Source organism: Scyliorhinus canicula, chromosome 9 (genome assembly GCF_902713615.1).
Source record: "Scyliorhinus canicula chromosome 9, sScyCan1.1, whole genome shotgun sequence".
NCBI lineage: Eukaryota > Metazoa > Chordata > Chondrichthyes > Carcharhiniformes > Scyliorhinidae > Scyliorhinus > Scyliorhinus canicula.
The window spans coordinates 159587472-159696692 of NC_052154.1; the positions used below are offsets into that span (position 1 = coordinate 159587472).

Here is a 109221-nt window from a genome sequence, read left to right on the forward strand (position 1 = left end):
ATGAGTAAGGTACTCTTTCAATCGTGAACTCGCTGTGCTAAGTTTTAATGTCGTTCAGTAGGTGGTAGTAATGACAGTGAAACTGTCAGCATTTCCCATAAATACTACTGTGAATTCTGGTGAAGGTGCACGTTTGAGGTCCTGTAGGACTGCAAATCACCGGAAAAATCATTGAACTAGCTTGTCGTATGAAGAACGGTTGAGGACTCTGAGTCTGTACTCGTTGGGAATTGAAAAGGATGAGGGGGGATCTTATTGAAACTTACAGGATACTGCGTGGCCTGGATAGAGTGGATGTGGAGAGAATGTTTCCACTTGTAGGAAAAACTAGAAGCAGAGGACACAATCTCAGATTAAAGGGGTGATCCTTTAAAACAGAGATGAAGAATTTCTTCAGCCAGAGGGTGGTGAATCTGTGGAACTCTTTGCCGCAGAAGGCTGTGGAGGCTAAATCACTGAGTGTCTTTAAAACAGAGATAGATAGATTTTTGATCAATAAGTGGATCAGGGGTTATCGGAGAAGGCAGGAGAATGGGGATGAGAAAAATATCAGCCATGATTGAATAGTGGAGCAGACTTGATGGGCCAAGTGGCCTAATTCTGCTCCTATGCCTTATGGCCTTAACAGCAAGTCGTATACTCTCAGCTTTGCTGTTAAAACCTTCTCCAATCAGCTGTAACTGGGCTTTTAATGGTGTCCCAAGTTCATAATTACTGTTAAAAAGCCTTGTTGGTCTTGAAACATTTGTTGAATACCAAATCTCCCCATTGAAATAATAAATTCCACATACTTTTAATAATATTTAAAAGTTGTATATGATATTTAATCTTTTACTTTAATCTTATGTGTATGGCCTAATCATTTATTTTGCCAACTGTAAATGTAAAAAGTAATAGCTAAAGGATTCAGTGGCTTTTACTGCCTGGGTTGCAATTATTGAGAGTACTTCAAAGTGATTGGCTGCTTACCCTTCTTGATGACATCACTGTTTTTGGATGCCTGACGATCCCCTTGACATGATACCAGATTTAAACTGTCGCCAGAAAAGGGACATCTGCACTCCAAAGACTACTGGATCTTTGCATTCAGCTTCTTGTAGTCAAAGGCACCCTTGTTTTATCACTAACCATAAATTATAATGGACAAATTTGACACTTCACTAATGCCATTTGTTTAGCGACATTGAGGCTATTCAACAACGCTTGTAAATTTAGCATGCCGTTAAAAACCAGCTATGCCTTATTTAACATCAGTGTTTTAGTCATGAGACAGAGAGCAAAATGGCAGGCCTTCAGCAGTTCAGTCATTTCAGTCTGTTGGGGCTTCATCAGCAATAAGTGGGAAGGTGTAGGATCATTGACAACAACTTTGGAATTTTTGCGGTTGATTTCGCATGTGTCGACTCCAGAAGTTGCTGTCAATTTGGTGAATGTTGACAGTTTTGGCATCATCACTGCTGCAAAACCCAGACCAAACTTACTAATATTTATAAAATTAAATGCAATAGAGTCTCTGCTTTGGCCACAATCAAAAAATGACACCGAAAATACAGCTGGAGTTGCACTGGTCAAGTTAGGTTTCACGTTTCTGCTAAAATTAATTTTCATAATCACAAACCTAATCCTTCATGAACCAGCATAAATGGGCAAATGAATAGATAATAATCGTTTTTTTTTTCCATTTTCCATTCAAATGCATTCGCTGATGAATTTATGAGTAGTAACCTGTCCCAGCTTTATTCACGCAACTTATAATGGTTTCATCACCAAAGGTAAGCAGCCCCGAAACAAGACAGGGTCAATCAGTACTCTCATAGTGACAAAATTCCATTGAAAAAAATTGAGATTGCCATACTTGAGCCCCAAACAAGAATCTTAAACAAAGCCATTACATAGGAATGAGGGGAAAGCTGGCTAAGTTTGATTGGGCAAGTAGGCCAAAATATATGACGGTAAATAAACAATTGAAAACATTTAAATAAATGTCCAAAAATATATATTCACTTGAAAAGAAAACACAGCAAGAAAAATCCATTCATGGTTGTCTAAGAAGGTTAAGGATAATATTAGATTAGAAGATTTATAATCTGGCAAAGAACAAGGTTTGGGAGGGTTTCAGAAAACGGCAGGAATAACTAATAAGGGAGTAATCAAGACAGGAATGAAAAGAGAAAATTGCAAGTATATAAAAAGGAAGAGAGTAGCTAAAGCAAAATTTAGTCCCTTAAAAAAATACAGGAAAAATTGTCACAATGAATGCAGAAATGATAAAGCATTGACAAATAGTTTATCTTCACATTCCATAAACAAAAGGTAACCTAGGGGCCGAAGGAGTGAGGAAATTAAGGTAATTAATGTCAGCAGAGAACAAATTACAAAAAAGGCATGAAGTCCTCAAGTCTGACAAATCCCCATGATTATCCAAAATTCTGCAGATTCTTCACTGCTACCAGCAGATTGTAAAGTAGAAAATGTAGCACCGCTATCCAACAAAGAAGGGAAAGAAAAAAAACAAGGATCGATGGGTTAATTAGTCTGACATAAGTAATTAGGACATCTGGAATCTATTATTAATGAACTATTGGTGGCACAGTGGTTAGCATTGCTGCCTCACGGCGCTGAGATCCCAGGTTCGATCCCAGCTCTGGGTCACTGTCCATGTGGAGTTTGCACATTCTCCCCGTGTTTCCGTGGGTTTCGCCCCCACAACCCAAAGATGTGCAGGTTAGGTGGATTGACCTCGCTAAATTGCCCCTTAGTTGGAAAAAATGAATTGGGTACACTAAATTTTTTTAAAAATTAATGAACAAAGTCACCATGGCCTTATGGAAGAGAAACTATATTAGACAAATTTAATGGAGTTTTTTGAAAATGTAACAAATAGGTTAGGTAAAGTAGATGTAGCGTACTTAGATTCCAAAAAGCATTCGATAAAGATGGCACACAAAATGTTAATAAGCAAGACAAGAACTCATGGAGTTTAGGGTAATATGTCAGCATGGATATCGAATTAGTTAACAGGCAGTAAGCAAAGAGTAAGATAAGTGGGGTATTTTCAAATTGGCAGGCAGTGGCAAGTGGAGTGCCACAAGGACCAGCACTGGAACCTCAGATATTTACAATCTGTATTTTATTTTATGAATTTAGAGTACCCAATTCATTTTTTCCAATTCAGGGGCAATTTAGAGTGTCCAATCCACCTACACTACACATCTTTGGGTTGTGGGGGCGAAACCCACGCATACACGGGGAGAATGTGCAAACTCCACACGGACAGTGACCCAGAGCCAGGATCGAACCTGGGACCTCGGCGCCATGAGGCTGCAGGGCTAACCCACTGCGCCACCGTGCTGCCCTCTTTTACAATCTGTATTAATCACTTAGACAGAGTCAGAGAGTAATATATTTAGGTTTGCAGAAGATCAAAGATATGTGGGAATACAAGCTGTGAGGTGCACAAAAAGAGGCTCAAAAGAGATGTAGAGACATTTAGTGAGTGGACAATAAGATCGCAAATGGAATATAATATGGGGAAATGCGAGGTTAGTCACTTTGGTTATGAAATGGAAAAGCAGAATGTTTTTTAAAAGGTGTGAAACTTGTAAATGTTGATGTTCGGAGGGACCTGGGTGTACTCGTACAAGAATACTGAAAGCTAGCATGCAGGTACAGCAAGCAATTAGGAAGGCAAATGGTATGTTGACCTTTATTGAAAGGGGATGCAATAGATCACTTCTCAATCTTCAAAACTCCTAATTACATAACCCCAATTTACTGAGCCTCATCACAGGAAAACCCTCGCATCCCAGGGAAAGATCCAATGAATCTTTGCCCACTGCCTCCAATGTAAATATATATTTCCATATTACTTTGTGACAGAGATTGATGACCTATATGGTGGGTGGATTGCCTAGTCAATTCATAAGGTCTGTCTTAGTTTTATCTGTCATTTAGTGTTATTTATAGTTTGGAATTGACCAAAATTGTCCTGTTAGCAACATAAAAAATAGAAAATAAGAGCAGGATTAGATCATTCAGTCCATCAAACCTGCTCTGGCATTGAATTCTCTATCTCAAAGCCATACTCGCACTTTCTCCCAATATCCCTTGATGCCTTTAGAGTCTAGAAATCTATCTACTTCCTTCTTAAATATGTTCAGTGACTTGGCCTCCACAATCTTCTGTGATAGAGAATTCTACAAATTCACCACCCAAAGAATGAAGAAGTTTCTCCTGATCTCAATTCTGTGTTAATTCATGTCTAACTGATCTGGATTCTGGGCTCGAGAGTGTGGAAGGTCACCTAAGTTAGTATTTAGTGTTTGCTTTGCTTCACTCTGCACAGCAATGTTCTTCCTGTTTTAATTGTGGAATCCTGTGGCTTCAATCTTTTGACAAATAGCTCGGAATTTGGATTTTTTTCTTGAAAACAAGGTACTGGTCTCTACCAAGATCGTAATAATAACTTAATAATATGAGGGTACTATTATGTCAAATCCTGTTTTAAAATATTAAATTATTTTAAAGGATCTTTAGAATTGGAGATATTCCCCTCACCACTGGAAATTTCAGCAAATGAAGATGCACTTCTAATGTGCAAATATGATCAACCAGAGTCTGATCTCACAGACATAGCTGTTCGATGGGCATTTAGTTCGCAAACAAACCAGAGAGATATGTATATATTTGACGGAGGAAATCATGACCCAAAAAGAACTGGAGCAAAGATGTTTGATGATGATATACGGAAAGGAAATGCTTCACTTTACCTTCCAAATGTACAGTTTAATGAAGCAGGAACATACACCTGCATTGTTTTTGTTACTCCCCATAAAGAAGAGATTAGTTCAATTATGCAAGTATCAGGTAAGAAAGATTATCATTTTCTCTTGTACTATAAAATAATTGTCACACTCTTAGTATCAGGCATTTATTGCTAGGTGCAATAATATATGTTGGCAATCTATAAGAAATAATAATGTATTCCAAAATGAAACTTCTAGTTCCCCTGGTGACTCTGAACTCACCAGTTAGTAACACAATCACAAAGACTGCTGTCCATGCATGGGGGGAAAGCAGTAGTCAGATTACAAAGAGCAAGTGAAACTTGCAAAGGAAATCAAACAGAATAAAAAACACAATTAAAGAAGTGCTCAGGAGGACTTTGACTCTTGAAAACATGTAATGGTGATATTGTAAATAAAAGTAAGGAAATGGGGGAAATTTTGAATAATTTATTTGCAAACAGAGGCGCTACGGTGACACAGTGGTTAGCACTCCTGACTCACAGCTCCAGGATCCCAGGTTCAATTCCAGCCTCGGGTGACTGTCTGTGTGGAGTTTGCACTTTCCCCTGGTCTGCATGGGTCTCCTCCAGGTGCTCCGGTTTCCTCCCACTGTCCAAAGATGTGCAGGTTAGGTGGATTGGCCATGCTAAATTGCCCCTCAGTGTCCAAAAGATTAGGTGGTGTTACTGGGTTACGGGGGCAAGGTGGAGGCGTGGTATTAAGTCGGGTTCTCTTTCCAAGGGCCGGTATGGACTCGATGGGCTGAATGGCCTCCTTCTGCACTTTAAATTCTATGATTCTATGATTGACTCTTTGTAGTAGAGAAAGACAATAACGTGTCAGACTAGGAGACACAAAGAACTAATGAGCTGAATCAGTGTGGTAGCTTTTCCGATACAACAGCCAGGGTGGAATGTTCAAGTTTCTCAGCAAAAATCAACAAAATCTAGTTTAATATGTGATAATGTATTAACAACTAACATGTCCTGTTCTCTTTTATACAGTCCAACCAAAAGTCAGCGTATCCGCACTCAAAGTTACAACTGCAAATGGTACAGGGCACTTCTTGGCATGCCATGTGAAGGAATTTTATCCTGAAAAGGTCAATATTAGTTGGTTGATATTAACAGATGGAAAACTGGAATATGCTTCAAAAAATCAATTCACCGAGGATCTAGTTAGGAACAGTGATGGAACATTCAGCGTTTCCAGTAAAATAAGAATTGAACCAACACTGGATGATCGCACTAAGTATAGATGTGTGGTGAAACATAAAACCTTTCTTGGCAATTTTACACTGGACGCTGACCGAGTGGAAGGTAAGACCCGATTGAGAAGATGACAAGTTTTGCTTATAATATATTTATTTACAATAGTAAAGCTCCCATTACATTCGTAACATTCAAAGTGACAAATCATCTGCTTTTGCTGCAGGAATCTCAGGCCCCAGTTACACTGTTCCTGCGGGTGTTGTGAAATCAGCTGATTTGAAATTGGCTGAACCTGCCTCATCATATGTTCTTTCTTCTGTCTTGCACAATGTTCTTCTCCAACCTTGCAAGCAATGTGAATGGAATGGACATCCTTGATCTTCCCAACACAATAGAAGAGTACAATGAGATGTACTGCTCTTTTAATCCTTTCTAAGACTGAGGCTGATATTTTGTGTTTTATATTCAGAATACTTGAAATTAATTTATGGGGAGAGCACTTAACTGTAGTGTTGAGATAGAGGATCAGCCATGATCATATTGAATGGTGGAGCAGTTTCGAAGGGCTGAATGACCTACTCCTGTTCTTAATTTCTATGTTTCGATGGAAGTTATAGAAATGACTGAAATCAGGATATAAACATTGGGTGCAATTTTCCTGGTGGATCAAGTGAGAAAAGCTGTGTGAAACTTGCCAGCTTCACAGCTGTCTTTTCTCCTGATTAAATGGCGCACTGTACAATATCAGAACCCTTCCTAGCTGGAGGGGCGGTGTCTAAACACACCCGTAACACCGCCAATGTGAAAAAGGGCGTCCCAATCTCAAAGCTAAATTGAAATTGAAGCCTCCTCCCACTGAACATTGGGACCCTCCCCCATGGACGACCATACATTTCGGTGAACAAGGGGAATGTGCCCCAACCACACAAGGCAGGGGCTGTTTAGCACACTGGGCTAAATCGCTGGCTTTGAAAGCAGACCAAGGCAGGCCAGCAGCATGGTTCGATTCCTGTAACAGCCTCCCCGAACAGGCGCCGGAATGTGGTGACTTGGGGCTTTTCACAGTAACTTCATTGAAGCCTATTTGTGACAATAAGTGATTTTTCATTTCACATGCAGAAGGGGACCCCCCACAACCCCATGGATAAGGGGAGCACTCCACACTCAGAAAGGGGCACCCCCTCACAATTAAGGTGGGTAACACTCCCCCCACCCTGCATGTACCCTACAGGCCCTTTGCATCTCCCCCCACACCCGCAGTAGTTAGTTGCGCCTGCATGATGTCCTGCCGCTGGCGGGGGAGGGGGGAGTGGAGAGACGTCACAGATGGATATTATGGCATCAAGCCCATTAAATAAATTAAAATGTGTTTAAATTTATGGGGATTACATCACTGGCGGTCTAGCGGGGTGGAGGGGGTGGTGGTGTTTCCAGGGACGATCTCAAACAGATCTCACTAGCGCATATCCGATTCCTGGCCACACACAAGATTTAGCGGCCATTGCGGGATTTGCACCCACGACTAACACAGCCTCTAGATCAGAGCTGCTGTCTCACTTACCTTGTCGTATTTGTCAATTTCTGCCATTCTACATATTTTCCCCTTTATTTCAATCTTGATATTCTGATTTCTCTCACCCAGCTCTTTAGAGGATTAGTATCACCCTAACACAGATCCCTATTTTGTAAATAACAAGTTTCGGCACAGTTTACGTGCCACAGCACATCTGAACAAAAGGCAGATAAATAGAAAGTGCCAAAGACAGGCATGCAGCGACAACGCCTGAATTCTGAACTTCGTACTGGAGTTAATCATTGAACATTGTGTATGTTTGGAGTTTGAACAGCATTCTTGCTCCTCCTAACCCGATAGGAAAAGGTTAACAGTAAAAAGCACCATTTGTTTTTTTAAAAATATTTTATTCCAAAAATAAACAAACCAAAGCTAAAGCAAAATTATACAACATTATAAAGAATCAACACCCACTCCCCCACCCTGCTCTCCCTCTTCCGTCCTACCTTCCCCATTTTAAAACCCTTATCCCCACCCCCACCGCTTGCTGACTCCTCAATCCTCCTTAAAGAAGTCAATGAGTCAATGAATGGCTTCCACCTCCGGTTGAACCCATCAACCAAACCCCTCAAGGCGAACTTGACCTTCTCCAGCCTCAGGAATTCTGCCAGGTCACTCACCCACACCCTGCTTTTAGCGGCTATGAGTCCCACCATCCAAGTAAGATCCGTCTCCAGGCTATCAGGGAGGCAAAGGCCAAGGTATCAGCTTCTCTCACCTCCTGGACTCCCGGGTCATCCGATATCCCGAATATCACTCCATCCGGACTCGGGGACACATTCACCCTCAGCACCTCGGACATTACATCTGCAAACCCCTGCCAGAACCCCCTTAACTTCGGACATGCACAGAACATGTGGACGTGATTCTTGGGCCTCCCTACGCACCGCCCACGCTTGTCTTCTACCCCCTCAAAAAACCTGCTCATCTGCGCTACCATCAAATGTGCCCTATGGACCACTTTAAACTGAATGAGGCTTAGCCTTGCACACAACGAGGACGCATTCACCATCCGCAGGGCCTCCACCACCCTTACCAGCTCCTCCTCCCATTTACGCTTTATATTCCTCAACGGGGCCCCCTCCCACTCCATCAGCTCCTTGTAGGCCTCAGACACCTTCCACCCCCCCAACTCGTCTTTCGCCAACACTTTGTCCTGCAACCCCAGGAAAAGACGACACGTCTCTCCTCACGAAATCCCAAACCTGGAGGTACCTGAAACTATTCCTCCTGGGCAGCTTATACCCTTTCTCCAGGCCCTCCAATTCTGCAAAACTTCCCCCTACAACCAGCTCATCAAATTGCACCATCCCTGCTCACCGCCACCCCGAATCCTCGCATATAGCACCCCTCCCTGGTGCAAATCTATGATTATCACCGATCGGTGCCCACACCCAGCATCTCCCAGTCCCAAATGTTGCCTCCACTGCCCCCAAACCCTCAAGCATCACCACTGGACTCACGGAGTATCTGGCCGGCGAGAACGGGAAAGGAGCTGTTAACAATGCCCTTAGGCTCGTTTCCCCGCAGGAAGCCGCCTCCATCCGCCCCGCCCATGCCGACCCCTCGCCCACTACGCATTTCATAATCATGGCAATGTTCGCTGCCCAGTAATAGTTTATTATATTCGGCAACGGCATCCCCCCCGTTCCCCCGTACCCTCTCCTCGCCTCCGCTCCAAAACCAGCCTCTTGACCCACAGGATCTTCTCACCCCCCCCCCCCCCCCCCCCCCCCACCCCGAACCCCCCCAACACACACAAACCCAGAAATCAGCGCACTAACCATTTTAAAAAGTGACTTCGGCACAAAGATCGGGAGGTTCTGAAATACTAACAGGAAACTTAACAGCACAATCATCTTCACTGTCTGCAACCGTCCCACAAATCACAGTGTCAGCACATCCCACCTCCTGAAGTCCCCCTTCATCTGCTCCACCAGCCGAGTCAAATTTAACTTGTGCAGCTGCGTAAAGCCCCGTGTCACCTGAATGCCGAGGTATCTAAAGCTCACCTCCACTACCTTGAACTGAAACTCAACTAACCTACTCGCCTGCCCTCTGGTCACAATCGGGAACCACTCTCTCTTTCCCATGTTCAACTTGTACCCGGAGAACCGGCCAATGTCTTCCACAATTCCCATAATGCCTGTTATGCTCCCCAATGGGTCCGAAATATATAACAGGTCGTCCCTGTGCTCGACGCCCCTCACACACAATCCCCCCCCAATCCCTCAACGCTCTAAGTGCCATTGTCAGTGGCTCATTAGCCAAGGGAAAGAGCAATGGGGAGAGTGGGCGCCCCTGCTTCATCCCGTGATGCAGCTCTAAATATCCTGAACTCACCCGGTTCGTCTGCGAACTCGCGGCCGGTGCCTTGTTCAGCAACTGGACCCGGTCCACCAACCCCGAACCGACCCAGCACCCCCCACAAACCTTCCCACACCACCCGGTCGAAAGCCTTCTCCGCGTCTATCGTAGCTGCCACCTCCACCACCTGCCCGCCCGGAGGCACGACACACATGGCTCCGGATCCTTGTCCTTTTTCAGCATCAAAGAGATGGATGCCTGCGACAGTGTAGGGGGAGTAGGGCAGCGCGGTGGTTAGCACTGGAACTACGGCGCTGATGATTTGGGTTTGAATCCCGGCTCTGGGTCACTGTCCGTGTGGAGTTTGCACATTTTCCTCATCTCTGCGTGGGTTTCACCCCCACAACCCAAAGATGTGCTGGTTAGCTGGATTGGCCACACTAAAATTGCCCCTAATTGGAAAATAATAATTGGGTACTCTAAATTTATTTTTAAAAAGTGTAGGGGGGAGTTCCCCCCTCCCCCTAGCCTCGTTATATGCCCTCACCAGCACTGGCCCCAGGCCCCCAAAACCTCTTATACCACCGGAAACCAATCTGGAACCGTGGCCTTCCCTGCCTGCATCACCCCCATGATTTCCAACCCTTCCACCAGCCCGATTGGGGCCCTCAATCCCTGCACCAAATCCTCGTCCTGTGTGGGAAACTCCAGCCCATCCAGGAACAGCCGATTCCTTCCCCCCCTGACAGGGGTTCCCACTCATACAATGTCCTGTTAAAAGCCTCAAACTTTCACCCCCACGAGGTCTAACACCTTCCCATCTCGTCCTTTATCAATCTCCCTCGCCGGCTCCTGCTTCCTCAGCTGGTGGGCCAGCATCCTACTCGGCTTCTCACCATACTCATATATTGCCTCCCTTGCCCTCTGTAGCTGCCCCACTGCCTTCCCCGTGGACACTAATCCGAACTCCATCGGGAGCCTTTGCCGCCCCCCAGTCCCCCCGATCCACTCGCAAATCCACCCAGTGCAGCACGGGAAAAATATGAAAGTTCCTTCACTCTCAGCCTCCCAAACCCCGTAAGTCCAACCCCTCCCCCCTCCATGTACTGCATAAACCTCTTCAGCTCCTTCGCCACTGCCAACACCTTCCCCGACCTCAGGCTCGACCCGTCCAAACTTGGCTCTATGACCGTCTGGAAATTCCCACCCTATTGTCAACTGGTGCAAATCCAGGTTAGGAATCGTTCCCAGCACCTGCCTCATGAAATCTACATCATCCCAATTTGGCAACCCCTCCAGCTTCCCACTCACCATCACAAACCTCCCCGTGGATCTGCCACAATGCTCTCCTCCTCGAATGCCACCAGCTTATTCACCAGCATCGTCCCCTCCTCATCGTCGTGTCCAGTCCTGACTGGAACACCTGCCCCATCCATCCTTTCCTCAACATTGTCTGGTCCCCTATCTTTAAATGCGTCTCCTGCAAAAAAGTCACGTCCGCCTTCAGACTCCACAGGTTCTCGAACACTCATAACCGTTTGACCGGCCCATTCAGCCCCCTCCCGTTCCAGGTGACCAATCTGGTTGGGGGGGATCTCCCTGCTCCCCTATATGCGGATCAGCCATATCTCGTTTTGGGCCAGCCCCCAGCGCGTGTCACGCGACCCTCCCGGCCCACCCCCAGATGTCCACCATCATCGATCATTTTCCAACTGCGCCATATCAACCACACCCTTGTCAGCAATCCACCCACCCCGAAACAAAACATCAACCCCACCCATAACCTTTTGTTTTTTAGCTAGAGGGGGTACTGAAGAATTGTGAAGCAGGGCAGAGCTGGCAGCTCTTCCACTCACTCTACGGACACTTTTCCACATTCGGGCCTTCAACGAGGGTTCAACTCCTAAGCAACAAATCCAAAGAGCCTGATGCCTGTTTTAGGCAACCTCCTTGGATAACTTTTAAGAAGTTAGTTTCAGACTAAATTTGTCATGGCAACATGCAATTCAAATGGATATACAGGGCTGGATTCTCCGATCGCTGATGTCAAAATTGCGTTCGCCGATCGGCCGGAGAATCCACTTTTATGCCGGAATCGGCGGGGCGCTCTTTTTGCGATGCTCCACCCTGTCAAAAACAGCGGACTCGAATAGTACACTGCACACTGTCGGGATGGTCTCAGGACATCACCTGAGGCTTTCCCCAGATGCCCCGCCCCCGATGGGCTGATTCCCCGACAGCGTGCCTGGTGTGTTCTCACACCGTTCGGGGATCTCGCATGGCGGCTGTGGACTGAGTCCCACTGGCAGGGGGAGCTTCGGCGGGGACTGGTGGGGGGTGGTCCGGTGGTGGCGAGCCTGGTTACAGGCGGCAGTTTTTATAGGCCGGGTTTGCACGCGGCCGGCGCCATGTTGCATGGCGAGGCCACCTCAGGCCGCTGCCATGTGCATGCATGGCCATGGACCCGGCCATTCGGCGGCCGTATCCACAGGTAACGCTGAGGGCTTTACGCTGCGCGGCTGCTAGCCCCCCCATCGGGCGGAGGATCGGTGCGCGGGCGGGGCGTACTTTCTGGTTATAAGACCAGTCGGATCCTGCGGATATAGCTGCAGGATCGGAGAATCCAGCCCGTCATCTATACCAATTTCCCGCCCACATTTGACAATAAATAGATCTGATTAATAGAACGGGACAAATGCAGCTTCTAATGAATATATTCAAAAGATGCAATTATTTATTGGCAAGTTTTCAAAGATTTGTGTATGTTTTTTACTTTAACAGAATAAGTACCACAAGGAGCAATTATTGGAGCCATTTGTGGCTTTGTCTTGGTTTGTGCAGCATGTTTCGGACTCTATTTCTGGATCAAAAAACGTAAAGGTACGGTTATTTTCATCTCCAAAAAGAATAACTGCAAATGCTAAAGTGAGAACAACCCTGGTTTTTGGAACTTTGCATGGCACTTTGTCTAAAGAAGTTGATTATATGTTGCTAATATTTTCAGCTGTATCAAGGTAATGATTTCTTGGCTGGCAGGTTATCACATTGTTTTGTTTTTCTAACACTGGTTTTGGCTAATATTGGCTGGCCTCGTTTTATTGTTGGGCTCTTAATCCTTTCATCACAAGTTAGAGTCATTATGGCACAGAAGGAGGCCGTTCAGCCTATCAAGTCCATGCTGGCCCTCTGTGGAGCAGTCCAGTCCGTCTCCTTTGCTTGCTCTATCCCTCCAGTAAAGCAGGTTTATTTCCCTCATGCCCATCCTACTTTTGAAATCACTGATTACCTCCCACCACCTGCGAGGCAGGGACTTCCAGGTCATTACCAGCCGTTACGTAAAAACGTTCTTCCTCATTTTCCCTCTTCATCTCTCACCAAAAATGTTACATTTGTCATCAGCACTTGTAGCATCAGTTTTTTTGTATCTACGGTGGGGGGCGAATTTCAGTCCACATTCACTGTCAGAGAGAATCTCTCCGGAGAGATCGTGTTTCCCGATTTTCCATGCCCCTCAGCAGTGACATCACAAGGTTCACACCCACAAAGGGCAAGAACCTTATTTGAATGGATTTAAATAAATTTTTATACAATTACTCAGCCTCCTGCCCCCCCCCCCCCCCCCACCCCCGCCACCAACACCTGAACCCCCTTCACTGAATAATCACAACAGTTTTTGAAAACCAAGATTCACTCAAAGGGGATCCCTTCGTGGGCACAAAGGTAAGTATAGCCCTTGGCGGGGGGGAGAGGGACATGTCCTGACAGTGCCCTGGCACTTCATTGGCACTGCCCCACCACAGATTTGCATTGCCAGAATGGAACCATCAGGTTAGCACCACCATATGAGCACTGCCATGTTGACATTGTGCCAGGTCACTTCCCAACTACCAACCTAGTAGTGCCAGCCGGTGCCAGGGGGCCGTCCCAGGGCAGGCCCTCATAGGATCTCCATGGAGGTGGGTTCCAATTTTGTGTGGTGGCAGGGCCGCCCCCTTGATGATTGTGTGTGTGTGTGTGTGTGTGTGTGTGTGGGGGGGGGGGGGGGGGGGGGGGGGGGGGTCCCTTCAGTGCTGCAGTGGAGTTTGTTGAAGTAAGTGAGCTGAGTATATGGAGCTGGCTTTGCTGGCTTATCAGGCCCTGTCCTGCCACAGCAACAATGTGAACCCACCTACTCAGTATTTTACTCAAAGGCTCATGATCTGGAGAGAAAACTGGTCTGTACAGCTGGAGGGCCACACGCTGGTTTTCAGTCTGAGCCTGACACTTTTGGAAAAAAAGGTAAGTTTCTTCCCTGCATTAATTAAACTTGACTTAATCTTGAACACCTCTCTCAACTCACTCTAAATGTGGCCTAACCAGGGGCAGAATTCTCCGTTGGCTGAGGGCGAAATCGCAAAACGTGATTGGGTGAAGAATTGGTTGCGATGCACAAATCACGGCGGAGCCGATTTGGCGCCAAATGACAATTCTCCGTCACCTCGACAGTGACATTAGTGCGGCCCAGCACGCACGTACAGTAAACACCGTTTGCTTGTCATTAGCGAGCCTGACGTGGTATTCTCTGAGGCCTCTGTGATGCTCCGCCTCCGATGAGCTGGGTATCCGATGGTGCTGTTCACTTGTGCTTTTAAAAATCATTAAACCGGTGTTCTGTCTGCTGAGGGGGAGAGAGGGGGAACAGAAAGCATCCAATATCACCATAGATTGCTGGTCTGGGAAATTCTGCCAGGCCCGGAGGGAGTAGCGGGGGGTAGTCAGGAGGTGGGCTCTGGGGTCGGGGTGGACTGGCACGGAACACCATTGCCGGAGCTGGCAAGGCAACTATGCAGCTGCACACGCCACTAACAGCCCACTGTGAAGATAGGCCCCCTGGACCCGCCCCTACCAGGTGCCCTCTGGCCCCAGCCGACTATATGGGCATGCTCCAGCACAACGAGTGCCATCTTGTTGGCTGGGATGTGTGTGTGGGGAGTGCAGTGTGTATATGCGGCTGCAGCTTTTCAGCCTCCTGAGTGTCAATCACGGACCTGGCGAATCCTGCACCACTTTCCATTGGAATCGATTGTGCTTCACATGGCGCCAGTGCTAGCCCCTCAACAGTAACGGAATCAGTCCAGGTTCGGCGCCAGTTTTGCTGTCATGAAAATCCATTAATTCCTTCCCGCCGTCAACACTTAGGGCGCGATTCTCCTCCCCCCCCCCCCCCCCCCCCCCCCACGCCGGGTGGGAGAATAGCGGGAGGGCCTCCCGACATTTTTCACACCCTCCCGCTATTCTCCCCCCCCTCCACGCCTGACCCATGCCACGAATGGCCGCTCGCTGTTTTTTATGGTGAGCGGCGATTCTCCGAGGCTGATGGGCCGAGTGGCCGGGCCTTCGCGCCTGTTTCAACATGGCAGCAAACACACCTGCTTGCTGCCGTCATGAAATGGGCGCCAGATGCCCGTTTGGGGCATCTGGGGGCCCAAATGGCACGGCCGTACCACGGCCATGCCAAGGGGGGCATAGGCCCGCGATCGGTGCCCACTGATCGCGGGCCGTGCGTCCATAACGGACGCACTCTTTTCCCTCCGCCGCCCGCAAGATCAAGACGTGGCGGCTGAGGGAAAGACGGCAACTGCGCATGCGCGGGTTGGCGTTATCCAACCTGCGCATGCGCGGCCGATGTTATCGGCCGCGTCAGCCGGCGTGATGCTTGACGTGCGGCCTTGACGACCGTCGCCAAGGCCGCGCTGCCGTGATGCACGGGGCCGCGCTCCTAGCCCCGCCCAGGTGAGAGAATCGGTCCCAGAAGTGGGCGTGAAGGCTGCCGTGGGTCACGGCCTGTCCTACAGCAGCCTTCACGATTCTCCGCATTTGCGGAGAATCTCGCCCTTAGTCTCAGGAATAGAGAATCCAGCCCCAGAGTTTTATAAAGGTTCAGCATAACCTGCTTGCTTTTGTACTCCATACCTCTTCTTATCTTGTCTGGAATCCTATTTGCTTTGCTAACTGCTCTCTCAATATGTCCTGCCTCCTTCAAAGATCTACGCATCAGAACTTTTGTCGCAGCACACTCTTTGGAACTGTGCCATTAAAATAGATTGCCTCTCCTTGTCCTATCTGTTTAAAATACATCACTTCACACAAGACCTGACATGGCAGATGGGGGTCAGCCAGCCAAAAGTCCATTGACTTCAGCAGCACCGTTAAATCCCTCTGGTGGGCAGCACCGGTAAAACACGCTATATCCTTGTGCAGTTGATTGGTAACATTTGCAGTGTTTGCCACATTCCAAGTTTGGCATCATTGGCAAACTTAGAAATTTTTGTATTCCAATATCTAAGCAATTTATACGTAATGGTCCTACCACTGACCCTTGGAAACACCACTGTTTGTCATCCTTCAGTCTGAAAAACAGCCATTTACCATAACTTGCATGTTTTGAACCTAAAGCTACATTTTTCTCCAAGCTGACACTGACTCTCTTATTAGATGGGTAGCCGTTGATAGTGATGGTGTTTCCCGTCCCTCCACCAAAAATGTTGGTGCGGAGTTCTTCCCTGCTTTGTAAGGTAGCTTCTCGGCTATTTAATGCTCTGAGGGGCAAGGTCTGTCTCCGAGAGCTGCTGGCCCTCTGATTGGCTGGCAGTTCTCTGAACCCAACAGCACCACTGCATCTAGTCCCAGTGCAGAAAAGCCAGGAACCAGATATAAGGTACGCCAAGTGGGCTGGTCACTTACAGGTCTCAATTGGGGTGATAGTGAATGGGCCACGTTGGCCCGCAGCCCCCCCCCCCCCCCCCCTCCCCAACCCTCCATTCCAAAAGTCCTACTTGACATTGTTCCTTGTTCTTCTCCGTAACATGTGATACAATAATCACTCTTTTTAAAAATAAATTTAGAGTACCCAATTCATTTCTTCCAATTAAGGGGCAATTTAGCGCGGCCAGTCCACCTAACCTGAACATCTTTGGGTTGTGGGGGCGAAACCCACGCAAACACGAGGAGAATATGCAAACTCCACACGGACAGTGACTCAGAGCCGGGATCGAACCTGGGACCTCGTGGCCGTGAGATTGCAGTGCTACCACTGTGCCACCGTGCTGCCCTAACAATGATCACTCTTACCCAAGTGGTCCCCATAGATATATGGGGCGGGATTCTCCGTTTCTGAGACCCAGTCCTGGCACCAACAGTGACTACGTGAACTTGTACGACAAAAGAAATCGGTGCTGCCGGTGAGGGGCTAGCACAGGTGCCACATGGAACACCATCGATTCCCATGAAAAATGGTGCAGGAGTCGCCGGGTCCGTGATCGACACTCGCAGGACAGACAAGGTACTGCCGCACATAAACATATACTCCCCTCACACACTTATCAAAGCCAACAAGATGGGACAGGTTGTGCTGGAGCGCCCACACAGCTGCTGGGTTGGCTGGAGCCAGAGGGCACCCAGGAGGGTGCCCCAGGCAGGACAGCTATACGACTCAGGGTACTAGGTTTAAAGCGGGCTGTTAGCGCCATGCACAGCTGCACGCCCCGAGTTGTCACAATCAGGAGTTTGTGTGCCTGTTAATATATTTTGATTGTATTGTTGTTTCAGTGCCAAGCAAACAAGAGGAAAGTAAAGATGATAGTGGCAAAGCTCTTCTTGCAGACCTACATTCTCGCCTTGCAAGAGGTAAATACTAATGCTAAGTGCATAGTTTCTGTTCTTATCAGTTTAATTTGAACTCAGTCATATTTTTTTAATTTATTGGGTTTTTTGCACATGGTATATTTACAGGTGTACACAAAGAGAAACAAAAAGCGGGTAATGAAAACAAAAACACGATATAGATAGCAAAACCACATCAATAATAATAAAAAACAAAAAACCAAGGGGTGGGAAAGTAAAAGCTGGGGAAGTGTTTATACATAGAAGCACTGGAGAGACAATTACATTGTAGATGTCTTCGGGGCTTCCCCCCACCTTCTTTTCTTCTGTTATTTTACCGAAGAGAGTACATACAACACTGGCAATACAAATTAAAACTGGGTGGGGGATGTTGCTTGCTTCTCTTCGTTGGTTTTCACTGTAGTTGTTGTGTGTTTTCTTCCACTTCAGCTGTCCATCATTTCTTCCTCCTGTACTTTTTTATTCTCTATTGTCCTGCTGTGTTCGTTATGTTTGTTGTCCCTTCCCCTGCTCTCCATCCAGCTTATGTTCCCTCGTTTTTCCATACCTCTGGCTCCTCTCTGTTGTTCTTTGCCTCCCGTCCTTCCTACTTCCGTCCCGTCCCTCCCTACCCCCCTTTCCCCTCCCCCCTCATCCCTCTCCCTCCCTGCAGCTCCCCTTTTTTCTTATGTGTTTGGTAGCCTCTTCTTTCACTGGTCTCTCCCCCCCCCCCCCCAAGAGGTGGGCTCTGGGGTCGGGGTGGACTGGCACGGAACACCATTGCCGGAGCTGGCAAGGCAACTATGCAGCTGCACACGCCACTAACAGCCCACTGTGAAGATAGGCCCCCTGGACCCGCCCCTACCAGGTGCCCTCTGGCCCCAGCCGACTATATGGGCATGCTCCAGCACAACGAGTGCCATCTTGTTGGCTGGGATGTGTGTGTGGGGAGTGCAGTGTGTATATGCGGCTGCAGCTTTTCAGCCTCCTGAGTGTCAATCACGGACCTGGCGAATCCTGCACCACTTTCCATTGGAATCGATTGTGCTTCACATGGCGCCAGTGCTAGCCCCTCAACAGTAACGGAATCAGTCCAGGTTCGGCGCCAGTTGTTGCTGTCATGAAAATCCATTAATTCCTTCCCGCCGTCAACACTTAGGGCGCGATTCTCCTCCCCCCCCCCCCCCCCCCCCCCCCCCACGCCGGGTGGGAGAATAGCGGGAGGGCCTCCCGACATTTTTCACACCCTCCCGCTATTCTCCCCCCCCTCCACGCCTGACCCATGCCACGAATGGCCGCTCGCTGTTTTTATGGTGAGCGGCGATTCTCCGAGGCTGATGGGCCGAGTGGCCGGGCCTTCGCGCCTGTTTCAACATGGCAGCAAACACACCTGCTTGCTGCCGTCATGAAATGGGCGCCAGATGCCCGTTTGGGGCATCTGGGGGCCCAAATGGCACGGCCGTACCACGGCCATGCCAAGGGGGGCATAGGCCCGCGATCGGTGCCCACTGATCGCGGGCCGTGCGTCCATAACGGACGCACTCTTTTCCCTCCGCCGCCCGCAAGATCAAGACGTGGCGGCTGAGGGAAAGACGGCAACTGCGCATGCGCGGGTTGACGTTATCCAACCTGCGCATGCGCGGCCGATGTTATCGGCCGCGTCAGCCGGCGTGATGCTTGACGTGCGGCCTTGACGACCGTCGCCAAGGCCGCGCTGCCGTGATGCACGGGGCCGCGCTCCTAGCCCCGCCCAGGTGAGAGAATCGGTCCCAGAAGTGGGCGTGAAGGCTGCCGTGGGTCACGGCCTGTCCTACAGCAGCCTTCACGATTCTCCGCATTTGCGGAGAATCTCGCCCTTAGTCTCAGGAATAGAGAATCCAGCCCCAGAGTTTTATAAAGGTTCAGCATAACCTGCTTGCTTTTGTACTCCATACCTCTTCTTATCTTGTCTGGAATCCTATTTGCTTTGCTAACTGCTCTCTCAATATGTCCTGCCTCCTTCAAAGATCTACGCATCAGAACTTTTGTCGCAGCACACTCTTTGGAACTGTGCCATTAAAATAGATTGCCTCTCCTTGTCCTATCTGTTTAAAATACATCACTTCACACAAGACCTGACATGGCAGATGGGGGTCAGCCAGCCAAAAGTCCATTGACTTCAGCAGCACCGTTAAATCCCTCTGGTGGGCAGCACCGGTAAAACACGCTATATCCTTGTGCAGTTGATTGGTAACATTTGCAGTGTTTGCCACATTCCAAGTTTGGCATCATTGGCAAACTTAGAAATTTTTGTATTCCAATATCTAAGCAATTTATACGTAATGGTCCTACCACTGACCCTTGGAAACACCACTGTTTGTCATCCTTCAGTCTGAAAAACAGCCATTTACCATAACTTGCATGTTTTGAACCTAAAGCTACATTTTTCTCCAAGCTGACACTGACTCTCTTATTAGATGGGTAGCCGTTGATAGTGATGGTGTTTCCCGTCCCTCCACCAAAAATGTTGGTGCGGAGTTCTTCCCTGCTTTGTAAGGTAGCTTCTCGGCTATTTAATGCTCTGAGGGGCAAGGTCTGTCTCCGAGAGCTGCTGGTCCTCTGATTGGCTGGCAGTTCTCTGAACCCAACAGCACCACTGCATCTAGTCCCAGTGCAGAAAAGCCAGGAACCAGATATAAGGTACGCCAAGTGGGCTGGTCACTTACAGGTCTCAATTGGGGTGATAGTGAATGGGCCACGTTGGCCCGCAGCCCACCCACCCCCCCCTCCCCAACCCTCCATTCCAAAAGTCCTACTTGACATTGTTCCTTGTTCTTCTCCGTAACATGTGATACAATAATCACTCTTTTTAAAAATAAATTTAGAGTACCCAATTCATTTCTTCCAATTAAGGGGCAATTTAGCGCGGCCAGTCCACCTAACCTGAACATCTTTGGGTTGTGGGGGCGAAACCCACGCAAACACGAGGAGAATATGCAAACTCCACACGGACAGTGACTCAGAGCCGGGATCGAACCTGGGACCTCGTGGCCGTGAGATTGCAGTGCTACCACTGTGCCACCGTGCTGCCCTAACAATGATCACTCTTACCCAAGTGGTCCCCATAGATATATGGGGCGGGATTCTCCGTTTCTGAGACCCAGTCCTGGCACCAACAGTGACTACGTGAACTTGTACGACAAAAGAAATCGGTGCTGCCGGTGAGGGGCTAGCACAGGTGCCACATGGAACACCATCGATTCCCATGAAAAATGGTGCAGGAGTCGCCGGGTCCGTGATCGACACTCGCAGGACAGACAAGGTACTGCCGCACATAAACATATACTCCCCTCACACACTTATCAAAGCCAACAAGATGGGACAGGTTGTGCTGGAGCGCCCACACAGCTGCTGGGTTGGCTGGAGCCAGAGGGCACCCAGGAGGGTGCCCCAGGCAGGACAGCTATACGACTCAGGGTATTAGGTTTAAAGCGGGCTGTTAGCGGCATGCACAGCTGCACGCCCCGAGTTGTCACAATCAGGAGTTTGTGTGCCTGTTAATATATTTTGATTGTATTGTTGTTTCAGTGCCAAGCAAACAAGAGGAAAGTAAAGATGATAGCGGCAAAGCTCTTCTTGCAGACCTACATTCTCGCCTTGCAAGAGGTAAATACTAATGCTAAGTGCATAGTTTCTGTTCCTATCAGTTTAATTTGAACTCAGTCATATTTTTTTAATTTATTGGGTTTTTTGCACATGGTATATTTACAGGTGTACACAAAGAGAAACAAAAAGCGGGTAATGAAAACAAAAACACGATATAGATAGCAAAACCACATCAATAATAATAAAAAACAAAAAACCAAGGGGTGGGAAAGTAAAAGCTGGGGAAGTGTTTATACATAGAAGCACTGGAGAGACAATTACATTGTAGATGTCTTCGGGGCTTCCCCCCACCTTCTTTTCTTCTGTTTTTTTACCGAAGAGAGTACATACAACACCGGCAATACAAATTAAAACTGGGTGGGGGATGTTGCTTGCTTCTCTTCGTTGGTTTTCACTGTAGTTGTTGTGTGTTTGCTTCCACTTCAGCTGTCCGTCATTTCTTCCTCCTGTACTTTTTTATTCTCTATTGTCCTGCTGTGTTCGTTATGTTTGTTGTCCCTTCCCCTGCTCTCCATCCAGCTTATGTTCCCTCGTTTTTCCATACCTCTGGCTCCTCTCTGTTGTTCTTTGCCTCCCGTCCTTCCTACTTCTGTCCCGTCCCTCCCTACCCCCCTTTCCCCTCCCCCCTCATCCATCTCCCTCCCTGCAGCTCCCCTTTTTTCTTATGTGTTTGGTACCCTCTTCTTGCACTGGTCTCTCCCCCCCCCCCCCCCCCCCCCCCCCCCCCTCCACCCGCCTGGGTCTTTCCTCCCTTCCGTCTCTTATGTTTTGGATACTTTCCCCTAGGTCTTGGCTAGTTGATTATTTATTTGTTCGTTGGCCACAAACAGGTCCCAGAACAGTTGGGTGAATGGCTCCCATGTTCTGAAGAAGCCATTTTCTGACCCCCGGGTGGGAATTTGATTTTCTCCATTTGGAGAAATTCTGAGAGGTCGGACAGCCAGTCTGCTGCTTTAGGTGGTGCTGCTGACAGCCAGCTGAGCAGTAGGTGATCAGGGAGGCAAAGGCAAGGGCGTCTGCCCTTCTCCCCATGAAGAGGTCTGGCTGCCTGATACCCCGAAGATCACCACTTTCGGGCATGGCTGCACCCTCGTCCCCGCCACTTTGAACATTGCCTCGAAGAAGGCTGTCCAATACCCAGCAAGACCAGAACAGGTGGGCGTGGCTTGCCAGCCTCCTTGGCACCGTTCACATCTGTCCTCCATCTCTGGGAAGAAGCTACTAATTCAGGTTTTTGTAAAGTGGGCTCTATGTATCACCTTTAGATGCGTTAGGTTGAGTCTTGCGCATGTGGAGGTGGAGTTGACCCTATGTAGTGCTTCACTGGAGAGTCCCCACCCTATTTTGAGCCCCCGGTCTTCCTCCCATTTCTTCCTTGTTGCGTCCAGTACAGTGCCTGCCCTCTCTACCAGTCGTTTGTACATGTTGCTATAGTTTCCTCTGCCTAGAATGTTTGCATCCAGTAACTCCTCTGGTAGTGTCTGTCGTGGTGGGCATGGGTACACCCTTGTCTCCTTCCATGGGAAGTTGTTATGCTACAGATACCTGAGTCTGTTGTCCTTAGCTAGCTGAAATTTCTCCGTCAGTTTATCCAGTGTTGCTCAGTTATATATTTAACAACAATTAGGAGACAGATCATTTCAGGATGAATTTCAATGGGAGAGGGTCATTCCAAACTTCTCATTATCCATATTCAAAGTTTCAAAAGTTGGTTCAAAATCACATAAGAAATTCTCGGGCAGTGACTGAAATGCAGATGTTCTGGAGATTATTATAAAAATATACACATCAAGGTCCCCAAAACAACAGATAACAGGTGAATAGGGCACTCAATATAACTCATACCTCTGCCACACTGTGTTAACTCAGCATTATTACAATCACGCAGCTCTACCTTGAGATGTTTTCCTGTATGGTTATACTCTGCAACCGCAAAACAGAAATGTAAATATTTTTATTCAGAACTCGCATCTTACTGAGGAGGATTCAGGCCAATTCCACATCCAACAACATGTTCTGAAAGCACTGTTCATATTATTGTCAATTCAGTTCCTAATTTATGTCTAAATAAGAATGCAAAGGAGAGAGCTCAAAGATAAAAGAGTTTATATCACAGTAATTACTTTTGTTTTGTAGTTCTGCCCACAATTCGAGATATTAAGAAACTGGATGGAATCAGACACAGAGAACCAGCCAATCTGAGTTGGGATGTTACTGTGTTCAGTCCAGAGTGGGTGAACATTGTTACATCGGTGAAGAGGAAAGGGGAGCAGGAAGCAAAACAGTTACGTCACTGGGAAATTACAGCATCAGCCATCCACGTTTTTCAGGCGTCACCTCATTTTAAATTGATTCTACAGCAAAATAGTGCAATGCACACAGGAAAATATGAGTTGGATTGTGAGATAACGATGATATACTTCAAACTCTGAAGCCATAGACTGCCTTGATAGTCGTAAATTTGACTCTTGGGCAGAGTCCACTGATCAGGGAAGCTGCAGTACTGCTGTTTCTGTTACAGTCTAAACAGGATTCAGTGAAAATTTAAAAATATACCTCTCTCCCAAGTCGAAACATTTCTTTTCATAAAGTTTTCATAGAATTTACAATGCTGAACGAGGCCATTTGGCCCATCGAGTCTGTACCAGCCCTTGGAAAGAGCATCCTACCTAAGCCCATACCTCCACCCTATACCCACACTGTATGTTCTCCCTGTGTTTGCGTGGGTTTCCTCCGGATGCTCCGGCTTCCTCCCACAATTCCCAAAGGAGTGCTTTTCAGATGAATTGGACATTCTGAATTCTCCCTCAGTGTACCCGATCAGGCACCAGAGTGTGGCGACTAGGGGATTTTCACAGTAACTTCATTGCAATGTTAATGTAAGCCTACTTGTGGCACTAATAAAGATTATTACTGTTATTACCTCCACCCTATCCCCGTAACCCCACCTAACCTTTTTTGGACACTAAGGGCAATTTAGAATACCCAATCCATGTAACCTGTACATCTTTGGGCTGTGGGAGGAAACCGAAGCACCCGGAGGAAACCCACGCAAACGGGGAGAACGAGCAGACTCCGCACAGACAGTGACCCAAGCTGGGAATCGAACCTGGGACCCTGCAGCTGTGAGCAACTGTGCTAACCACTAATCTACTATGCTGCCCTACAAGTTCAAGTAACTTGATGTAATGTTAGACCAAAGCTGATGCCATAGCCATTCTGAATACTAGATTTCATAATGAAACATTGTATTTGTGCATTGGCTCGGTATTAAATTTAACTTTATGAATGAACTCGCTTTTCTTTGAACAGGATCAGTTCAGGGCGGCAATCGCCACCCAGAGAGAAAATGGCACAAAAGATCAAGTGATCTTAGGGATCATTTTTGGTGACCCATTTTTCAACACCCAGGACCCACTGGTGGGTCGGGACCCTCACTTTGGAAAACACTGATATCGATAATCTAAGGGTGAATTTCAATGAGGGAACAACTTTCCCAATGTTTTATAATCCAGGCCTAAAGTTTCTAAAGTTGGTTAATAAAAGGATGCATAAAAGGGGCAACATTCCCGATGTACTAGAGATAGTTATTGTCTTCAGCATTTCATTGTCCCACCAATAATGAGTAAAAAAAATTTCTGGTGGGGTTGTTTGTGGCTGAAGGATTTTTACTTTAACCACAGAGCTCGTTCATCCTTATGAATGTGTCCTATTTCGCTTCTACCTGAGAAGTCACGGGATGTCCTTAGTTTACTTCAAGGTTTAGAAGTTGGCACCTGGAACTATGCAGCACTTTCCCTCCATTGAGCAATGAAGTATCATTTGGATTCCATGAAAAAGAAGAATGTTACTAAATTAAGCAAGTGGATAACGGAAGGTCCTTTAGAAAGATAGGTCTTGGTGCCGGGTTTCAACAAAATTGTCACCATAGTGAATACATTCCACTCACCAGTACATTATATGCTACTGAATACACAGTTAATTCAGAATTTCTTATGATTTTGCAACAACTATCTGAACATCCTGGTGTCCTCAATTCAATAAATAATGAAACAGAACACTTTGTGTGTATTGGCACAGTTAAGTCAATCGTTGGTCTGCAGTTTGTGAATCCTACAGGTTCAAATTAGCATTATATATGAAACTGCTAATACATGAGTAACATCAGGTGACCCATTCAAAGAGGTTCTAACAATGGCTCATCAGCCTATGAATAAACTATTTTGGAACGAAGGAACAACATCAATTTGAGAACATGCCACAGGCACTTCTGCGAAATTGAAATAGCAACAAATAAGAAAAAAGCAATCATAACCTAATTCTTCAATGAATGTTGCTGCTAATTCAGTTTGTAATTGGTTTAAACAAGAATGCTTAGGGGAGAATTGGAACAAATGGGTTTCTGTCATATTAATACATTTTGTTTTGTAGTTCCACCCTCAATCGGTGATATTGAGAAACCGGATGAAATCAGACACTGTGAGACAGTCAATCTGAGTTGGGATGTTGCTGTGTTCAGTCCAGAGGTGATGACCATTGTTACATCGGTGAAGAGGAAAGGGGAGCAGGAAGCAAAACAGTTATTTTCCTGGGAAATTACAGCAGAGCAAGTGTCAGGACCAAAGCGTGTAACTACTCCGCTAAAACATAAACCGAATTTGTGCAAGAAAGATGATTCCTTCACAGCTGAGGTTCCAGATTTACAACGCATGTCTGATGGATGTTTCCTTATCCCCTGCTCCATTTCACTGAGGCCTGATATATCCAAGGACGATGGTGCTGAGTTAATCATTGAAGTTACACAGGATTCGGAGGAAACTCAGAGTAAAAGCACAGTACTAGAAATCACAGCAGGTAATTTCTACATTTTACACATCAGACAAACTCCTGTGCAATGGTGGTGAAAACCTTTAGCTGCAAGTTGGGACACCAATATAAAGATAGCTTGAAATGTTATTTCCCTTTAATATTCCAATACGATTTGGCAAATCTGATATAGTTTGCAATTTTGGAGCCACAGTACAATAATTTGGTCAGAAGTAGTTTCCTGCTTTATATGAGAATTGTAGGAATTCCTGAGCTAAATGCCCATTACCAGATTTATATCAGTATACTGTGGGTAGTGTGCTGGATGTCAATGTCGATTGAAATATGTGCAGTAAATATTGGTGCTCTCTGAAACAGTTTAAGAAATCATTGGCTGCACATAGGAACTATCATCCTCCAGCAATATAACTGGTAGACATTAATTTCTACAATTGTCCTCAGCTTCTTCTGCTGCTTTACTGTTAGCTTCTAGCTTGTATTTTACATTTCATCCTGCTGACCTTTAAGTGACCCATGATAACTGCATTTTTATCAATGTCATGCTTGGCAACTATCCTGGTACCACACATGTGGCTGAGAAAAAAGTCAGATTCTGGATCCTGGATTCACTGCTAGTACTCTTCCCAAACATAGGAAATGGATAACGTGGGGGAAACTGCTTGGCTGCGCACATGTATGTAATGACTAAGAATGAATCAGGAATGGATCTGTAGTGGATTTTTCATATCATTCCTGGATGAAGTTTGATGACAACTGTAATGTCCCACAATGGGCGTGGAGGTCAGATCTTGTGAAATGTTGACATTTCCCCCCATTTTCTTGAGTTCTGGCTTCTCCGTCCATGGTAATTGACCCTACATTGGATAGACATTCTTGAATTGTGACAGAAAACACTCAGGATGGGGCAGCATGGTGGCTGTGGTTAGCACTGCTGCCCCACGGCGCTGAGGTTCCAGGTTCGATCCCGGCTCTGGGTCACTGTCCGTGTGGAGTTGCACATTCTCCCTGTGTTTGCGTGGGTTTCGTGGGATGCACAGGGTTGCGGATTGGCCATACCAAATTGCCCCTTAATTGGAAAAAATGAATTAGGTACTCAAAAATTATTTAAAAAAAGAAAACACTCAGGATAATATGTATTCAAGCTGTCATTGTAGTCAGTGAGTGAAACCTTGTTCCTTATCTTCTGCTGTTCTTCAGCTGAGATTATTGTTAAAAACTGTGGAAATGTAATGTTTTCTTGATGAGAAATCAGAATTCATGTTTGGACAGATTTTATTCTGCCAGTTGTTTTGAGTGATGTTTACGGGCATCATTATAGTGAATATTGCTGCAGCCCTTAAAACCTTTCATTATACATCTGTCTAAAAAACTACCCAGATTGTAATCACCTATCCTGTTTCTGCTGTTAGTATTTCTTCACCCAGGGCAGCACGGTGACTCAGTGGTAGCACTGCAGTCTAACGGCACCGAGGTCCCAGGTTCGATCCCGGCTCTGGGTCACTCTCCGTGTGAAGTTTGTACTTTGTCCCCGTGTGCTTTGCACCCACAACCCAAAGATGTGCAAGGTAGGTGAATTGAACATGCTAAATTGCCCCTTAATTGGTAAAAATGAATTGGGTACATTAAATTTATTTTTAAAAAAGTATTTCTTTACCCAAATCTGTGGAATTCCCGCTCTAGTGAAGCAGTTATGACTACGTCATTGAATGTTTTTAGGGAAAATATAGATAGATCTTTGAACAGTAAAGCAATTAAGAGTTATGGTGAGCCAGCAGGTAAGTGGAGCTGAGTCCACAAAAAGATCAGGGGCGGGATTCTCCCCTACCTGGCGGGGCGGGGGGTCCCGGAGTAGCGGGGTGGCGCCAAGTACTCCGGCGTCGGGCCTCCCCAAAGGTGCGGAATACTTTGTTGGCACCACGCCGACCTGCGCCATAACCGGCACCAACGGCCTTTGACGCCCGGCGCCGGGGCTTCGCTGGTTCGCGCATTCGCCGTTGGTGACGTCACCACCGGCGCATGCCCGTTGGAGGATTCTCTTCTGCCTCCGCCATGGTGTAGGCCGTGGCGGCGGCGGAAGAAAAAGAGTGCCCCCACGGCACTGGCCACCGTGGGGGCACCCCCCGGGTCTATTCGCCCCCCCAGGACACCGGGGACCGCTCGCGCCACCGATCCCGCCACCACCAGAGGTGGTTCAAACATCGGCGGCGGGAGAGGCCTCCCAGCGGCGTGACTTCGGCCCATCGCGGGCCGGAGAATTGCCGCAGGGGGCTCGCCGCTCGACGTGGCGCGATTCCCACCCCCGCCAATTCCCGGGTGGCACAGAATTTCTGCCACGGCGGGGGCGGGATTTTCAGCGACCCCGGGCGATTCTCCGACCCCACGCATCTCCTGATGTGGAGATGCCGGCGTTGGACTGGGGTGAGCACGGTAAGAAGTCTTACAACACCAGGTTAAAGTCCAACAGGTTTGTTTCAAACACGAGTCTTAAAAACGAGTGCGCCGAGAGCCCGTGTTTGAAACAAACCTGTTGTACTTTAACCTGGTGTTGTAAGACTTCTCACAAAAAGATCAGCAACGATCTTATTGAATGATAGAGCGAGATCGAGGGGGCAGATCACCTAACCCTGCTCCCAGTTCCTATGTTCTTTTGTTCCTATATTTCCCAAAGATTAACGGGCGTGATTCTCCCAAAGGGAGACAAAGGGCGCGATTCTCCGCTCTCACGCCGGTTCGGAGAATAGCACGCCACGCGATTTTCACGGCGACGCCGGTCCGACGCCCTCCCGCTATTCTCCGAACCCCGCACAAACTACACGTTGGCATTCCCGGCAAAGGTCTCGACAGACCCCCCCAACACGACCAGAAGCCCGACTTTTTGGCCCCACGCTATTCTCTGGCCCAGATGGGCCGAAGTCCCGACGTCATCACCCAATGTTTTCACGCCAGCCAACACACCGGCTTTTCAAGTTTGTCAACCAGTCATGCTGGCTGACGAGAGCATCGAGGAGGTGAGCGCACCGCTCAGCGCAAAGCTCAGCGCACTGCTGTAGTCTGGCCACAACGGGGAAGGCATCCCCGAGAACGGGAAGGAGGTCCAGAGCGGGGGGGGAGGGGGACGGGGGGGACCGGGGGGAGGGGGGGGACGGAGGGGGGGATGGAGGGGGGGAGTGTGGGAGACGGAGGGGGGAGTGGGGGAGACTGAGTGGGGGAGACTGAGGGGGGAGTGGGAGACGGAGGGGTGGAGTGTGGGAGACGGAGGGGGGAGTGTGTGAGACTGAGGGGGGGAGTATGGGAGACTGAGGGGGGAGTGGGGGAGACTGAGGGGGGGAGTGGGAGACGGAGGAGGGGAGTGTGAGAGACGGAGGAGGGGAGTGTGGGAGACTGAGGGGGGAGTGGGAGACTGAGGGGGGAGTGTGAGAGACGGAGGAGGGGAGTGTGGGAGACTGAGGGGGGTGTGGGAGACTGAGGGGGGGAGTGTGGGAGACGGAGGGGGGGAGTGGGGGAGACTGAGGGGGGTGTGGGGGAGACAGAGGAGGGGAGTGGGAGACGGAGGGGGGGAGTGGGGGAGACTGAGGGGGGAGTGGGAGACTGAGGGGGGTGTGGGGGAGACAGAGGAGGGGAGTGGGAGACGGAGGGGGGGAGTGGGGGAGACTGAGGGGGGAGTGGGGGAGACTGAGGGGGGAGTGTGGGAGACGGAGGGGAGGTGTGGGAGACGGAGGGGGGGAGTGTGGGAGACTGAGGGGGGAGTGGGGGAGACTGAGGGGGGAGTGTGGGACTGAGGGGGGGAGGGGAGTGACTGAGGGGGGAGTGTGGGAGACTGAGGGGGGAGACTGAGGGGGGAGTGGGAGACTGAGGGGGGAGTGGGAGTGGGGGAGTAGGGAGAGAGTGAGCGAGTGACTCGTCCAACCCCGGTTACAAAATGTCTGCCACCATGCCATGGCGTGCCGGTCACGAGGACACGGCCGCTGGTTTCCCTGTGCCTTACGGCCACAGGCCACTGATGCACCGGTGAGGAGGACGTAGTTAACTGCCCGTTGGATGCAGAAAGTGATCAGGGGTTAGGCTGCCCGCCTGGCAGCAGCGCGACCAGGCCACCGGGACACACAGGTATCCCATGGCTGGCGGCTGCCGAGGTGTCGACTAACCTCCGTCTAACACAGGGGTGGGCAAACTTTTCCGTGCAAGGGCCACATTCAAAAATTCACAATTCACAAAGGGCCGCATAGTATATTAAGTAAAATAATTACTTCACCCGGTTATGATTCTGAGCGCCTCATATAGAACATACACAGCACAGAACAGGCCCTTCGGCCCTCGACGTTGTGCCGAGCAATGATCACCCTACTCAAGTCAATGTATCCACCCTATACCAGTAAGTAACCCAACAGCCCGCCTCCATTAACCTTAAAAAAAATTTAAAAAAAAAAAAAAAAATTAAAAAAAAAAATTTAAAAAATTTTTTTTTTTTTTTTTTTTTTTTAATGACTTGGCGGGCCGCAGAAATACCTTTGGCGGGCCGCATGCGGCCCGCGGGCCGTAGTTTGCCCACCCCTGGTCTAACATGTCCCGTTTCTCTGCCCCCACCACCCTTCTGTAGGTTAGCACGATGTCTGTGAACAGAACGGCTATGTTCTGCGCAGTGGTTGGGGCCGCTGCACTGCATTTGGAGATGGAGCAGCATCCACACCCACAACCCGCAGTGGATGCAGGGCCAGCTGCAGCAGCAGAGGGAAGGGCCGAGGAGCTGCCAGTCGTCGAGCAGCATGGTGGGGAGGAGGAGGGGGAGGAGGAGAGAGTGAGGGTGCAGCCACGGAGCCAGAGGCGACGACCAAGGCCGAGGGTGTAACGTGCCCGGATATCTTTCCTAACAGTGACGGACATCACCTGCAGGATGAGGCTCCGGCTGAGTAGGGGGACGGTGACACATATCTGTCACCTCGTGGCGAACCTCGCCCCACGTGGAACGGGGGGAGGACACGCGATCCCGGTTGCCACCAAGGTGACGGTCGCTCTTAACTTCTATGCGACCGGCTCCTTCCAGTCTCCGAGCGGGGACCTCTCCGGGATCTCCCAGTCATCAGTGCACAGGTGCATCCGGGATGTGACCGACACCCTCTATGCCATCGCCGATCGCTACGTCACCTTCCCTGAGGACCGAGCAAGTCAAGATTCACGAGCTCGTGGATTTGCCAGCGTGGCCGGGATACTGATGGTGCAGGGTGCAATCGATTGTGTTCACATCCCCATACGCCCGCCTGCAGGGGACAGGGAGGTTTTCACAAACAGGCGGGGGTCATACTCCATGAATATCGCGGGGGGGTGCCAGAGCGGTCCTCCCGCGATTCTCCCACCCGGCGTGGGAGCAGAGAATCGAGCCCCTCATTTCTGGAATCAATCTAGTGAACCTCTTCTGAACTGCCTCCAATGCCATTACATCTTTCCTCAAATAAGGGGTCTGAAACTGCACAATACTCCAGGTGCAGTCTTACCAATGCCTTGTATAGTTGCAACAACACTTCCTTACCTTTATACTCAATTCCTTTTGTTATAAATGCCAACATTCCATTTACTTTCCTTATTATCTGCTGCACCTGCATGCTCCTTTTCTGTGACTCATGCACAAGGACACCCAGATCCCCCTGTATCGGAGCACCCCAAAGTCTCTCCCCATTTAAATAATAATTTGCCTTTCCAGTTTTTTCACCAAATGCATGACCTCACACTTATCCACGTTAAACTCCATCTACCACATTTTGGCCCACTCTTCTAACCTATCTATATCCATTTGTAAGGTTCTTATTTCCTCACTGCAACTTACTGTCCCACCTATTTTTGTGTCATCTGCAAATTTGGCCATAGATCCTTCTATCCCGGTATCCAAGTTGTTAATGTAGATTGTAAATAGCTGGGGCCTAAGGACCAACCCCTGTGGCACCCACTAGTTCCATCTTTCCATCCAGAAAAAGACCCATTTATCCTGACAGTCTGTCTCCTGTCCATCAGCCAGTCTTCTATCCAAGCTAATAAATTTACCCCTAATCCCATGTGATCTCACCTTGTGAATTAAATTTCTGTGCAGCACATTATTAAACGCCTTCCAGAAGTCCAGATATATTACATGTACAGGGTCCCCATTATCCACTTTGCTTGTTACATCGAAGAACTTAAGCAACTTAGTCAAACATGATTTGCCCTTCATAAAACCATGCTGACTCTGATGGATAGCGCTTTGGCATTCCAAATGTCCTGATATTACGTCCTTGATAATTGATTCTAACAATTTTCGAACAACAGATGTTAAACTAACAGGTCTGTAATTTCCCACATTCTGCCGCCCTCCCTTTTTGAATAAGGGCATTACGTTAGCATTTGTTCAATACACCAGAACCTTTACCGTGTCCATGGAATTTTGGAATATCATAACCAGTGGATCCACTATCTCTGCTGCCACTTCCTTTAACATCCTAGATGTAGGCCATCAGATCCTGGGGACTTGTCGGCCCCCAATCCAAGAGTTTGTTGAGTACCGTTTCCCTATTGATGCTGATTGTTCCAAGTTCCACCTTTTCTATTACCTCTGAATTGCCCATTCCTATAGGAATGGCACTAGTGTCCCCCACCGAGGCAAAGTATTGATTTAGCATCTCTGCCGTGTCTGTGCTCCCCACTATTAACTCACCAGGTTCATCCTCCAATGGGCCAACATTCACCTCAGCGACTCTCTTCCCTTTTATGTACCTGTAGAAGCTTTTGCTATCCTTTTTGATATTCTGTGATGTTTTTTGTCCGTAATTTACCTTGGCTCTTTTAATTACTTTTTTAGTATCCTTTGGTTATGTTTGAAAGCACCACAATCTTCTAGCCTGCCACTGGCCTTTGCAATATGATATAACTTAGTTTTTGTCTTTATAATGTCCTTGACTTCCTTCATCGAAAAATCATAGAATTTACTGTGTAGAAGGAGGCCGGTCGGCCCATCCAATCTGCACCAGCCCTTGGAAAGAGCACCCCACTTTTGTTTTGATAAATTTAAAGTATCCAATTCATTTTTTTTCCAGTTAAAGGCAATTTGATGTGGCAATCTACCTACTCTGCACATCTTTTGGGTTGTGGTAGGAAACAGGAGCACCCGGAGGAAACCCACAGGGAGAACATGCAGACTCTACACAGACAGTGACCCAAGTTGAACCTTGGACCCTGGAGCAGTGATGCGACAGTGCTAACCACTGTGCTACCGTGCTGCCCCTTGTTTAGACTGGACGCTTTTTACCCTTGTTCCCATCTTTCTTCCTCACTGGGATATATTTCAGTTGTGAGAAATTGAGATCTCCTTAAACAACTGTCACTGTTCAGCAGCTGCCCTACCTTTCAGCCTTCCTGCCCAGTATATACGGGCTAAATCTGTCAAGCCTCTGTAATTTTCTTTGTTTAATTCCAGAACACTAGTGTGGCCCCCAAACTGAATATTGAATTCTACCGTATTATGGTCACTACTCCCTACTGGATGCTTAACTATGAGGTCATTAATTAATCCCTCCTCATTACCAAATACCTCCCTGGTTGGTTCCCAACATACTGTTCCAGGAAACAGTCTCTAATGCATTCAATGAACTCTGCCTCCAGGCTACTCTTGCCAATTTGATTCCTGCAGTCGATGTGCATATTGAAATCAGCCATTATTATTGCCGTACCTTTCTTGCAAGCCCCCAGTATTTCCTGGTTTCTACTGTGCCCCACTGTAGAACTACTGTTTGGGGACCTATAGATTACTCCTACCAAGGACTTCTTCCCTTTGTTATTTCTTGGGCGCGATTCTGCGCCCCCCCACGACGGGTCGGAGAATAGCGGGAGGGCCTTCCCGACATTTTTCCCGACCTCCCGCTATTCTCCCCCCCCCCCCCCCCCACCCCCCCCCCCCCCCCCCCCCCCCCCCCCCCCCCCCCCCCCCCCCCACGGCCGCCCCATGACACGAATCGCTGCTCGCCATTTTCTTTACGGCTAACAGCGATTCTCCCCTATCCGATGGGCCGAGTTCCCAGGCCTTTACGGCCGTTTTCACGAACTCAAACATACCTGCTCTCACCGTTCGTGAAAACGGCTGCAAAGTGCCGTTCTGGAGAACCATGGCATGGGCCCGCGATCGGTGCCCACTTGCCCATCCGAAACCCGCTTGCTGCTTGCACTTCGATACAAAGCTTTTAAATTTGTTTTGTTAAATTTCCCTACTCTTCCTTCGTGCATAAAGACATTCATCTGTTCTGTCCCTCACTTTTATTTTCTTGTAACCATTCACCACATTCCTAACTTGCACTCTTCCCTCTTCATTTAAATTGGGCTTTCTAGTTTCCCCTACAATTGAACCCCAACCCCACCCCCCAACCCCCGCACTTAGTTTCAAGTTTTAGTTTTCAAGCCCGGCGGAAGTCCGCGCATGCGCCGGTGCGTCAGCGGCTGCTGACGTCATACCGGCGCATGCACGGGGGAGGGAGTCTCTTACGCCCCCGTCATGGTGAAGGCCATGGCGGAGCGGAAGAAAAAGCTTGAAAACTAAAACTTGAAACTAAATGCTGGGGGTGGGCGTCAATTGTTGGGAAGACTAGAAAACTAAAACTTAAAACTAAAACTTGAGACTTTTCAACTAGTTTTAGTTACGCAATTCGCTAGGGCCCTGGTCCCAGTATGATTCAGATGAAGACGATCCCTTCGCAACAGGTCCCCTCTTCCCCAGTACTGGTATCAATGTCCCATGAATTCAAACCCAATTCCCCCACATCATTCTTTGAGCCATGCATTTACCTCCGTAATATTATTGATCCTGTGCCAATTAGCTTATGGTTTAGGTAGTAATCAGAGATTATTACCTTTTTGCTAATAATCTTGTTCTACCTATGTTCTTGGTACCAGGGTGGACCACGACAACTGGATCTTTACCCTCTCACTCCAAGTTCCTCTGCAGCCCAGATGAGATATCCTGAACCCGAGCACCAGGGAGGCAAGACAACCTTCGGGATCCTCGATCCTGGTCACAGAGAACAGTGACAATGCCTCTAACTATACTACCCCCGATTACAACTACATTTATTTTCTTTCCCCCCACTTGAATGGCTCCCTGTGCCATGGTGCTGTGGTTAGTTTGCTAATCCTCCCTACAGACTCCATACCTGTCCAGACAGGGAGCAAGAATCTCAAACCTGTTGGACAGGGATAAAGGCTGAGGCTCCTGCATCCCGACCTCTTCGATCCCTTTACCTTCCTCACTCGCAGTCACACCCTATGGTCTCGGACCACTGGCTGAATTTAAGGTAGTTCTGCGAAGGGCAGCATGGTAGCACAGTGGTTAGCACAATTGCTTCACAGCTCCAGGGTCCAAGGTTCGAATCCCGGCTTGGGTCACTGTCTATGCGGAGACTGCACGTTAAACTATAATAAAGTGGGTTTTCAAATTTAACAGTTTCCCTATTAGCCAATCAAACCACAGCCTTCCTGGGATGACCTTTGTTTTTTTTTCCACAGTTGGAACTCTGTCAGTTTCAGTGAGAGAGGCAGTACGTCCTTACCTTCCCGAGTTGCAATCTGTTTAATTATTGGTCCTCTCCATTGCGGTGTCTGGAACTCCTCTCTCTGGAGTGTCTGCTCCCTCGAGACTTACCAGTCACTTCTCCCCCTTGTAGCCTCAGCTGAGGCTACAAAGTCTGGGAAATGCACTCAGCCAAAGCAGCAATCCCAGTGGATTTGCCATAGCATTCATTCCTGGATGAAGTTTGATCACAATCGTAATGTTCCACAATGGGCTTGCAGGTCAGGTCTTGTGAAATGTTGACATTTCCCTCCATTTTCTTGAGTTCTGGGTCCCTTGCTTTTCTTCCCATGGCAATTGTTTCTTCAAGGGACAGATATTCTTGAATTATGATTGAAAACACTCAGGATAATATGTATTCAAGCTATGGTGTCCCGGAGTTCTGTCCTATCACCTAGGTGTTCGGATGTTGGCTACAGCGTGTGTGGTGTTGCCTCCCACAGTGATCAAGCACAGTGTCCGGGCATCAAGGTGCAATTAGGATGCTGGGAAATGACTCCCACATGCTACATGGCCCGCCCACCCATGGAAATCCACTTGGGTTGTCTGAAGTGCTCGCTTAACCAAGATTGCCAATTCCCTATTAACAATAGCCTTCAGTCGCACAGCCAGAGACCTTGGCAGTCGGCAAGGGTTATGGGTGGTTGGTGCGGCAGACGGGCAGGGATAAGGGTTGTCCCCGGAACGGGTGATACGATCCAGGGTTTGGCATGGTGGTGCCGCACATGGTTGCTTCCCCCGGTTGCTGCTCCAGTGCCTCCCCCCACCATCGCATAGCAGCCTGAGCACTAGGGCAGCAAGCCCAGCAACACCCGGGCTCTTTGCCTGTGAGCAAAGATGGCTACTTCCCGCCTCACTCCCCACAGAAGCCCTTCCGCCAGGTTTACATTTTTCGAAAGGAGTATGAATCGGCGGCGGCGCGAGCACTTGCTGGGGAGGCCGCTGATTCATGGGAGGCTGTTGGATATAATAATAATAATCTTTATTATTATCACAAGTAGGCTTACATTAACACTGCAATTAAGTTACTGTGAAAATCCCCTAGTCGCCACACTACTGTGCCAGTTCAGGTACACAGAGGGAGAATTCAGAATGTCCAAATTACTTAACAGCATGTTTTTTGGGACTTGTCGGAGAAAAACGGAGCACCCGGAGGAAAGCCACACAAATACAGGGAGAACGTGCAGACTCCACGCAGACTCCACGCAGACTCCACGCTATGGCGAGATCCCGATTTCACCTACGGGAGGGGGCCGGTTGCATGTCAAACTGTTTGGCACCTGGCAAGGTTCTCATTTCCGGCTCCTGCCCCAATTACCCTGGCCTTGTTTTGCGAGAGCGAGAGCGCGACAAGGCCGGAGAATTGTGGCCTAACTGCATCAAAGTGATCTGCTGGTACCTAACTAGTTACTCTAATACTGATGGATTTCATATGATTGTTCAGAAAAACTGGACATTTATTTCTGCTACATCGGACTACATTAGACATGTGCAGGTGTTCAGACAAATGTCTTGTTGAAGTGCTTTCAGAAATTCCTAAGAAAGTAACTTGAAGAAGAATTAGAACAATAGAGTTGTAATAATGTCATATTCAGGATTCAAATATTATTGATTCAGATCAGTTTCTTTGCTGGCTAATATGTATTGATTATTACTATTTAAGAGCAAGAAAAACCAAAAGAAAGTGAAGGTGACACTGGAAGTGCAGTTTTTGAGAAGGCGAATGCTCCCATTGCAAGAGGTGAATATTATGCCAAGTATATATAATTTCTATTCTTATTGATGCACTCAGTCAGGTATTCTATTACAATGAGCGTACAGATCAGTGATTTTCAAATTATTTTCTGGCAACACGCTTTTACCAAATGCTAGCCTTCGTGACCCACACCACGTTCATTTCCTACTTAGGTGAGTCTGTCTTCACTTTTAGAACATAGAACATTACAGCACAGTACAGGCCCTTCGGCCCTCGATGTTGCGCCGACCTGTGAAACCATCTGAAGCCTATCTGACCTACACTATTCCATTTTCATCCATATGTCTATCCAGTGACCACTTAAATGCCCTTAAAGTTGGTGAGTCTACTACTGTTGCAGGCAGGGTGTTCCACACCTCTACTACTTTCTGAGTAAAGAAACTGCCTCTGACATCTGTCCTATATCTACCACCCCTCAATTTAAAGCTATGTCCCCTCGTGTTGGTCATCACCATCCGAGAAAAGAGACTCTCACTGTCCACCCTATCTAACCCTCTGACTATCTTATATGTCTCTATTAAGTCACCCCTCAGCCTTCTCCTCTCTAACGAAAACAACCTCAAGTCCCTGAGCCTTTCCTCGTAAGACCTTCCCTCCATAACAGGCAACATCCTAGTAAATCTCCTCTGAACCCTTTCCAAAGCTTCCACATCCTTCCTATAATGTGGTGACCAGAACTACACGCAGTACTCCAGGAGCGGCCGCACCAGGGTTATGTACAGCTCCAGCATGACCTTGTGGCTCCGAAACTCAATCCCCCTACTGATAAAGGCTACCACACCATATGCCTTCTTAACAGCCCGATTAACCTGGGTGGCAACTTTCAGGGATTTATGTACCTGGATGCCGAGATCTCTCTGTTCATCTACACTACCAAGAATCTTGCCATTAGCCCAGTACTCTGCATTCCTGTTACTCCTTCCAAAGTGAACCACCTCACACTTTTCCGCATTAAACTCCATCTGCCACCTCTCAGCCTAGCTCTGCAGCTTATCTATGTCCCTCTGTATCCTATAACATCCTTCAGCACTATCCACAACTCCACCGACCTTCGTGTCATCTGCAAATTTACTAACCCATCCTGCTACACCCTCTTCCAGGTCATTTATAAAAATGACAAACAGCAGTGGCCCCAAAAAAGATCCTTGCGGTACACCACTAGTAACTGAACTCCAGGATGAACATTTGCCATCAACCACCACCCTCTGTCTTCTTTCAGTTAGCCAATTACTGATCCAAACCGCTAATTTACCTTCAATCCCATACTTCTTATTTTCTGCAATACCCTACTGTGGGGAACCTTATCAAATGCCTTACTGAAATCCATATACACCACATCAACCGCTTTACCCTCATCCACCTGTTTGGTCACCTTCTCAAAAAACTCAATAAGGCTTGTGAGGCATGACCTACCCTTCACAAAACCGTGTTGAGTATCGCTAATCAACTTGTTCTTTTCAAGATGATTATCAACCCTATCTCTTATAACTTTTTCCAACATTTTACCCACAACCGAAGTAAGGCTCACAGGTCTATAATTACCAGGGTTGTCTCTACTCCCCTTCTTGAACAAGGGGACAACATTTGCTATCCTCCAGTCTTCCGGCACTATTCCTGTTGACAAAGGCGACATAAAGATCAATGCATTTATGATGCATTTAAAATTTATATAATTGATCTTCAAATATTTTTATTCTCCTTTTTCACATTTTCTCCCAAATTTGGAAGTGCAGATATGGAGGAGGCGAATGCTCCCATTGCAAGAGGTGAATACTATACCAAGTATATATAATTTCTATTCTTATTGATGCACTCAGTCAGGTATTCTATTACAATGAGCATACAGATCAGTGATTTTCAAACCATTTTCTGGCAACCCACTTTTACCAAATGCTAGCCTTCGTGACCCACACCAGGTTTATTTCCTGCTTAGGTGAGCCTGTCTTCACTTTTATGCATTTAAAATTTATATAATTGATCTTCCTCACTTTTAAAAAATATTTTTATTCTCCTTTTTCACATTTTCTCCCAAATTTGCACCCACCATCAATAAACAATAATCAGGAACGAATATAATGTCAATCCCCATATCAATAACAGTGATCCCATCCTCCCACCAAACCCCAAATATTAGCCCGTGTGTTAACATAAACAAATGACAAAAAGGAATCAGGAATCACTCAGAGTCACGATTAACACACACAATCCCTCTCCACCAACCCTCCCAACCACCCCCTCCAAATAATGTTCGATGTTATCCAGTTCTTGAAAGTGCATAATGAATAATGCCCATGAATTGTAGAACCCCTACATCCTTCCCCTCAGTTCAAACTTAACTTTCTGAAGAGTCAAGAAATCCAACAAATCCCCCCGCCACGCCAGGGCACAGGGTGGAGAGGTTGCTCTCCATCTCAGCATGATCCACCTTTGGGCGATCAGTGATGTGAAAACTACAACATCTGCCTCCGCGCCCGTTTACAATCCCGGCTGATCTGACACCCCGAATATGCCCTCCCGAGGGCCTGGGTCCAGTTTCATGTGCACCACTTTAAAGATTACCCTAAAAACATCCTTTTTGTAATCCTCCAGCTTTGGATAGGACCAAAACACCCCCCACACACACAACGTTCACGCACATTTTCTACCCACTGAAAGAACCGGCACATCCTTGTCCTTGTGAGGAGCGCTCTATATACCACCTTCAGCTGTATCAGCCCCAACCTCACGCATGAGGTGGAGGCGTTCACTCTCCGGAGCACCTCACGCCAGAACGCCTCCTCCATACCCTCTCCCAACTCTTCCTCCCACTTTGCTTTGATCCTTTTCAGTGGTGCTTTCTCCTCTTCCAAAGTATTTCCATAATCCACCGACACTACCCCCTTCTCCAATCCCCCTGGCGTCAGCACCTCCTCCAGCAATGTGGAGGCCGGCTCCACCGGGAAGCTCTGTATCTTCTTTCTGGCAAAATCTCGAACCTGCATGTATCAAAACATGTTCCCCTGCTCCAGCCCATACTTCGCTTCCAGCTCCTTCAATCCTGCAAACCGACCCCCAACAAACAAATCTTTCAGTGTCTTAATCCCCTTCTCCTCCCATTTCCGAAAATTTCCATCCCACTTCCCTGGCTGTGGTTCCCCCGAATCGGCATTTCCATTGACCCTGCCCCCAACCCGAAGTGTTGGTGAAACTGCCTCCAAATTCTCAATGAAGCTATTATTACCGGATTACCTGAGTATTTCCCCGGGGCCATCGGGAGCGGCGCTGCACAAACTCTCCTCCATTCTGACCCACTGGGATCAATCCCACTGACCCAGCTCCGCACCTTCTCCACATTCACCGCCCAGTAATGATACATCAGGGGCAAAATTCTCCGACCCCCAGCAGGGTCAAAGAATCGCCTGGGGGTGCCAAAAATCCCGCCCCCGCCGTGGCAGAGATTCTCTGCCACCCGGGAAGTGGCGGGGGCATGAATCTCGCCTCACCGATCGGAGAGGCCCCTGCGGTGATTCTCCGGCCCGGATGGGCCAAAGTCCCGCCGCTGGGAGGCCTCTCCCGCCGCCGAGGTTTAAACCACCTCTGGAACGGCGGGATCAACGGCGCGAGTAGGTGCCCGGGGTCCTGGGGGGGTGGGGGGCGATCGAACCCCGGGGGGTGCCGCCACGCTGGCCTGGCCCGTGTGTTGACATAAACAAATGACAATAAGGAATCAGGAATCACTCAGAGTCACGATTAACACACACAATCCCTCTCCACCAACCCTCCCAACCACCCCCTCCAAATAATGTTCGATGTTATCCAATTTTTGAAAGTGCATAATGAATAATGCCCATGAATTGTAGAACCCCACCATCCTTCCCCTCAGTTCAAACTTAACTTTCTCAAGAGTCAAGAATTCCAACAGGTCCCCCCCGCCATGCCAGTGCACAGGGTGGAGAGGTTGCTCTCCATCTCAGCATGATCCACATTCGGGCGATCAGTGGGGCGAAAACTACAACATCTACCTCCGCGCCCGTTTACAACCCCGGCTGATCCGAAACCCCGAAAATGCCCTCCCAAGGGCCTGGGTCCAGTTTCACGTGCACCACTTTAAAGATTACCCTAAAAACTTCCTTTTTGTAATCCTCCAGCTTTGGACTGGACCAAAACATATGAACGTGATTTGCGCTCCCCCCCCCCCCCCCCCCCACACACACACACACACACACACACAACGCTCACACACATTTTCTACACCCTCAAAGAACCGGCACATCCTTGTCCTTGTGAGGAGAGCTCTATATACCACCTTCAGCTGTACCAGCCCCAACCTCACGCATGAGGTGGAGGCATTCACTCTCCGGAGCACCTCACGCCAGAACGCTTCCTCCATACCCTCTCCCAACTCTTCCTCCCACTTTGCTTTGATCCTTTTCATTGGTGCTTTCACCTCTTCCAAAGTATTTCCGTAAACCACCGACACTACCCCCTTCTCCAGTCCCCCTGTCGTCTACACCTCCTCCAGCAATGTGGAGGCCGGCTCCACCGGGAAGCTCCGTATCTTCTTTCTGGCAAAATCTCGAACCTGCATGTGTCGAAACATTTTCCCTGCTCCAGTCCATACTTCACTTCCAGCTCCTTCAATCCTGCAAACTGACCCCTAACAAACAAATCTTTAGTGTCTTAATCCCCTTCTCCTCACATTTCCGAAAATTTCCATCCCACTTCCCTGGCTGTGGTTCCCCCGAATTGGCATTTCCCTTGACCCTGCCCCCAACCCGAAGTGTTGGCGAAACTGCCTCCAATTTCTCAATGAAGCTATTATTACCGGATTACCTGAGTATTTCACCGGGGCCATCGGGAGCGGCGCTGTACAAACTCTCCTCCATTCTGACCCACTGGGATCAACCCTTCTGACCCAGCTCCGCACCTCTCCACATTCGCCGCCCAGTAATGATACATCAGGTTTGGAAGACCCAAACCCCCTGCCTGCCTACCCCTCTGTAGCAGCACCTTTCTAACTCTGGCCACCTTCCGTCCCCATTTGAACGAGGCAATCGTTCCTTCAATCTCGCTGAAAAATGCCTTTGGCAGGAAAATCGGCAGGCATTGGAAAATAAACAGAAATCGTGACAACACGTTCATTTTAACCGCCTGTACCCAACCTCCCTGTGACAGAGGGAGACCATCCCACCTTGCCAGATCAGCTTTGATCTTACTTATGATGGTAAAGCGGCCCCTCCTGCTATTCACCGGCCTTGTTTCGCTCGAGAAAGAGCGCGACAAGGTCAGAGAATTGCACCCGAATTGCATCAAAGCGAACTGCTAGCAACTAACTAGTTACTCTAATACTGATGTTATGCACATGGTTTTCACAAGAACTGGACATTTATTTCTGCTATATGAGACTACATTAGACAGTGCAGGAGTTCGGAAAAATGTCTTATGAAGTGTTTTCAGAAATTCCTAGTTGAAGTAACTTGAAGAAGGATTAGAACGATGGAGTTATAATAATGTCACATTCAGGATTCAGATATTATTGATTCAGATCAGTTTCTTTGCTGGCTAATATGTATTGATTATTACTATTTAAGAACAAGAACAACCAAAGGGAAGTGAAGATGATACTGGAAGTGCAGATATGGAGGAGGCGAATGCTCCCATTTCAAGAGGTGAATACTATGCCAAGTATATATAATTTCTATTCTTATTGATGCACTCAGTCAGGTATTCTATTACAATGAGCGTACAGTTCAGTGATTTTCAAACCATTTTCTGGCAACCCACTTTTACCAAATGCTAGCCTTCGTGACCCACACCAGGCTTATTTCCTGCTTAGGTGAGCCTGTCTTCACTTTTATGCATTTATAATTTATACAATAGATCTTCCTCACTTTAAAAAAAATATTTTTATTCTCCTTTTTCACATTTTCTCCCAAATTTGCACCCACCATCAATAAACAATAATCAGGAACGAATATAATGTCAATCCCCATATCAATAACAGTGATCCCATCCTCCCACCAAACCCCAAATATTAGCCCGTGTGTTAACATAAACAAATGACAAAAAGGAATCAGGAATCACTCAGAGTCACGATTAACACACACAATCCCTCTCCACCAACCCTCCCAACCACCCCCTCCAAATAATGTTCGATGTTATCCAGTTCTTGAAAGTGCATAATGAATAATGCCCATGAATTGTAGAACCCCTACATCCTTCCCCTCAGTTCAAACTTAACTTTCTGAAGAGTCAAGAATCCAACAAATCCCCCCGCCACGCCAGGGCACAGGGTGGAGAGGTTGCTCTCCATCTCAGCATGATCCACCTTTGGGCGATCAGTGATGTGAAAACTACAACATCTGCCTCCGCGCCCGTTTACAATCCCGGCTGATCTGACACCCCGAATATGCCCTCCCGAGGGCCTGGGTCCAGTTTCATGTGCACCACTTTAAAGATTACCCTAAAAACATCCTTTTTGTAATCCTCCAGCTTTGGATAGGACCAAAACACCCCCCACACACACAACGTTCACGCACATTTTCTACCCACTGAAAGAACCGGCACATCCTTGTCCTTGTGAGGAGCGCTCTATATACCACCTTCAGCTGTATCAGCCCCAACCTCACGCATGAGGTGGAGGCGTTCACTCTCCGGAGCACCTCACGCCAGAACGCCTCCTCCATACCCTCTCCCAACTCTTCCTCCCACTTTGCTTTGATCCTTTTCAGTGGTGCTTTCTCCTCTTCCAAAGTATTTCCGTAAACCACTGACACTACCCCCTTCTCCAGTCCCCCTGTCGTCAGCACCTCCTCCAGCAATGTGGAGGCCGGCTCCACCGGGAAGCTCTGTATCTTCTTTCTGGCAAAATCTCGAACCTGCATGTATCAAAACATGTTCCCCTGCTCCAGCCCATACTTCGCTTCCAGCTCCTTCAATCCTGCAAACCGACCCCCAACAAACAAATCTTTCAGTGTCTTAATCCCCTTCTCCTCCCATTTCCGAAAATTTCCATCCCACTTCCCTGGCTGTGGTTCCCCCGAATCGGCATTTCCATTGACCCTGCCCCCAACCCGAAGTGTTGGTGAAACTGCCTCCAAATTCTCAATGAAGCTATTATTACCGGATTACCTGAGTATTTCCCCGGGGCCATCGGGAGCGGCGCTGCACAAACTCTCCTCCATTCTGACCCACTGGGATCAATCCCACTGACCCAGCTCCGCACCTTCTCCACATTCACCGCCCAGTAATGATACATCAGGGGCAAAATTCTCCGACCCCCAGCAGGGTCAAAGAATCGCCTGGGGGTGCCAAAAATCCCGCCCCCGCCGTGGCAGAGATTCTCTGCCACCCGGGAAGTGGCGGGGGCATGAATCTCGCCTCACCGATCGGAGAGGCCCCTGCGGTGATTCTCCGGCCCGGATGGGCCAAAGTCCCGCCGCTGGGAGGCCTCTCCCGCCGCCGAGGTTTAAACCACCTCTGGAACGGCGGGATCAGCGGCGCGAGTAGGTGCCCGGGGTCCTGGGGGGGTGGGGGGCGATCGAACCCCGGGGGGTGCCGCCACGCTGGCCTGGCCCGTGTGTTGACATAAACAAATGACAAAAAGGAATCAGGAATCACTCAGAGTCACGATTAACACACACAATCCCTCTCCACCAACCCTCCCAACCACCCCCTCCAAATAATGTTCGATGTTATCCAATTTTTGAAAGTGCATAATGAATAATGCCCATGAATTGTAGAACCCCACCATCCTTCCCCTCAGTTCAAACTTAACTTTCTCAAGAGTCAAGAATTCCAACAGGTCCCCCCCGCCATGCCAGTGCACAGGGTGGAGAGGTTGCTCTCCATCTCAGCATGATCCACATTCGGGCGATCAGTGAGGCGAAAACTACAACATCTACCTCCGCGCCCGTTTACAACCCCGGCTGATCCGAAACCCCGAAAATGCCCTCCCAAGGGCCTGGGTCCAGTTTCACGTGCACCACTTTAAAGATTACCCTAAAAACTTCCTTTTTGTAATCCTCCAGCTTTGGACTGGACCAAAACATATGAACGTGATTTGCGCTCCCCCCCCCCCCCCCCCCCCACACACACACACACACACACACACAACGCTCACACACATTTTCTACACCCTCAAAGAATCGGCACATCCTTGTCCTTGTGAGGAGAGCTCTATATACCACCTTCAGCTGTACCAGCCCCAACCTCACGCATGAGGTGGAGGCATTCACTCTCCGGAGCACCTCACGCCAGAACGCTTCCTCCATACCCTCTCCCAACTCTTCCTCCCACTTTGCTTTGATCCTTTTCATTGGTGCTTTCACCTCTTCCAAAGTATTTCCGTAAACCACCGACACTACCCCCTTCTCCAGTCCCCCTGTCGTCTACACCTCCTCCAGCAATGTGGAGGCCGGCTCCACCGGGAAGCTCCGTATCTTCTTTCTGGCAAAATCTCGAACCTGCATGTGTCGAAACATTTTCCCTGCTCCAGTCCATACTTCACTTCCAGCTCCTTCAATCCTGCAAACTGACCCCTAACAAACAAATCTTTTAGTGTCTTAATCCCCTTCTCCTCACATTTCCGAAAATTTCCATCCCACTTCCCTGGCTGTGGTTCCCCCGAATTGGCATTTCCCTTGACCCTGCCCCCAACCCGAAGTGTTGGCGAAACTGCCTCCAATTTCTCAATGAAGCTATTATTACCGGATTACCTGAGTATTTCACCGGGGCCATCGGGAGCGGCGCTGTACAAACTCTCCTCCATTCTGACCCACTGGGATCAACCCTTCTGACCCAGCTCCGCACCTCTCCACATTCGCCGCCCAGTAATGATACATCAGGTTTGGAAGACCCAAACCCCCTGCCTGCCTACCCCTCTGTAGCAGCACCTTTCTAACTCTGGCCACCTTCCGTCCCCATTTGAACGAGGCAATCGTTCCTTCAATCTCGCTGAAAAATGCCTTTGGCAGGAAAATCGGCAGGCATTGGAAAATAAACAGAAATCGTGACAACACGTTCATTTTAACCGCCTGTACCCAACCTCCCTGTGACAGAGGGAGACCATCCCACCTTGCCAGATCAGCTTTGATCTTACTTATGATGGTAAAGCGGCCCCTCCTGCTATTCACCGGCCTTGTTTCGCTCGAGAAAGAGCGCGACAAGGTCAGAGAATTGCACCCGAATTGCATCAAAGCGAACTGCTAGCAACTAACTAGTTACTCTAATACTGATGTTATGCACATGGTTTTCACAAGAACTGGACATTTATTTCTGCTATATGAGACTACATTAGACAGTGCAGGAGTTCGGAAAAATGTCTTATGAAGTGTTTTCAGAAATTCCTAGTTGAAGTAACTTGAAGAAGGATTAGAACGATGGAGTTGTAATAATGTCACATTCAGGATTCAGATATTATTGATTCAGATCAGTTTCTTTGCTGGCTAATATGTATTGATTATTACTATTTAAGAACAAGAACAACCAAAGGGAAGTGAAGATGATACTGGAAGTGCAGATATGGAGGAGGCGAATGCTCCCATTTCAAGAGGTGAATACTATGCCAAGTATATATAATTTCTATTCTTATTGATGCACTCAGTCAGGTATTCTATTACAATGAGCGTACAGTTCAGTGATTTTCAAACCATTTTCTGGCAACCCACTTTTACCAAATGCTAGCCTTCGTGACCCACACCAGGCTTATTTCCTGCTTAGGTGAGCCTGTCTTCACTTTTATGCATTTATAATTTATACAATAGATCTTCCTCACTTAAAAAAAATATTTTTATTCTCCTTTTTCACATTTTCTCCCAAATTTGCACCCACCATCAATAAACAATAATCAGGAACGAATATAATGTCAATCCCCATATCAATAACAGTGATCCCATCCTCCCACCAAACCCCAAATATTAGCCCGTGTGTTAACATAAACAAATGACAAAAAGGAATCAGGAATCACTCAGAGTCACGATTAACACACACAATCCCTCTCCACCAACCCTCCCAACCACCCCCTCCAAATAATGTTCGATGTTATCCAGTTCTTGAAAGTGCATAATGAATAATGCCCATGAATTGTAGAACCCCTACATCCTTCCCCTCAGTTCAAACTTAACTTTCTGAAGAGTCAAGAAATCCAACAAATCCCCCCGCCACGCCAGGGCACAGGGTGGAGAGGTTGCTCTCCATCTCAGCATGATCCACCTTTGGGCGATCAGTGATGTGAAAACTACAACATCTGCCTCCGCGCCCGTTTACAATCCCGGCTGATCTGACACCCCGAATATGCCCTCCCGAGGGCCTGGGTCCAGTTTCATGTGCACCACTTTAAAGATTACCCTAAAAACATCCTTTTTGTAATCCTCCAGCTTTGGATAGGACCAAAACACCCCCCACACACACAACGTTCACGCACATTTTCTACCCACTGAAAGAACCGGCACATCCTTGTCCTTGTGAGGAGAGCTCTATATACCACCTTCAGCTGTATCAGCCCCAACCTCACGCATGAGGTGGAGGCGTTCACTCTCCGGAGCACCTCACGCCAGAACGCCTCCTCCATACCCTCTCCCAACTCTTCCTCCCACTTTGCTTTGATCCTTTTCAGTGGTGCTTTCTCCTCTTCCAAAGTATTTCCGTAAACCACTGACACTACCCCCTTCTCCAGTCCCCCTGTCGTCAGCACCTCCTCCAGCAATGTGGAGGCCGGCTCCACCGGGAAGCTCTGTATCTTCTTTCTGGCAAAATCTCGAACCTGCATGTATCAAAACATGTTCCCCTGCTCCAGCCCATACTTCGCTTCCAGCTCCTTCAATCCTGCAAACCGACCCCCAACAAACAAATCTTTCAGTGTCTTAATCCCCTTCTCCTCCCATTTCCGAAAATTTCCATCCCACTTCCCTGGCTGTGGTTCCCCCGAATCGGCATTTCCATTGACCCTGCCCCCAACCCGAAGTGTTGGTGAAACTGCCTCCAAATTCTCAATGAAGCTATTATTACCGGATTACCTGAGTATTTCCCCGGGGCCATCGGGAGCGGCGCTGCACAAACTCTCCTCCATTCTGACCCACTGGGATCAATCCCACTGACCCAGCTCCGCACCTTCTCCACATTCACCGCCCAGTAATGATACATCAGGGGCAAAATTCTCCGACCCCCAGCAGGGTCAAAGAATCGCCTGGGGGTGCCAAAAATCCCGCCCCCGCCGTGGCAGAGATTCTCTGCCACCCGGGAAGTGGCGGGGGCATGAATCTCGCCTCACCGATCGGAGAGGCCCCTGCGGTGATTCTCCGGCCCGGATGGGCCAAAGTCCCGCCGCTGGGAGGCCTCTCCCGCCGCCGAGGTTTAAACCACCTCTGGAACGGCGGGATCAGCGGCGCGAGCAGGTGCCCGGGGTCCTGGGGGGGTGGGGGGCGATCGAACCCCGGGGGGTGCCGCCACGCTGGCCTGGCCCGTGTGTTGACATAAACAAATGACAAAAAGGAATCAGGAATCACTCAGAGTCACGATTAACACACACAATCCCTCTCCACCAACCCTCCCAACCACCCCCTCCAAATAATGTTCGATGTTATCCAATTTTTGAAAGTGCATAATGAATAATGCCCATGAATTGTAGAACCCCACCATCCTTCCCCTCAGTTCAAACTTAACTTTCTCAAGAGTCAAGAATTCCAACAGGTCCCCCCCGCCATGCCAGGGCACAGGGTGGAGAGGTTGCTCTCCATCTCAGCATGATCCACATTCGGGCGATCAGTGAGGCGAAAACTACAACATCTACCTCCGCGCCCGTTTACAACCCCGGCTGATCCGAAACCCCGAAAATGCCCTCCCAAGGGCCTGGGTCCAGTTTCACGTGCACCACTTTAAAGATTACCCTAAAAACTTCCTTTTTGTAATCCTCCAGCTTTGGACTGGACCAAAACATATGAACGTGATTTGCGCTCCCCCCCCCCCCCCCCCCCCCACCACACACACACACACACAACGCTCACACACATTTTCTACACCCTCAAAGAATCGGCACATCCTTGTCCTTGTGAGGAGAGCTCTATATACCACCTTCAGCTGTACCAGCCCCAACCTCACGCATGAGGTGGAGGCATTCACTCTCCGGAGCACCTCACGCCAGAACGCTTCCTCCATACCCTCTCCCAACTCTTCCTCCCACTTTGCTTTGATCCTTTTCATTGGTGCTTTCACCTCTTCCAAAGTATTTCCGTAAACCACCGACACTACCCCCTTCTCCAGTCCCCCTGTCGTCTACACCTCCTCCAGCAATGTGGAGGCCGGCTCCACCGGGAAGCTCCGTATCTTCTTTCTGGCAAAATCTCGAACCTGCATGTGTCGAAACATTTTCCCTGCTCCAGTCCATACTTCACTTCCAGCTCCTTCAATCCTGCAAACTGACCCCTAACAAACAAATCTTTTAGTGTCTTAATCCCCTTCTCCTCACATTTCCGAAAATTTCCATCCCACTTCCCTGGCTGTGGTTCCCCCGAATTGGCATTTCCCTTGACCCTGCCCCCAACCCGAAGTGTTGGCGAAACTGCCTCCAATTTCTCAATGAAGCTATTATTACCGGATTACCTGAGTATTTCACCGGGGCCATCGGGAGCGGCGCTGTACAAACTCTCCTCCATTCTGACCCACTGGGATCAACCCTTCTGACCCAGCTCCGCACCTCTCCACATTCGCCGCCCAGTAATGATACATCAGGTTTGGAAGACCCAAACCCCCTGCCTGCCTACCCCTCTGTAGCAGCACCTTTCTAACTCTGGCCACCTTCCGTCCCCATTTGAACGAGGCAATCGTTCCTTCAATCTCGCTGAAAAATGCCTTTGGCAGGAAAATCGGCAGGCATTGGAAAATAAACAGAAATCGTGACAACACGTTCATTTTAACCGCCTGTACCCAACCTCCCTGTGACAGAGGGAGACCATCCCACCTTGCCAGATCAGCTTTGATCTTACTTATGATGGTAAAGCGGCCCCTCCTGCTATTCACCGGCCTTGTTTCGCTCGAGAAAGAGCGCGACAAGGTCAGAGAATTGCACCCGAATTGCATCAAAGCGAACTGCTAGCAACTAACTAGTTACTCTAATACTGATGTTATGCACATGGTTTTCACAAGAACTGGACATTTATTTCTGCTATATGAGACTACATTAGACAGTGCAGGAGTTCGGAAAAATGTCTTATGAAGTGTTTTCAGAAATTCCTAGTTGAAGTAACTTGAAGAAGGATTAGAACGATGGAGTTATAATAATGTCACATTCAGGATTCAGATATTATTGATTCAGATCAGTTTCTTTGCTGGCTAATATGTATTGATTATTACTATTTAAGAACAAGAACAACCAAAGGGAAGTGAAGATGATACTGGAAGTGCAGATATGGAGGAGGCGAATGCTCCCATTTCAAGAGGTGAATACTATGCCAAGTATATATAATTTCTATTCTTATTGATGCACTCAGTCAGGTATTCTATTACAATGAGCGTACAGTTCAGTGATTTTCAAACCATTTTCTGGCAACCCACTTTTACCAAATGCTAGCCTTCGTGACCCACACCAGGCTTATTTCCTGCTTAGGTGAGCCTGTCTTCACTTTTATGCATTTATAATTTATACAATAGATCTTCCTCACTTTAAAAAAAATATTTTTATTCTCCTTTTTCACATTTTCTCCCAAATTTGCACCCACCATCAATAAACAATAATCAGGAACGAATATAATGTCAATCCCCATATCAATAACAGTGATCCCATCCTCCCACCAAACCCCAAATATTAGCCCGTGTGTTAACATAAACAAATGACAAAAAGGAATCAGGAATCACTCAGAGTCACGATTAACACACACAATCCCTCTCCACCAACCCTCCCAACCACCCCCTCCAAATAATGTTCGATGTTATCCAGTTCTTGAAAGTGCATAATTAATAATGCCCATGAATTGTAGAACCCCTACATCCTTCCCCTCAGTTCAAACTTAACTTTCTGAAGAGTCAAGAATTCCAACAAATCCCCCCGCCACGCCAGGGCACAGGGTGGAGAGGTTGCTCTCCATCTCAGCATGATCCACCTTTGGGCGATCAGTGATGTGAAAACTACAACATCTGCCTCCGCGCCCGTTTACAATCCCGGCTGATCTGACACCCCGAATATGCCCTCCCGAGGGCCTGGGTCCAGTTTCATGTGCACCACTTTAAAGATTACCCTAAAAACATCCTTTTTGTAATCCTCCAGCTTTGGATAGGACCAAAACACCCCCCACACACACAACGTTCACGCACATTTTCTACCCACTGAAAGAACCGGCACATCCTTGTCCTTGTGAGGAGAGCTCTATATACCACCTTCAGCTGTATCAGCCCCAACCTCACGCATGAGGTGGAGGCGTTCACTCTCCGGAGCACCTCACGCCAGAACGCCTCCTCCATACCCTCTCCCAACTCTTCCTCCCACTTTGCTTTGATCCTTTTCAGTGGTGCTTTCTCCTCTTCCAAAGTATTTCCGTAAACCACTGACACTACCCCCTTCTCCAGTCCCCCTGTCGTCAGCACCTCCTCCAGCAATGTGGAGGCCGGCTCCACCGGGAAGCTCCGTATCTTCTTTCTGGCAAAATCTCGAACCTGCATGTATCAAAACATGTTCCCCTGCTCCAGCCCATACTTCGCTTCCAGCTCCTTCAATCCTGCAAACCGACCCCCAACAAACAAATCTTTCAGTGTCTTAATCCCCTTCTCCTCCCATTTCCGAAAATTTCCATCCCACTTCCCTGGCTGTGGTTCCCCCGAATCGGCATTTCCATTGACCCTGCCCCCAACCCGAAGTGTTGGTGAAACTGCCTCCAAATTCTCAATGAAGCTATTATTACCGGATTACCTGAGTATTTCCCCGGGGCCATCGGGAGCGGCGCTGCACAAACTCTCCTCCATTCTGACCCACTGGGATCAATCCCACTGACCCAGCTCCGCACCTTCTCCACATTCACCGCCCAGTAATGATACATCAGGGGCAAAATTCTCCGACCCCCAGCAGGGTCAAAGAATCGCCTGGGGGTGCCAAAAATCCCGCCCCCGCCGTGGCAGAGATTCTCTGCCACCCGGGAAGTGGCGGGGGCATGAATCTCGCCTCACCGATCGGAGAGGCCCCTGCGGTGATTCTCCGGCCCGGATGGGCCAAAGTCCCGCCGCTGGGAGGCCTCTCCCGCCGCCGAGGTTTAAACCACCTCTGGAACGGCGGGATCAGCGGCGCGAGCAGGTGCCCGGGGTCCTGGGGGGGTGGGGGGCGATCGAACCCCGGGGGGTGCCGCCACGGTGGCCTGGCCCGTGTGTTAACATAAACAAATGACAAAAAGGAATCAGGAATCACTCAGAGTCACGATTAACACACACAATCCCTCTCCACCAACCCTCCCAACCACCCCCTCCAAATAATGTTCGATGTTATCCAATTTTTGAAAGTGCATAATGAATAATGCCCATGAATTGTAGAACCCCACCATCCTTCCCCTCAGTTCAAACTTAACTTTCTCAAGAGTCAAGAATTCCAACAGGTCCCCCCCGCCACGCCAGGGCACAGGGTGGAGAGGTTGCTTCCCCCACCCCCCCCCCCCCCCCCCCCCCCCCAAACGGGAGGCAGGAGTTCCGTCACCACACCAATATTTATTTACAATAACGATATTACAGGAGCAGCTACAAACAGTGCTGCTAGCAGTCCAGTCAACGTAAGACTGCTCACAAAGCCTACACAGGTGCTTATGTAGGCCCCCTCAATGGGCTATCATTGAGGGAGCTCATACTCCAATTGGCCAACCAATAAAGCCAATTGGAGTTCATTACACCCCCCCCCCCCCCCAATGTCTGAGGAATTCCTGCCAGCTGGCATTCCTCTGAGCTTCTTCCTGCTCCTCATGTCTGGGTCTGTCACCTCTGTGTCGTCCGCCGGCTCGTTCTCCGAAGTGGGTGGGGTGTACCTTATAGGTGCCCATCTTTTCCTTGACGACCTCCTTGGAAGTTGTTCTTCCTCCTCCTTGGGGAGAGGTGTCGTGGCGGTCTCGTCGAACGTGTCCATCTCCGACTCTGAAGACTGGATGGCGGGGTCTGGAGAAATTGCTCGGGGCTGGCGTGTGGGTATCCTTTCCATCTGGGCTATCCCAGCTTGAGGCGGTCCTGCTTCGCCTGCCTCCAGGTGTGGTTCCGCTGCCCTTATTTGGTCTCGGTGTTTCTTCACCACCTTACCTTCTATCGAAACCTCATAGGATATGGGCCCTGTTTGGGACTCTACCATGCCTTTGACCCACGTTGATCCATTCCCATAATTCTTGACACAAACGGTGCCCCCATCTAGAAATGTCTCTGCTGCCGACTATTATCATGCCTCCTGCGTTGGGCCTCCTGTTGTTTCTCCATTTTCCCCGTTAAATTTGGGAAAAGGAGACTCAGCCTCATTCGCAGCCGCCTTTCCATTAAGAGTTCAGCTGGTGGTATGCCCGTTGTGGAATGCGGTGTGGTCCTGTAATCAAACAGCCAGCGGGAGAGTTTTGTTTCCATTGACGCTGCCGGCTGCTTCTTGAGTCCCGCTTTAAGTTTCTGGACCGCTCTCTCTGCCAGGCCATTGGTCACTGGATGGTAAGGGGCCGTTTTGATGTGACGAACTCCGTTTTCCTTCAGGAATTTTCCAAATTCCCCACTTGTGAATGCCGTTCCGTTGTCCGACACCAATACCTCCAGAAGTCCATGTGTTGCAAACGAGGCCCTGAACTTTTCAATTGTCGATGCTGTGCTTGCTGCGTTTACCCGGTGGACATCCAACCATTTGGAGTGGGCGTCCACTATCACCAAAAACATTGAGCCCATGAAAGGGCTGGCGTGGTCAATATGCAGGCGGGTCCACGGTGTGCCTGGCCATTCCCATGGGTGCAATAGGCGCTGCTGGTGGCACTCTTTGCCCCTGTTGGCACTCCTGGCACCGACGTACCAAGGCTGCTATGTCTGTGTCCAAACCTGGCCACCAAACGTAGCTTCGAGCTAGCATCTTCATTTTAGATACCCCTGGGTGTCCGTGATGTAACTCGGTTAAGATTGCCTTACGGCCCTGAGCTGGGACTATTACCCGGGCTCCCCATAATAGGATACCGTCTTCTACGGTTATTTGGTCCCTTCTGCTCCAGTATGGGTGCATCTGGGGCTCCACTGGTCTTTCCAGTTCCCCTGTTAGCAGTAAATGCTTCATCTTGGCTAAAACTGGGTCTTTTTGCGTCCACAACCGAATATGTTGTGCGTCTACTGGTCGGGTGTCCAAAAAATCTAGAGTCGTTACTGTCTCCTCTACTTTTGGTATTTGCGGCAGAATGTCCGGGAGGGGAAGTCTGCTCAAAGCATCTGCACTTGCTACTCGCGTTCCCGTTCTGAGCGCCAGAACGTATCTATACGCCACCAGTAGCAACGCCCAGCGTTGGATTCTAGCTGATGCAATCGGGGGTATTGACTTGTCTTCTTTTAATAACCCTAATATCGGCTTATGGTCCGTCACTATGATGAATTTCCGCCCGTACAGATACTGGTGAAATTTTTTTACTGCGAATATCACCGCCAGTCCTTCCTTCTCGATTTGGGCGTACTTCCTCTCAGCCATTGCCAAGATCCTCGAAGCATAGGCTATTGGCCGTTCTTCCCCATTCCTTCCTCTATGTGCTAAGACGGCTCCTACCCCGTAGGGGGATGCATCACAAGTGACCACCAACTCCTTCCTTGGGTCATAATGCTCTAGGACATTTTCGGATGACAGCTGTTCCTTAATGTCCCTAAATGCTCGGTTTTGGCGGGCGGACCATTTCCATTCTTGCCCCTTTTTTAGTAGCTGGTGGAGGGGTTCTAGGATGGACACCCTATTTTCAATAAATTTTCCATAATAGGTTACCAACCCTAGAAATGATCGTAACTCCTGGACCGTGGTGGGAGCTGGGGCTTCTTTTATTGCCCTTACTCTGTCTTCTAATGGATGTAAGCCCGACTCGTCTACTTTACATCCCAGGTACGTCACTTGTGGGGCCAGAAAAACACATTTTTCCCTTTTTAGCCGTACGCCTGCCTTTGCGAAATGCCTGAGTACTTCCTCCAGGTTCCTTAAGTGTTCCCTGTTTGTCCTACCCGTGATTAAGACATCGTCCAAATAAATCGCCACCTGCGGTAGTCCCTGCAGAATATTTTCCATCGTACGCTGGAATATAGCACAGGCTGATGACACTCCGAAAGGTAGCCTAGTATAACGAAAAAGGCCCTTCAGGGTGTTGATCGTAGCGAACTTCTGGGAGTCCTTGTCTAGTTTTAACTGCAGGTAGGCGTGGCTCATGTCTAGTTTCGTGAACAAAAGCCCACCTGCCAATTTGGCATATAGGTCGTCTATTTTCAGGATTGGGTATTTGTCCAGCAGTGCGTATTTGTTTACCGTCTGTTTGAAATCTCCACAGAGATGTATCGAGCCATCTGGCTTCAAAATTGGTACCACCGGCGTTGCCCATTCCGAGAACTGTACTGGTCTGATAATGCCGTCGCGCCGTAACCTTTCTATTTCGTCATCTACTTTCTTCCTTAATGCAAAAGGTACCGGCCTGGCCTTACAAAATTTCGGAAGAGCTTCTGGGTCCACGTGCAAAGTTGCTTTGGTGCCTATGATTTCCCCCAAACCTTCCTGGAAGACCTCCGGGTATTTTTGGAGTACTCCACTCAACTGCCCGCTTCCACTCTGGAAAATTTTCATCCAATCTAATTTTAGGTCTTTCAGCCAGTTTCGTCCAATTAAGCTCAGTCCGGAGCCCTCTACTATCATTAACGGTAATCTGAGCAATTGTTTCTCATATTCCACGGGTACATGAGTCATGCCTAGAACTTCCAGGGATTCCCCCGTGTAGGTTTTAAGTTTCCTTGATGTTTTTGTTAGGGTTAGTGGCTGGAGTCCATCTTTGATTTTTCTAAATGCTGCCACTCCCATTACTGATACGGCCGCACCCGTGTCTATTTCCATTATTGTCGGCCGCCCGTTCACCCGTGGGGTAATCTTAATGGGTTCTGCTTTCTTCGTTGCAATATTATATAATTGTTCCCCTTCGGAGGAGGATGGGGCATCTAGGTTGTGTACTTCTGTGATGAACGGTATTAATAACTGCTGTAAACGGTACCTGACCTTTAATACCTTGCCACTTTAAGAGGCTTGGAACCCTGGGGGACTCCGCCTCTGGATACACCCCCAGGAAACGGTACATAGGATAAGGCTCCATGTGGCGAGCACACTTCTCTCGAATGCTGTCCTGTTCTCTGTATATTAAAGCCTTTTGATTACCGACTTCGCTCGCGCGTCGTAATTGAGGGTGCCTCAATTTAATATACAGACACATCAAGATGGACAGCGCTCTAAAACCGGAGAAACTCAACCTGGACGCCAGGTCGCCGGAAGCCCCGGAAATGTTTAAATATTAGCTCCGGTGATTCGAGGACTATCTGGACTCCTCAACGACTGATGTCGACAGCACTTGCAAGCTGCGCTTACTACATGGCCGGGTGGGCCACCGACTCTCCGCCGTGATTGAAAACGCTACGACCTATGATGTGGCGGTCGAAATACTGAAGAAACGCTTCATAAAACCAACTAACGAGGTACACGGCAGACATTTGCTCTCAACCTGCAGCCAGCGTTCCGGGGAAACGCTGGACGAGTTCGTGGAAAGACTCAATGCGCTCGCGAGGAACTGCAACCACAAAGCAGTAACGGCAGAAGACCACAGGAACTTACATATTCGCGACGCCCTTGTATCCGGTATCAGGTCCTCGTACATCCGGCAGTGGCTCCTAGAAGACGGGGCAAAGGATCTCCAGGGCACGGTAATGCTCGCCTCTTCTCTCGAAACGGCCCACCGTAACCTCCGTACGTACTCCGCGGACCTTGTGAACCCCTCTCGATCCCCTCCAGACTCGGCCACGCTACAGGCCTATCTACTCACGCCGGGGTTCCCCATGCTATTTCTGTGGGCAAGGCCAGCACCCACGTCAGCGTTGCCCGGCCCGATCCGCGATCTGCAACGACTGCGGGAAGAAAGGGCACTTCGCGAACGTCTGCCTGGCTGGGCCCAAAGGCCACAAACAAAACGCTGCCCAGGCCCAGAAATCAAGCTCCCGGTCTCACAGACCCCGCAACGCGACCGCGCTGCGGCCGGCCACGCCCACTTCCGACGCGTCATCGACCTCGTGCGAGTCATGGGAGCGATCATCTTGGCGGCGGCCATCTTCAAAACCCGCCACCTTCGATCGGCAGCGGCGGTGGCCATCTTGTGACTCCGGGCGGCCATTTTGTGAGTTCGACTCTGACGGCTCGCAACTAGGAGCGATCACACTCGATCAATCGTGGCCAAAACACCTGCGAAACTCAATGATGCGGGTGCGAATCAACGGCCTCAACACTCCCTGCCTATTCGACTCCGGGAGCACGGAGAGCTTTATCCATCCAGACACGGTAAGGCGCTGCTCCATGCGCACCCACCCCGCCTCCCAAACTATAGCCCTTGCCTCAGGGTCCCATTTGGTTCAAATCACGGGGTATTGTGTCACTGACCTCGCAATTCAAGGCGCTGAATACACCCGTTTTAAACTTTACATCTTTCCTCAACTCTGCGCCCCCCTGCTGCTCGGTCTGGACTTTCAGTGCAGCCACCGGAGCCTGACACTGAAGTTCTGCGGGCCCCTGCCCCCACTCACGGTATGCAGCCTGGCGACACTCAAAGTTGCGCCACCCCGCCTCTTCGCGAACCTCACTCCCGATTGTAAGCCCGTCGCCTGAGGAAGGAGCAGTGCTCCGAAAGCTCGTGTTTGAAACAAACCTGTTGGACTTTAACCTGGTGTTGTAAGACTTCTTACTGAAAGTTAAGATGATACTGGAAGTGCAGTTTTTGAGACAACGAATGCTTCCATTGCAAGAGGTGAATACTATGCCAAGTACTTATAATTTCTATTCTTATTGGTGCACTCAGTCAGATGTTCAGGCAACCCACTTTTACCAAATGGTGTAGTCCTCGCAACTCACACAACGTTCATTTCCTACTTGTGTGAGCCTGTCCTCAATTTTATGCATTTAAAATGTATGTGAGATGTTCCTCACTTATGACAGTAAATTGTATTCAGCTCTGCATACTTAAAACCAAGATGTTGCATGGCAACAGAATAGTTCCACCCTGTATATTGTAGATTTCACTCACCAACAGTTTCACATCCCTGACACTGAAATCGATGGCTTTATCCAATCAAACGCTTCCAAATCGAACCCGAGATTGAACTCAGGGTTCCAAAGTACCAAAAGGCTGCTGAATCAATCTGAGGATTTGAACCATCCCACCTACCTAAACATATTTACTGATCTGGGAGCACTGTATCAACCTAGACACGTGAATTCAGTTTTAAAAAAATATGAGAATTTTATTTCTCTTAAGAGCATATACATTCAAAATAAATGTCCGAAATCAGACAATACACTAATTTACTGTGCAACAGCCACCCACGTTTTTCAGGTGTCATCTCACGTTGAATTGATTCCTCCCCCCCACAACCCCTGCCCCCAAGTTTTACCTTTTCTTTTCATAAAGTGCATGTAACTTGAATTGTATGAAGCAGTACTAAGCTTTTACTTCACATCAGAAGCCCTCATGCTGACTATGTCATCGTTTGAGAGATCCTCACTGTCACACAGCCTTATATAAAATGTGCGCGACAAACTGAACCGAACCAGACCTGTAGCTAACATTAGAGCAATGTTGATCGCATAGCCATTCCAAATCCACTAGGGGCGCAATTCCCCCCCCCCCCCCCCCCCACCACCACGCCGGGTGGGAGAATCGTGGGGGTTGCCGGGCGAGTACCTCCACGCCGCCCCGGCACCCGCACACGATTCTCCGAACCCCCCCAAAACAGCACGCCGAGATTTACGGCAGGCCGCTCGGAAAATCGCTGCTCGCCGTTTGTAACGGGCGAGTGCCGATTCTCCGGCCCGGATGGGCCGAGCAGCCTGCCCAATATGACGCGTTCACGCCAGCGCCAACCACACCTGGTAGCTGCTGGCGTCAACAGTGCGCAAACGCTGTGGAGTGGCCTGTCCGGGGGGGGGGGGGGGGGGGGGGGGGGGGGGAGGGACGATCACGCACAGGGGGGGCGCAATCGGTGCCCACCGATTGGCAGGCCGGCGTCTCTGAAGGACGCACTCTTTTTCTCCGCCGCCCCGCAAGATCACTCCACCATTTCTTGCGGGGCGCCCGTGGGGAGGACGGGAACCATGCATGCGCGGGTTGGCAGCGGCCAACCTGCGCATGCGCGGGTGACATCATTTACGTGGCACTGCTTTTACGTGTCGCCAAGGCCTGCCGCGCGTAAATTATGTGGCACCGCTCCCACCCCTCCCCCCCGGGGGTGAGAGAATAGTGGGGGCGAGGAGCGGCCTCCGACACCGGAGTGAAACACTCCGGTTTTCACTCCGGCGTCGGCATTTCGTCTCCCGTTGGGAGAATCCTGCCCTAGATTTCACAATGAAACATTGGGCAGGATTCTTCGATTGCCAAAATCGCGTTTGGCGATCGCCCGGAGAATGCGTTTTTACGTTGGAATCAGTTCTGATGCTCCGTCTCCTCAAAAATGGGATACTCCTCACCAGGACGGCCTCAGGATGTCACCTGAAGCCCTCACCCAATGCTCTGTCCCCGATGTGCTGAGTCCCCGACGGCATGGGGCGCATGTCCTCACAACTTTCGGAGACCTCGCATGGCACCTGCGGACTGCGTCTAGTGCAGCCACAGCTGTGGGGGGGGGGGGGAGCCATTCCACTGGCAGGGAAGGCTTCGGAGAGGACTGGGTGGACTGATGGGGGATGGTCCGGTGGTGGCAAGGGGGTTTAGAGGGTGGCAGTTTCTGGCAGGCCAGGTCCACGCGCGGCCTGCGCCATGTTGTGCGTCACGGCCACCGCAGGCCACCAGCATGCGCATATGCTGCCACAGATCCGGCCATTCTGCGGCCGTATCCACAGGTAAAGCCGGTGGCTTTATGTTGCACGGTTGTTAGTCCTCTATCAGGCGGTGGATCGGTCCGGGGAGCCGCCACGTTTTTGGTCATGTGACCAGACGGAGCCTGTGGATATAGCTGCAGAATTGGAGAATCCAGCCCATTGAATTTGTGTATTGGTTAGGTATTAAATTTAACTTTATGAATGTACTCGTTTTTCTTTGAACAGGATCCATTTAGGGCAGCAAAAATTTACCCAGACAGAAAGTGGGAAATAAGATCAGGCGATCTTTGGGATCAGTTTTGGGGACCTATTTTTCAACACCTGGGACCCACCCGCGGGTCGCAACCCTCACTTTGGAAAACACTGATATCGATAATCTCAGATTGCATTTCAATGAGCGAGCAACTTTTCAATTATAATCCAGGCTTAAAGTTTCTAAAGTTGGTTTAAGAGGATTCAAAAAATTGGAAACATTTCCGATATACTAGAGATAGTCATTGTCTTCAGCATTTCATTGTCCCACCAATAATGAGTAAAAATAATGATAGTATATTGTGGGCTTTTCTGGTGGGGTTCGTTGTGGCAGAAGCATTTTTACTTTAACCACAGAGCTCGTTCAGCCTTGTGAATGAGTCCTATTTCACTTCCACCCGAGAAGTCACGGGATCGCCATAGAAGTTGGCAACTGGAACTATGTAGCACTTTCCATTGAGCATTGAAGTATCATTTGCATTCTATGAAAACAAGAATGTTACCAAATGAAGCAAGTGGGTAACTGAAGGCCCTGTGAAAAAATTAATTGGGTACTCTGAATTTAAAAAAAAGATAGCTCTCAGGCCTGTTGGGCCCAATGTTATTGCGGACCCTGAATGAGGCAAGGGAGGGGAGAGGGGCCTTGCCCCCGACGATGTCCAGAGCATTAATTTCATTGATTTTGAAGCAGGATAAGGACCCCCTCCAGTGTGGATCTTACAGGCCGATCTCGCTCCTCAACGTGGACGCAAAGCTGCTGGCCAAGATACTGGCCAGGAGGGTGGAGGATGTGGTCCCGCAGGTCATTCACGAGGACCAAACGGGGTTTGTGAAGGGGAGGCAGCTGAATGTCAATGTGAGGCGGCTTCTTAACGTCATAATAATGTCGGCGGTGGACGGGGAGGCGGAGATAGTGGCATCGATGGATGCGGAGAAAGCTTTTGACAGGGTGGAGTGGAGCTACCTTTGGGACGTGTTGAGGAGATTTGGGTTTGGTGAGGGATTTATTAGGTGGGTGAGGCTGTTGCATAATGCTCTGGTGGCGAGCGTAGTGACGAATGGGAGGAGGTCGGAGGACTTTCGGTTGTCCCGGGGGACGAGGCAGGGGTGCCCCCTGTCTCCCCTGCTCTTCGCGTTGGCGATCGAACCCCTGGCCATGGCACTGAGGGAATCGAGGAACTGGAGGGGGATTGTGCGGTGGGGGGTGAGGAGCATCGGCTGTTGCTGTACGCGGACGATTTACTGCTGTACATTGCGGATCCGGCGGGAGGGATGCCAGAGGTGATGAGGATCCTGGGGGAGTTTGGAGACTTCTCTGGCTAGAAGCTCAATGTGGGGAAGAGTGAACTGTTTGTGGTGCATATGGGGGACCAGGAGAAAGAGATAGGGGAGCTCCCGCTGAAAAGGGCAGAGAGGAGCTTCAGATACCTGGGAGTCCAGATAGCCAGGAGCTGGGGGGCCTTGCATAGGTTAAACTTCACGACGCTGGTGGAGCAGATGGAGGAGGAGTTCAGGAGGTGGGATGTGTTGCCACTCTCCCTAGCGGGCAGGCTCCAGTCGGTTAAGATGATGGTGCTCCCGAGGTTTTTGTTTCTCTTCCAGTGTTTACCCATTATGATTCCGAAGGCTTTCCTTAGGAGGGTTAACAGGAACATTACGGGGTTTGTGTGGGCACAGAAGATCCTGAGGGTGAGGAGGGTATTCTTGGAGAGAGGCAGGGAGGTGGGGGGATTGGCGCTGCCCAACCTGTGTGGGTATTACTGGGCTGCAAACGTGGCAATGATTCGTAGGTGGGTGATGGAGGGGGAGGGAGCCGCATGGAAGAGGATGGAGGCGGCGTCCTGTGTGGGAACGAGTTTAGAGGCGCTGCTAACGGCCCCGTTGCCGCTCCCCCTGGCAAGGTACTCTTCGAGTCCGGTAGTGGTGGCTGATGTACCATCGATTGCACGCGAGGCGAGTGATTTACCAAAGTCTGGCTTTAATTGACTAGAACACAGCTCTGCGATCGTCTACAGTGGAAAGGGACGATCGTCAGGCGTCTGAGCATTTATACCTCGTTAATAGAGGCGTGGTTAACTCAGCCTCTCGGCCAATCGGTCGAGAGGCACATGACCGACGAGGGCCAATGGTAAGCCAACGTTCTGGCCCAATGGCAGACGAGTATGCAGATCATATGATCACAGTGGCTACCCTCAAAGTCTGGGGGCAGTGGAGGAGGCATGGGTGGGAGTGAAGGCCTCAGTTTGGTCCCCGATATGGGGGAACCACTGGTTTGTACCAGGGAGGATATATGGAGGGTTTTTGAGTCAGCACAGGGCAGGTATCAGACAGATGGGGGACCTCTTCCTAGACGGGAAGTTTGCGACCTTAGAGGAGGTGGAGGGGAAGTGGGGTCTACCCCCAGGGAATTCCTTTAGGTACATGCAGATTAGGGCATTTGTTAGGCGGCAGGTAGCGGAGTTTCCGCTATTGCCGCCAAGGGGGGGGTTCAGGACAGGGTGCTCTTGGGGACGTGGGTTGGCGAGGGTAGGATCTCTGCAATTTATCAGGTGTTGCAGGAGGAGGAGGAGGCCTCGGTGGAGGAGCTGAAAGCCAAGTGGGAGGAGGAGTTGGGGGAGGAGATTGACGAGGGGACGTGGACGGACGCCCTGGGGAGGGTGATTCCCTCCTCTTCTTCGCACGGCTTAGTCTAATCCAGCTAAAGGTGCTGCATAGGGCGCATATGACTGGGACCAGGCTGAGCCGGTTCTTTGGGGGTGAAGGCAGATGTGGCAGGTGTTCAAGGAGCCCAGCGAATCACACCCACATGTTCTGGGCATGTCCGGCGTTGGAGGGTTTCTGGAAGGGGGTGACGGGGACCTTGTCCAAGGTGGTTGGTTCCAGGGTGGAACCTGGATGGGGGCTCGCTATTTTTGGGGTAGCATCGGAGCCGGGAGTGCAGAAGGCGAGAGAGGCCGGTATTCTGGCCTATGCGTCCCTAGTAGCCCAGCAAAGGATCCTTTTGCAGTGGTGGAACGCGAAGGCCCCGAGCCCGGAATCCTGGATCAACGACATGGCCGGGTTCATTAAACTGGAGAGGGTCATGTTTGCCTTGTGGAGGTCGGTGCAAGGGTTCTTCCGGCGGTGGCAGCCTTTTCTTGATTTCCTGGCGGAACATTAGAGGGTGGTCAACTTCAGCAGCAACCCGGGGCGGGGGGAAGAGATTGGGGGGGGGGGGGGGGGGGGGGGGGACTATGGGTTCGGTATGAGGGTTTGTTCTCATGGTTCTATGTTTATTAATCTTTCTTGTTGTTAATATATTGTTTTTGTATTGGAGGGGAGGGGTTATTGTTTTTCTCTTTTCGTTGTTGGGATAAAATTTGTTGTTGGAAAATTTGAATAAAAATTATTTTAAAAAAAAGATAGCTCTTTGTGCCAGGTTTCAACAAAGTTGTCACCATAGTGAATACATTCCACTCACCATTACATTATACGCTACTGAATACCCAATTAATTCAGAATTTCTTATGATTTAGCAACAACAACTATCTGAATATTCTGGTGTCCTCAACTCATAAAACAATGAAACAGAACACTTTGTATTGACACAGTAAAGTCCATCATTGATTTGCAGTTTGTGAATCCTACAGGTTCAAATCAGCATTATTTATGAAGCTGCTACTACATGAAGAATGATGCACAATCAATAGACACGAAACGTAGATAAAGTCCGAACGATTAGGCTTTAATACACAGGAAGTGTACCCGGCAGTAGACGTTCAGAAGAATGGCAGACTGCCGGGAACACGGGTTCTTATACCCCGCCTTGTAGGCGGAGCTATCTACCTCTTAGCCAATCGGCTGAGAGGCACATGACATACCTGGGCCAATGGGCAGTGAGTCCTCTGCACCAATGGCATCTCACACTTCCAGGTACCGTAATACCCCTACCACAAGTAACATCAGTTTACCCACTCAAAGAGGTTCTAACAATGGTTCATCAGCCCCTGAATAAATTATTTTGGAACTAAGGAATAACATCAATTTGAGAACAGTCCACATGCACTTCCGAAAAATTGAGATAGCAGCAAATGAGAACAAAGCAAACATAATCGTAAATCTTCAATGAATGTTGCTGTTAATTCAATTTGTAATTTGTCTAAACAAGAATGCTTAGGGGAGAATTGGAACAAATGGGTTTCTGTCATATTAATACATTTTGTTTTGTAGTTCCACCCTCCATCAGTGATATTAAGAAACCGGAAGAAATCAGACACAGTGAACCAGCCAATCTGAGTTGGGATGTCACTGCGTTCAGTTCAGAGGTGGTGAGCATTGTTACATCGGTGAAGAGGAAAGGGGAGCAGGAAGCAAAACAGCTATTTCACTGGGAAATACCAGCAGAGCAAGTGTCAGGACCAAAACGTGTATGTATTCCCATGAAAAATGTCCCAGATTTGTGCATGAAAGATGATTCCTTCACTGCTGAAGTTCCAGATTTACAACGTACATCTGATGGATGTTTCCTTATCCCCTGCTCCATTTCACTGAGGCCTGATATATCCAAGGACGATGGTGCTGAGTTAATCATTGAAGTTAAACAGGATTCGGAGGAAACTCAGAGTAAAAGCACAGTACTGCACGTCACAGCAGGTAATTTCTACATTTTACACATCACACAAACTTCTGTGCAACGGTGGTGAAAACCTTTAGCTGCAAATCGTAACACCAATCTCAAGATAGCTTGAAATGTTATTTCCTTTAATATTCCAGTACAATTTGCAAATCATACATCGTTCACAATTGTGGAGCCACAGTGCAATAATTTGGTCGGAGGTAATTTCCTGCTTTGTAGAAGCACTGTAGGAATCCCTGAGCTGAATGCTTGTTTACAGATTATACTGTGGGTACTATGCTGGAATTCAATGTTCATTTGAATCTTTGCAGAAAAACAGAGTAGCTTTAAAACAGCGTCAACCATTGATGATGGATGACGCCGTTTAGTGACCTGGGCGAGTGGGGGGGGGGGGGGGGGGGGGGGGGGGGGGGAGGAGGAGGAGAGAGTCCCGGCGTTTGTGTGGGGGGCGTTTGGGGGGGTGGGGGGGAGAGAGAGAGTGTCCCGGCGTTTGGGGGGGGGGGGGCGGTTGCGGCGTTTGGGGGGGTTGCGGCGTTTGGGGGGGGTTGCGGCGTTGAGAGAGGGGGGGGGGGTACCGGTGTTGAGAGAGAAGGGGGGGCAGGGAAGGATTGGACCACTTAAGGACAGTGTGGGAAATCTAATGGATTGATCCAGAGGAAATTCACGAGGTACTAAATGAGTACTTTCCATCAGTGTTCCCAAAGAAAAGTATTTTGTGGAAGTTGATTCTTGGGTAGGGTGTGGGAATAGTCTGAATCATGTTGACATCACAAAGGAGGAGGTAATGGATGTTTTAAAAGACATTAAGGTAGATAAGTCTCCTGGGCCTGATACAACCTACCCCAGATTACTGAGGGAAGCAAGGGAGGAAATTTCTGGGGCCTTGACTGACATCTTTGTATCCTCATTGGCTACAGGTGACGCTCTAGAGGACTGGACATTAGCTAATCTGGTACTGCTATTTAAGAGCGGTACCACGGAAAATCCAGGAAACTATAGGCGGGTGAGCCTCACGTCGGTAGTCGATAAATTATTGGAGAGAATTCTCAGGGGCAGGATTTATACCCATTTGGAAACAAATGGACTCATTAGTGAAAGACAGCATGGTTTTGTGAAGGGGAGGTTGTGCCTCACCAACTTGAAATGGTTTTCTGAGGCGGTGACAAAAATGATTGATATGGGGAGAGCGCTGGATGTTGTTGAGTAAAGCGTTTGACAAGGTGCCTCCTGGCAGACTGGTACAAAAGGTGAAGTTACACGGGATCAGAGGTGAGGTGACAAGATGGGTACAAAACTGGCTCGGCCACAGAAGGCAGAGGGTAGCAGTAGAGGGTGTTTTTCTGAATGGAAGATTGTGATTAGTGGTGTTCCACAGGGATCGGCGCTGGGGCCTCTGTTGTTTGTCGTATACATAAATGAGTTGGAGGAAAATGTAATTGGTCTGATTAGTAAGTTTGCGGATGACACCAAGGTTGGTGGAGTGGCAGATAGTGTTGAGGACTGTCAGAGGAAAGAGCAGGTGATAGATCGGTTGGAGACTTGGGCAGAGAAATGGCAAATGGAGTTTAATCCAGACAAATGTGAGGTAATGCATTTTGGTAGATCTAACATAAAGGGGGAATATGCAGTAAAATGCAAAATAATTCAGAATATAGATAGTCAAAGTGATCTGGGTGTACAGGTCCATAGATCTTTGAAAGTGGCAATGCAAGTAGACAAAGTAGTCAATAAAACACATAAAATGCTTGCCTTCATTGGACGGGGCATCGAGGATAAAAACTGGCAAGTCATGCTACAGTTCTAGAACCTTGATAAGGCCGCACTTGGAATATTGCGCACATTCTGATCACCACACTACCAGAAGAATGTGGAGGCTTTGGAGAGGGTGCAGAGGATGTTTACCAGGATATTGCCTGGTCTGGAGCATGTTAGCTATGAGGAGAGGCTGAATAGACTCGGACTGATTTGATTAGAGCAACGGCGATGGAGGGGTGACCTGATAGAGGCCTACAAGATTATAAGAGGCATGGATAGAGTGGATGGGCAGGCACTCTTTTCAAGGGTGGAGAGGTCAGTCACTACTGGGCATAGGTTTAAGCTCCATGGGGCAACATTTAGAGGAGATGTGTGAGGCAGGTTTTTTTACGCAGAGGACGGTGAGTGCCTGCCAGGGGAGGTTGTCGAAGCAGATACATTAACGGTATTCAAAAGGCATATCGACAAATACATGGATAGGATGGGGATAGAGGGATACGGCACTAAGAAGTGCTGAGGGTTTTTGCCAAAGGAGGTATTATGACTGGTACAGGCTTGGAGGGCTGAAGGGCTTGTTCATGTTCTGTATAGTTTTTTGAGGTGAATGAAGGAGCAGACTGGAAGAGTGATTGGCTGTGTGGTATCATTTAAATATTGGCGCTATGAGGTGATGGTGTGGCAGGATAACTCAATGTGATTTGATGCGTTCCTCACACATAAAAAAAAAAATTCAGAGTGCCCAATTCATTTTTTCCAATTAAGGGGCAATTTGGTGTGGCCAATCCACCTACCCTGCACATGTTTGGGTTGTGGGGGTGAAACCCAGGCAAACACGGGGAAAATGTGCAAACTCCACACGGACAGTGACCCAGAGCTGGGATCAAACCTGGGACCTCGGCGCCGTGAGGCAGGAGTGCTAACAACAGCACCACCATGCTGCCCCTCACACATGTATAATTAATGAGCTGAACAACACAGGGGTTGCAGGTTCAGCTGCGTCACTCCCCAGCGAAAGTCACCCCAACTTCCCCTCCCTCCAGTTGCAGGAGACTGAGGTATATTCAGGGCAACAATAGAAAATTATCAGCAATTATTATCAAAAGTAAGATGTAATTTTCCATGGGTGCGAAGATATTGACCCAAAAACTCTCTGCAAAATAATAATACTTCCCCTTCGAGAAAGATGTAACAAGGTGAGCTAAATACATATGTATTCTTTCACTCTTAACCAAATGCATCATTAATGTCTTTCCTGCTCGTTTGTACAATGTGTTTAAGCTTTGCATTTTTGTGTTCATGTAGATTCACGGAAAACCCATTTAAGTGATCAAAACAGTGATAAGAATCCATGGGAAAATTCATCGGATGAGCAAACAGACAAAGGTAAGCCAGGAACTGAAGGTGTGTCAAGGAGCAGAGTTTTTTTGTTCAATAAATATTTTATTAAGATATTTTTTGCTATTATAACAACACAATGTACATGAATCTATAAACATAGTGCAAAAGCCCTCTCCCACCCTTACAGGTCCCACCTTTATTAACCCCCTACTCTAAGCTAAACTAACCCCCCCCCCCCACCATTCTGCTGACGATTAATTTTCCGCGAAGTAGTCGTCGAACGTTTGCCACCTCCGGGCGAACTCTAACAGTGACCCTCTCAAGGTGAACTTGATTTTCTCCAAACAGACAAAGCTAGCAATGTCAGTGAGCCAGGTCTCCGACTTCGGGGGCTTTGAGTCCCTCCAAGCTAATAGTATCCGTCTCTGGGCTACCAGGGAAGCAAAGGCCAGAACGTCTGCCTCTTTCTCCTCCTGGATTACCAGGTCTTCCGACTCCCTGAAAATCGCCACCTCTGGACTCAGTGCCACCCTTGTTTTTTACACCGTCGACATAACATCTGCAAACCCCTTCCAAAATCCCCTAAGCTTCGGACATGCCCAGAACATGTGGACATGTTTCGCTGGTCCTCCCGCACATTTTGCACACCTGTCTTCCACCCCAAAGAATCTGCTCATCCGGGCCACTGTCATGTGAGCCCGGTGCACAGCCTTAAATTGTATCAGGCTGAGCCTGGCACATGTTGCGGACGCGTTGACTCTACTCAACGCCTCCGCCCATAAACCATCCTCTATCGCTCCTCCCAGCTCCTCCTCCCACTTGCGCTTCAGCTCCTTGGTCTGCGTCTGCTCTGACCCCATAAGTTCCTTATAAATGTCCGAAACGCTCCCTTCTCCTTCCCATCCTCTGGAAACTACCCTGTCCTGAAGCCCCCTTAGCGGTAGGAGCAGGAGAGTTGACACCTGTTTACGTAGGAAGTCCCGCACCTGCAGATACCTGAATCATTTTCCCTCGCCAACCCAAACGTCTCCTCCAGTGCCATACTCGGAAAGTTCACCTCTATAAACATATCCCCCATCCTCTCAATCCCTGCTATCCGCCATATTCGGTACCCCCCATCCATACTTCCCGGAGCAAACTGGTGATTATTACAGATTAGGGACCAGACCGATGCTCCCTCTGCTCCCACATGTCTCCTCCATTGCCCCCGGACTCTCAGGGCCTCCACAACCACAGGGCTGGTGGAGTACCGTGCCGGCGGAAATGGCAGAGGCGCAGTTACCAACCCCCCCAAAGTGGTGCCCTTGCATGAAGCCGCCTCCATACACTCCCATGCCGATCCCTCCCCCACCACCCACTTCCTGATCATGGCTATATTCGCCGCCCAGTAATAGTTACTAAAATTTGGCAGCGCCAGCTTGCCGTCTCCCTGACTCTGCTCAAGCATTACCTTACTTACCCGCGGGGTCTTGCCCGCACAAACAAAGCCGGCGATCACTTTGTTGACCCGTTTAAAAAAGGACTGAGGAATAAAGATGGGGAGACATTGAAACACGAACAGGAATCTCGGGAGGACCGCCATCTTTACCCTCTGCACCCTCCCAGTTAATGACAATGGGAGTGCGTCCCATCTTCGAAAATCAACCTTCATTTGGTCTACTAGCCAGGCCAGATTTAATTTATGCAGCCATTCCCATTCCTGCACCACTTGAATGCCTCGGCACCTAAAACTTCCCCCTCCTAATCTAAATGGCAGCTCCCTCTATCACCTCTCCTGTCCCCTCGCCTGGACTGCAAACATCTCACTTTTCCCATTTTTAGCTTATACCCTGAAAACCGACCTAGAATCCTCATGATTTCTTCCATCCCTTCTAATGGGTCCGATACATATAGAAGCAGGTCGTCTGCATAGAGCGAGACTCTGTGCTCCACCACACCCCACACCCCTCCCCCCCCCCCAGCTCCCTCCCCGGACTAGCCCCTTCCAGCCCCTTGAGGCTCTCAGAGCAATTGCTAACAGCTCTATAGCTAGCGCGAACAACAGTGGAGAGAGGGGGCATCCCTATCTAGTCCCCTGGTGCAGTATGAAATAGTCCGATGTAGTCCTATTCATCCATACACTTAGCTCAGGAGCCTGATACAGCAACCTGACCCAGTCAATAATGCCCCGCCCAAATCCAAACGATCGCAGTACCTCCCACAGATAATCCCATTCTACCCGATCAAAAGCCTTTTCTGCATCCATTGTGATCACTATCTCAACCTCCCACCATCCGGGGGCATCATGATCACATTTAACAGCCTTCTTCCATTGGCCACCAACTGCCTACCCTTAACAAACCCCACCTGGTCCTCCCCAATAACGTCCGGAACACAATCCTCAATCTTAGAGGACAGAATTTTGGCCAGCAGTTGGCGTCCACATTCAGCAGGGATATCGACCTGTAGGACCCACACAGCTCCGGGTTCTTGTCCCGCTTCAGAATCAGCGAAATTGTTGCCTGTGACATCGGCAGGGGCAGCACGCCTCTTTCCCTTGCCTCATTGAACATACTCATCAACACCAGCCCCAATATCCCAGAGAACCTTTTAGTCAAGGAGCAGAGTTGAAGAGTGATTGGCTGTGTGGTAGCATTTAAATATGGCACCGGGATATTGGTGCAATGAGGTGATGGCGTTACAGGAAGAATCCATGGGATCTGATGTGTTCCTCACACATGCATAATAAATGAGCTGAACACCACAAGATTGTGTCTGTAAGGTTCCGACACTCTCCATCAAAAATCACCCCGACTTCCTTTCCCGCCACTAGACATGGCCTCCAAAAGGGGGAATTCAGTTGCAGGAGACTGAAGTATATTCAGGGCAGCAATAGAAGCCTACCAGCAGTTATTATCAAAAGTAAGATGTAATTTTGCATCATTATTAAAGTTATTGATGCAACACCTATCTGAGAAATAGAAAATCTCTCCTCGGATAAAGATGTAATGAGCTGAGCTAAATGCATATGTATTCATTCACTATAAACCAAACACACCATTACTGTACTTCCTGATCCTTTATGCAATGTGTTTACACTGGTTTGTATTTTTGTGTTTATCTAGAATCACAGAAAACCCCTTCAAACAATCAAAATAATGCTGATAATCAAGGTAATCAAGGGGAAAGTTCATTGCATAAGACAGGAACTGAAGGTGGGCTCAATGAAGAAATAAATACTTTCAGCAAATTTTTCATCTATTCGTTCATGAGATGTGTCAAAGTTGACACCTTCCGCAATGTAAATTCTATGATTCTATGATTCATTTATACAAATTCGTAATTCTCCTTGTGGTGGTGACCTTCTTGAATCACTGTTGTTAGTGTTGTGTAGTGACATCCTCAGAGCTCTCTTGGGAGGGGTTCTCCAGGTTTTCACCCCTGTTCCGATGAAGCATTCCACATTTTTCCAAGTTGGCATTGTGGGAGTCTTGCAGTGAAGTTCCATGTTCTGATGTTCTGCCCTTATGCTTTTAATGGCACTCATTGCCTGTTTGGCAGCTGGCTTTCAGAGCAATCCTTGACCAAAAATATATATATAGTCTAACAATGGCACAGAATGTAGAAGAGTGTTCCAGTTTACAAAATCTCATTGATTCCGAAGAAGTGTTCCAATATCGACAAATACATGGATAGGATGGGTATAGAGGGATACAACACTAAGAAGTGCTGAGGGTTTGGCCAAGGGTGGTATTATGGCTGGTACAGGCATGGAGGGCCGAAGGACCTGCTCCTGTGCTGTATTGTTTTTTGAGGTGAATGAACGAGCAGACTGGAAGAGTGAATGGCTGTGTGGTACCATTTAAATATTGGCGCAATGAGGTGATGGTGTGTCAGGATAACTCAATGTGATTTCATGTGTTCTTCACACATGTATAATTTTAAAAAATAAATTTAGAGTGCCCAATTAATTTTTTCCAATTAAGAGGCAATTCAGCGTGGCCATTCCACCTACCCTGCACATCTTTGGGTTGTGGTACCAAGGTGAGAATGTGCAAACTCGACACGCACAGTGACCCAGAGCCGGGATCAAACCTGGGACCTCGGTGCCGTGAGGCAGGAGTGCTAACCACAGCACCACCATGCTGCCCCTCACACATGTATAATTAATGAGCTGAACACCACAGGGTTTGCAGGTTCAGCTGCGTCACTCTCCAGCGAAAGTCACCCCGACTTCCCCTCCCTCCAGTTGCAGGAGGCTGAGGTATATTCAGGGCAATGATAGAAAATTACCAGCAATTATTATCAAAAGTAAGATGTAATTTTCCATGGGTACGAAGATATTGACGCGAAAACTCTCTGTAAAATAACAATATTTCTCCTTAGATAAACATGTAACGAGGTGAGCTAAATACATATGTATTCTTTCACTATCAGCCAAATTCATCATTACCGTATTTCCTGCTGCTTTGTACAATGTGTTTATGTTTTGCATTTTTGTGTTCATGTAGATTCTGAGCAAACCCCTTCAAGTTATCAAAACCGTGATTATAATTCAGGGGAAAATTCATCGGATGAGAAAAAAGACAAAAGTAAGCCAGGAACTGAAGGTGAGTCAAGGAGCAGAGTTGAAGAGTGATTGGCTGTGTGGTAGCATTTAAATATGGCACAGGGATATTGGTGCAATGAGGTGATGGCGTTACAGGAAAGATCCATGGGATCTGATGTGTTCCTCACACATGCATAATAAATGAGCTGAACACCACAAGATTGTGTCTGTAAGGTTCCGACACTCTCCAACAAAAATCACCCCGACTTCCTTTCCCGCCACTAGACATGGCCTCCAAAAGGGGGAATTCAGTTGCAGGAGACTGAAGTATATTCAGGGCAGCAATAGAAGCCTACCAGCAGTTATTATCAAAAGTAAGATGTAATTTTGCATCATTATTAAAGTTATTGATGCAACACCTATCTGAGAAATAGAAAATCTCTCCTCGGATAAAGATGTAATGAGCTGAGCTAAATGCATATGTATTCATTCACTATAAACCAAACACACCATTACTGTACTTCCTGATCCTTTATGCAATGTGTTTACACTGGTTTGTATTTTTGTGTTTATCTAGAATCACAGAAAACCCTGTGTTGTTCCTCGTGACTTAATAAAGCTCGTAGTCTCAAATGTGGAGAAGATGCTTTATTGTGAATTCGTTCTCTCTTCAGGGCGTTACCCTACGGCTACCTCAAGTGCTACTGTGTCCTGCTACCAGATCTGCCCTCTGTGAAGTGTGTCCTCACTTCCTGTCCCAGTCTATTTATATGGCTCTCCCGTGCTCCCTCTAGTGTTTGCTCAGTTGTATTGCATCTAGTTAACTTGTGATCACCACATCCCACTTTTTCTCTTTACATATTTTCTGTACATCGTTAAAGAAAATTGTGCATCCTGTCCCGGTGTATTTACAGCTCTCCCTCTAGTGTTTGCTGAATTGTATTGTATCTAGTCAATCTACGATCACCACATCCCCCTTTTTCTCTTTACATATTTTCTGTACATCGTTAAAGAAAATGATACAAAACAGTTACTTATGATATGCGTATCTATACAAGTGATGGTGCTATTGCATATTTTTTACAAAGCCAATGTATTTATGAGTCCAATCTTAATAAAACATTTATGAGTCCAAACTTGATGAATTTGTTCAGTTTTTTTTTCTTTTTGTTGTTGATGACGTGGTGATATTGATATTGCAACTCTGTTGTGAATGTTGTTTGTGTTCCTTGTTATTTTTAAGTACCCAATGCGTCATCCCGAGGTGTTTGCATTGTCACATCACTGACATTGACTGACATGGACTTTTTTCTGTGCTTGTGGTATCGATGTATTATCTCATCTGCCTTGAATGCTGGCATGCTTGCTTGTTCTGGAGCAGATGTGAGTTTGTGCGATTCGTTGTCATCCCATGACATGTTTGTAGTCTTGTCATCGTTTTGCAGTGTGCTGTGGCATTGTCCTTCATGTGCCGAGTAGTACCATTGTGTACAAGTCGTTGTTTCATTGCTGTTGTTTCTGTCGTTCCTGTCTTTGTTGTGTTCGTTGCCGTACTTGTTGCTGTTTTTGTCGTTTCTGTCTTTGGTGTTGTCGCCGTCGTTGTTCTTGACTTTGTTGTTTTCGTTGCCGTTCTTGTTGCTGTTCTTGTCGTTTCTGTCTTTGGTGTTGTCGCTATCTTTGTTCCTGACTTTGTTGTTTTCTTTGCCGTTCTTGTTGTTTCTGTCTCTGTCATTGTCGCTATCTTTGTGCCTGACTTTGTTGTTTGTCTTGTCGCGCTTCATGTTGCTTTTGTTCTTGCTGTTGTTGTTCTCGTTTCTGCTGTGCTTCTTGCTATTGTTGTTGGTCTTGTCACGCTTCATGTTGCTTTTGTTCTCGCTGTTGTTGTTCTCGTTTCTGCTGTGCTTCTTTTGACTTTTGTTTTTCTTGTTATACTCTATGAGTGTCCCGTGTGGATAATTTGAGTCATTGAGCATTTCGTCTCGAGAGTGGTGCGAATGATCTGATGTTGCATCGGTGCTGGTGACATCAATCATTTATGGAGGATTTGATTCCTCATCTTTGCTTTCTTGGTGCTCCTCTTCTGGAGTCAAATTCTTCTCGATTTCATTTGACGCGGTGTCTCTGGATTCTTGGCGCTCCTCTTCTGGAGTCAAAAACTTCATGATGACAATTGACGTGGTGTCTGTGGACTCTTGGCGCTCCTCTTCAGGAGTCAAAATCTGCATGATTTCAGTTGACGTGGTGTCTCTGGACTCTTGGTGCTCCGCTTCTGGAGTTAAAATCTTCATGATTTCTGTTGATGTTGTCTCACTGGACTCCAGGTGCTCCTCTTCTGGAGTCAAAATCTGCATGGTTTCTTTTGGCGTGGTCTCTCTGGACTCCAGGTGCTCCTCTTCTGGAGTCAAAATCTGCATGGTTTCTTTTGGCGTGGTCTCTCTGGACTCCAGGTGCTCCTCTTCTGGAGTCAAAATCTGCATGTTTTCTTTCGGCATTGTCTCTCTGGACTGTTGGGTGGCCCGACTCTGTGCTTCTGTACAGACAAGCTGAGAACTGTCAGTGTCGCTGTGATCCTGTACGTCGAGTGTGATCACCTTGTCACTGTTTTCGCATGCAGTAGGTAGAGGTACATTGTCTTCTTCTTGTTCATGTGAGCTTGTTAGACTTTCATAGTCTGCTTGTGGTTGCTCAGATACGGCGGGTTGACCTTCATGGTCTTGTTCATGCATGGTGTTAGTGGTTAGATGTACGTTGTCTTCTTCTTGTTCATGTGAGCTTGGTAGACTTTCATAGTCTGCTTGCGGTTGCTCAGATACAGCGGGTTTACCTTCATGGTCTTGTTCATGCATGGTGTTCTCCAGGGAGTGTTTGCTTGCATCCCTGTTGGAGTCTTTCATCACTCGCACTGTGGAGCCTGTCATCGCGCGCTCTGTGGAGCCTGTCATCGCTCGCTCTGTGGAGTCTTTCTGTGCTCTCTGTGTGGCGTCGTCTTCGTCTTGGGTATTGCTGTCATCCAATGTATCGACGAGCTGCCATGGCATCATGGTGTTGGATTCATCTACCACGAGTAGATTCGTGTTGAGCTTTGCAACGGTGTCGCTGATGCTGTGATCAGCATATCCAAATAACTCAGCCATCTCTGAGTAGTATTCTTTGAAACCCAAATCATCTTGGTTGGCTTCTTCTACCACGAGTTGATTCGTGTTGAACTTTGCGACCATGTCGCTGATGCTGTGATAAGCATATCCGACTGACTCAGCTATGTCTGAGTAGTGTTCTTCGAAAACCAAATCATCTTGGTTGGATTCTTCTACCACGAGTTGATTCGTGTTGTACTTTGCGACCGTGTCGCTGATGCTGTGATAAGCATATCCGACTGACTCAGCCATGTCTGAGAGGTAATCTTCGAAAAACAAATCATCTTTTGTTGTTTCGGAATTCTTTTTGTTCTCTTCACTTTGGGTGGTGCAGACTGCTTTTTTCAGGGTGTTGTGCAAGTTGTTTTTAACTGTTGGTTTAAGTTCAGGCGTTTTTCTGTGTTCTGAGGCAAGAAAATTTGTGTTTACCACTTTAAGTGTCTTGTTTTCAATTTTCCGGCATTTCCCTTTTAAAAGGGCGTGGTTGGGATGCTCAGACGTCATGACGTCACGCGTAGGAATGAATTGCGCATGCGCAAATCGGCCTTCCTCCTTCACTGTGCGGTTTTGTGTCCATTGCGCATGCGCGGCATGCGCATGCGCATAACGATCCGCGACCAAAACTTTTTTAGACTGCGCATGCGCGGCGTGCGCATAACGATCGGCAACGCGACCTTTTTTTAACTGCGCATGCGCGGCTTCCAGTTCCGGCGCATGCGCAGACGTAATTTGTAGTTCTTTGCTTGCCCGAGACTGCAAAATGTGCTCCGACGCCATTTTTTCGCAGATTTCAGCGATTCTTTTTTCTAAAAATTGTGAGTTACCTTTTCTTTCCGATCTGGACTGGATTTCAGCGTTTTGGCTTTGTGAAAAATTCATGTTATTTCTTCTTTTTGATCTGTACTTTTCATTCGCGATTTCTTGTTGTGCAAATTCCTTACAGTACTCTTCAAATTTGTTTAGTATCGTTTGTAAGCTGTTTCTGTCTTCACCTTTTGAGTATTTAAATCCATTATAAACTTTCGTAGCTTCATGTCCTTCGATGAGAATTGCTATTTTAATTTCGTCTGAGGCTGCTTCTGCATCAAATGCTATACCGTAATCGAACCATTGTTTAAACCTTTCCCAGACACTTTTTACATTTCCAGTCGTGTCCAGCAGAAGTGGGAATCCAAGGCACTTCCTCCTATCAGCGATGTCTTCCCAAGTCGAATGTCCAGTAGGAGATTTCCATGCCATTTTGATCTTTCTGTGTCTGCCACTGAGTTGTCCTGTAGTAAGCGTCTGAAGCCACTCCTTGGTACCATGTGTTGTTCCTCGTGACTTAATAAAGCTCGTAGTCTCAAATGTGGAGAAGATGCTTTATTGTGAATTCGTTCTCTCTTCAGAGCGTTACACTACGGCTACCTCAAGTGCTACTGTGTCCTGCTACCAGTTCTGCCCTCTGTGAAGTGTGTCCTCACTTCCTGTCCCGGTCTATTTATATGGCTCTCCCGTGCTCCCTCTAGTGTTTGCTCAGTTGTATTGCATCTAGTTAACTTGTGATAACCACATCCCCCTTTTTCTCTTTACATATTTTCTGTACAACGTTAAAGAAAATTGTGCATCCTGTCCCGGTGTATTTACAGCTCTCCCTCTAGTGTTTGCTGAATTGTATTGTATCTAGTCAATCTACGATCACCACAAACCCCTTCAAACAATCAAAATAATGCTGATAATCAAGGGGAAAGTTCATTGCATAAGACAGGAACTGAAGGTGGGCTCAATGAAGAAATAAATACTTTCAGCAAATTTTTCATCTATTCGTTCATGAGATGTGTCAAAGTTGACACCTTCCGCAATGTAAATTCTATGATTCTATGATTCATTTATACAAATTCGTAATTCTCCTTGTGGTGGTGACCTTCTTGAATCACTGTTGTTAGTGTTGTGTAGTGACATCCTCAGAGCTCTCTTGGGAGGGGTTCTCCAGGTTTTCACCCCTGTTCCGATGAAGCATTCCACATTTTTCCAAGTTGGCATTGTGGGAGTCTTGCAGTGAAGTTCCATGTTCTGATGTTCTGCCCTTATGCTTTTAATGGCACTCATTGCCTGTTTGGCAGCTGGCTTTCAGAGCAATCCTTGACCAAAAATATATATATAGTCTAACAATGGCACAGAATGTAGAAGAGTGTTCCAGTTTACAAAATCTCATTGATTCCGAAGAAGTGTTCCAATATCGACAAATACATGGATAGGATGGGTATAGAGGGATACAACACTAAGAAGTGCTGAGGGTTTGGCCAAGGGTGGTATTATGGCTGGTACAGGCATGGAGGGCCGAAGGACCTGCTCCTGTGCTGTATTGTTTTTTGAGGTGAATGAACGAGCAGACTGGAAGAGTGAATGGCTGTGTGGTACCATTTAAATATTGGCGCAATGAGGTGATGGTGTGTCAGGATAACTCAATGTGATTTCATGTGTTCTTCACACATGTATAATTTAAAAAAATAAATTTAGAGTGCCCAATTAATTTTTTCCAATTAAGAGGCAATTCAGCGTGGCCATTCCACCTACCCTGCACATCTTTGGGTTGTGGTACCAAGGTGAGAATGTGCAAACTCGACACGCACAGTGACCCAGAGCCGGGATCAAACCTGGGACCTCGGTGCCGTGAGGCAGGAGTGCTAACCACAGCACCACCATGCTGCCCCTCACACATGTATAATTAATGAGCTAAACACCACAGGGTTTGCAGGTTCAGCTGCGTCACTCTCCAGCGAAAGTCACCCCGACTTCCCCTCCCTCCAGTTGCAGGAGGCTGAGGTATATTCAGGGCAATGATAGAAAATTACCAGCAATTATTATCAAAAGTAAGATGTAATTTTCCATGGGTACGAAGATATTGACGCGAAAACTCTCTGTAAAATAACAATATTTCTCCTTAGATAAACATGTAACGAGGTGAGCTAAATACATATGTATTCTTTCACTATCAGCCAAATTCATCATTACCGTATTTCCTGCTGCTTTGTACAATGTGTTTATGTTTTGCATTTTTGTGTTCATGTAGATTCTGAGCAAACCCCTTCAAGTTATCAAAACCGTGATTATAATTCAGGGGAAAATTCATCGGATGAGAAAAAAGACAAAAGTAAGCCAGGAACTGAAGGTGAGTCAAGGAGCAGAGTTGAAGAGTGATTGGCTGTGTGGTAGCATTTAAATATGGCACAGGGATATTGGTGCAATGAGGTGATGGCGTTACAGGAAAGATCCATGGGATCTGATGTGTTCCTCACACATGCATAATAAATGAGCTGAACACCACAAGATTGTGTCTGTAAGGTTCCGACACTCTCCAACAAAAATCACCCCGACTTCCTTTCCCGCCACTAGACATGGCCTCCAAAAGGGGGAATTCAGTTGCAGGAGACTGAAGTATATTCAGGGCAGCAATAGAAGCCTACCAGCAGTTATTATCAAAAGTAAGATGTAATTTTGCATCATTATTAAAGTTATTGATGCAACACCTATCTGAGAAATAGAAAATCTCTCCTCGGATAAAGATGTAATGAGCTGAGCTAAATGCATATGTATTCATTCACTATAAACCAAACACACCATTACTGTACTTCCTGATCCTTTATGCAATGTGTTTACACTGGTTTGTATTTTTGTGTTTATCTAGAATCACAGAAAACCCCTTCAAACAATCAAAATAATGCTGATAATCAAGGTAATCAAGGGGAAAGTTCATTGCATAAGACAGGAACTGAAGGTGGGCTCAATGAAGAAATAAATACTTTCAGCAAATTTTTCATCTATTCGTTCATGAGATGTGTCAAAGTTGACACCTTCCGCAATGTAAATTCTATGATTCTATGATTCATTTATACAAATTCGTAATTCTCCTTGCACGGTAGCATGGTGGTTAGCTTCACAGCTCCAGGGTCCCAGGTTCGATTCCCGGCTGGGTCACTGTCTGTGCGGAGTCTGCACGTCCTCCCCGTGTGTGCGTGGGTTTCCTCCGGGTGCTCCGGTTTCCTCCCACAGTCCAAAGATGTGCGGGTTAGGTGGATTGGCTATGCTAAATTGCCCGTAGTGTCCTAAAAAGTAAGGTTAAGGGGGGGTTGTTGGGTTACGGGTATAGGGTGGATACGTGGGTTTGAGTAGAGTGACCATGCTCGGCACAACATCGAGGGCGGCACAACTACCAGCAGTTATTATTAAAAGTAAGATGTAATTTTGCATCATTATTAAGTTATTGATGCAACACCTATATGAGAAATAGTAAAACTCTCCTCAGATAAAGATGCAATGAACTGAGCTTAATACATATGTACTCATTCACTATTAACTAAATGCACCATTACTGTAGTTCCTGTTCCTTTATACAATATGTTTACACTGTATTTTTGTGTTTATGTAGAATCACAGAAAACTCCTTCAAGCAATCAAAATAATGCTGATAATCAAGGGGAAAGTTCAGTGGATAGGCCAGGAACTGAAGGTGGGATCAATGAAGAAATACTTTCAGCAAATTTTTCATCTATTCGCTCATGAGGGGCGAAATTCTCCGACCCCACGCAGGGTTGGAGAATCGGCCGGCAGCGGCGTTAATCCTGCTCCCGCCGGGTTTTTTATTCTCCGACCGGCCAAAAACTGGCGTTGTGCAAATCCCGCCGGCAGCCTCTGAAAACAGCTGGCGCCGGCGGGATTTCATTATATTTTTCTTTCACCAAATCTCCCGCCCGGATGGGCCGAAGACCCGCCGACGTGGCCACGGGTCACGTCGGCGAAAAACAGAGTAGCTTTAAAACGGCGTCAACCATTGATGATGGTTGACGCCGTTCAGAGTCCGAGGGCGAGTGGGGTGGGGGGGGGGTTGCCTGTGGGGGGTTGCGGGGGGGGGGGGAGTTGCGGGGGGGGGGGGGGGTTTGCCGGGGTGGGGGGGGTTGCGGAGGGGGTTGCGGCATTGGGGGGGTTGCGGCGTTGGGGGGGGCGTTGCGGCATGGGGGGGGGTTTGCGGCGTTGGGGGGGGTTGCGGAGTTGGGGGAGGTTGCGGCGTTGGGGGGGTTGCGGTGTTGGGGGTGGTTGTGGCGTTGGGGGGGGTTGCGTCGTTGGAGGGGGGGTTGTGGCGTTGGAGGGGGAGTTGCTGCGTTGGGGGGGGTTACGGCGTTGGAGGGGGGGTTGCGGCATTGGAGGGGGGGTTGCGGCGTTGGGGGGCGGGTTGCGGCGTTGGAGGGGGTAGGGGTGGTGGGGAGGGGGTTAGGGGTGGTGGGGAGGGGGGGTAAGGGTGGTGGGGAGGGGGGTAGGGGTGGTGGGGAGGGGGGTAGGGGTGGTGGGGAGGGGGCAGGGGTGGTGGGGAGGGGGGTAGGGGTGGTGGGGAAGGTGGTAGGGGTGGTGGGGAGAGGGGTAGGGGTGGTGGGGAGAGGGGTAGGGGTGGTGGGGAGGGGGGTAGGGGTGGTGGGGAGGGCGGTAGGGGCGGTGGGGGGGTAGGGCCGTTGGAGGGGCTAGGGGTGGTGGGGGGGGGTTTGGGGGCAGCGGCGTGCAGATAGGTGAGGGGGTAGGGGCGTTGGAGGGAGATAGGGGTGGTGAGGGGGGTGGTTGGGGTAGGGGGCAGCGGCGTGCAGAGAGGGGGGGCGACGGTGCGTTGGCCCCGGGCATCCGTCGCCCCCCCCCTCTCTGCACGCCGCTGCCCCCTACCCCAACCCCCCCCCCTCACCACCCCTACCTCCCTCCAACGCCCCTACCCCCTCACCACCCCTACCCCCCAACGACCCCTACCCCCTCCAACGCCCCTACTCCCCTCACCACCCCTACCCCCCTCCAACGCCGCCCCCCATCTCTCTCAACGCCGCAACCCCCCCCGAACGCCGCAACCCCCCCCATCAACGCCGCAACCCCCCACCCTCTCAACGCCGCAACCCCCCCCTCGCAATGCCGCAACCCCCCACACTCTCAACGCCGGGTCCCCCCCCTCTCAACACCGGCCCTCCCCCCCCCCGACGGGTCCCCCACCCCTCTCCACTCAACGCAGGGTCCCCCCTCTCCTCTCAACGTCGCCCCCCCTCTCCTCTCAACGCAGGGTCCCCCCCCTCTCCTCTCAACGCAGGGTCCCCCCCCCCTTTCCTCTCAACGCCGGTACACACACCCCCCTCCCCCTCCCTCTGAAGGCCGGTACACCCCCCCCCCCCTCTCGCTGAAGGCCGGTACCACCCCCCTCCCTCTGAAGGCAGGTACCCCCCTCCCTCTGAAGGCCGGTACCCACACCCCCCTCCCTCTGAAGGTTTTTCACCCCTGTTACGATGAAGCATTCCACATATTTCCAAGTTGGGATTGTGGGAGTCTTGCGGTGATGTTCCATGTTCTGGTGTTCTGCCCTTATGCTTCTACATGGCACTCAGCACAACAGTCCTGCCTGCCATTCTCGATTTTACCCTACTCGACGTTTCTGTGAAGTACCTGATTCCATTTCCTTTCCCTCTCACAGCAATGCATCAAGCCTTTAGAGGGGGCTTTAGAGAGGGTGCAGAAGAGATTTACCAGGATGTTGCCTGGTATGGAGGGCATTAGTTATGAAGAGAGGTTGAATAAACTCGGTCTGTTCTCACTGGAACGACGAAGGTTGAGGGGCGACCTGATAGAGGTATACAAAATTTTGAGGGGCATAAACAGAGTGGATAGTCAGAATTATGAGGGGCATAGACAGAGTGGATAATTAGAGGCTGTTTCCCAGGGTAGAGGGGGCAATTACGAGGGGACATAGGTTTAAGGTGCGAGGGGCAAGGATTAGAGGAGATGTATGAGACAGGTTTTTTACACAGAGGGTAGTGGGTGCCTGGAACTCGCTGCCGGAGGAGGTGGTGGAAGCAGGGACTATAGTGACATTTAAGGGGCATCTTGACAAATACATGAATAGGATGGGAATAGAGGGATATGGACCCAGGAAGTGGAGAAGATTTTAGTTTAGACGGAGAACATGCTCGGCACAGGCTTGGAGGGCCGAAGGGCCTGTTCCTGTGCTGTACTTTTCTTTGTTCTTTGTTCATCGCCTGTTTGGCAGCTGGCTTTTAGAGCAATACTTGACCAAAAATATATATATACCCTAGCAATGGCACAGAATGTAGAAGACTGTTCCAGTTTACAAAATCTCATTGATTTCGAAGAAGAGTGTTTTTGTTTTCAGATTGTCCTCCTTGACTAACTCCGGATGAAAGATTAACTGAATAATCCTGTGCATTGGATCCTTTCTCGACTCCATCATGCTCTGAGTGACATGATGCCATTCGAAGATTTGCTGTGCTAAAGTTGGATGTTACTTACACAGATTTGCAAGTTCTGCAGGTCTCCTCTATTGGTGGAAATGAACTGTCCCTGGCATTTGGAACAGATCAGAATTTGTCGTTTTCACTAATGTTGCCAACCACTTTCCTGTTTTCCTTCTGTTACAGCAGCATGACTGGATTGAGCAAACAGTCAGTTTCTTTGATTGGGTTAAGCTTCTTTAACTCAGATAGGATTGAAGATTTTACAGGTATATAAATACTGTGGCTACAATAGCAGTTTCGGGGCTTGGAATCCTCAATTCCAAACGATGTACACAAACTACAAAGCACAAGTCAGGTATGTGATGGGATACTTTCCTCTTGCTGTCTGAGTGCAGTTCCAACAACACAAACATCTTGATACCATCCAGGACAGTGCAGCAGGCTGCTTGATTGGCATCCCTTCCACAATAATTCACTCTATCCATCACTCACACACAGCAGCTCTGCCTGCCATCGACAAGGTGCAATGCAGGCCCTCACCAATGCCGCTGGAGATGAAAGATGAACAGAATAACAGAGCCCATTGGCTCCTTTCTCCTCCCATTTCACTTGATCCATTTTGCCCCAAAAACTATGGGCTGGATCCTCCGTTTCAGGCACTATACCCGCACGTTGTCCTGAAACCTGTGGCTTTAGCGCCAGAAAAACTGCCAATAAAAGGCCACAGATTCACCGTCTTGCAGGGGGCTGGCACACGGCTATCATGGAGCTCGCAGCTCCAGCTGCCGATACGACCCCCCGCACTTCCGGATCAGAGGCTGCGCATGCGCATGGCAGTGGACACCAGCGGCTGCGCTGTGCTCCATGGCGGACTCAGACCACGGACCTGGACCACAGAAATAGTGCCCCCGATCGGCTGCTCACCTGATCCGGATCACCCGCACAATAAAGTTTCAGTCCCGTATGAGGCCCCCCTCCCATCCAATCGGCCCGTCCCCGACTATGGCGGCTGCGGCTGAGCCTGCAGCTACCTCGCGAGTATCCCGAATGGCTGGACCACATTAGAAATACGCCATTGAGACTTCGGCCGGTCGGGGCCAGAGAATAGCGGGGCGGGCCTCCAGCAATGGCTGCAGCTGGTGGATACGTGGCGCAGCGAACTCCCCGGATACTCTGCTTTTCTGGGGATGGAGAATCGCGGAACTGGTGCCGGTCCCGATTTCATGCGTGAAACCGGATTCTCCGCCACAGTGCTGAACACGATTTCACTGTCGGGGTGCTGAGAATCCAGCCCTATATCTAATTTACTTGAAATGACACAATGTTTTTGTCTCAACTACTTTTTGTTGTCGTGAATTCCACAGATTCACCATCCTCTGGGTGAAGAAATTTCTCCGTACCTCAGTCCTAAAATGTTTATCCCTTACCCTAGTCCTGGAATGCACTATCGGGAACATTCTTTCTGAATCTACTCAGTTTAATCCTGTTAGAAATGTATAAGTTTCATTGAGATCCTCCCCTCACTCTTCTGAACGCCAATGAATATAATCCTAACAGACTTAGTCTCTCCTCATGTGACAGTCCCGCTATCCCAGGAATCAGCCTGGTAAACCGTCACAGCACTCCCTCCATAGCAAGAATGTCCTTCCTCAGATAAAGAAACCAAAACTGCACACAATACACCAGGTGTGGCCTCACCAAGGCCCGAAACAATTGTAGTAAAACATCCCTATTCCTGTACTCAAATCCTCTTGCAATGAAGGCCAACATACTAGTTGCCTTCTTTACTGTCTGCTCTATCTGAGTGCTTACTTGTAGCGACTGATGCAAGAGGACATCAAGGTTTTGCTGTGTAGCTACCTCTCTCAACTTGCACCCATTCAAATAATAATCTGCCTTTACCCTGTCAAATTCAATATAGGTCTGTCTGGGCTGTTACCTTGTATTTTGAAATGTCTGCTGTATGCCGAAGGGACTAATTTATACACAATCAATATAGCCTTATACGGCCGGAGAATTGTAGGGTCGGTGGCCGCGCATGCGCATGGCGGTGGGCTGCAGCGGCCGTGCAACATGGTGCCAGCCGCGCGTGGACCTGGCCTGCCAAATAGTGACCTCTTGGGCCTGGCTCAGCACCCCCTGACCATCCCTCACTAATGCCCCCAGCCCCCGCCAAAGCTCCCAATGCCCGCAGATCGGCTCCTCCTCAACTGTGGCGGCACTGGACTAAGTCCGCAGCCGCCACGCTGAATTCCTGAAATTAAATACCACACACGACCGGCGCAATTGGGAACTTGGCCCATCGGAGGCGGAGCATCAGGGGGAGGGCCTCAGATAACGTCCTGAGGCCGTCCCGACTGCGTGCGGCATACTCCTAGAGTACGCTGTTTTGGAGGGGGCAGAGCATCGCAAAAGCAGCACCGTCCCCAATTTGAGCCAATGTGGATTCTCCGACCAGTCGGGGGTGATCAGAGAAACCCGCCCATCATCTCTCAGCAATACATAAACCTCATGAGTTCTATCCACCAAACTACTCTGTAAGAGCAATGTTTAGATTTCTTTAGGCCATTTCATTTGCTTAACCACCTTCTCAAACGTAATAAAGAATGCCTCCACATCCCTTTCCTCAGTTGTTCCTGGGGTTTCGGTTGGAGGTGGTTGTTTCACCATCAGCACCTGTTTCAGCATCTTAGATCTCTCTTATGTATCCCAGTCTTTTAAGCTGGTATTCCCTGCCTCGGTTCCTTCTCCCCAAAAAAACCCACACCTGCAAACACCTTTGCTTAACATCAAACTAAACAGATTTTTTAACTTTCAGAAACACTCAATTAAACTCACTTAAATCTATACCTTGGGCGGGATTCTCCCCTACCCGGCGGGGCTGGGGGTTCCGGCGGGATGGAGCGACGTGAACCACTCCGGCGTCGGGCCGCCCCAAAGGTGCGGGAGTTTCCACACCTTTAGGGACCAAGCCCTAACATTGAGGGGCTAGGCCCGCACCGGAGTGGTTGGCGCCTCGCCGGCCGGTGGGAACGGCCATTGGTGCCACGCCGGCTGGGGCCGATGGGACTTCGCCGGCTGGCGGAAGTCCACGCATGCGCCGGAGCGTCAGCGGTTGCTGACGTCATCCCCGTGCATGCGCATGCGAGGGGGTCACTTCCTCCTCCGCCATCGTGAAGACTATGGCGAAGGCGGAAGGAAAAGAGTGCCCCATGGCACAGGCCCGCCCGCCAATCGGTGGGCCCCGATCGCGGGCCAGGCCACCATGGGGGCACCCCCCAGGGCCAGATCGTCCCCCCCCCCCCCCAGGACCCTGGAGCCCGCCCACGCCGCCTGGTCCCGCCGGTAAGGTAGGTGGTTTGATTCACGCCGGCGGGACCGGCATGACAGCGGCGGTTTTCGGCCCATCGCGGGCCGGAGAATTGGCGGAGGGGGGGGCCCGCCGACAGGCGCGGAGCGATTCCCGCCCCTGACGAATCTCTGGTGCCGGAGATTTCGGGATACGGCGGGGGAGGGATTGGCGCCGGCCCCCGGCGAGTCTCTGACCCGTCGGGGGGTCAGAGAATCCCGCCCCTTATTTCTTTTTTAAAATAAATTTAGCGTACCCAATTCGTTTTTTCCGATTAAGGGACAATTTTTAGTGTGTTCAATCTACCTACCTTGTACCTCTTTGGGTTGTGGGGGCGAAACCCACGCAAACACAGGGAGAATGTGCAAACTCCACACGGACAGTGATCCTAGAGCCGGGATCAAACCTGGGACCTCGGCGCCTTGAGGCAACAGGGCTACTGCGCCACTGTGCTGCCCTCTCTGCCCCTTATTTCTAACAGCCAGCAATACAAATATAGATCAAATGGAACTACCTCTGCTTCCTGACATAGTTGTCGTCATTTTAGGACAAGATAAACCCCTTTTTTGCCAGATCAGTTTTCAATTAAATATTCGGCTTACAACTCCACTGATTTATCCTTGCATTGAAGTACATGATGGTTCTACCACAGGAAGATCTTTTGCTATTAAATTCCTGAGCCACTTTTATAATTGTGCTAGGCAATTATATCAGTAACATTTGAATTAATGTGGCCTGAGGAATGTTCAGGGCAGTATGAGAAGCCGACCAGCAGTTGATGATCACAGTGGGAAGCAATATTGTATTATTCTTACGGTCCATAATGCAGCACATTAAGATCCCGGACCAAACCCCAACATATGATAGGATTCCAGACTAGAACCCCAAACACTTTTACATTTGTTAATCTGTAAGGAAATGATACTTTGCTCCAGCAGTGATTCTAATGACAAATAGTAATGTGTTCTTTTAAAAACAAACTTTATTATTTGCGCAGGATTAAACTACATTAACATCACAGAAAATAGCTCAACAGTTAAACAATTCTTAACAATAAAAGGAAACACTTCAACTTCTAACTGATAGCTTCCTTCTCTCCAATGAAGCAAAACATGTCGGACGAAATTCTCCGACCCCACGCAGGGTGGGAGAATCGCCCGGGGCCGCCGGAAATCCCGCCCCCGCCGTGGCAGAAATTCTCCGCCAACCGGGAATTGGCGGGGGGGGGGGGGGCTCGCGCCACGTCGAGCGGCGAGCCCACTGCGGCGATTCTCCGGCCCGCGATGGGCCGAAGTCCCGCCGCTGGGAGGCCTCTCCCGCCGCCGAGGTTTGAACCACCTCTGGTGGCGGCGGGATCGGTGGCGCGAGCGGGCCCGCGGGGTCCGAGGGGGGGCACGGGGCGATCGGACCCCGGGGGGTGCCCCCACGGTGGCTAGGCCGACGATCGGGGCCCACCGATCGGCCGGCGGGCCAGTGCCGTGGGGGCACTCTTTCTCTTCCGCCGCTGCCACGGCCTACACCATGGCAGAGGCGGAAGAGAATTCCCCAGCGCGCATGCTCCAGTGGTGACGTCACCACTGGCGCATGCGCGATACGACGAAGGCCTTTCGGCCAGCCCTGGCGCTGGGCGTCAAAGGCCGTTGGTGCCGGCTTTGGCACCAGTCGGCGTGGTGCCTAGCCCCCAAAGGTGCGGAGAATTCCACGCCTTTGGGGAGGCCCGACGCCGGAGTGGTTGGCGCCACTCCGCTACGCCGGGACCCCCCGCCCCGCCGGGTAGGGGAGAATCCCGCCCGTCAAAAGGCACTGATAAATAAAGTTAACAAATATGGGGAACAGGTTTTTCCATCCCGCCGCACCAGATTTCTGGTTCAGCATGCTGTCCAGAGTCTCTGTTTCGCATGTTGGCCAATGTGGTTTTCCATTGTGGGGCAGCCCCATGCTGTTGGGAAACCCCGGGCTGCTGGCAAAACAGAGAATCACGACAGTGGAGAATTCAGCCCTGGATACTTGCTGTACACTTGAATAGAGATTTCTTGGAAAGACTGCTTGAAGAGAGAGAGAGATACTGTCAAGAAACAACCTACAGATGCATTGTGCCTGTGTCAGACTACTTCTTAACCTGACAGTCTTTTGCAAAAGCTGCTGCTCAGCTCAAAGCACCGAGCAAAACTAAAATCTAAACTGCCTGCTACAGACCTGGCTCCTCCCATTAATTAGATAATCTGCCTTGCACTCCGACCCCCGTCTTGCTTACTTACTTCAAAAGACAATGGTCAGAAATCTCTTGTAAGTGGTGATGTTCCCATGCACCTGCTGCCTTTGTCCTTCTCGATGGTAGAGATTGCAGATTTGGAAAGTGCCGTTGAATAGATTTTGGTGAATTGCTGCAGCACATACTATCGATGATACACACTGCTGCCACTGTGCATCAGTGGTGGATGGGGTGCCAATCAAGGGGGCTGATTTGTCTTGGATGGTGCTGAACTTATTTAGTGCTGTTGGAGCTGCACTCAAGCAAACAAATGGAGAGTCCTCCATCGCACTCCTGACTTCTGCCTTGTAGATTTTACACAGGCTTTGAAAGTCGGCAGGTGAGTTACTCTCTTCAGAATTTCCAGTCTCTGAAATGCTCTTGTCATCACAGCATGTGCATTGCTGGTTGAGTTCAGTTTCTGGTCAATGGTAATCTTAGATTGTTTATAGTGAGGGCTTTAGCGATGGTAATGCCATTGAATATGAAGGAGTTGAATTCTATCTTGTTGGAGGTGGTCATTGCCTGGCACTTGTGTGGAACAACTGTTACTTGTCACTTATCAGTCACTGACTTAATTGCAGTGTTAATGTAAGCCTACTTGTGACACTCAGAAAGATTATTATTCTTATTTATCTGATGAAGAAAGCTCTCCTGGCCAGGTTGTAAAAGTTTCAAACTGTAAATAGGAAATTCAGTTATTTTCATTGCATTTTTATGTTAAAATTTTAGCATGCCTATTCATATTTTGTTTCTTCGAACAGACAATGATCCAAGTCATCACAAACCTACTCCAGAGGCAAGTCACCCAAGTACGTCGAAATGCGGTGGACCACATTTGTAAAAACACTGATGTTAGATGAGCTTCAATCAAAACCCATCGCACCTTTTCTCCTGTATTTTGGGTTTCTGCAGCATTTCCTCAAACATTGGAATAGGTTTCAACAGGACATTAAAGTTTGGATAATCGATCCTCTCTGCATTAGAAGGACCAGCTAGTACATTCTACCGTTGTGCCTAATCAAACGGTTGGCAGCCAAGTTTTGATCGAGGGTTTTCCTTAAAGTATTCCACTGTGTCCTGCTGAAGAAGAATTGTTTAATTATTATATATTCTGCTCTTTCTATTGATCCTACATCAAGAAACAATTGAGCATTGTTTATATGTCAGAGACTGGCTGTCCTTATGTGCTTGTGGGTTACTAGAAATTTTTTGCGAGGGATATCAGAGCATTTTGTAAAAAATAATTTTAGGGTTGTGTGGATTTTAATGTATTACAGTATAAATAATAATGGAAGATTCCTTGGATTTTTACAATAGGGGGGCATTTTACACTAATTTTGGGGACCATCTATTTCCCTTGGAAATGACGCCAGCTGTTTGGTGCTCAGATTCCAGTTTTGGAAACCTTAAGATTGTAATATTGCCAACATAATTTTTAATCATGTGAATCCACAATCTAATGGCATTCATATTTGAGCCACTGTATTATAAAAGGAATTTAAAACACTCTCTTAAAGAAGAGTTTAAACATGTTTTGCCATCACACATTCCTAAATTTTATCTTACAGTATCAGTGGAGCGAATGTTCAAAGATTGTTTAGAGGTCACAGTTTTTTTTCAATAAATTTAAAGTATCCAATTCATTTTTTCCAATTAAGGGGCAATTTAGCGTGGCCAATCCACCTAACCAGCATATCTTTGGGTTGTGGGGGTGAAACCCACGCAAACACGGGGAGAATGTGCAAACGCCACACGGACAGTGACCCAGAACTGGGATCAAACCTGCGACCTTGCGCCGTGAGGCAACAGGGATAACCCATTGCGCCACCGTGCTATCTTGGCGGTTGCAGTTGCATTGTTACATTTCAAAGCTGCAGTTGAGATGCCAAGCTGTTGTAACCTTTAAGTTGCTTCTGAAAATATTGAACTTCCTGCCATATGATTACTCTGAAGTTAAGGGGTGGATTCCCCGTTGCCCACCGCCGGTAGCGGAATTTTTGGTGGAAGAATCAATGGGCAAAAATCTGAATTGGCGCCTGTTCCGGTCCCCGCTGGAGGCAGCATCGTGGTTGACACCCCACGCCAACGGTAGGATGAAACAGGCGCTGTGGCTGCTGAGGAAGAGAGAGGGGGTACAGAAAGTGTCCAAAATTGTCATAGTTTGCTGACAGTCGTGCCGCTGGCTGGGGGACTTCTGTCAGGGTTGGAGAGAGTAGCAGGATCAGCCAAGAGGTGGGCTGTGGGGTCTGGGTGGACGGGCAGAGAACACCATTACTGTGGCCTGCAAGGGACCCATGCAGCTGTGCACACTGCTGCTTTCCTACTGTGAACTTAGGGCCATAGGTCATATGCCCCCCAGGCCACCCCCTAGGTGCCCTCTGGCCCCAACCAATCCATCAGTGGGATCGGCATGCTCTAATGCAACCAGTGCCATCTTGTTGGCTGAGATGAGTATGCGTGGGGAGTAAAGTGTGTATATGCAGGTGCAGCTTGTCAGCCTCCTGAGTGTCAATTGCGAATCCGCACCGTTTCTCAAAGGAATCGATAGGTTCCAAGTGGCACTGGTGCTAGCCCCTCAATGGTCGCTGAATTGGTCCAGGTGGGTCTCCAGTTTTGCTGTTGTGGAATTCCACGAATCCTGCCCCAACGTCACCACTTAGTCTCAGGAACAGAGAATTCAGCTGAATGTCTTTTCCAGGAATAGCAATAAGAGTTTGTGCATTAACTCTTTGAGGGGCAGTTTCTTTCCATACACAAATTCTTCCAGAATGTTCTTAGTCCTTGAAGGTGATCCATTTTCTGTGATTAAGTGTTCATGATAATATTCATTTCCACCTTATTTTCAAATGTTTCAGTGAATAGTGTTTTTTCCCAATGCTTCTTAATGTTTACTGAAATGATTGTCACATTAAATGCATGTTGCTGAAAAGAGAGATCTGCTGCTCAAACCTTTCATCTTGCACTCATCAGCACAAACACAAGATTCCCAAATTTCAAAATATTACCACAATTTGTGCTGCAGGAGAAAAGGTTGATGATTGGTTCGCAAGTCAACTCTGACTGGCGAGGTGTTGGGCCAGGGCCGCTGTCCAATCAATTTACCCATCATCTCCCCATGTGGCGTTGGGCATTCTGAGCCGTCAAAATGCCTCTGGAGGTGGGACGTGACTCATAATTGGCCACTTAAGTGGCTCAGTATGTTTTCTGTCAGTGGCAATATGGCATGGGAGCCGGAAGACATTAGGCAGCATTCGTGGCACTCCCCCACCCCCCGCTCTGTCGCCCAATAGATTTTACCAGTTCTCACACCTTCCAACAGGACAGAAAGAATCATCCCATGGATTTGAGATGTGAGCTCTGTATATGCTCAAGCTATATATCTTTGCATCAGATGGTAAACTAATTTTATCAGGACAGCACATTGAATAAATGTTTATAACAAAATTGAAGTACAGAAGTTGCATGTTTGTATTTATTTAAAACAATTTATAGTCCCTGTGAGAACATTACTGGAGGGTTGAAATTTGCCTGTTTCGCACCAGATGCTCAAAATTGTAGGGGATAAACCTGGGAGTGGAAGTGTCTTAATGAGGTGTTCCTGAGATTCACTGATGGACACCATTGGAAACAGTGCTCCCATTGCTGCAGGGATGTGAATTTCATTGAAATTCCAAAACGTTTTTAAAATCAAGTCTCAAATTTCAGTGGGAGTGTGAGATCATCAGAGTATGCCGGAGAAAGCAGGCAGACAGTTCCTCTCAGCAAACTACATCACTTCCTCGAAATCCTCTCAAAGCTGTATTGCCCACAGACTGGAATTATCTTGATTTTTTTTTCATTTTACACCTTCTTTAGTTATATTTATTTGGGAACATTTTAAAGTTTAATACTTCCTGTAATTTTCTCATGAGCACCCACCAGGAATGGGAGCTTCACTGTGTCTTCCATCTTAAATAGGATGGACATTCTTTTGGAATTCCTCTTCTCCTCAGGGATTAGGAGAAGTTCCAGGAGATTCCTCAGTAGGATGTCTGTCTGTGTCTGAGACAGGTAGGCTCACGTCATAGCCTTTCGCACATCAACTAGGCTGGCACTGTCAGAGGTCTCAACTATTAAACTGAAAATCTGTCTTATCTCCCAGCTGGATGTGAAAGATTTCCAGGCATTACTTGAAGCAAAGCAGGGAAGACATCTTGATGTTTGGACCAATATTTATCCATCAAATTACAACATGGAAATAAAGATTGTATGGCTATTTATTATGTTGCTGTGGAAACATCCATTCTGCACATTGACTGCAATGTTTGCTTACATCACACTGGTGGCTAAATTTCAAAACTATACAAATTGGATGAAAGGGGGTCATCGGGTTTGCCATTGCAAGGCACTGTCACCACAGAAAACCAGTCGAGACTGAGATGACGCAACAAAATGTCAGTCTTCCAAAGCTCTGCATTGAGTGTTTGGTTCATATACATGCCATGAACTGTTTCCTCGCACGTTCCTTACAGATTGACCAAGGTGTGAGGTGAATCACTTAGGCGACTGAGTAGCTTGTTGATTGCTGCACCTCTGTGTCCATACAGTAGCAAACCACAACGCAGAACAAACTTTGACTTTATTGAAGATATGCCTGTTCTGCATATCACCCAAGAATGGGTTCTCTACAGCCAGTTTTTCTGCTGTATTATTTATCTTGGTGTTGCTGCTTCGAATTAACTCAAATTATTTAATATTCCCATCGTGATCTCAGCTGCCAAATGCAGAAATACATTAACAAACAATAGGGGCGGAATTCTCTCACCCCCAACACCCCCCGCCCCAAAGCCGGGTGGGAAAATCGGCGGGCACCGAGCGAGTCCCGCCACGCAGCCCTGGAACCCGCACGCGATTCTCCCACCCCCCAAACCGGCGAGACGAGATTCACGGCTGGCCACTGGGAAAATCGGTGCTCGCCGTTTGTAACGGGCGAGCGCCGATTCTCCGACCCAGATGGGCCGAGCGGGCTGCCCAACGCAACAGGTTCCCGCCGGTGCCGTCCACACCAGGTCGCTGCCAGCGGGAACAGCGCGGAAATGTTGGGGGGGTGACCTGTTTGGGGGGGGGGGGGGGGGGGAGTGGGGATCCTGCACTGGGGGGGGCCCTCAAAAGAAGTCTGGCCCGTGATCGGTGCCCACAAGATCCATCCAACATTTCTTGCGGGGTGGTCACAGGGAGGACGGCAACCGCGCATGCATGGGTTGGCGCTGGACAACCTGCGCATGCGCGGGTGACATCATTTACGCGGCTCTGGCCGCGTAATTTACGTGGCGCTGCTTTTACGTGGTGCGAAGGTCAGGCGTGCGTAAATGATGCAGCGCCGCTCCTAGCCCCCCGGGGGTGGGAGAATAGGGGCCAGGGAGCGGCCTCCGACACTGGAGTGAAACACTCCGGTTTTCACTCCGGCGTCGGGACTTAGAGCGCGATTCTCCGTTTCCCACGCCGGTTGGGAGAATCGCGGGAGGGCCGGGCAAATCACACCACGCCGCCCTGGCATCCCCCGCGATTCTCCCACTCCCCCCAAAATGGCGTGTCGCGTTTTGTGACATGCCGCTCGGAGAATCGCCGCTCGCCATTTTTCACTGCGACCGGCGATTCTCCGGCCCGAATGGGCCGAGCAGCCTGACGACCCCGACCGGTTCACGCTGGCATCAACCACACCTGGCCGCTGACGGCGTGAACATCGCGCGACCTCTGTATGTGGAGCCTGTGGGGGGCGGAGGGAGGATCGAGCAGCACGGGCGTGCTCGTCTGATGTCTGGCCCGCGATCGGTGCCCACTGATCGTCAGGCCGGCATCTGTAAATGACGCACTCTTTTCCCTCCACCGCCCCGCAAGATCAAGCTGCCATGTCGTGCGGAACAGCGGAGGGGAAGACGGCAACCGCGCATGCACGGGTTGGCGCCGGCCAACCTGTGCATGTGCGGCTGACGTCACTTAGGCGCCGCCGACCGCGTAATTCTCGGCGTGCCGCTTTGACGCAAGCGTCAAGGCCCGGTGGCCGAGTTTCGCGCACCGCCACTTCTAGCCCCCGGGGGGGGGGGGGGGGGGGGGGCGTGGGGGGGGGGGGGGGGTGAATAGGGGGCGAGGAGCGGCCAATGACTTAATTTACCTTTAATCATTTCGTTTCACTCCGGCGTCGACCGTTGCGGAGAATCACGCCCTGAGTCTCCCGATGGCAGAATTGCGCCCTAGATTTTAATGAATTTAACAGCTACAAAATAAATGAATAAATGATTAAAGGTAAATTAAGTCATTGGCTTGCCAATGGGAAGATAAAGTGCTCCTGCAAAAAAAATTTTTCGGATTACCCCGAAGCTTTCAAGCATGGAATTGTCATCACTCTTCCAGCTTTAGTTGTGTCATGTATCTCTTGGAATGTTGCTCATCCCACTTTCATTACTCCTTCCTCACTGAAAGAAAAATCACCAGAGAGCAATGACCGAGCTGGGCAATGTGGATCACTGTGTGCAACAAATGATTTCTTGATCTCATTCCCACATCTGAATGTGCTTTGGTTTCTCCTGTTTTCGTGATCCTCCTTTTAACTTTTCTTTGCACTGCCACAGCACATCAGGCTTGAACCACTGGCTAGCAATGCAGAGGTCAGGCCAAGGTGTAGTATGACCAGCAGACTGTTCGCAACTTCCTCTTTTATTCTATCTAGAGGGGATGGCAGGGAAGGCAGTGCAATGTTCCTCCTGCAGAATGTTTGAGGTGAGGGACGCCATCAGTGTCCCTGCTGATTTCACCTGTGGGAAGTGCACCCATCTCCAGCTCCTCAGAAACTGTAACAAGTACACCGTTTTGGATACTGTTGGGGGGACGACTTACCAGGGGTAAGCCATGGGGTACAGGTCTCTGGCACAGAGTCTGTCCCTGTTGCTCAGAAGGGAAGGGGGGAGGGGAGTAGAGCATTAGTCACTGGAGACTTCATAGTTAGGGGGATAGATAGGAGATTCTGTGGGATCGAGAGAGACTCGCGTTTGGTGTGTTGCCCCCCAGGTACCGGATCGTGTTTTCGGGATCCTTAAGGGGATGGGGAGCAGCCCCAAGGCATGGTCCACATAGGTACCAACGACATAGGTAGGAAAAGGGATAGGGATGTAAGGCAGGAATTCAGGGAGCTAGGGTGGAAACTTAGATCTAGGACAAACAGAGTTATTATCTTGGGTTGTTACCCGTGCCACGTGCTAGCGAGACGAGGAATAGGGAGAGAGCAGTTGAATACGTGGCTGCAGGGATGGTGCAGGAGGGAGGGTTTCTGATTCCTGGACAATTGGGGCTCATTCTGGGGTAGGTGGGACCTCTACAAACGGGATGGTCTACACCTGGACCAGGTGGTACTAATATCCTGGGGGGGGGGGGGGGGGGGGGGGGGAATTTGCTAATGCTCTTCGGGAGGGTTTAAACTAGTTCAGCAGGGGATTGGGAACCTGAATTGTAGCTCCATTATACAGGCCGTTGAGAGTAGTGACGTCATGAGTAAGGCTTCAAAGTTGCAGGCAGACAGTTGGTGGTTTAAAATGTGTCTTCTTCAATGCCAGGAGCATCCGGAATAAGGTGGGTGATCTTGAGGCATGGGTTGGTACCTGGGACTTCGATGTTGTGGCCATTTCGGAGACATGGATAGAGCAGGGACAGAAATGGTTGTTGCAGGTGCCTGGGTTTAGGTATTTCAGTAAGCTCAGGGAAGGAGGAAAAGAGGGGGAGGGGTGGCATCGTTAGTCAAGGACAATATTACGGTGGCAGAAAGGAAGTTTGATGAGGACTCGTTCTACTGAGGTAGTATGGGCTGAGGTTAGAAACAGGAAAGGAGAGGTCACCCTGTTAGGGGTTTTCTATAGGCCTCCAAAAAGTTCCAGAGATGTAGAGGAAAGGATTGCAAAGATGATTCTGGATCGGAGCAAAAGCAACAGGGTGGTTGTTATGGGGGACTTTAACTTTTCAAATATTGACTGGAAACACTATAGTTCGAGTACTTTAGATGGGTCCGTTTTTCTCCAATGTGTCCAGGAGGGTTTCCTGACACAGTATGTAGATGGGCCAACGAGAGGAGAGGCCATATTGGATTTGGTACTGGGTAATGAACCAGGACAGGTGTTAGATTTGGAGGTAGTTGAGCACTTTGGTGATAGCAACCACAATTCGATTACGTTTACTTTAGTGATGGAAAGGGATAGGTATATACCGCAGGGCAAGAGTTATATCTGGGGGAAAGGCAATTATGATGCGATGAGGCAAGACTTAGGATGCATGGGATTGAGAGGAAAACTGCAGGGGATGGACATAGAACATAGAACATAGAACAGTACAGCACAGAACAGGCCCTTCGGCCCTCGATGTTGTGCCGAGCAATGATCACCCCACTTAAACCCACGTAACCCGTATCCCAACAATCCCCCCATTAACCTTACACTACGGGCAATTTAGCATGGCCAATCCACCTAACCCGCACATCTTTGGACTGTGGGAGGAAACCGGAGCACCCGGAGGAAACCCACGCACACACAGGGAGGACGTGCAGACTCCACACAGACAGTGACCCAGCCGGGAATCGAACCTGGGACCCTGGAGCTGTGAAGCATTGATGCTAACCACCATGCTACCGTGAGGCCCCTGACACAATGGAAATGTGGAGCTTGTTCAAGGAACAGCTACTGCGTGTCCTTGATCAGTATGTACCTGTCAGGCAGGGAGGAAGTGGTCGAGCAAGGGAATTGTGGTTTCCTAAAGTAGTTGAAACAATTGTCAAGAGGAGGAAGGAGGCTTATGTAAAGATGAGACGTGAAGGTTCAGTTAGGACGCTCGAGAGTTACAAGTTAGCTAGGAAGGACCTAAAGAGAGAGCTAAGAAGAGCCAGGAGGGGACATGAGAAGTATTTTGCAGGTAGGATCAAGGATAACTCTAAAGCTTTCTATAGATATGTCAGGAATAAAAGAATGACTAGGATAAGAGTAGGGCCAGTCAAGGACAGTAGTGGGAAGTTGTGCGTGGAGTCCAAGGAGATAGGAGAGGTGCTAAATGAATATTTTTCATCAGTATTCACACAGGAAAAAGACAATGTTGTCGAGGAGAAGACTGAGATTCAGGCCACTGGACTAGAAGGGCATGAGGTTCATAAGGAGGAGGTGTGAAAATAGATAAGTCCCCTGGGCCGGATGGGATTTATCCTGGGATTCTCTGGGAAGCTAGGGAGGAGATTGCTGAACCTTTGGCTTTGATCTTCAAGTCATCTTTGTCTACAGGAATAGTGCCAGAAGACTGGAGGATAGCAAACATTGTCCCCTTGTTCAAGAAGGGGAGTAGAGACAACCCCGGTAACTATAGTCCAGTGAGCCTGGAAAAGTTTATAAGAGATAGGATGTATAATCATCTGGAAAGGAATAATTTGATTAGAGATAGTCAACACGGTTTTGTGAAGGGTAGGTCGTGCCTCACAAACCTTATTGAGTTCTTTGAGAAGGTGACCAAACAGGTGAATGAGGGTAAAGCAGTTCATGTGGTGTATACAGATTTCAGTAAAGCATTTGATAAGGTTCTCCACGGCAGGCTATTGCAGAAAATACATGGATTCATGGAGGCATGGGATTCAGGGTGATTTAGCAGTTTGGATCAGAAATTGGCTAGCTGGAAGAAGACAAAGGGTGGTGGTTGATGGGAAATGTTCAGACTGGAGTCCAGTTACCAGTGGTTACTAGTGGTGTACCACAAGGATCTGTTTTGGGAGCACTGCTGTTTGTCATTTTTATAAATGACCTAGAGGATGGCGTAGAAGCATGGGTGAGTAAATTTGCAGATGACACTAAAGTCGGTGGAGTTGTGGACAGTGCAGAAGGATGTTACAAGTTACAGAGGGACATAGATAAGCTGCAGTGCTGGGCTGAGAGGTGGCAAATGGAGTTTAATGCAGAAAAGTGTGAGGTGATTCATTTTGGAAAGAACAACAGGAAGACAGAATACTGGGCTAATGGGACGATTCTTGGTAGTGTGGATGAGCAGAGACATCTCGGTGTCCATGTACATAGATCTCTGGAAGTTGCCAACCAGGTTGAGAGGGTTGTTAAGAAGGCGTACGGTGTTTTAGCTTTTATTGGTAGAGGAATTGAGTTTCAGAGCCATGTGGTCATGTTGCAGTTGTACAAAACTCTGGTGCGGCCGCATTTGGAGTATTGCGTGCAATTCTGGTCGCCGCATTATAGGAAGGATGTGGAAGCATTGGAAAGGGTGCAGAGGAGATTTACCAGAATGTTGCCTGATATGGAGGGAAGATCTTGTGAGGGAAGGCTGAGGGACTTGAAGCTGTTTTCGTTAGAGAGAAGGTTAAGAGTTGACTTAATTGAGGCATACAAAATGATCAGAGGATTAGATAGGATGGACAGTGAGAGCCTTTTTCCTCGGATGGTGATGTCTAGCACGAGGGGACATAGCTTTATATTGAGGGGAGATAGATATAGGACAGATGTCAGGGGTAGCTTCTTTACTCAGAGAGTAGGAAGGGCGTGGAATGCCTTGCCTGCAACAGTAATGGACTCGCCAACACTAAGGGCATTCAAATGGTCATTGGATAGACATATAGACGATAAGGGAATAGTGTAGATGGGCTTTAGAGTGGTTTCACAGGTCGGCGCAACATCGAGGGTCGAAGGGCCTGTACTGCGCTGTAATGTTCTATGTTCTATGATACAAAAGGCCTGGATTTTCATGTTGAAAATCACTCATTTTGAATCTGGCAAGTCGAGTGGGAGAGGCCTCTCAGCTAAAGCACTTTACCTGAACTGGCCACGTTGATTTGTGTCATGAAGCTCTGTTGACCGAATAATTATGCTGACAGCCATGCCCAACAAAAGTGGCTGAGTATGCAGGAGGGTGGATGGGGTATGTGTGAGAGAGAAATGGCTATATACAAGTAAACCGGGCTGTGATTCTAAAGCATGGAATTGACTTGGAATCATGGATTCTTATTTGAAGCTACATTTCTGAGCAGTCAAGATTAATTTGCAACGGACTTCCGGTTGCGGCTATGACTAGCTGAGCCGCACATTTGGAAGCTCCTGCGACAAAGGTGTTTTCGGGCCAATTGGAGGGCCCCAACGGTGCTGAAAAGACGAATCCCGGTGGGGGAAGGTCCCCTGAGGAGAACTAGACCGATTTTATGGTCGGTACTCGGAGTGGAGCGGCAAGAAAAGTGGCAGCAGCTCCCCAAAAAAAGCGGGGGAAGAAAATCAAAATGGCGGCCGGCGGCGCTCCGGAGGGATGGAGGAAATGGGCAGAGGAGCAGCAGGCCGCTCTCCTCCGTTTTTTCACGGAGCTGAAAGTGGAGCTCTTAGAGTCCATGAACGCGACGACCACCAGGTTGGTGGGAGCCCAGGCGACCCAAGAGGCGTCGATCAGAGAGCTGCAGCAGGAGATGACCGCGAGGGAGGAGGAGGCCACGGTCCTCGGGGCAAAGGTGGAGGTGCACGAGGCACTCCACCTGAAGTGGCAGAGCCGTTTCGAGGAGCTGGACACTCGGATGAGGAGGAAAAATTTGAGGATCCTGGGCCTAGAAGAAGGCCTGGAGGGGTCGGATCTCCCGAGATATGTTGCGGAGATGCTGAGCTCCCTGATGGGGGAAGGGGCCGGTCCTGCGCCCCTGGAGCTGGAAGAGGCATACTGGGTCATGGCCAGGAGGCCTAGGGCAAACGAGCCCCCGAGGGCGGTGCTGGTGCGGTTCCAGCGGCTATGTGATCGGGAGAAAGTCCTGAGCTGGGCAAAAAGGGAGAAAAGCAGTAAGTGGCAGAACTCGACGGTAAGGGTGTACCAGGACTGGAGTGCGGAGGTGGCAAAGCGGCGGGCCCGGTTCAACCGGACGAAGGCGGTGCTACACGCGAAGAGGATCAAATTTGGAATGCTGCAGCCGGCGCGCTTGTGGGTCACCTACAAGGACCAACATCATTATTTTGAGTCCCCAGAGGAGGCCTGGACCTTTGTACAAGAAGAAAAGCTGGACATGAACTAAAACCTGGGAGCACCGGCGGTCGTAGCCACCTGGGTACTCTTGATTGAGCAAGTGGCCCTTATCTTTTCAGGCCAGGTCGGAGCTGGGTAACAGTTTCTTGGATTGTTTGGCTTTTCTTGAACGTTTGACTTTTTGAATATCTTGAAGGTTTCGAGTTGTTTGGTGTTTCTGTATATTTGAACTGTTGAAATTTCTATTGCGGGTCGTTTTCTTCTTATGGTGTGTTTCTTCCCGTTTCCAACTTCCCTTAGTCATTTACCCTTTTTACCCCTTTTTCTTCGGGTGTTTGGTCCCTTTTTTTTTGTTTTTTCTTCCCTCTCTGGTTATGGTTATCTGTGGTTATTTATACTGTTTGATGGAGGGTGATGGTTAAGCACATTGTTAGTTGATAGCTATTTAATTATTTTGTTATTTAAGTATGTAGTTAAGTATTTATGTATTTAGTTGCCATTGGGTATTTATATTGTTAAGTTGGGAAGACGGGACGGGGGGGGAGTGGGTTGATCATGCGGGTTTATCTCTGGGGTTTTAAGGGGATCCTTCATGGGCATGGATGGGGATGGGGGGGGAGTGGAAGATGGCGGGGCGGGGTGTGGCCGGGCGAAAGCGCGGGCTTTCCTCTGTTTTTCCCGCGCGCGGGATGGAGGAGAGAGGAGGGGAGAAGAGTGGGGCGTGGCCAGTAATGGCGGCCTTTCCCGCGCTGGAGCGGGGTCAGAGTGGAATGGCGGGGGGGGGAGGTCCCTCCCCCCCCCCCCTCGAACCGGGAGGAGTCGGAGTGTGGCAGGAGCAGCCGGGTCAGCGGAGATCAGCTGACTCTCGGGAGTACGATGTTGGGCACATCGCGGCTAGGAGGGGTCCTAGCCAGGGGGGGGGGGGGGGGGGAGGGGGGGGGGGGGGGTGGGAGGGTTAGGGGGAGATACCGGGTTGCTGCTGGAAAGACCAGGGACGAGAAGGGGAGAGCTGGGGGGGGGGGGGCCATCGCTATGGGAAACGGGTCAGAAAGGGGGGGATGACCCGGGGCGAGCAAGGGACAGAACATGGCTAATCGACAGGGAGCAGGGACGGGTCGCCCAGCGATCCGATTGATTACGTGGAATGTAAGGGGGCTGAATGGACCGGTTAAAAGATCAAGGGTCTTCTCGCACCTGAAGGGACTGAAGGCTGATGTAGCGATGTTGCAGGAGACTCACTTGAGGGTAGCAGATCAGGTCCGCCTGAGAAGGGGGTGGGTGGGACAGGTGTTCCACTCAGGCTTGGATGTCAAGAACCGGGGGGGTGGCGATTCTGGTGGGAAAGAGGGTGTCGTTCGTGGCGGCAGAAGTGGTGGCAGACAAGGAGGGCAGGTATGTGGTGGTGAGGGGTAGGTTGCAGGGAGAGAATGTGGTGCTGGTGAATGTGTATGCCCCGAATTGGGACGACGCGGGCTTTATGAGGCGCCTGCTGGGCCTCATCCCGGGACTGGAGGCAGGGGGCCTGATCATGGGAGGGGACTTTAATACGGTGTTGGACCCTGGGCTGGATAGATCGAGTTCCAGGACGAATAGGAGGCCGGCAGCGGCAGAGGTGTTAAGGGGGTTTATGGAGCAGATGGGAGGGGTAGACCCATGGAGATTTGGTAGGCCTAGGGCGAGGGAGTATTCTTTTTTCTCCCACGTCCACAGGGTGTACTCCAGGATAGACTTTTTCGTATTGAACAGGGGGCTGATACCGAGAGTGCAGGACACGGAGTACTCGGCCATTGCGATATCGGACCATGCACCACATTGGGTGGATGTGGAATTGGGGGAGGCGCGGGATCAGCGCCCGTTGTGGCGCCTGGATGTGGGGCTGTTGGCGGACGAAGAGGTGTGCAGAAGGGTTAGAACGGGCATTGAGAACTATCTGGGTACGAACGACACGGGTGAGGTGCAGGTGGGGACGGTCTGGGAGGCCCTGAAAGCAGTGATTAGAGGAGAGCTGATCTCCATAAGGGCACACAGAGAGAGGAAGGAGAGGCAGGAAAGGGAGAGGCTGGTGGGGGAGCTCCTAGAAGTAGATAGGAAATATGCGGCGGCACCAGAGGAGGGGCTACTGAGGGAGCGGCGCAGTTTACAGGCCAGGTTTGACCTACTGACCACTAGGAAGGCGGAGACGCAGTGGAGAAGGGCGCAGGGTGCGGCGTATGAGTACGGGGAAAAGGCGAGCAGGATGCTGGCACACCAGCTTCGTAAGCGAGATGCAGCCAGAGAGATTGGGGGAGTGAGAGAGAGGGGGGGGGGACGTAGTGCAGAAGGGGGCAAGAGGTGAATAGGGTCTTCAGGGACTTCTACAGGGAATTGTATAGGTCTGAACCGCCGAAGAGGAGAGGGGGAATGGAGAACTTTCTCGACAAATTGAGGTTCCCAAAGGTACAGGGGGAGCTGGTAGAAGGGTTGGGGGCGCCGATAGAGCTGCAGGAGCTAATTAAAGGGATAGGCCAGATGCAGGTGGGGAAGGCGCCGGGGCCGGATGGGTTCCCGGTGGAGTTTTACAGGAAATTTGTGGACTTGGTGGGCCCAGTGCTGGTGAGAGCCTTTAATAAGGCGCGCGAGGGGGGGGTTTTGCCCCCAACAATGTCGCAGGCCCTGATCTCCTTGATTTTGAAGCGGGACAAGGACCCGGTCCAGTGCGGGTCCTACAGGCCTATCTCCCTCTTAAATGTAGATGCCAAGCTGTTAGCAAAGGTCCTGGCAACCAGGATAGAGGATTGTGTGCCAGGGGTAATACATGAAGACCAGACGGGGTTCGTGAAGGGACGCCAACTTAACACAAATGTCCGGAGATTGTTAAACGTGATCATGATGCCGGCAGTGGAGGGGGAGGCGGAGATAGTGGTAGCGCTAGACGCGGAGAAGGCATTCGATAGGGTGGAGTGGGAATACTTGTGGGAGACGTTGGAAAGGTTTGGGTTTGGGAGGGATTTATCAAGTGGGTAAAGCTGCTCTATTCGGCCCCCGATGGCGAGTGTGGTAACAAACGGGAGGAGGTCAGAATATTTTGGGCTCCATCGAGGTACTAGGCAGGGATGTCCCTATCCCCCTTACTCTTTGCATTAGCGATTGAACCGTTAGCGATGGCACTGAGGGGTTCAGGGGGGTGGAGGGGACTGACAAGGGGAGGGGAGGAGCATCGGGTCTCGCTCTATGCGGATGACCTGTTGCTGTATGTGGCAGACCCGGAGGGGGGAATGCCGGAGGTTATGGAAATACTAGCGGAGTTCGGGGACTTTTCGGGATATGAATTAAATCTGGGGAAAAGTGAGGTCTTTGTAATACACTCGGGAGACCAGGGGGAGGGAATTGGGAGGCTCCCCTTCAAAAGAGCAGTAAAAAGTTTCAGGTACTTGGGGGTGCAGGTGGCAAAGAACTGGGGGGACCCTCCACAAGCTGAACTTCTCTAGGCTGGTGGAACAGATGGAGGAGGAGTTTAAGAGGTGGGACATGGTGCCGCTGTCGCTGGCAGGGAGGGTGCAGTCAGTTAAAATGACGGTCCTCCGAGGTTCTTGTTTTTGTTCCAGTGTCTGCCCATCTTCCTCCCTAGGGCCTTTTTCAAGAAGGTAACAAGTAGTATCATGGGGTACGTGTGGGCACATGGCACCCCTAGAGTTAGAAGGGTCTTTTTGGAGCGGAGTAGGGATAGTGGAGGGCTGGCGTTACCCAATCTTTCAGGATATTACTGGGCGGCAAATGCATCGATGGTACGAAAGTGGATGATGGAAGGGGAGGGGGGCAGCTTGGAAGCGTATGGAGAGGGCGTCCTGTGGCAACATAAGCTTAGGGGCACTGATAACGGCACCATGGCCGCTCCCTCCCACGAGGTATACCACGAGCCCGGTGGTGGCGGCCACCCTCAAGATCTGGGGGCAGTGGAGGCGACACAGGGGGAAAGTGGGGGGTTTGATAAGGGCACCACTAAGAGGGAACCACAGATTTGCACCGGGAAATACAGGAGGGGGATTTCTGAGCTGGCAGAGGGTGGGCATTAGGCAACTGAAGGACTTGTTTATAGAGGGGAGGTTTGCGAGCTTGGGAGAGCTGGAGGAGAAATTCGGGCTCCCCCGGGGAACACGTTCAGGTACCTCCAAGTGAAGGCATTTGCCAGACGACAGGTAGAGGGGTTTCCCGTGCTTCCCGACAGGGGGGCGTGTGATAGGGTGCTATCAGGGGTCTGGGTCGGGGAGGGGAAGATCTCGGACATTTATAAGATTATGCAGGAGGTGGAGGAGGTACCAGTAGTGGAGTTGAAAGACAAGTGGGAGGTAGAGCTGGGGGAACAGATAGAGGATGGGACATGGGCAGACGCCCTAGAGAGGGTCAACTCGTCGTCGTCATGTGCGAGACTGAGTCTCATTCAATTTAAGGTACTGCATAGAGCCCACATGACGGGGACAAGGATGAGTCGGTTTTTCGGGGGTGAAGACAGGTGTGTCAGATGTTCGGGAAGCCCTGCGAATCATGCACACATGTTTTGGGCATGTCCGGCACTGGAGGAGTTCTGGAAGGGGGTGGCAGGGACGGTGTCGAGAGTGGTGGGGTCCAGGGTCAAGCCAGGATGGGGACTTGCGATCTTCGGGGTTGGGGCGGAGCCGGGGGTACAGGAGGCGAGGGAGGCTGGAATATTAGCCTTTGCGTCCTTGGTGGCTCGGAGGAGGATCTTGATTCAGTGGAGGGACGCAAGGCCTCCAAGTGTTAACACCTGGTTAAATGACATGGCAAACTTCATCCAATTGGAAAGAATCAAATTCGCCCTGAGAGGGTCGGTGCAGGGGTTTTTCAGGCGATGGCAACCCTTCCTGGACTCTTAGATCAGAGATAGAAACTGAGGTCGTGACAGCAGCAACCCGGGAGGGAGGGGAGGGCGGGAGGGAGGGGGGGGGGAGGGTGTGGGGGAGGGGGGGGGGGGGATAGCAACGAAGGAGACACGGTATCGGTGGTGTCACGGGCAAGGCCTGCCCGAGGACACTGCCAGAAATGACAAGATGGTCGGGCGGCCGGTTTCGTCGGCGGGGGGGGGGGGAGGCGGGGGGGGGGGGGGGGGGGGGGGCGCGCGGGTAGGGGGTGGGGGGGATTCTTGTTAAGTAGGGGGTTTTGACTTTGTTTTGATATAATTCAAATGTAGGGGGGGTTAAAATGTTTGTACTCTGAAAAATTTTCTTCAATAAAAAGTATTTAAAAAAAGATTAATTTGCAACATTGCAATCTCTCGAGTCAGCAACTGCTGACAGTGCAGAAATAAAAACAGCTCTCATATCCTCTCCAAATCTTTGGCCAGTGGCCCAATTAATCTCCTGGACTGACAGTCACCAGGATTTTCCACAATTTCTTTCCTGCTTTCCTCATTGCTTGCAGATGTAGGCTCTCAACTCCTCCAATTTTCCCGTCATCAGCACCGTGTGACACGAGACTGTATCTGCAGCCTGTATGTGAGACTAGTGCTCCTGAATCATTTCAATCTAATAGCTTAGAACACCGAGAACCCACCTGGGAACCCTCAGCTGTGGACTCTTACATTTGCCAGCTCTGTGCAGAGTGAGGAGACGTCCCTAAGTTTGAAGGCCATCACCCCCAGTTCACTGCTGCTCACGAATCTGCTCTGTAAATGTACTCTTTGGCAGTATGACTGTTCCCTGAAAGGAACCCCGAGCACTTACTTGAGTAAAATCGACGCCATGAGAGAACAAATGGACCAAGTACAAGAAAGGTCTTTCTGGAGGCAGACAGCTACTCTGATCCTTCTTTCTGTAAGCATTTAGCACCTTTGAGGGAGACAAAAAACAAAAACTTGAAAACTGTGTACTAAGAGCCCTGGTATCCAGGGTAATTTGGCAAATTGGATCCAAATTGGCTAGTGGCAGGAGGCAGAGGGTGTTGTTCGAAGATTGTTTGTATGACTAGAAGCCTGTGTCCAGAATTCCTTCCAAAGGTTTTCCTACCAAGTTAGGCCTGTAATTTCCTGGTTTGTCCGTAGCACCCTTCTTGGAACGTAGATAGATGCTTGATGGCCGGCACAGACATGATGGGCCGAAGGGCCTCTTTCTGTGCTGTAAAACAGCAATACACTGATTCCTCTGAGGCTGAATTTAACAAATCCTTTTTTCCCCCCACATGTTCCTCCAGATGCTTCAGGATGTACGAAAGCCACCTTAGTCCTTGAGGACCATCGGCTGCTCTCACCTTTTGAAGAGAGCGCTGACTGGTGGTGATTCCACCTGCGAGTCGCCACACCTGAGGGGAAGGGGGTCTTCATGGAAGGCCTCAGCTGGTATGGGAATTGGGCCCGCAATGTTGGCGTAGCTCCGCAAACCAAACCAGCTGCCCAGCCCAAGTGAACTAACTCACCCCCAGGGCGATTATAAACATCAGCTGGGCTATGTTGGAAAGTGTGAATTGGAATATGTGTTTTGAGAGTCGATTAATAATAATAATCTTTATTGTCACAAGTAGGCTTACATTAACAATGCAGTTGGAGTTACTGTGAAATAAACGACGCTGTGTAAAAGTTTAATCAGGTGAACAATCACTTCTGTGGAGGATAAGCAAGAATACTTCCTTACGTTTAACATTAAAGCGAACAAAATGTCAGCCTGCAGCCATTCCACTGCCTAAATCACCGTCTTGTTCATAATCATTCCAGGAACAGAAAGAACTGGGCGTGAACAGTGAAACGAAAGTGAAATAACCAGAGTCCAAATAATTTTGGTAATAATCTTCGAGAATCAATTCCCGGGATAAAAGTGTGTACTTTCCAGCTGAAAGATGAAGATTTTACCTCTGTTTGTTGTGGCCGTGTCTTTCATTTCATTAACCGGTAAGGGAGCTCTGCTTTTGGCGCCTACTCTGCTGACTGGAAATCTTAAACAAACCTCCGTGTCGGCTGCTGGGGTCACTAATTCCCTCTTTCTTTTACCTCGGGCAATTTTCCGATCTCGCGCAACACGTTCAATCCCTCTGCTTATCTTTTAATGATGAATTGCCAGCAACTGTACTTGAAATGGTGATTTTTATTTTTATTTCCCCCAATCCGACAGGGCAATGGGGCATTTCGATTCTGAAGTGACTTTCTCCTTAACTCTATAAGCGTCTGTGCGATAAGTTAAAAAAATAATTCGGAGACGCTGATAACTTCAGGTTTTCAGCGATAGCTCATTGCAACGCAGGGGTCACCAGTGCCCCAAAAGAGAAATTTTAGCTTCATTTTCTTTTCAGTTTCTCCATCCAGCTGAATGTTGCTGATCTGGGGCGGGATTCTCCGACCCCGCCGTGTCCCGAATTCTCCGCCACCAGCGATTCAGCGGGGGCGGGAATCGCGGCGGTCGGCGGGCCCCCCCGCGGCGATTCTCCGGCCCGCGATGGGCCGAAGTCCCGCCGCTGTCAACCCTCTCCCGCGGCGTGGATCAAACCACCTACCTTACCGGCGGGAGCAGGCAGGCGCGGCGGGCGCCGGGGTCGGGGGGGAGCTGTGGGCAATCTGACCCGGGGGGTGCCACCACGGTGGCCTGGCCCGTGATCGGGGCCCCACCGATCGGCGGGCGGGCCTGTGCCATGGGAGCACTCTTTTTCTTCCGCCTTCGCCATGGTCTCCGGCATATGCGCAGACTTATGCGGGCCGGCAAAGTCCTTTCAGCCCCGGCTGGCGTGGCGCCAAAGGCCGTTCACGCCAGACGGCGGAGCGGGAACCACTCCGGCGTGGGCCTAGCCCCTCAATGTGAGGTACCACCTGAGGAAGGAGCAGTGATCCGAAAGCTAGTGTTTGAAACACACATGTTGGACTTTAACTTGGTGTTGTAAGACTTCTTACTGTGCTCACCCCAGTCCAACGCTGGCATCTCCACATTATAAAGGTTCGACCATTTACCGTCGAAGTTTCCTTTTTTTAAAAGAAATTAAGCTAAAATTATTTCTGATTGTTATTTTCAGCCAAGGAGGTTTTTCTCTCTCTCCCACCCACGCCTGTGATTTCAGTGAGACTCACTTCACTTAGCTGTCTTGTGCTAAGTAAGGACACCTGGAGGTCATTGTGATCTTTAACGCCACAGTAACTTCCACAGTGACCAAGTAAACATCTCTGCCCAGAGATGCTGTCAGACCTGCTGAGGTTGTGCAGTATTTACTGTTTTTGTTTCAGATTCCAGCACAGCAGTAATTTGCTTTTATTTAAAAAAACACAATTGGTGTGGAGTTTAACCCGCACTGTACACACCTGACAAATCACTGATACAATAGTCAGAATCATATTTCATTTACATTTTTGGTACTTAATAACTTTTTCCACTCAAACTCATACTTGTGTGCAAAAATGCAAAAACTATTCCCATTGCAATGAGTAAGTACTCTTC

The 109221-nt window shown here is 49.1% G+C and overlaps 2 protein-coding genes across 2 annotated transcripts in view; both read left to right on the top strand.

Annotated features, from left to right (window-relative positions):
• LOC119970952 (natural cytotoxicity triggering receptor 3 ligand 1-like) overlaps positions 1-6144 on the top strand; it is a 24462-nt gene extending 18318 nt beyond the window's left edge. Inside the window, exons 3-5 of the mRNA XM_038806063.1 lie at positions 1722-1772; positions 4528-4866; positions 5792-6144. Coding sequence (XP_038661991.1) covers positions 1722-1772; positions 4528-4866; positions 5792-6129 — 728 coding nt within the window. The 3' untranslated portion in view covers positions 6130-6144. The remainder of the gene's footprint in view (positions 1-1721; positions 1773-4527; positions 4867-5791) is intronic.
• A 6520-nt stretch (positions 6145-12664) lies between these two features.
• On the top strand, positions 12665-91838 carry LOC119970953 (uncharacterized protein DDB_G0287625-like). The gene is made up of 14 exons (XM_038806065.1): positions 12665-12758; positions 17466-17543; positions 25596-26018; positions 64815-65237; positions 65358-65420; positions 68278-68376; positions 71418-71507; positions 72804-72902; positions 73419-73427; positions 77660-77731; positions 79028-79126; positions 79643-79732; positions 80384-80464; positions 89590-91838. The coding sequence occupies exons 3-14, from the start codon at positions 25694-25696 to the stop codon at positions 89667-89669; spliced, it is 1530 nt and encodes a 509-aa protein (XP_038661993.1). The 5' UTR covers positions 12665-12758; positions 17466-17543; positions 25596-25693; the 3' UTR covers positions 89670-91838.
• The last annotated feature ends 17383 nt before the right edge of the window (positions 91839-109221 follow it).

What these genes read in the sequence shown, in the direction of transcription:
- LOC119970953 (XM_038806065.1), top strand. Translation starts at nt 25,694, where the DNA reads ATGACCATTGTTACATCGGTGAAGAGGAAAGGGGAGCAGGAAGCAAAA. An exon ending in AGGTAAGCCAGGAACTGAAG is followed by an intron (nt 68,377 to 71,417) that starts GTGTGTCAAGGA and finishes GTGTTTATCTAG; the next exon opens with AATCACAGAAAACCCCTTCA. An exon ending in GGATAGGCCAGGAACTGAAG is followed by an intron (nt 80,465 to 89,589) that starts GTGGGATCAATG and finishes TTCTTCGAACAG; the next exon opens with ACAATGATCCAAGTCATCAC.